General features: G+C 46.5%; 1 protein-coding gene across 1 annotated transcript; it reads right to left on the bottom strand.

The window, feature by feature from the left end:
- Positions 1-66,889: 66,889 nt before the first annotated feature.
- Positions 66,890-139,311, bottom strand: LOC119398763 (zinc finger protein 90-like). The gene is made up of 9 exons (XM_037665581.1): positions 139,044-139,311; positions 138,720-138,842; positions 135,240-135,247; positions 125,214-125,243; positions 119,528-119,584; positions 110,408-110,556; positions 67,850-68,045; positions 67,157-67,354; positions 66,890-66,988 (listed from the first exon to the last, which is right to left on the bottom strand). Exons 1-9 carry the CDS (start codon positions 139,309-139,311, stop codon positions 66,890-66,892), a joined length of 1,128 nt encoding a protein of 375 aa, XP_037521509.1.
- Positions 139,312-144,179: the final 4,868 nt, after the last annotated feature.

Below are 144,179 nucleotides of genomic sequence, written 5' to 3'. Positions count from 1 at the left end.
GCCACCAGCAATAAGGCTGGAATGTTCGATGCTGCATGCATAAATACCGACGCGCTTTACCGCAGGGCGGTTTATTGACGGCCGACGCCCTGTTCGCCGCTATCAGTGTACAGTGTGTATCGCTGTAGTCTGACTTTCCGTTTCCCGACCACAAGTTTGGTCAAATAAAGATTTCATCTTCGAGACGCCGACTGCTGCTTTCGCCGACATCACGAGCCCGTGACAATATGATTACTTTGCTGAGGGCACTATCACGTTGGACGTGCCGTTTCCCGCGAGCCACGTCTAAAGGATAATTTTTCTTTGCTCATACCTGACGTAACCGAAAACAAATTCGCACTATATTTCTGGCCTGAGATTTGAATATTTCTGGAATAAATGACTTCAGAATAAATAGCTAATTAACTACAATTTAAATGGGCATATTTACTATAACCCACGTAGATTAGCGTATCATGACGTTATATTTATTGCAATAGAATAACGAGTGTTTTGAAATAACGTACCAAGTTGACGCACTTGCAGACAGTTCTTCGTGGTGGCGCCTTGTGGGGTTTAGGGAAGACAGGACAGATCGTTGTTTGCTGTATTGCTTTTATTCATTCAGGTGCGGTGCGCTTTTGTCTTCTTATAATGTGAAAGCCAGTTCCACTGAAGACGGTGGTAATATTAATTTCTGGGGTCGTACGTGCCAAACCCACAACATGACTGAAAGCCATGCAGTAGTGGCGGCCTACGGATAATTCCAACCACCTGAGACTCTTTACCCCACAGATCGTGGACCTCGAACATTTTGGTTCCACAAAATACGACCGCCCCGGCCGCAATGAAATACGGTGGTGTGTCTGTTGGCTGCAATGACTGCTATGAACAAATTAGCAACTCCCTACTAGGAAATCGTCAGATAGTTCGTGATTGCGATTCGGAACGTCGTTATTAAATAATGTCATCTTGCGTTGGGTAAACGCACATCGCTTTCATTCATCTGCCTGTTCCCCTACGCTATACGCCTTCGGGAGCCATGAGGGGCATTATGAAAGAAAAGTAATAATAAAAAAGTCACAGTTCCGCCGCAAGGGCGAAGCAATAATTGCGATAGCAAGAAAAGCGGCCCGTGATGGACGCGCTGCTACGCTGCAGAAACATCTGCCCCTCCCCCCCCCCCCGCAGCAACTATACTCGCGGACAACTTTTCTTGGCAATTAAGCGAACGCTACAGAGCCACAATTCACGTATCCTACCACTAATGAATCTAGTCCCACAATTGCGTCCGTATTTTCTGTGTGAGATAAATAAACTACTCCTTCATTTTCTACGAGTAGCTTTTTGAGACGGAACGCGGCGCTTACAAGGGAGATATATGTATTTATTTTACTTTATACGTTGTCACTGCGTTTTTGCGTGCGTGAAAAAGTCGCGCCGTTTACACGTACCTTAGACGCTAAGCAGCGTTTGCATCGAAATGCAACGCTAGCCACCAATTTTCACGGCGTTACGAGACGCGCGCCAAACCGGACTACTTGTGCAGACCAAGGAGGTTAAAAAAAATTGCTGGAGTGGCAACTATTGTGCAAGAGTGAAGCCGTGCCCACCAAAAGATGGCGGCTGTACCCGCCATCTTAGTAGGGGCACGATAAATCATCGGCGTTTGCCGAAGCAAAGCAAGCGTTTTCGTCGCACGCCAGACGAGTTTAATATGGCTACTTTTACGGGTCAGATACTGCTCCAGGTGTGTCTTTGTGTTACTAGTTTTCTTTCGTACGCGCGTACTCAGTCATGGCAAATTTTATTGGAGATCAATCGCTAATACTCCATTCGACGGTTTACTTTTGTCGGCAACAATGACCTTTTATGTTATATTTGACGTAGTATTTACACTAACAGATCAAAGCCTACGGGTGAGAAACAGCGCTAAAAAGACGGGACAAGAAAGGACACGAGACGACGGCGCTTTTGTATTCGACTTAGAGATCAAAGCCATTTGATCTCTAAGTAGGCACCACCAGAAAAGAGCATTTTTCCGAGCTCTTTGGTGGGCAAAAGCTGGCTTCACTTTTGCTGGCAAGGTGTTGCGAGAGCTTCCACTCCAGAATTTTTTTTTAAACCTCCTTGGTGCAGACGCTCCGCCACGAAGCTTTCCCTTCAATGCCAAGAAAAGTTATCCGCGAGTATACCGCGCGAGCAGACAGCCGAAGGGCAAGGTTCGCCCTGCGCAAGTATAGGCACCCTGCAATGCAGTTTCCGAGATACGATGGTAGCGCCAGAAAACACAGCCTAGCGAGTGGACGCAGCAAAATCGAGTGTCTATCCTCCGCATCCTCTATGTTCAGAAACGCTCCTTGACTTGAACGTGACTTGCCATCGCCTCAATGCAGTGAGTTTGAAACGCGTTTGTAGCGTTTCTGCTGCCTTGGCACAGCCTGAAAAGAGCGCGTTCTAAACGCGTTTGTGCTGCATTGAAGGCGGTGGCAACATCCCTGAGCTGATTACGAACGCACGTAGGAAGCGTTCGTTGAAAGAGGCGCCCAGAAGGGAGACACTTGAGCGCGTCGATGTGTCCAGCGAGCGTTTCATTTTCTTGGTATCCCTGGCGGCTGGTGCCCTCAACACTCAGGCGTTCGATAAGAGCTCCATCGCGCCCTCTGGTCAGTGACGGGTGCCTATTAGAAGAAGCGAGTGAGCTGGCCGACGACTTTTAAATGAGCCCGTTTAGGGAGCCTTCATGTGCGCCGCTCCGTGCCTCCGTCGGAGGCACGGAGGCGCTCACATGAAGGCTCTCTATACGCCCGCTGCGTTCCTCGCGCCATCTCGCTGGTAATGAAGAAACGCTTATAGGCGCCTGCCGTCTCTGAGTCTTGCCAGCGGTAAAGGGTGTGTATATAACGCTTGCCGTTAGCTACCTGAAGGATATGCGCTTTTTGGCGTAGTGGTTAGCGTCACGCGCTGCGGAACGAGAGGTCGCTGGTTCGATTCCGCGCTTCGGAAGAATTTTCCTGTATTTATTTTTTGGGGGACTTTGATATATACAGACCTACTTATACATATACGGTTCATGACGGCGGCGACGGCGACGGCAAAATCCAGCCGAGACTGTCCATATAATGGCTATCGCAATAAAAATTGCTTTGTGTTCGCCGGTCTTCTTGTAGAACTAAGTTTTGCAGAGATCAAGTAACTTTCGAATATTGCTGCCTGCATTCACGTATATGTCTCATATATACGTGTTATAATGTATACTGCACAACAGTGGCGTATCCTGGTGGTGGCACACCGGGCCTGTGCTCGCTCGGGTGAAATAAGCAGTATATATCCGTTCATGTGATTCAAGACAATGCTATCTATAACCGATGTTGCTTCACCTTTGCCTTCCTTCGTAGCCTTTAAACGGAATATATGGTAAATATATGTCTCGACTTACGATGACATTCAAGTTATCTTATGCACATGCATGGATACAGAGAAAATATGTAGTTTCTCATTGTGCGAAGTGGCTGGGAATTTCACAAAAGCGGAGCCTTCATGCGCCCCACCCATCCCAATGGGAGGGGCGCATGAAAATCTGGGCACTTCTTGGCATCAGTAGCCATCGCGAGACAAATTTAAGCCGTTACTAGCCACCATTAGCCACTGTTATCCCTTATCTTTTACCCAACAAAAACTCGCACGACCTCTTTTGCATTTTCTTAGGACGGCTCGAAGGCGAGAGCGATCTCCTTCTTATTTTTCTGCACACTCTATTGTACTGACTCGCCCCCCCCCTCACTCACAAAATCTTTCTGCACTTTACGTGGTTTAGCAGTGTCTCCGGGATCGGCCCACCTTTGACCAGGCGATAATGCCAGGTGATGACATCATCGACGATGACGCCACAAATGTTGGAAACCTGTGACGTCACGTGTGACTCTATGTTGTGGTGTCGTCATGTGTTGGCTTTTTCGCGTCACTCGTGTTGACGCCCACACTGCAGACGGTAACTTTTCGCGCCTATCCTCCTCTCTCTAGCGTTTGTCAACATCTTGCGCTAATTTGGCGCTCTACTTTTCCAGCGATCGGCAGCGTCTCGGTGCTTACGTGTGTACAATACATTGATATGGTTCGCACGTATTGTCCCTTCTGCGATCGTGCATATTTAGCAAAGTGAGAAAGACGCTCTGCTTCTTAGCGTGGGATCGAAAATTCGAATATCCCCAACGTTTTTGAATTCGAATTTATTTTGTGTGACATGTCGTTTTGTTTACAGTTTTTCGTCTTACGTATTTGCCACGGTGGTCTAGTAGTAATGGTACTCGACTGCTGACCCGAAGGTCGCGGGATCGAGTCCCGGCCGTAGCGGCCGCATTTCGATGGAGTCGACATTTCTGAGGCCCGTGTACTTAGATTTTGGTGTACGTAAAGAACACCCGATGCTCGAAATTTACGGAACACTGCACTGCGGCATCTCATAACCATATCGTAGTTTCGGAACGTAAAACCCCAAACAGTTATGATTATTCGTCTTACTTGAGGGACAGGTTGATTTGTTGGGTCGATACAGAAATCAGGTGAGTAAGGTGGGTTTTAATGGACATTGAAACGTGCCGTTGTCACTTGGACACATGACGTCATCACGCGCATTTTGGAAACATCGGATAGTAATGCCGCCCCTTGCAAGGCTCATGGAACATTTCACAATTTGAAGTAATACTGCGGCCGAAATTCGGGGTTATTATTGTGGGGCCATGCATTCCGTCTGCTGCGAGAGAGGCCGACGCGAATCTATGTCTAGTGGTGCCAGTGCGTACGTGCTGTAATGGTTACAACCCTGCAGTTGCACGCCACGCGTGCTGGTAAGGCTGCACATTAGGGGCGGTAATTCCGAGGAAAATTCCGTATCACGACGTGACAAAGACGCGCATCGGCATTAGGACACGTACTCGACGACGACGTTGTCGATGCTCGTCTTACTGTCAGCTAGGTGTCATGCCCTTGCCGTGCTGCCTTCCCGCCCTTAATGAAAACCAACCGATAATGGAGCCATGGAAGGTATCGGCGACATTATTTGTACTGTTTAACTGCATTCTAGTAATTATAACATAAATGTGAAGAAAGTGAAGTAGATAGACAAAAAGACAACCTACCGCCAGCAGGGACCTTCGAATAACGCCTACATTCGCGTAAGGGATCTTCGGATAACATTCACAAGTCTGCTAATGCCTTCAGCTCCCTAGGTTATCCAAATAAAAAAAAGGCATGTAATTAAGATCTCCAGTTACAACCAGACGACCGCTCTCAATGAAGTAGACGTCCAAGCTGAGAAAAAGGTCGTTGGTCCTGGCTGCTCTGACAGGCTCATAAATGCAGACAATGCGTTGACCTAAGCCTAGATTAAACGCAGTCAAATGTCGACGCCCGCCATGTGCGATCGTAAGAAATGTGGTGGTCTTACAGGAAAATTCGGTTTAAAAAAGGCTCGAGAGCCTATTCTGATGAGACAAGCCTATTTTTATAAGCCTGTTCTTGCGAGACAAGAGCGCAAAAGCGCCTCGTTTGCGTATGTTGTTGTTACGGAAGATCGCTGCAAAGCAGTGGTCCCATGTTATCTCGAACGCCAACTGTGACGGCGGACTAGGGCGTCTTCCCTTTTTAGATGCTGCGTTGAGGGCCACGTGTTACTGAAGTAGTCACGCTTACGCAATGTGCCGACTATTTCTACGCCGAAAATGTCTGAGGCCCGTGTACTTAGATTTAGGTGCACGTTAAAGAACCCCAGGTGGTCGAAATTTCCGGAGTCCTCCACTACGGCGTCTCTCATAATCATATCTTGGTTTTGGGAGTTAAACCCCAGATATTATTATTATTATTTCTACGCGATTTCCTTCTCCCCTCCAAGTCGCGACTTCCTCTTCGGGTGCGAATATCCCCCTCTCCTACGACCTGGCTTCAGGTGGTTGCTGCGGCAGTTGTTGACACCGCGATCTGTTCCTCTGGGAGAGGCCGCGTGCATTTAGGACACGACTTCTGTGGACATGGCTTTTGCGGACGCCTTTTGAGGACGCCAGCTTTGTTCGCTTTTTCGATAACCCAGCCAAGAAACACTTTCGCGTTAGGAGTGCAAAACAATATTAAGCTACTGTGGCAGAGCTGTATGCGTGCAGGTGTTCATATTATGAAGCAGAAAAAAATTGTCTATTATCCACTCGGCAAGATGGTTGGACAGCGATGGTGTAAACAACGCCTAGGGCGGCTCCCAGCTTAGAGGTGTATTGTAACTGATCGCTAGAGACCGCGTTTTAGGCAAATGCCTAATTTGCTCCCTGAGCTCCTATCCCCCAACTTATATATAAGAGCAGGAGTGAGTGGTTAAGAAGAGATTTCATAATGTTTGCATAGGGCCCATACATAAATGCCTGTTCTTCCATTGGTGGCTATAAATGCCTATAAATGCGTTGTCTGTTTTAGATGTGAAGCATCTTATGGTGGAGTTCAATCCGGTGGTGGTGTGCGGCGTGACCACCCTTACTGCGCATGCGCAAGCCCTCTTCACACACCTCCTCTCTGCTATCCCTCTCTCCCTCTCCATTCCCCCTCTCGCGCGCCTCATTCTCTCCTGCGACGAGTAGGCAGCAGCGACGCCTCCGGCGTCTTGACGTGGCATGAGTGGCCGATGGCCTCCTCATGCCACGTCACGTCATGCCACCCATGCCACGGAACTGTGACGTTGGGGACGTCACAGTCCCTACCGACAACGAAAACATCCGCTCACTAGACACCCTAGTGCCAGGATCCTCCAATACTTTCGGACTGCCTGCGCGTGAGCCCAAATTAAGCGGTGAGAACACGGTAAGTACAGTACAAAGGTATCACCGCTGCCAAGATTGGGCCAGAGTCCATCAATACTATTTGGTCATGAAACTCAGCCTTCACGCCATAGGGCAGCTTCATACACTGCTCAAAGCTGCCACAGCGCAGCGCCACTGTGGCACAGACGGCATCGTTACTGTCCCGAAACGCCAGCGCGCTGCGACGCGAGGTGAAAGTTGCGTTGTTATTGTGCATCTGCTACGCTATTTTTCGAGACAGCTTAAGTGTCGGTGCGGGACGACTATGCCTAACACGTGTTGCATGCCGGTGGGTAGTTTTGTTTAAAAGAGAACAACCGAAAGGCACAGTTTGGTTTACGAAGTAACAGGGAGCAGCGCGGTAAATGTAAGTATGCCCTACCGCTAAGAGACTATCCGCCTCGTGCGCTGCTGCTTTCAGTTGTACTGGTGGCGCCACCAACGGCGAACGGTGGCGAAAGGTGGATACGCGCGGCTTATAGAAGCCGTGGGCAAAGCTCCCGTTACTCGCCGTTTTTCTATTCATTTTTCATTCTGGTTGGATATTTTTACTGCCGACGCTGCTCCACTAGACAACCATGCCGTTTGTTACGTCGATTGTTCTATATTATTTGTTTTAAAATGACAGGCCCGTTTTTTTATGCGTGCGCGCGATGCACTGCGTACGTTTCTTACGTGCATGTGTCCAAGTTGTTTGCGTGATCTATTACCACAGATGAAATAAAAACTGTTGCAGTACAAAATATCATTCGTGTTTTATTGAACACCCCAAACAGTACAACAATGACTATTACGGCTGTATGCCTGCTTAAGAAACGCACAAAAGACACGCGTTTTCATCTTCGCCCAACACTCGTAGCACTCAACTAGGCCAGGAAAACTGAAATCTAACTTGCTGAACGTTTTAACAGCCGTCACACAGCTGCATAATAATGCGTGAAAGTACTTTAGCAAATGACCAACAAACATTCACACAGCGTTTTATTTTGTTCACACACCGTGTTAAAATATGAGAAAGTTCTAACGTCATTGCAATAACATATTTCGGAATATCTAATCACTGTCACCATTGAAGCCACAATCCTATAACACATGCGCTTTAAATTGAGCATGGCATTACTCAGACTTATATAGGAAATGCGCACACGTCGCATTACTAAGATTTATATAGGAAATGCGCACGCGCGTAATGTATCTCGTATGCTAGATTCTCTTTGGTACGTGCAGCTCAACATAAAATGCGATTCTAGAAGTAATGTTCGTGGAGTAGCGAGCATATAGAAGGGCAACTACTTACAGCTTCACTTACCTTTGCAAAAATGGTATTCCAATTGCAATTCAATATTAACCGGCGCAACAAGGATAGCAACACACTGTTGCACACAGACCTACCAGGTTGACGCGCGAGGTCAAGCGCGGTATTTTAAGTGTAGCACAATCGTGTCCGTACAGTACGCTAGAATATTCTGGCACAATGTCGTCAACCTTGCAGTCACTCCAACGGTTCCCACGATGTAGCACCAGTTGACGTCCTCGCGTAATCAAACTGCTACGACGTCTAGAACTACACACACAGCTGACTTGGAAAAACGCGGTCTTGCAGGAGGCCATCTTGTCCAGCAACCAACAGACAAAAGTACACAACTCAGGCGTCTGAAACATTGCCGTTGATGAGATAGCAGCTGAACGAAATCAGGGCTCATCGTCCGACGTGTGGCCACCGCCTTAACGCAATATTAGCGTTGCAACGTTCAAGGAAGACGCGACGAAAGCGACGAGCCCAGCCGGTTTTGTTGGGTGCGCTACTGCACAGTGCACAGCGCGCGCTCTCACGGCCGCCGAAAGAAATAAAAGAAAGTGGAGAGAGGGGTCACATTGGAGCATGGCATATCGGTGGAAGCAAGAACAGATCTTGCACCGTCGGTGTAGCGTATTGTCGAGAGGTGGCGCTAGTTTGTTTTTGCGCAACGGAATCGCAAACTTCATTCAAAATGCATGGGATCCTATGGGGGGTTGGGAGAGGGTGCAACCGCCTGAGCCGAGCGGTGGCGCCACCATACCGATGCACGACGCGGATACTGCTTACAACTTTGAACCGAAGTACAACCGTGTGTGCACGAGACACACTGATGCCTCAGAAATAGCCTCTGAAATCCTGCGATTCAAACTTCAACGGTTATGTTGTGTCCCTGGAACGTTAGAATCCGACAATGAAGGTTGTCCACTACTTATGTTTCTTGCACCAGTGTTATTCCTTTAAGAAATATATTCCATACCTGAGGACTTTTGCGGTCTCTCTGCCTCGTATTTCACAAAATGAACAAAATGTATTGCTTGTAGCATGTTGTTTTCGCTCGAACATGTTATATTCTCTTTCAGGTTGAAATATACGACTTGTCTTTTTATTCCGATTTTCACTACGACAAGAATATAAGGATACAATATTTTCACCCTTTCTAGCCCATCAATACTATTATAATCTCTTCGGCATTAGAAACCGAATTGTCTAGACTCATATTTTGTCCGTCGGAAGCACAAGCAGCGTGATCATTTGCTGGGATTCCGACGCTTCCTTAAAAAACCGCTTTCTGATAACAATTTCTGGGGTTTTATTACCAAAACTATGACATGATAACGGCGCATGTCATAGTGGATGGCTCCGGGAAATTCTGGCCACTTGCGGTAGTGTAGCGTGTGCTCACCACGCGCCGTACATGGGCCTCTAACATTAGAGTCACTGGAAAAATGTCAGAGTATCGCATCTGTTATCCGCGCGCCGCCGCCGACGCGATTGGCTTACTCGCATCACGTGACCTCTCGCCGCCATATCCCTTCCAAGCGCTTTGGGTGCACGCGCGTTCAATGCAGAGCGTGGCCGGACATTAAGCCGTACCACGGTCCCCAGAAGTACTTCGTCGCTTTTTTAAACGCGTCATGCAGACAGGGGCGTAAGCGGACATTCTTTTCGGGATAGGGGGGGGGGGGCACGGGTCCGGTGTGCCACCCCCAGGCTACGCAATTGCATGCAGATGCCAGAAGAGAGTAGCTTACCATCAATCGAACGTTACTGGTGAGCTACTCTGGGAATCTCGTTTGCCGTGTGGAAAAAATAATTTCAAAGAGCGCCGTTCTACGTGGCTGCATAGCTGGCCTGAACGAATTCGCCCCCCTCGAATAACACTCCTTCCTGCAGTGAACTACACTAACTTTGCTGGAAAAGATCTTATGCGACAGGATACTTCACCTTTTCGGTTCGCTATGGTGAGCGATATTGAAAACTGCATACCTTCCTATTTGCTCGGCTGTTCATATCTCGATTTGTTGAACAGATTACGCATGCTATCCGAGTTATAAGCGTGTCGCGCACGAGAGCGAAACTGAAGATTTATTAAAATAATAATTGTTTACTAGTATACCTTGAAGGCAGTTGTGGCGTGATCTTCGGCATTGCACAACTTGGTATAAGGCAATGTTATCAAGCGCATTTTTAAGTTTGTTGCAAAAAATGTTGCTAATGCTGCATTGCACCGAGCGTACCCTTAAATACTGTATAGTTGGTGAGAAATGGTCACAGCAAAAAAAAAAAAAAAAAAGCAGATCCCACGCATTGAGGGAGTCGATTTTATGCGAGCCCTAGGTCTATATGCATACTGTGTTGCAGTAGCATGCGCTTTAAATATTCGGGGATGTGCTTTTTCTGATCAAAAGAACAGATATAGAGCGCAGTGCCGAGGAAGTTTTAATAAGAGTGCATTATGAAAAAAAAAAGTGCAGCAGTGCAGAAAGCGAACCCCAGCTGTTTACGCGCTGGCAACACCAAAAGAAGAACTGTTTGTCGGAACACAGCAAAATATTTGCAAATTCATTGCAACGTTGGGAATATTAAGGAGACAAGAAATAGGAAATGAAACAATCAAGTATTGATGTCAATCATTTTTGATGGCCTATTTTCTACGTATCGTAAGATAAGATACACCTTACCTACCTCACGCCGATTCACCTGTGCGTTCGGCTGTTGGTGTTCCGAATCAAGACGTTGCGCACAACTTCCAATTACCGTACACACACAACTTCTATTACACATATCAACCAGTTGAACAGCAAGCACGGTGCGCAAGCAAGCTGTGCGTCAGCGATCAGTCGAAGCTAGCGCAAACAGTCAAGATTCACCAAATGTCGAAGTAAATGGCATCTCGCACGATGTCACTGCGCTAATGCAACTATGCTTACAGATCCGGACCTAGCGAACACGCCTGGGCGTGACACGAAAAGAGACCGATGAAGCCATGAAGACAGTTCGCGAGCACATGGCAACATTCGCCGTACTACGTTTCATTAGTTACACCGCTAACCGCGCAGTCGATCCATACCTGTCGATGACTCGAAATCACTTCTAATATCCTCTTGAAGAAACACACACACATAATGCCGTTCTGCCGAGCGTAACACGGCACTGAGGCTAAAAGATCGGTCACTTCTCAACACACGCTAGCAACGCGCCGGACGGTCTGGAAGGGACATGGCCTCCGCCACCCAATGTTGCCCGCGTGCAGCCTACCTTTGCGGTACTCTGATTTTCCAGTGACTCTATCTAGCATGTACCCTCCACCGTAATGCGACCGCCAGCGTCACGTTTCTAGGTTCAGCAGTCGAGCACCGTAGACACCACGCGGCGACAAACCGCTTGTTGAGATAATTACCTAACCGCAATGCAGTTTCAACTGCGCATGTCCCAAAACTTCACAGTCCCCATTCTTATGCTATTATTAGCAGCGAAGAAATTTAATTATTAGTAGGGCTTCGTGCTTTCGAATAAACCCATAAAAAATCGGATAAACATTCGCCTGTATAATTTTTGATCATGCGGACTTATTTCGATAAACTCTGATCTTAACGGCCAATGTGACCGTATTTCGTTCTGTATCAAAAGGCCATGTATTGACACATCGGTCAGTTCGGCCGACATAAACTTTACATCACGTCAGCACCATATCCTATACAGTTACTATATATGCCACTTTTAGGGACTAACCATATACAATCCGACACGGTGGTCTAGTGGTAATGGTGCTCGACTGCTGACTCGCAGATCACGGGATCCAATTCCTGCCGCGGCGGCTGGATTCTCGAAGGAGGCCAAAATTCTTCAGGCCCATATGCTCAGATTTAGGTGCGGGTTAGAGAACCCCAGGAGGTTGAAATTTCCGGAGCCCTCCACTACGGCGTCTGTCATAATCATTTTGTGGTTTTGGGGCGTTAAACTCCAGAAATTATTCTTTATTACTAACCATATACGGATAACTCCGCGCGAGAACCATCCTGACATACGGTCCTCTGGCGGCCTTGGGGTACACCACAAGACATCTTATATACGGACCTGCTAAAGTATGCTTGCATCTATTACATTAAGCTTTAAGGTTGTAATAACCACAAACGTAGGTGTTTTGTATTCAAGTATCTGGGCTTGTGTGTAAATGTGTTTGTGCATTCAAACTTTCCATAGCACTAAAATGATGATGATTTCTAGTGATTTCGTGTATAGATAGAACTTCATCTTCTAAGATATCGGAGTATTCAGAATAACTCAAAATTAAACTCCTAATTTAGAGCACTGAGGATTTACGAGAAATAAACTTCGAAAAGCGCCAAATTTCCGCCAGAAAACTTACTCAGAAAAACACCCTCCGATTTTCAAGAAAAATGAAGTCGCAAAACACGGAGCCGCAGTTACGAGTTTTGTCTCACATTTATTCCACCTAAATCTGGCTCAGAAATGGCATCACTTCGCGGAAATATTTATAGCTCGCGCAGCTTCTCATTTTCATTTCCTTCGTCATTAGACGGAGTAATTCTACTGAAGGTGCCCTTGCAGCAATGACTGAGTTACTTTGATCTATACTGGTAAAATACCTATAACAGTTCAACAGAAAACTGAACAACTCCGCTGGACAAGGAATCTGGCGCTCCGCGCAACCGATGAATGTGAGTGCAACAGCCGAAATGTGTGCCTCTGTTACAAGTATCACCGCTGGCGCATTGCTGTGACTGTGCGGCGCCTAGTTTGATGCAAATATTAAAAAGGTGAACCTATTGAAGCGTTGAGAATAACGGCGCCCGCCAGGCCACAGCAGCCGTGCTGTGGTTGAAAGGATTTAGGTGAAGAAAAATAAATCCGGAGTGTCTCCTTCGTGCACGCCTCCTAATCGTATGATTGTTACGACGCGTGAAACACATAAATTTTGTTTTTTTGTTCGACTGAAACCGCCGCGAGCTGCATGTTTTGAGCAGCTATTTTTTTCACCAGGGTGCTCATTTCAACACTCCCGACGCGCTGAGGCACTCATTCAGGCACGTTCGGTGTTAAAAGTAGCTATACGTGCAAGTAAAGGAAATTTTGCAGCTTTTGCTAATGTTTAGAAAGCTTGAATATCAAGGCTGTTCCACGCAAAACCACTGCGGTTGCAGCGCGCACATGCATTCTCATGAACAGTTGCGCCTCTAGCGGCCGGCACTGGCTCCATAAGAAATTGAGGCGGGAGTTTCGTGACTAGAAAAGCGTTGAAGGACTCTGCTAGTGCTGGCGTGTCAATCTTGTCGTCCTTTAAGATTCGATTTCTCATTTGGGGTGAGCAATGATAGCTGATCGACAAAGCGTTCATTACAGGCGCGTTATCTCAGCAAAACTAAGGATTCACTGATTGTCTTATTTCCTATTGAGAAGGTCTGCAGAACCGTGCCTGCCGTTGCATACTTTCTAACTATCAACAAACAAATATTGTAGCTGCCATGACAGTAGGTTGGTCAGTTTCTCTTGTCTCACACCGCAGGTTAATAGCTTCATTATGTCTGTGTCATAAGATTTCCTAGAACAGGTATTTGAAAGAAAGATTACTAGCATGGCCATAATGCATATCGCCTCAAGAAAGTTGGGATTCCATCTTGTAACAAAAAATATTTTTGTGACTCATTCATACACAGAATTTGTGTCAACGGGTATCACCTTCCTGATGGCATTAAGCAGATGAGATATAAGAACCCTTTTCAAAAGGAATTGTTCTTCTCTGAAGGTATATGTGCGTGTTAATATGACAATTTGCCCTTATTGTTCGAAAATTGTTTCTAATGTATCCCCTCTGCTCTTTCATAAGTAAACGTCTTTTTGTGTATGTGCGCCAGTTACAGTGTATTTGTACAGTTCTTTCCCTTCTTTTGGTTAGTTGTTAATAGTGCATTCGCTATGTATGCCCATTCCCCTCTGCAATAGCTTTGGACCCTGTGGGTATAATCTAGAAGTAAAAATCAATGATTAAAAATTGAATTTAGTTATGTTGTTTGGCTTGCCTATTTTTTATATTTCTTCTCACTATGCAATGGCTCCCCACTCGGTTGGGTTGTTTTGTTCAGTATAATTTCGGAACGCTTTTGTAATAACGTCCTCGGCCTCATAGGCAATTCCAAGCTCTAACCACAACACTTGCATATTGGCACAATATCTGAAAAAGCACGGTAAGAAAGGCGAAGGGGGAATATTGCGACTGATACAAATGAATTCTATTCGTGCATCAAATCTTGCGAACCTTATCACAGGTATGTAATTTTTTGTGCAGATTTCAATCGTCATTATGAAAATTTGTTTTGCTCAGATATTTCTAATAAAAGAAGTCGCCTGCGAATTGAATCGATTATCGGATTATTCAATTTGCATACTTGTTTTTTTTTTTCAAATTCACACAGCCCTAGATCTAACGCATACAGGACGACTAGCCAAGCCACCAGCAGGATAGTTATTACGATACATGTATTTGTCGGTGTATCTAGCAAAGACAAGTAGTGGACTAGATGACGCAGCTTACGCGCATTCCGGTAAAGTGGACTTTGTCCCGGACTTTGCACGTCAGTTAGCCAGCCTAACACGAATATAAGATCTCCACAAAAAGGCACCAAAAACCACTTGGAGTTCAAGGACGGCAGAGTGGCTTCGTACACGCCGTCGCTATCTATTCCGCAGGCGCAATTACCTCCTCGCCCCTTATTTCCTTAGAAAACACGTGCATAGTGTCAGCACAAAGCGCTGAGCCTGTCAGGATTTCGCGCTTTCGACTAAACGTTCTTGATTGCCGCTTGCGCTTTCTAAAACGTGAAAAATTGAGTACGCTTGAGCTTCGCCTTCAAGAGCATAACACGATTGCGTGGCGTGGCTGGGCCCCGTTCGTATAGTCTTCGCATTTGTTCGTCCTGCTTCGCTTCTCAGCGGTCGCCTCAACCGTGCCGCGAGGAAAGGAACGAAGTGCGCCTAACATTTACCGTTTGAAGCTCTTCTAGACTACATTTCCGCTGCAAGTGCAGTTGAGAAGTGCCCACTACGCCTGAATGCATAACACTGGTAATCAGTGAAGCGCCCACTACGCGTCCGTAAAGACCTGAACACACGTACGCGTTGCGGCGTGTGAGCGCGTGACCGTTCGACGCGGCGCCGCGCCCTGTCCCAATGAGGAGAGAGGGCTCTCGGCTACGCGAAGCTGCGCGCCCTCTCTCTCCATAGGGAGAGGGCGCGACGCCGCGTCATTAAGTCACGCGCTGACACGCAGCAACGCGTACGTGTGTTCAGGCCTTAAGGCAATACGCGTAGCTGAACGCAATGTTGATGCGGTTTCTGAAGACTATGATTACCTATGTCGGAGCGCTTCGTGATGGACGGGCCTTTAACAGACCCGATCGTTGGGCACTTCACATGGTATGACGCCTGATACGATTCTGCCTTTCTGAGTCGTAATGTTGTTACAAAGGTATGGTTGTATTTACAGATGAGATCAAATGATTAAAAGCAGAATGAGCGTAACTGCGGCTCAAGACCAGTCCGGTTCGCCCAACCAAACAACCACACAGTCCAAGCGCCGGCTCCACTACTCTTCCTCTTCTTCTGCGTTCCGCACATTCGCGCGTTTCCCTTAAAATATTACACAAGTTAACTGGACTCCTCGCAACACTTGACGCCTGTATAGGGCTCTATTCCGAAGCAGTATAGATGGCTGTCGTGGCTCCGTGGCAAAACACTTGTCTGCCACACAGAAAGCCTTGGTTCGGATCCAACTCATGCAGAAGATTTTTAGTCTTAATTTATCTGCAGCTGTCCCAATTTTCGCATACGGATAACATCGATGCTTCGCTCACAACCAACGATACCGACGATGACAACGGAATTTCTGAGAAACGAACCCTTTAACGCTACCGAATTAAGACGAAGTGAAATAAAGGGCTCACCCACCCTCGTCATGCGGGACAAGGTACAAGAAGCGTGCGAATGCATAGCACAACATCGTAGGGAGACATTAAACAACGATTTCCCTCCTATATGGACAACTGAAGAGCTTATTCTTCATGACGTCACGTGAAGAGACAGCTGGCTTCACGAAGCCGGAAGGACGGCAAAGGCCAGGAGAGAATACCGGGCTTGTTCTTTGTATTTTCAGAGGCTGTTTAGAGGCCCTTCAAACACCACAGAACGACATTCAATGAAGTACACATCCATGTCGCAAAGCGCGTCGTTAGGTTAGGCTACTTGTGGTGGGGCGTAAATGCACGGGATGCTCTGCCTCAATGCATATCAGACGAAATTCGATTACAGTGCTCTCCCAGTCTCATAACACAAAACACGATAACCTGGCAAGGAAGCTAGCTTCAATATAATGCAAACGATCGAACTGTACTTTGAGATAGCTGCATGCAGCTGTTCTTACAAGGAAAAGAATCATTGATTTGCAATCCACGTCACTAAGGTGATTTGAAAGCGAAGCCGTAATCGTCTAGAACGGCTAGTGAGTGTCACGTCGCTTGAAATTGATCAGCCAATATTGTATTACGGCCTGCACGTAATTATTAGTCACAACAATAATTACAACGAAGCAACACACAACCAAGCGAAGTAAATTGTAAGGGACGTTATTTGCAGTAATTTTGATATAAATGATATGAAAGCGAAGTGGAGGAAAAGAGAACTTGCCGCCGGCAGGGACCGAACTTCCAAGCTCCGAGTAACGCCTCCGATATTTTAGTAATTAGGCTACGGTGGCGGCCGCCCTCCCGTACACTTTATCGTGTATATTTGCACATTTGAACCTGCGAGTGTTAGTCGGCAAATCTCGTGGCCATGAAGGTGAGCGTAAGACAATTCTTTTGCCTGCTGGCGTCACGAAGCACGGGACCTTGTTTCGAGCTGGCAGCTGACCAGGGATCCCTTGTATACAACCTGATGGCATGAACTCTGCCAGAACGATACCCTTGCTATGAATAAATAAATGAAAAAGGGGACTTTAAGGGCTCGTTTTAGAGAGGAGTTATTGGGCATCCATTCATTCGTTAGTGGCGTCGCTTTTCGCTGACGGTGGCAACTGATAGCGCCAACTAGGAAAGAGAGGGAACGCGCAGTCTGCCGATATCGCTAGCCACTCGCCTCTAACTTGCTTTCTTCCCCCGTCACTGGCGCAGGCCCTTCGGTCGGAGCTCGTGCGCATGCAGGGCTAACGCGTGCTTTGCGGGTGGCTTCGCTTGTCGTAACGGGGCTGTGGGCGTTTACCTTGGTTCGCGATGCCTGCAATGGGCAGAGTGGTGTGCGCAGCATTCGAGCGCTGGCCGTTTCTGCTGCAATATGTAACGAATTCTACGTAGCTACTACTGCGGATAGCCAAAACTTCACACACAGTTGGCGTTGTCCTAACACGAAGCAGCGCTCAGAAGTCGCACTATTCATTACCGTAATCGTCGGTGATTTTTTTCTTTGTTAGACGAAACATTAATTACATTCGTATGCTTAAGTTCCCCCATTATGACGAGCAAATTTTTCCAAGGCCAAAATATTTACCGGGTAACGAAAACGGTACCTTCCTGCCCCTCGTTTTTTTTTTTTTTTTACCTTGAACGGTCGCCGCGGCCAGCGACGCATACAGCGTTAGCCTCTCGATGTGTCAGCCTACGAAGACGAAATACTCATTCGAAGGTAGAACTGTACAGCTTCCCTCTAAAAAGTGAAGAATTATTTGCGTTTAGCGCAAAACAAAGATTTACAGCACTATGCGTACAAAACAATCGAAGAGCACCAACATATCCTGAGAAACTGTTCACTTGTCTTTATAAAATTGGCCGCGTATCTGCGTGCTTCGCTGCAAATGTCGTCTAAAGACAATAGAAGAGGCGCTGCGTGAGATATGGACGCCATCTGGCAATACGTCGGGAAACATGAGTGCTGTGTTGCGGGCTGGTAGTCCCGGCGCAGCGGCAGGCAAAGACCGGCGGTGACCAACGCGACCGGTGGGGACGCCAGCCAGCCCGAACACGATGTTTGCTGCGATGCGCCGAAGGAGAGGAACGTCCGCACTCAACGAGCACTCTCCACCAACTCTCTTATTTACACGTCGCCTGGGTAAAACAGGAATGCCAGAGCGGCGCCCCCTGTCATTCGTACAATTCAATACTGAACCGAAACCGAAACACAACATGAGCTTGTGCAGAGGGCACGGAGGAAGACAAGTTTCAGCGCAGTCGCATTTTCAGCGCAGCTTAAGAAACTATCGTCTTTAAAATTGCGTATCTATGTATTTTCTATTCACGCAACACACTACCTAATACTTACCTAACGATGTTGCGCCTCAGATATGCGTAATATTTACTTTTTGATCGACAACGTTTACAAGTATGAACAGCCGTACCAGTTCAAGATGGGTGGGCGGTAAGCAAGTGGTTCAACTTTGGCCAGGTGGCAGAATCGGGTGACGTGCCGACAAACAGAAAAGCACACAGAAAGACAGACCAAAATTTCTGCGTTTGATCGTCTTTAAAAATGATTGAGGGCTCGGGCTACTCCATGTCCTACATTACGAGAGATGCCCGAGTGGTCTTTAGGGCTACCTTTAAAACCGGGATTTCACAACGGCGACCGCCAATGGAGCCAAAAGTAACGTTGCGCTGCTACGTACGTCACCTTCAAAAGCCGTCATGATAGTTCCGGTGAATTCTGCCGTTTCGACCCGATTATCTGATCATTATTTAGGTTATCTATATTTCTCAGAATGAGTCACAGTTCACCTTTGCTCTTCTTCCTGCTCTTTAAGTGAAATATGCTATATATACACCGGTACACTTACGATGTGTTGAATGGATCATCTGCCTATACATGGATATCGAGAAATCGAGTAGTGTATCTTTTTAGTGCGAAGCGGCTGCCAATGTCACAAAATCGGAGCCGTATCGAAAAAATGTCCCAGATGGAGGTGCACGTGGAATGTGGACAATATTACACATTAGTAGCCGTCAGAATGAACGGCCGTTAGTTGTTACTGGTCACTATGAGCCACCGTTATCCAACACTTATCCAACAATAACCGGTGCCCATTTTTTACGAGTAGATGCCAAACAGACTTCATGCACAAAGAAGTGTTCAGGCTTCTGAACAAAATGTCATACACATTTTGATATATTACATCATATTTACTGGAGGGTTTAGTGTGACACTTTTCTCGTTGGAGATTTGATTTCAGCATTAACTCAGAGAAGGCACCGATGCTGACTGAAAAAACGGTTCCTGCCATGCCCTTGTCGAGCTGTCCTCCCACCCAGTAAATACTTCTAAATGATCGTCTTCGTGTGACGCTAGTTTTATACAGAAGCGCCGCAAGTATTGACGTTTTCCAAAAATGTTTGAATTCGAATGAACTCGCCGTCACACCACTACACACAGCAACAAAAAAAAACACTTTAACAGTCCTTCCAGCTGTCTGTGAGAGGGAAAAATTAGCGAAGCTGGGGAAGCGTTCCTACGGCGAGGCGTCGCGAGTGCGTTCGGCTACACTTGGCTCACCGTCGTCCGTTGCATTGGGTCACCGGGAACGCGCATACTCGCTTGTGGACGCGACGACGTTCCTAGTACTGTCCCTGCTCCTCTTCGGAACGTACAGCAGGCGTCCGACCTATGCCAGTCAAAAGAGCAACTGAACACGTCGCTAGCGCGGTCTCTTACGTCCCTATAAAACGGACGAACTAGATTCATTGACGAGACTTATTAGAAAATGACTACGATATCATTTTAAAGACGGCTACGCCAATCACGCAGCGTATTACTGCGGACAGGCTCACGTGGCTACGTGTGAGTTAGGTCGTGTAATGAAGAAGCGAAACCCAAGTGGCCTGCGAAAAGCGCGGTGCAATGCATTTCTTACAATCCTAATATTGAAAACGCTGACGCTCTGGCGTTTCACACGACGCCACGAGATGCCGCGACGTGTCCGTCTGATGGAAAGGGGCTTTAGTCTGAATTAGGGTGCTTCGATGCGCGCGTTCTCCGGTTTGGAGTGATGACATAAACGGTGGCGCACCTATTGAGGCATCCTAGTCCGAATGAGGTTGCTTCGAAGTCAGTGCTACCTCCCGCGTGAGTGAGGTGGCTTCAACCTTTCTTGAGGTGAGCGTCATATTTGTTCGCCGACGCGGGCGCCGTCTCTTCCTAAGGTGATGAGCAAACGGGACGATAGAAACGCGCGTGAAACTGCAGGAATAAAACGGAGTGAGACATTATAATAAAGTCGTCTGCCATAGCGCGCGCCTGCGTGCTCCGAAAAGGAATGGCGGTTATGCCGGAGTTCTCACCACGCTAAATCTTCACTAAGCATACTCCTTGATCCTCGCACTTAATAGCTTCAATGTAAAACATAATTCATTGTTTCGGTTTAGCGTCCCGAAACCACGATATGATTATCAGAGACGCCGTAGTGTAGGGCACCCGCAATTTCGACCACCTGGTGTTATTTAACGTGCACCTAACTCTAAGTACGTACATGGGCCTCTAGCGTTTTCGGCTCCATCGAGAATGCGGCCGCGTTGCCGGGATTCGATCCCGCGACCTGCGGGTCAGCAGTCGGGCACCTTAACCACTGTACCACCGTGGCGGGTCGCTGTAAAACATTGTTACATATGAAATAATTATCGATATGCATGTATAGTATATAAAAAAAAATTCTAGTGATAGTATCAGAGGAGTTTCTGCACAAAAAAAAAGACAAATTTTCACAGGTTTATAGCCAAAGCTGCAAACACAGGTCACTAGTATGCGTATAAACACAGCAGAATAAAATTCGCTTAGTATAATTTTGAAGACGTGGGTACAACACTCGATCACTACTGCTGATATACAAGCCGTGCACTGTAAAGAAAAATTACCCAAACGAGGAGTAAGGGAGCCCAGTAGGCGCGCGCGATGAACCGAGAGAATGTTGGAGGAGCAACCGCAGAGGGACGCGTGCCGTGTGCCAATCAGCAAGTCTGCAAAAGGACCAACCACGCGGTAGATGCACGCCTTGTGCAGAGATACGTTCCGTGTGGAAACCGTTTTCAAGTGAACTAAGCGTCCGCTCTTGCGTCAGTCTTTCCACATGTGTTCCATATGAAATTACATCTAAACTTTAAAAGACACTAAACATATTTGTGCAGCATATTTCTGTTTATTGTTTTCGCAATCACTTTCAACAGGCATACTCCCTCCTGACTGGAAACACGGAAAAGTCGTTCCAGTCTTCAAATCACGCAACGATACCCTGCAAAATACTTGAACATGTCATATACACCCATATCGTGGACTTCCTCGATGCGAACCTTTCTTTTCATCCATCGCAGCCTGGTTTCAGGAAAGGTTATTCCTGCGAAACGCAAATGGCTATGTTTGTTCACCACCTGCAGGTAAACCTTGACTCTAACCTACAGACTGACGCCATCTTTTTAGACTCCGCAATAGCTTTTGACAAAGTTCCTCATAAGCGTCACGTACTACCCAAACTTGCTGCGTTACATGTAAATACTGATATCTTAGCGTGGATCAAGCATTCTTAAGTAACCGTTCACAATCTGTCAAGATTAACAGTCAAACATCCTGCGCTACCCCCGTAATGTCAGGCGTCCCTCAAGTGTCCGTGTTTTGCCCACCTCTGTTTTTGATTTAAATTGACGACCTACCATTGTATGTGTCCTCTAACATCCGTATGTTGGCAGACGACTGCCTAATTTATCGCAGAATTAACAGCGTTTCCGATAACACGTCACTTCAAGATGACTTGCAAAACTTGCAAGAATGGTGTAGCCTGTGGCTAATGAAACTAAACTCTAACAAATGCAAAACTGTCTCTTTCCAACGCCGAAAAAATCCACTTATTTTCTGTTACCGAATTGCTAACAGTTTCTCGTCAGTCTCTCGTCAGGAGGAAATTAGAATGCACACCCCCCTTTTGGAATCCGCGTCAAATACAACTCATCGATCCACTTGAGTAGCCTCAAAGTCGAGCTACAAGATTTAGTCATTGTAAGTACTAGTAGGACGTCAGCATATCAGCACTGAAAACAAAATCCCCATTACCATTACTCGCATCTCGTCTCCGCACTGCTACCGTTTGTCTTTTAGGAGCTTGCCACTTTTGCTGGGGGATTGGCTTTCGTCCCTCCTGCCGTGTACGCTAGTTCTGTCAGAGCGGAGCACGCGCTCAAGCGCACGATTCAATGACGCGTGCTCCGCTCTTGGCGGAGCGCGCCGAGAAGAAGCCGAGAAGAAGCCTGTATTTACGATGTTGGAGGCCTAAAACGTCGTTTTGCGTGCCTATATTTGGTGTCTAAAACACGTTTTTTTTTATTCCTTAAAAATGCGGCCTCTGTTGGTCACATGCTGACAGTCATGTGTACTGTACCTAAATATTAGCCGAAGAACGGAATGCATCATGCCTTGCACCACAACTTCGTCCACGTAGGAAGAGGTGCAGAGACAAGCAAAATGCACTCATGCGCGCTTGTGACGAACGCCACGCGGGAAGGCGACCTCAGTGGCTCTTCTCAGGAGTCCTCACAACACATGACCCTGGCAAAGCAGCGTCACAGTTCAAATCACTTGCTGAGTCGGTTATTCCCGTAGATACTGTCACGGGGTCGTGACTTTGACGAAGGCAGCATTCCGTGTGTCCAACATGAAACTCTTTATTTGACCGAACTTATGGCCTTGAAACGGAAAGTTAAACTACAGCAATACACACTGTACAGTGATAGCGGCGAACAGAGCGTCGGCCGTCGACAAACTAAACCGCGGTAAGGCACGTAGATGTTTTTCTAAGGGCTCGTTTATCTTTGTTAGACACAATATGAATGAGAACTAACAGACAATAACGCCAAGGAGAGTACAGGGGGTGTTATCTGTAGTATTTAGAACATAAATGTGAAGAAAGTAAAGTGGACGAAAAGATCACTTGCCGCCGGCAGGGACCGAACCTGCGACCTTCGAATAACGCGTCCGATGCTCTACCACTGAGCTACGGCGGCGGTCATCCTCCCGTCCACTTTTTGGGGTATATATGTTGATGTAAACGTAGGAGTGTTAGTCAGCGCCAATCGCAGCCATGGCGGCGAGTGTGGAACACTCTTTTTTTGCCTGGTGGCGTCACGTAGCACGTGATCTTTTTACGAGCTGGCAGCTGACCAATAATCCCTCGCATACTACCTGAAGGCATTAAGTGATCTTTTCGTCCACTTTACTTTCTTCACATTTATGTTCTAAATACTACAGATAACACCCCCTGTACTCTCCTTGGCGTTATTGTCTGTTAGTTCTCATTCATATTGTGTCTAACAAAGATAAACGAGCCCTTAGAAAAACATCTCCTTTCCTTCATTCATAGCGAGGGCCTCGTCCTGGCAGACTTAATGCCTTCAGGTAGTATGCGAGGGATTATTGGTCAGCTGCCAGCTCGTAAAAAGATCACGTGCTACGTGACGCCACCAGGCAAAAAAAGAGTGTTCCACACTCGCCGCCATGGCTGCGATTGGCGCTGACTAACACTCCTACGTTTACATCAACATATATACCCCAAAAAGTGGACGGGAGGATGACCGCCGCCGTAGCTCAGTGGTAGAGCATCGGACGCGTTATTCGAAGGTCGCAGGTTCGGTCCCTGCCGGCGGCAAGTGATCTTTTCGTCCACTTTACTTTCTTCACATTTATGTTCTAAATACTACAGATAACACCCCCTGTACTCTCCTTGGCGTTATTGTCTGTTAGTTCTCATTCGTAAGGCACGTCGGCATTTATACATGCGGCATCCAACAGTCGAGCCTTATCGCTGGCAGCCGCGTTAGTTCGATAATAAACTCATCTGTTCACATTCGCGCGCTCAAGCCTAACAGATCAACTTAAAATAATCTCGAATTTTCACAGACGTTCTGGCGCGGTTTGAGCAAGGCGGCAGCTACACGTGTAATGGGCGGGTAACTTAAAATATAGGAAGGAGCGTGTGCGGCCATGGGCGTGCGGAATTTTCCCTTTCAGGGGCGGCGAAGGTTCGTCGCAGAGCCCCCCCCCCTCCCAATTATGTCAGTGCATGGCGCTGACATTTCGTCTCCCCCCCCCCCGTCGTGTCGCAGCGCCACCCCCTCTCTATTATGTCAATGTGTGCGGCTGATTTTGCGCCTCTCCTATTAGGTGAGTAGGGGGAGGGGCGGCCGCCACACCCCCCCCCCCCCCCGCCCGTGCGCACGTCTATGTGTGCGGCGTTACGAAAGTGTACTGGCATCACTCCCTGCTACATTCACGCTGCTCGACAAGTGCCGCTTATTCACAACGCTATCGCCTTAGCGTCAACCGGCTGGCGTTAAGGTGATCTTGCTCTTCTTTTCTTTACCGCGAACACAAGCGCGGCTTTTAGCACCTCTTGGTTCGTTTGCCGACAGTGAAAAAAAAAACAGGGCCGCTTCACACAAGTGGGGCCAAGCCTGAAGGGAGTGTGCAGCTGGGCAGCCTGCCTTTTTTTACTTTATTTTTCTCCTTCTTTTAGTTTCCCTTCTATTTCTGTTTCCTCTGTGTATTTGTTGTCTCTCTTTATTGCTATTTATTTCCTTCTCTCTCTACCTCCCTATTTCTATCTTTCTTCTTCATTTCCTTTCTCTTTGTAGTTCTCGCTTCCTCTTTCTTTCTCTCTATCCATTTCTTTCTTTATTTTTCTCCCTTTTGACTTTCTTTTTATTTCTAGGCTATGTTTAACTGCCTCCCCTCCTCCTTTCTCTTCTCCTCACCCTCCCAACCATTCTCCACGACATCAATTCCTGGCAGTCCAGAGGGCCCGGGACATCGCCGAGTGGCTCCAGCTTCCGGCACCTTCCTGGGTGGAGCCACCTGGCTGAGCTAGCGGGACCTCCAGTCGCGTTCAGCTTCTGCCACTTTTGGACCACAATAAAGTTCTCACTCACTCACTCACTTCCCTTCCACAACCCCTTGCTATACTATGCCATACGAGGCTATGCTAGCTCTGCGAGCGTGCCTGGATAGCTGAGTGGCTATAACGCCCGCCTTTGGATTCTGGGTACGCGGCTTCGACTCACGCCTGACCAAGAAATTATTTTTGAAAAGTATTTCTCTCTTTCTCTTTCTTGCTCGTATATTTCTTTTTTGCATCTTCTTTTCTGTCTCTCTCTCTTTCTCTCTTTCCTTCGCTCTGTCTGTACTCATTCCCTCGCCCATCAGTGCTATTGCAGCCCACGCCGGACAAATCGAAGCACGTGTTCTGTGACCAGGGTTGTCAGGTCACAAACACAGAAATTGACCAAGAACATGGAAAAACTAGCCAAAACTTTGCCAATTTGAGCGAAAAGAAGTAAAAGTAGCCAAAAGTAACCACGCGTGTGGGAACACGCTGGCGACGTTTTTATTCATATCAGTGAATGCAAGAGCTTTTTGGAGAAGATCGGAATACATACAGCATGAATCCTTCAAAATCAGAATTGCTGATATTCAGGCCTAAATTACGGACTCAAGCAAAGATTTGGTTCACGATAACAAAGTTTCTTGCGCTGTTAAAAAGAACGCGACGCATGCGCTGAAACCGCAGCACAGTAACAGCGAAAGCTGGAAGAGCGGCGTTTCTAGATCCCGTTGTAAGCTCTCTTGGGGCTACTAACACAAGTACACTAGCAAGGAGCCCACTACGCCATAAATCACAATTTTTATGAAGTTGGGAAGCAAGCACCTACTAAGCCATTATTCTTGATTCTGCGGAGAAGCGAGGCACCAGCTACACGTCTGTAAGCATTATGTGCACTTTGTTGACGCGACGACTGAAGACGATGAAGAATTATGGCTCAACTCTTTGTAATGGGTTGGAAGCATTAAACGGCCCACCAGTTATGTAATTTGCATTAGGTGACTCCCGGTCGCTATGTCCCTCTCCCGCCATGCTGTATAACATACGTTGACGTGGGAGAGAGAGGTGGGGAGGGGGGGGGGAAGGAAGAACTTTACTGAGACCCCGAGGAAATGGATCATGCGCTTATGGGCTTCCTTGGCAAATGATACAAGTGCACTTGCGAGCAACCAACTATGCTCTAAATCATTGTAATTTTTGAGAAGTAGGAAAGCAGGCATTATGCCATTTTTCGTCATTCTACGGACAGCCGTGGTACCTGCTAAACGCATGTAAGGCATTATGCGCACTTTGTTGATACTGTGCCTGATGACGATGAAGAATTATGGCGGAGCCCTTTGTAATGGGCTGGAAGCATTCAATAACCTACTCGTTGCGCAATTCGCATTGTGTGACGCCTGGTTACAGAATTCGCGTTGTGCGACGCTTGGTGCTTATTGTACCCTCCACGCTATATTGTATATGTTAATGTGGTTCCTTCCTGACATGAAGCCTGTGTAGGACCTTTTCGCAAAGCAGTTTCAAGCGCCGGCATGGCTCCGAGGTTGAATACTGGGCCTCCACGCAGAGGGCCCAGGTTCGAACCTCGTTCCATCCTGGAATTTTTTTCTCATTTCGATTTTTTTTATTTCGAGCGATAGTGGTAACGGACACCGGCGGCAGCGGCGGACAACTACGGCGCCAAAAACGGCCCCTGAAAGGATCTCAAAACAGCTTTCGCTATAATGTATAAACACATTGCATACGTTATACACTTACCAGTAGCGCACGCACTGAAGCAATGCGAACTCTACAAACACTACTGTAAAACTCCCTAGGGAAACTCTTTTCACCCGCCTAGCGTGACATTTCTTAAAAGGACTAGAAATAACCGCCTTGGGTGTCAATAAAAATGAGTACGCCATTACTGTGCTCAAGATCACGGTTGCTGGAATAACTGCATTGCAGCATGTACTGTAGTCCTTTTCGAAATCACTGCTCATGTAATGACAAAGTCGGAGCAGTTAATGTTACTGAGTGGCAGTTCGTACCAAGTCCTAAGACAAGCAGTTCGTCTGATATTCTATTTCTAATTTGATGAGCTGCAGAGCCCACAGGACGTGGATCGCTTTCGATTGGCGTCTTCACTTGGAATTACGATTTAAAGTCACGTTCAGCAATAGGCGGTGTGCAGAAATAGACCCCTTGTAGCAGTTGTCCCTGGGGCACACCCTTTTCTGTGTGTAATTCCACTTCGGGAGCTTGAAACACTCCTTAGCCCCAATGTTTTCACACCGCATAGTCATACGCCAGCGGCTCCGACGTCACCAAATATTGATTACTTGGTTCAAATCGACGGAATAAGAAAGTAGCCAAGTAACCAAGACATTTTTTCTTCCCCCGTTGGCCTAAAAAAAGCAGCCAAACCTAGTAACACTGTCTGGGACCGAAGCAGAAGATGACGAAGAGAGAATGATGATGATACTTTTCTGCCAACCACCAACAGCATAACGAAAAGGTTATTAGCTCTGCTGTACAACTCCTTGGAAGGGATAGCTGTACATCTTCGATGCAGAAAGTGAAGGATTATTCATGTTTAGAACAAAACGTGAACGATTTACAGCAGAGGTCTCATGCTCACCTCAGGTAGCATGCCGCTGTCGGGAAATGTTGTCCCATTAGGGCTGGGACAGTGAAGAAGGTGGAAGCATGGGGAAGGGGGGGGGTTGCACAACGTGCCAGCTAATGCTGCCACTTGAAAAGAGGCCTTTCCCATATCTCATGCATAGGTCATTTCTGAGGGAGATTTGGCGCCAGCGTTGCAGCAACATATCGATAGCCATATCCACAATGACTAAAATGTGGACACTGATTCTGAAGTACTGAATTGCATGATTTTTGTTCCGCGGTTATGTTTCAATACATGCTGACCGCAGGGAGTGATTCACGAAAAAGAATGCTTGAGACCATCACACCCATCTTGCTTACCCAAAGAAAGCGCTTCTAATCGCAATAGGTGAGAAAATAATGCGAGTACCAGTTAGCAGTGCAACGGACTTTCTGTCTCAGTCATCGAAAAAATATCCGTCGAAGACAGTCATGTGCGAGAGCGGCCACCAGAGATAGGTCGGCGGGCCGCGTGTTTGTGACCGCTGATTTACCGTATTACTATGCGAGAGTACATTACTGTGCGAGAGCATTACTATGCGAGAGTACTGTCGTTATATTTGATATGTTTAGAAGGAGCGGTTAGCTCTTTTTACGGAGATTATGTGAACACCAGGAGAGCTAATGTATTGCTCAGGGAGCCGACGCAATCACGGAACTAAAAGTACGTCAGCTTCGAAAGCCATCGTTTTCATTCCAGCGAAGTTCTCAGATTTGATCTACGTATCTGACTAACGTTAAGGTCAGGCCCGTAGCCAGGGGGGGGGGGGGGGGGGTGGCTAGGGGCTCGCCCCTCCCCCCGAAATTTTGATGAAGTATCTGTTTTTACCAAAAATAAATAATAAAAATTTCTCAAAAATTAAAGGTTTTCAGCAAGTGCCCCCCCCCCCCCCCCCCCGCGAAAAAATTTCCTGGCTACGGGCCTGGTTAAGGTATGTACATACAACTGAACAAATAGTGCAGCTTTGCTTTTCGCTTATTTCATATCCTTTTAGCGGAATGTGACATAAGTACCGTTCTGAAGTTTAGAACGGCAGAAAGTCGAGCTAGTTGGTAAGTATCCGTCACGAAAGACGGTACGCGTGCAAACATCGAAACAGAGGAACTGTAGAAGACCACACAAAGCCCGAATATCAACTGGTTGGGGCCGCAGCGGTGTAACAAACACAAAACTCCTCTGCCTAGGCTAATTATGCAAGAAGTGCCACCTGTAAATCGGCCGCAATTACGCGAGAGACAACAGCTTAGACAATTCATTCCTGCACTAGGCAAGTTAATCCACGCATGCACTTATACTACTATCGACAGGCCATGCGTCTGCCACTAGACGCGTTTCTTCGTTTATGCGTCTCAGTAAAACGACGCATAAATCGAATGTTGGCGCGCACTTACAATCGCGACTGTGCAAAGAATCATAAGGCAATCCTACGTTAACCACTTTTTATGCGCCATAATTCTCTCATTTATACAACGGCTTTTCTCATAAAAACGGCCGCAACTGCATGTAAGGAACTTTGTAAGCCGCACCTGTCCGGCAGTCAGTAAATTTATTGCCCTGTTTTGCAGCAAAAATGTCAATTATTGTTGTAAGCTCGACCTGCTCATTCCGTCTCTGCACAGCGGCGTATATCTTCAATAGCTTATTGGCCGCTACAAAATTATGTTAACACATTACCTACTTCCGATATTTTTTTAAACCTATGCGATAAGGATAAACCTATTGTACAGACAAGGCTATGTATTTGTTAAAGCTTACTGCAACCGTCTTCGATTTCTACAAGACGATTGACATTTCTGAAGCTAGTATGTCTTTCAAGTAGGGGTGCGCGAACCAGAAGTTATCAACTTGGAGGCGGTATCGAATAATGAAAACCAAGTGAGAATCCAATCGAATATTTTTCGAATACTGATAGCACTACTACTGACTCTTGCAAAAATAATTAAAAATTCAGCAACCAGACAGGAAAATGTAAGTTTGTTGCGCAGCAAATTATATACGAGAAATTTCTGCATTGTGCAAAACTGTATACTGCGTGACAGTACCACGTATTCAGTTATTTAATGTTGTCATGAAGGACGAAAAGCGGCTTGTTTTGCTCGGGAAGCTGGGACCCTGTTGTGGACGTCACAGATCCTACAAACAACGAAAACAGCCGCTCACTAGACACCCCAGTGCAAGGGTCCTCCAATGCTTTCGGGCTGCCTGACGCTTCAGCGCAGACCACGCGCTGTGAGAGAACACGGCAAGCACAGTGGAAAAGGTATCATCCCTGCCAAGATAGGGCCAGAGTCCATCAATACTATTCTGGTCATGAAACTCCGCTGTCACGCCATAGGGCAGCTTCATACCCTGCCCAAAGCTGCCGCAGCGCAGCGCCACTGTGGCAGAGAGGGCATCGTTCGCGTCCCATAACGAGAGCGGTGCGACACGAGGTGATAGTTGTGTTGTTATTGTGCATCTGCTGCGCTATTTTTCCAGACAGCTTAAGTGTTGGTGTGGGACGACGATGCCGAACACGCGTTGCGTGCCGGACGGTGGTTCCGTTTACAAGAGAACAAAAAAGGGGACGTTTGGTTTACCGAAGAGCGCAGCCCGGTAAATTGAAGTGGGCCCCACCGCTACTAGACTGGATACTGATTACAACTTTGAACCGAAGTGCAAGCGCGCGTCCAAAAACGCACTGATGCCTCGGTAATAGCTGCTAAAATCATGTGATTCAAACTTCAACGGCGATGTTGCGTTCCTGGAACGTGAGAATCTCACTATGAAGCCTGTCCACTACTTATGTTTGTTGTGCCAGTGCCATTCTTTTAAGCAAGATATTCCTTACCTGAGGACTTTTGCGGTCTCTCTGCCTCTTATTTAACAAAATAAACAAAATGTATTGCTTGTAGCATGTTGTTCTCGCTCCGACATGTTATACTCTCTTTGTGGTTCAATTATACGACTTGTGTTATTATTCCGATTTTTCACTACGATAAGAAAACAAGGATATAATAATTTAATCCTTTCTAACCCATTAAGAATATTATAATCTTTTGAACATTAGAAATCGAATTGTGTAGACTCATATTTTGTCCGTCGGAAGCACAAGCAGCATGATTAAGTGCTGGGACTCCGACGCTTCCATTAAGCGCCGCTTCCTGATAACAATTTCTGTGTTTTTATGGCCAAAACTACGACGTGATTACGACGCATGCCACAGTGAATAGCTCCGAAGAATTGTGGCCACCTGTGGTAGTGTAGCGGGCAGTACACGGGCCTCCAGCATTTCCCTTCCGCCGTAACGCGACAGCCGGCGTCGGGTTTTTAGGTTCAGCAGCCGAGCACCGTAGGCACCATGAGGCGACAAACCGCTTGTTGAGATAATGGCCTAACCGCAATGCAGCTTACACTGCGCATGTCCTAAAACTTCGCAGTCTCCTTAATTCTGAACTAATTGCAGCACCGAATAAATTTAATTATGAGTAGATCTCCGTCTTTTCGAATAAAGCCATCAGAAATTCGAAAAGCATACGCCGGTAAAATGTTTGAAAATTCGGACTTATCTGACAAACTGATTTTAATGGCCAATGTAACGGTCTTTCGTTCTTTATCAAAAGGGCATGTTCTAAGCATAGAGTTTCCTGAAATGACCTAGAGGGAACTCTGGCGCTGCGATCATTCAGCCACCATGGGAATGATGGGTATACGGGCCTTCGCGGCAGGTTATGGGACGGCACCGCACCTTGTGTACGTCGCCTACGCTTATAGCCTGCGTGCAATAAACGGCTTAAGTATTGGCGAGGCGCTTAAACGCAGTCACAAGCTTACCTAAGGCTGGCGCGTATACGGTGGGTAGCAGAAGCCACTGTCCGCGAAGTGCTTGCTGCACACTGTCGATGAAGGCATGGGGCGCTTTTCTATTCTGAACTTGACTATCCACTTCTTCAGCTTCCGGTGCTTAGGATAGTTGTGATAGCTAACGCCTTTTTCACGAGCGGACGGAGTACACTGAGAGCAGTATAATTCACCATTTCGCATCCGTCGCCGCGGAGACAAGCGGCCGCAGTTCTGCGAAACAAAGAGCTGTAGTGCTAAATGAACGTTAAAAGCAGACCAACGGTTGTTCGAACAGTGTCAGTAGCCACCATACGCAAGATAACCAAATGAACTCCTTTTTTGTTAAGATTTACCCCAACGGTGGTTTCAACACTGCGCTGGGCCTACGTAGCAGACAAAGCGCGCGAATCCAAGCTCTGACGTCATACAGGCGCCGTTCGCAGCGCAGCCATCGGTCGCACACCAGGCCAATACTGCCGGCGTGGATGCCGGTAGTGCTCTTTCTGTGGATAGTCTTAGCTACTCGCCAATACGTGTAACGGGCCAGTTACATAAAAATAGCGAAAGAGGTGCACGCGGCATTATATTAGATCAATAAAAATGATTACACTGTCCTCTAAAAGAGCCCGAGACTTGACGCACCAAGTTTAAGAAAACTACGTTTGAACGAAGGATACCAAATTACGGAAAAATTGAAATATATGACGTTTCTCCGACATTCATGTGCGGAGATTTAATCGCCAGATTTAAGAATTCAACGTTGACAGAATCTTGATTTTATTTTTTCTTAATAAACCGGTGATGGTGAAATTAAGCATGATAGAGTTTTCGAATAGTTTATCAGCCTACATTGAATCATTGTTTAACATTAGTGTACCCTTAACGCGGACGTATATATTGTGTTCCTTTGTATAATCTATGAAAATGAAAGAATTTAATGAATTGTGTTATTGTGTTCTCTTTCAAATGATACTCACCTTTATGCGTACTTTTTGTGGTATTGCAATTATCGTGCTTATTTGAACTTCCGTACATTTGTGTCATCATTGTATGTCCTAATGTTTTTTATGACGCACAATCAATTGGTGCCTATGCCATCCAACATTTTATAAAGTTTTTAACACGAAATAGTTTTAAGCTGGGGTCCACCAAGACTCTGATGACGGATTTCCGTCACGGAATTTGATCACCAACATGCACAGGATCAGATGGCATAGAAAAAACTACAAGAAAAAAATCTCCGCAAACGGGAGTCATACCCTCGCCCTCTCGGTCCGCGAGGATAGGTGACGGACGCTCCGACCACTGCGCCACTGTCACACATGCAGGAGCCTTCACAAACACGCCTTTTATCTCTCACGTTTTGTTCTCACAGTGGTCTTGGTTAGCGCGGTGCTATCGCCGTCTGGAAGCGGTAGACTGAAGCAATGCATGCCCTCCGCGACTAGCTCCGGTAACGCGCCGTTGTACCGTTGCCACGGCCGTCGCATTCGGTGCGTTCCTACACTTTTAATCAGGTCCTACTCAAGTGCTAGCTGTAAGTAGGAAACTACACGAAAAAGGTTTTGTGTCTTAGCTACAAGTAACACATTATGAATTACACGATTAAGAATGTAATAGAAGTGTAATTCCGTAGACACTTACGCCACAGCGTGGCGTCTTTAGCCTCAGCCTCGTCCATAGCATGCACCCATATAAATGTAGCTCTGCGGCGCTCATCGGGCTCTGTAAACCGCATTGCCTGCTTGAACAGTGAGAAATCACGGCCAGTCTAGAGGGAAGAGACGACGCGCGTCGCATTTCCCGTCGCGTTTCTATCCCGGCCGTGGCCTGATCTTTCTGTTGATTCTTTACCATTGCGCTGCATGGCGACCTTAGCCCAAGCCACCTAGAGTTACTGTAGATTCTACCTGAAGGTGGCATAGCTGCGCGCCTGTCTTCCAAATGCCGCTAGCTACCACGCATTGCGGAGAAGCTAACTCTCAGGCCAACTTTGTATTTCTGGACGCCACCGCAGCAGCAAACTAAATTAACACTAGTCATCGACAGTCGATGTTTAACGCCGGTCTTCGACACGCCAGACATGCCAACCGACGACATGTCACCTGCAAAAACGGAGTGCGACTTCACCGCATAGCTGTGGTTGCTAGCCACACCAATGCACAACTCTGCTACCTAAAGGAAGGAAGGAAAACAAAAAAGGAGAAGGCAGGGAGGTTAACAAGAAACCCTTCCGGTTGGCTATCCTACACTGGGGGATCGGGAAAGGGGAATAGAAAGACGAGAAGTAGAGAGGAGAGAAGCAAAAAAAGAGAGAGAAGAGATGCAGTGAATTCACTACAGCATGCGGGATTGCACCACACGTCATTGGCGTTCACACAAGCCCTTCGTTCTCAAAAAGCACAATAGTGCTTTCACTGCCTTGTGGGCCGTCTAGAGAAGTGGACGGTGCTGTAGTAGCACCTGCGCGGAAATTGGCCGATCCAGTCGCCGCAGTGCGTTGGAAAGTATTTGTCTCTCCGATGCAAAACGTGGGCAGTGGCACAGCAAGTGTTCGATGTTTTCTTCGGAGCCGCAAATATCGCTTGCAGCACTGTCAGTCATTCCGATTAACGTTGTATATGCATTCGTAAAAGCAACTCCCAACCAAAGGTGACAGAGAAGCGAATGTCCGCTTCGATGGAGGCCGGATGGACGTCCCAGTTGCAGCAAAGGGTTCAGTTAATGTAGTCTGATATGTCGTATGCTTGGTGCGTTCCACTCTGTCAGTGTGAGACTGCGGGCCAGTTGTCAAATTTGCCTCGCAGCGTCTGTCCTTGAAAGCGGAATTGGAACGATATTTACTTCCTGATGTGTTGCGTGAGCAGCGTGATCTGCGGCATCATTTCCACCGATACCACAATGGCCAGGTAACCAAGTCAATGTCCTGGCCTTTTTGAATTACGTAGTGGTGAAGTTTCACGGTTTCATACGTCAACTGATCGTGACATCCGCGTCGGAAAACTGACGGTGGGCAATGTAACGCCGGTTTTGAGTCATAAAACACAGCCCATTCAATTGGTATTTCAGAATCAATAAACTTTAGTGCGCTACGCAGAGCCACGAGTTATGCCGCCATAGACGCCATCGCATGTGAAGTCTTAATACGCTTAATACGCAGAGTGATCCCTTGTTATGGTAAAACCACCGCACCCCCAGAACTGGACGACCTGCTACCTAAAGGCAGCGTATACAGTGACAGTAAAGACACCTAGGTTGCCTCGATAGGAGTGCCTCCGCTTCCAGGATGGAGACACCTTTTCACCCACTCTGAGCCTCCGTTTCTTCGCTGGGAGCCATATTGTTTCTTAAGTGTCAGGCGCAGTACAATGGCTAGCGCGATGACGTGCTGCCAACTAGTTGGTATTTCATTTATTTGATCAGTTCTTTAGCCGCTGTGAGACACGCTGCTCTCTCTCATTGTGCACTGTTTCACATGCGAAAGGCCAACGGATGGTTCGCTCCCCTAGTAACAGCCAACGAAGAAAAGAATTGCAGGGGCAAGTGAAGCGTGACCGCTGGCATCCGACAGACAGTATCAAGATGTGCGAGATTACTTGTTGACTCCTCGCAGCGTATGAACGTGCATTTTGATCGCTGGCCGTGAATGGGACAAGTTCATGCACGAAATAAATGCTTGTCATGCTATAGCTGCCCAGCGTAATCATTCTGTGAAGCTACAATTAAGGAGCATCTGCTACGCTTTTGGTCAAGCCGTGCGTAGTTATGAGAAATTAGCCCTTATTCCCTGTGTGTAAGCCAATTTCAGCTTACAGTCGAAAATGCATAAATCGAAGTGAAATCAGTTGATCACCCATGATTGTCATACAAGACTCTATGGCACAGCAGGGTAAGAGAAAACTGATATCTCTTGTTTGTTGACCAATTTAGTGCTTATTCCTCATGACGTGACGTGGAAAGACAGCTGGCGTCGCGAATTTTGCCGAAATGATGTGAACCGCGAGGCGATAAAAATAAGAACACCTGTAGGGTTTTTACGTACCGAAACGAAGATATGATTATAAGGGATGCCGTTTTGGAGGGCTCCGGAAATGTTTACCATATCACGTTCTTTAACATGCATGGGTCTTTACTATTTCACCTCTATAGAAACGCGGGATTCGATCCCGCGACCTTCAGCTGAGCAGTCGAATACCTAACCACTAGACCACCATGGCAAACGCCGGGTGAAAATATTACACTCGTTCTTTTCATCTTCTAAGGTTGTGGAGCGGCCCTTTGGCACCTCATAACAACATTCAAGGAAATACACACCCAGGTAGCAAAAATGTCGTTGAGATAGCCTACTTGGACTTACCCGTAAAGGAACACGATGCGCCGCGTAACCGTATATCAACGCAGTAGAACGACTTCAGAAAGGCTGATTTATCACGCCGGAACGGACGTCTCTGCATTTTCAGCAAACTTTCAAATCGTTCTGCTGGTTTGCTTTGTTTTTGTCACATTACTAGGGTGATATACATATTTAAGCCCCCAAATACAAGTGGCAATTAATACATGGTTTGCAGTTACCACGTTGCAGTAGCCACCTTCAGAGTATGTGCGATTGCCTAGCCGCGTTCACGCAGCAGATTTTATACCTCTGTAAAGTAGATATTTTCATAAAGAGAAAGTGTAAGCACGACGCAAGAGGCGGAAAAACGAGCCGAGCAGTTCAACTTACTTCACAGTGGTTAAAGCCAGTGTTGTAGGCGTTACTGAAAAAAAGTAACTAAATACGTTACTCGTTACACTATAAAAAAGAAACGTGTTACCGCCCTACGTTACCTCGAAAAATATGTAACGCGTTACCGTTACCGTTACAGAAAAGAAGAAACGGAGGTTACCTCGGCCGTTACTCCTGAATCATAAATTTTCATCAATTTGTGTCCTGCAGGGACCCGCAATAAGAGTATTTTAAGTATGAAATTTACGTTTCACGTGAAACTTCGAACCCAAACAACGAATATACCCAAAATGTTGATTTAACGAGTATTGTTTGCACAAATTCACCTGGCCTTAGCAATGTTATAGTGGCTAAAATTTGCATGTAGAGTTACATGTGATGGCTTCTGACTCTGGCACATGGTTTTTTCTCATTTTTCTCAATGTGACATTATACACAATAGGAGGTTCAATCATCAACGCTAATCACAAAGAAAGCATCACTGAACTCTCAAGAAATTTACAATAATTCTGATGGCCTGCTTCTATTAGCAACATAGGTGCGGAAATTTTGTAGTAGTAAAGAAATGCTTTAATGACCAAGTCACAAAAAAGCACATGTGCATATTCGTTTTTCGTTCACTTTAACCTGCATAATTACCGCGAAAATTTCGAGCGTTTATGTGAGGGTGTTCAAGATCAGCCTCGCTCGCTCAGGAGTTCAATAACCAAAAACTTCGCTGCAGTTGCAGATAGAAAGAATGGATGGATGGATGCGAAACTTTATTGTAAGTCCTGAGGTGCGCGACTCAACGCGCAGCGGGCCGCTCCCACGTTGGGACAGTCAAGCCAAGCCCGACCGCCGCATCGTGGGCCCTCTGGACAGCCCAAAGAAGCAAAATTTATTTTCAAAACAAAGTTGATAAGCTTTATCAACTTTGTAGCGACTATTATGTAGCACCTATAATAAAATGTCGCATATTTAGACATTTTTCAAAAACAGTTTCCCTCGCTCTACGAGTTTCAAACAACGTTACTTTACTCTTTGTTGCGCACACATTTCATACACAAAATTGCTTCTTTGTAACGGTAATATTTTTGTTTTACAACACTGTGAACTTTCGAGAACGACAAGTAATGAAATTGGTCCCTCCGCATTGAATATGTACATATTTTTCCCTCATAAATTGTGCATTAATAAGAAAACTAGGTTCTTCCTAGTTTCCTAGTAAGAAAACTAGGTCTTTCCGGCGCACTTCGTGAAGCAAGAACTGTGCTTTAGCGCAGAAAAAATCAAAATTATTTCGGGATCATCCGTTTGTCCGGTCGTTAGTTTGTCTCTTTTGTAACTGCGTCAGTTATGGTGGTCTGTGCTGTTTGTGTTGGCTGTACGACGATTCTGAAAAAATGATTGAATCTTTCTAGAAGCTCTACATTTTTAACCGCGCGACCATCTATATTTATTTCAGTAATTCCTGGAGATCCTGCGGAGGAAAGCGTTTAGTTTTCTCCGTAGTTCTGCATTCCCATTTCAACAGTCTGCGGTAATATATTTATTTAAGTAACTTGTTTTTTCTTCCCTTATAAAGTAATTCAACTTATTTCGCGTTTTCTAAATTCATTTAGGTCCGAGATATCTTTAGTTCTTAAAAGCTTTCTGAATTTGATTTCTTTCACTTCAACGATTCTTAAACACTCGCGTTTGATCCATGGCTTACGACTATTACGGCATTTCTTTATTACCCTTTCTTTGAAGTATTCAAAACAGATTTGCCTAATGATCACAACGAATGTTTTTTAGGCTGAATATGCGGTTCCTAAAAGACGTAACGCGCTCCACTCTGTTAACAAAAGTATTGTACTACATGCTCTAAAGGTGAAAAGCATGACGTTTTAAACTGCTTAATTTGCTTGCGTTCTTTTTGGTTGCGTTTCTTGATTGCACACTCCGTAACGAAGTACAATACAAAGTGGTCGCTGATGTCATAACACATTAAACAGTCGCTACGTCGCTGTCCACAAGACTCTAAACAGTTCCTGTTGTATGAGTACGCGGTGACCGTTGAAGTAGCGAGGGGGTATGCACCGCTTGAATTTATTGCTTTCTTCTTTCTTTTCCAGAATTTCTCGTTCCACAGCCTATAGGCACGGTCACTAGCAGCCATGATTCATACTTTAAATGCGATAATGCGGGATTGTGATAAGCGCGTTGTTTCACCAGAAAACAACATACAAAAGTTGATGGTGCAGCAGCTTCTCGTTATACCTGACATATGGTTAAAACAGGTATCCTTATAAGTGGGTTCGACTGTTTGTGACAATAGCGCATTGCCAGAGGGAAAGCAGGACTGTACAGTTGTGGCTACTGGTAGCAATAGTACGCAAGCTATAGTGTACCACAAATGTAGACTAATACCGGGTACTGTTTGCTAAATAATGAGTCATACTGGCTTGTGTCAGCTAAATGACGGATAAGGACACCTAGTTCTGGAAAATGTAGGCTACAGTGCGGGCTTGGGCTCTCTCAACACCTGTTCTACAGTGACGGCGCATACCAGACACGTGCGGCATCCGAACCATATGGCGACTCTGAATATTATAGGCTTGAGTGGTCTGCCCGTGTCACTTGGGTGTAAGTAACATACGGTTCGCCCACCGCGCGTGTATACATGATAACTGCTTCCCATTCGTGCATTCGAATGACTTACTAAATGAATGACGGCTGGCTGAACCTGCTCCTTCCTTGGTGAGGAATTCGTAGCAAATATATTAACGGCACCAATTTAAGTATCTTCGTTATCTTGCAGTCGTTCGGCTAAATCATGAAATGGGAACCTAATTTCTTTTTTTGGTGTTCATTTTACTCTTCATGTGAATGGTTAAGTTATTCGGATAGGCAGCACAATTCCGCATTAAAGCCAGCTCGAGTACGGGGGCTTTTCAGGTTGGAAAGCCTGGTGTGCCCTTGTGCATTTGGCTCCAATGACTGTGCGTACATCCCATGGCGGCAAGTTTGTTACCGCATGCAGTTACGGCCATGTGAACCACCCTTTGAAGTACCCATTAAAATTGCCTGTGCCCGTGCAGAGCACAAGGTGCTCTGAATCGTCTGCATCTCTTTGCAGCGGAGCTCTTATAGCCGAGCTCAGTCCGTACTAGAGCACTGCACCAGCCATGATTCTCGGCCCGGGCGAGGCGCTTTCTGAGGCTAACCGCCCGAACCCGGCTCGTTGGCTCACACTGAGACCCGGGCCCAACCCGGCCCGAAACCGACAAAAAACTGCAGATCCGCCGACGGGGGTCGATCCACTAATGTAGGTGGTTTTGCCCGATCATGGAATCCAGAGCAAGGCGTTTTTATGAAACAATTATCTGCGTTTTCTCGGTGCATGCTTCGGTAATAAGTAGGCTCTAACCTAGAGTAAATAATTGTACAAAACAGCCTTATGGGACAAATAGATGAGCAGACACACTGAGTATCATGAATGTTTGTTCAGAAGCGGTATACCATACATATAAAGGCGATAGCGTTAAAAAGGTCATATCGCAGAAACTCCGGTGTCGGCATTGGGATATGCGTCGGCGTGTGTTGTGAGCAAGAAATCGGCGTTGCCCGTGGGCGAAAATGAGAAAAATATGCAAATAAATAAATAATAAAAAATATAATTGGTCGTAGTCAGAATCTAACACAAGCCTTCCGCGTGGCAAGCAGGTGTTCTACCACAGAGCCACGCTGGTGCTTAAAGGGCCCGTAAACAGGCTGCGACTTTTTTTTACACCCGCCAAACAAGCTCGCTAATCCGTAGAGTAGACCGCGGCGATCACGTTTTCCGAATATTACAGCGCTGCGCGCCGCGCAGACCCTTCATTTCGAAAAACAATTTCCGCGCTTCTTTCCTACGCCTGACCAATCCTCCTCGTACGCGCAGTGACGTCAACTCGGTGATCGCCGAGTTGTCGTAGCACTGAGCTCGTCGATTGGTCTAAACCAGGTCTCAACAAATAATTGTCAAGTTAACGTCAGTTCCTGTTCCCACCCACCGCTACGAAACTGCGCCTTGTTTTTTGGCCCTGCGGTGATGCGGTTTCGGCCATGCAGTTGTCGCGCGTATACTCCTCGCATTGCATAGCACCTGCACGCACTTCGCCTTCGACATGAGGCGAAGCGTTGTTCAATTGTCGGCTGCAAATCGAGCGGGGAGAGGGGAATCGCCGGTAGCTCGGACAGGTCGCGCTTGCTCGCGCGGCAAGCGGGGTTCTCCAGGCTTTTCTCTCGCACCCCTTCGACGTCTCGGAAAGCAAGCACGCATTCCTGCTGCATTGTGAACTGTCACAAAGGTTTAAAAATAGTGAAGAGCCGAAAATGCCCGTCAAGTTACGGAGCACGTGCGACAATATAAACAATAAACAACCAGGAGCCGCAGCAAGCGGAAGTGCATTGCGACTGATCGAGCTCGCCCATGACGTCAATTGTTGACGTCGTGTTACGTTGCCGAAGTGGGCGGAGTAACGACGACGGGCTACGCCTTTTCCTCCATGTGGCGGAGAAGGGTGGTGAGGCCGCGCGAAAATTCGAAACCAGCTGAAACGGATGTTCTAACCCCTGTAACTTCCTTATTATAGCACGTACTCGCAAAATTCTTGCGGCAGCATGTTCACATAGCAAAAGTGCGCATATTTCTTTTCATTACATTTTTTAGACATCGGGGTTGTTTACTGGCCCTTTAAAAGTGTCGCGTAAAAACAACCCTATAAGTACTTTATGTAGTGAGAGGAGTCTTGTTAACACATGTAATATTTTATGACAGCGTCGTAGAATCACACCAGGTGTATAATATGTAAATGATGAGCTGCCCATCACAGTGTGAACAGGCGCGAAGTGCTCGTGGTATCTTACGGACGCGTAGTGTGTATTTTGCCAATTTGCAAAAGGAGGAATTATGGCGTAGTGGGCCCTTCGCAACTGTACTTGCCATTGGCATTCTAGGATAGCTTGAATAGGCCAATGTTACGCGCGCAAATGTTGATTTTTGCGCCGCAGTTGAATGCTATGAGCAAGGGGCCCGATTACGCTTTCGTGTTCAACTCATGAAAGAGAAAGCTCAAGCGCCCTCGATGTTTTTTTTCTGCACATACATAGGGGAACCGTCAAGAGTTTTAGCAGCAGATATTGTACCAAGGAAAGAGATTTGCAGCTTGACATCAGTTTAAATAGGGAGCGCATTCTATGAAAATATAAACCGTGCTCTACCAACTAACCCAATTTTATAGACTATTTTACGGACGAGCCAGCGACGTGACAGTGAAACGGCAGTGGCGGGAGCTAGACGCACCACGGTGCAAACAGTGGACAAAGGGTAGAAAGGAGACCATCAAATAGAGGTTTGATCATCGCAAAACAAATCAGATAATCACCGGAAAGGAACAGAAAAATATATAAAATATCGCATATTCGCACGAAACGAATCCGAAATAGCACAAAATAGCAGATAAACTCAAGAAAAGAACACAAAATTATAGTAAACACATTATAATGCATTTAAGGAACACTTCACATCTGTTTTTACTTATGATGACAAAACCACCCCCACTTTTAGGAAGTTTAAAGACCTGCCTCCCATTAAAAACCTGGAAATCACAGAAGCTGGCGTATTTGAATTATTATTAGATTTGAATCTAAGAAAATCTTGTGGCCCAGATGACTTACCAAATGCCTTTTTAAAGAGATACGCAGCTGAATTGTCCGCAAAATTTGTGACAATTATTTTTAATGAATCATTATCTAGAGGTGGCCTGCCCGAGGATTGCAAATTCTCCCAAATTCAGCCTTTATACAAACGTGGAAATAAACAATTGGTTTATAATTAGCGGCCAATAGCTTTGACTTGCACATACTGCAACTTATTGGAACATATAATACATAAACACATTTCCTTTTTTTGGAGTCGCACTCAGTACTTTCACCAGCTCAGCATGGTTTTAGGCGTGGGTTTTCAACAGCAACACGATTGGCTGAAATTGTCCATGATTTTGCACTAGCCATAAATAACCAGTCACTCTTTTTAGACTCAGACTAAGTATTAAAAATCCACAACTTCTCATTGGATACAAGCATACCCGAGTTCTCGAAAACAATATGTTGTTTTTAATGAACATTTCTGAAAAAGCTCATTGTAGGTTCGGTTGTTCCCTAGGGGCAGTTTTAGGAACGTGATTGTTCCTTCTTTTTTATAAATGACATTGTGGATGACTGGCATTAAAATAGGACTATATGCCGACGATTCCGTTTTGTATTGTGAGATAAATTCAACTTCAGATTAAAATGCACGAAATTTTGAGTTAAATAAAGTGATGCGTAGATGCATGAAGTGGCAGATGGCTGTGAATTACGACAAATGCGCTGTAATGACCGTAAGTAACAAGAAAAACCACTTTTATATACAAGTACAATTGATCGTAAATCATTAAATCGTGTCAACGAGTTCATTATCTAGGTGTCATTATAACTGATAACATTCACTGGGATAGTCATCACAGCTATTTCGAATAAGGCATTGTCTAAACGCCATTTTTAAGGAGGTCTCTCAAGAGGCCATCTACACTTTGTAAACTCGCCACTTTCAAAGCTTTAATACTGACGATTTTAGAATGTGCAAATGTTGTTTGGGACCCCTTTAACAGACGAACACTTAAGCTGGATAGAGTTCAGAGTAAGGCTGTACGATTTCTTTTAACACGAAAGTGTTTTATGACGGGGCCCATCAAGTAATTCCGTTACCGGATATAACGTTCATAAAATGGACGCCAACGGGTGAGAAAGAAAAAAACCAAGAAAAAGATCCGCCGCTGGGAATCGAACCCACGACGTTGCGGGCGCGACGGTAAGCGCCCGATGCTAAACCAACTATCGGTCATACCATGCTGAATGCGCCGGTTCTCGTACGAATTAAACTACTCGGCAGATGCTGGACACATCATGAACGCGCCTTTATCTTTAGCACATTCTCTCTCGCACGGCGCTGTCCGCTGGTGGTGTAGGTAGGCGGGGAGGAGCGGGGCGGTGCCGCCGTCTGTGAGAGGTGAAAAGAAGTAATGCGTCACGATCTACACTTACTAGCGCTGACTCAGAGATTGCGCGCGATATCGGAGGTCTAAAGCGTCTCGATAATGGTGAGGGACACTGCATGGCCTCACTGGCGTCGCGGAGGCGCCCTAGACGCAGGTACGTTCTTTGCGTTTCGCTTCGTGTCAGCGTGCGCCGGCTCATCGGGTAGAGTAGCTTCCACATGCACCAACGGGATTTCTCCGCCGCCGACTACTTCGACTGTGAGAGCACCGACTAACAAAACTGCTGGAATACCCGTTGCAGAAAGGACACAATTTCGACGGACGAATGTCGTGCCTTGGTGGAGCGAGACAGAGGCCACCGGGACGCACGCGTTTGCGGCTCAAGCTAAGAACATCTACAAACTAGGCGTCAACATGGCTTCCACGCCAATCGGTGCTATAGCTGCCAGACACGAATAGACATTGTGCAAGCTCTCATATATCACTACACGATAAGCACTACTTCTCCGTAGACACGTTTCACTTTCGTGTTACGCCCATTCCTATGACGGAGGGATCAGCCATGTTTTTTTCTCAGTTACGGTCCCTCATATATTACTCAGTTACTTCGCCAAGCAGACAAAACGAATTACAGTTAGAAATAAAATCGCTCGCCTTGAGCTCATGTTTAAACTTGTCAAGGGTAAGTTACAGAACCGAACATGTGACTATATTTTGTTTCCCAGCGGTTATTCTACAAGGCTACGACATCCATACTCATTAGTGCCATTTAAATGAAAGAACAATGTTTTTTTTATATTCATTTTTGTCCTGAACTGTAACTGAATAGAATGAACTCGATAAAGGCGTAGTAACGGTAGTTGACTGTGATACCTTCCAGGCTCTCCTTGAATTGTAACTCTGATGTATTTTGTATCACGAAACGCTTGTCTGCATTTTTTATATGTCCTGTTATATGTCCTGTACCACCCTGCTAGAGCCCCTATCATGAGGGTTAGCAATAGTGAAAATAAATAAACAAAAAATAAACGCATGGTAAGCAGGCGAATCAATGCATCGCATTCGGTACAGCTTTCATTTAAGATTGAACTGGCTTTAAAATAAATGCAAGGCATTTCCTGGCGAATCAAAAGCACATTGAGCGTTTCTATATATCTATCTATTTATCTAGCCGTCTACGTCTTGGCGCTTTCATGCTCGTCTTGACAACTTGGTATATACAGAAATTGGCATAGTAGAACACGATTATATGAAGCATACGATTCGCAATTCACGACGTAAGTAATGCGACTTCCCTCTCACGTACGTCGTGAAATGCGTTCAACCAGTCACGTGCAGCACATACCCGCTTATCGCGGCCCACGGTGAGCGGGTATGTGTCACACGTGATTCTCAGTGTATATCAAACCAGACATTTAAAATCTGAATCCACAGTTGAAAGGATCCCGTGTCACAGAAAATCTGGTGCCGGCGTCGGCGGTGTCTTCGATGAGATAAATATTCCGATGGAAGCAAAGCATGAAAATCACGGCTCGAGCCAGAATAGAACCCAGGTATTTTGCATGGTAATCAACTATTTACCACAGAGCCACAGAAGTGCTTCAAAGTGTTGCGGAAAAAGACAATATACGATCGCGATGCCAGGAAAATGCCAACTGGGGTGCCCAGTGTCGGCTATCTGCTTTTATACCTATGTAACAGACTACATATCTGACTTCGCAAGCTGAAGTCAAGCATAGTGCCAATACACCTACGACCACTACGTATAATATGGACGTCATCGCCCCATAGCGTGCGCTTCATGATGATGAAACTAATGTATATACTCCAACGTGAGTGCTGACGTTCTCATGAAGCATGCCCTACACATCACAGCCAATGTACACAGCATGCCTAGTAATTCCCACAATATGCGTGAAAATCATTCACGAAGACGTCGAAACACGTCGTAACGCTTGGATGAATGTGAAAACTCTGGCATAGGCAGCTACTGCCTTACTTCAACGCATGAAATCGATTCCCACATTGAGTGGAATCGGCAATTTTTTGTTCATTCATTCATCATTCATTCATTCATTCATTCATTCATTCATTCATTCATTCATTCATTCATTCATTCATTCATTCATTCATTCATTCAATGTTATGGTCCGCCGCGGTGGTATAGCGGTTACGGTGCTCGGCTGCTGACCCGAGGGTCGCGGGTTCGATCCCGGCCGCGGGGGTCGCATTTCGATGGAGGCGAAATGGTAGAGGCCCGTGTGCTTAGATTTAAGTGCACGTTAAAGAACACCAGATGGTCGAAATTTCCGGAGCCCTCCACTACGGCCTCTCTCATAATCATATCGTGGTTTTGGGACGTAAAACCCCAGATACTACATTCAATGTTATGGCTATAATTATAGTGTACTAGAATAATATAGCTATAATATTCATGTTGGTGGCTCTGTCAGCGGCACTGTCTTTTTTCTAGTCAGGCATTGGTAGGGCACATTTAAACCACAACATTTCCGACATTTTCATTACCTTGCACTCGTTTGGTTAAATGATTGAACGGAAATTTTATGTTCTTTTTTGTAGCGCTTTTTGTTGGGCAGGTTATAAGACAAGTCTTTCCGAAAGGCCTCTGAACTCTGCAGTACAACCAGATCGACCATGGTGGCTTCTCAGGGTGAGTTAAGCCAGGTGTGCACTTGGACATTTGGCTCCGTTAGAGGTTTACAGGGAATCTGCCGAATATTTTGGAGGGTGTGCACGTGATTGTTCAGAATGCGAGCGTTCTAATACCGAATTTTCGCCGCCTATTGTTCAGATGACCAAGCCCCCCGCCAAAAGCAGAGTAGGTCTGGCGATCTGCAGCGAGGTAACGTTCTGGCCAAGGAATGGCCAATTACCTTTTATGGCGCTGTAGCGCCTATACCAGGCCCCGGAAACTGAGCGCCAGTTTCGGTTTCAAGAAACATGCGCGCTCGTGGCGGTTGCCGGGCATCCAGAGATCTGGTTGAACGAAGTACGGTTGATGTGGGTGTTGGCATTTATTAGATGTGAAGCATCTTATAGCGGAGATCCGGTGGCGGTGGTGGTGTGCGGCGTGACCACCCTTCCTGCGCATGCGCAAACCCTCAAAACATCCCCTCCCCACTCCCTCTCTCCCCTTTCCCTCTCCACATCACCTCTCCTTTTCCCTTTCCTCCTCTCATTTCCCTTTCCCATCCCCTCTCCACTCCCCTCTCCACACCTCCCATCCCATCTCTCCTCCTCTCTCCATCCCCCTCTCCACATCACCTCTCCCCTTTCCCCTCCCCCTCTCCCATTTCCCTCTCCCATTTCCCCTTCTCCACTTCCCCTCTCCCCCTCACCACTCCACCTCTGAAACGCGGGCTCTACATGCCGAAACACTGCTTCGCATCGCCTCATGGTCCCCTTTAGCGGGAGACGGTGTGATTTTTTTTCTTTTTCACTAGTTGTTACATATCAACAAATTTCATTGGACTGCAGAGAACTCTTCTTTTGTTTATTTGTCTTTATTTCTTATTTTGTGAGTTTTAAATCAAGCGACGCGCGGGAACTGGTTGACTTACGTTCGTAACCCTTGCCTCCGCTCATCCTTGCCATTCGCTCAGCGATATCACAAGTTAGATCGCGCTCGTTTATCTCGCTCGGTTGACATACCAAGCATGTACCAAGTATGAATACGGAAAAGATAAGACATTTGGTGGGGGTGCAGCGAACAGAAGCCGCAGTGAGCCACGTCGAGGAGGTCAACCGAGTGTTAGACGAACATGGCTCAATCGGGGCATCACATGTTTTGCACGGCTCTGCGGTGTCTTAATCCTGGGATTTCCAGTTACGTGAAGGTTTTAAGGTTTCCTAGTGACGACGAGTGAGCACAAGTATTTGGGTTCATTATTAGTGCAGCTGTTCATTTTGTATGAGTACATGAGTAAATCCAGTTCTTTGCAAGTTTGACTGAATTGACATAAGCGCAGTGTCGCTAGACTAAATCGTCATGACGACAGGCTACCTGTTGCCGGCAAAATACGTTTTTTGATAGGCTTGAATGCGTGTTGGGTCCGCGACACAGTTTGTTGATCTTTTACTTTTGCCAAATAGTTCCATTGATATCAAGGAATTATAGCCTCCTTCGTGTTCATTGAAATGCATGTAGCCAGTTTGAAAGTTTGTGGGCCTTTACTTCTAATGCTGTCACTCAAATACATGCCATGAACTCACTGATGCTCTGACATATCGTATAACAGGGAATGTCGTTGGAGCCAACGTTTTGACAAGTATACTTTTCTTTGTCAAGGCAATGCTGCTGCCCTGACGAATACAAGTCAACTTGTCGAAACAGTGCATCCAGCGGCATTCCCGTTCCAACGATTTCTCATCGCTTGACGCCTCCATCTTCCCCTGAACTTCTGTCTTGTTTGGGACTCAAATTCTGTAAAAAATTATGTGCGCCGTCGTAAGAAACGTGATTGAGTCAAGCACGACGTGGCCTGCTCGTGATTCCTAATAAATTGCGCATTGTTTCGAATACTCTGGGTTCAATGTTTGCTCGTTATGTGCATATTTCAGTTTTGAATTAAAGCTGCTTTTGCAGATTGACGCTTTCACACTCCGTGTATGTGTCTGTTTTTTAGTACAAAACATGTCATTAAAAAATTAAGCTTTACATTTTACTTGTGTTCATAGGGTTTTGTCTTATTGAGAAATCGGTTAGATTTAGTCGTCCACTTTAGAACACACGAAAATCCTCTCGGTTTCGCGCCCTTTCCCTCTATTTGCTGACCTCACCAGTGACGTCATGGAAGAAACGTTTTCTTTGTGAATTATTTTTAGTAGATACCCGACAGCCGCCAGTGGTGGAATCGGCGCTGTCGTAGCGTGTCAACATGCGAGAACGCGTGCCATGGGAGATATAGGGAGTTTCCGCCCCCAGCCTATACGTCGTTTCACACATCAGCTGCAACGCTTTGGGGGCTAGCGAGATTTCTTGCAGAAGATGGGTACGCAATAATAAATAGTTCAATGTACTATCGCGCTCAGTATGAGCTACATCATGCGAGCGCGTGGCCGAGCGCTCTGCAAGGTTGCACAGTGGCGCAGATCATGGCATATTTTCGAGTTATCGGGAGAGAGTTTGGCTGCTCTTGCGAGTGCGCATCGCCCCCACATGCTTGCTTGCACCCTGGAAGTTGTCATTTTCGAAGCTGATATCACCGCAGGGCAAAACGAAGGAAGGCGAGTGTGAAAGCAAATGGAGGCGATGCGCACTCGCAGGGACACCCAAACTCTCTCCCGATAACTCGAAAATATGCCATGATCGGCGCCACTGTACAACCTTGCAGACCGCTCGGCCATGCGCTCGCGAGATCTAGCTCATACTGAGCGCGCTAGTACTTACTACCCATAATACAATTTTTTTTTGTTTTTACGGTCAGTATATTGGAACATCTTTTGTGCCTTACAAATAAACAGACGCCGTTATACGTTTGTTATTATGCGGCTGGATCGGTTAGCGTCTAGTTGCTTTCGGTATTTGGTATATCATTTGCGCGCATCATCACGCATATCGCGAAGGCTTATGCTAGGCTTGCGCGTCCGTCTACAACGACAAAAGCCGACCACGAGACGCGCGGAGTGGCGCATCTTGCTTAACGAACTTCTTGCATATCTTCCAAGCGTTGCACCTGATGTGCGAAACGGGGTAGAGCGACATTAGGTTCCCCACGCAGTCACCACCGCGCAAGGTTGTCCTGAAATTTAAAACAAAAATACCACAAAAAAGGCCAAATAACTGTCACGATAAAAAATTAAATTATTTTAGGTTGAAGCGAAAGGTGGTGCCGTGGGCATTTGTGTGCGAAGCCTGCACTGAATTTTGGTAATAATGAGCAAGGAGTGCTTTTTTTAAAGTAACGGTTGCATTGACTGAGCGGGTTAGCTGGTGGTCTCTCCAAAAACATTCCTCGCCCAAAAAACCCTCCTCATGCACAGCTGGCGCGTACACAATAAATCAAACCAAATAATTTTTTTGTCCCGAGCTGGGGTCTCAACACGGGTCCCCCAAAGGCGAGTGCCTTGCACTTACACCAGACGCCCACGATTGCCTAATACAAACTGAACTGAAGCATATGAGCGCATTCTATCGATGGTGCAAAAAAAAACTTTTGGGAAGCGGCACACTTGCCATGGGCGCTTCATTGAAATATTTCGCGTAGGCGGACTTAAAGCGACCGATCTGCTGGACTACGTGTGAGGGTTATATAGTCACGTGGTCATGACGTTGATGAAGGCAGCAGTCGGCGTGTTCAAGGCTAAACCTTTTATTTTGGCAAATCTGTGCCCGGAAAATGAGAAGTCAACGTGGAAGCGATGCCCACTGTCAACCGATAGCGCCGTGAACAGTCGTCGGACGTCGAGTAATCTGACCGTCGGCCGAGCGCGTTGTCTCTTATAAAGCAGTCATCGAACCTTCCAGCGTTATCGCTGGCGCTCGCGTAAGCTCTTGAGTAAACTTCACTATTCGCGTCCTGCGCGTAACCTTAACCGAATGATCTCAAATAATCGCGAGGCTTCTCAAGCGCTCTGCGCCGAGCGTTGCTAAGAGTTTTTGTCGCTGAGACTCGATTACATCAAAATAAAGTTTATTAATGCGCGTGGTAATGCCGTCCTCCGAAGAAGCATCACTCCGATGCCTAAAGCACAACATCAAAAAAATATGGCCGATCTGTAAGTCAAAAGAATCGGTATAACACGAAAGCGAAACCTGTCGTCACAGAAGTAGTTCATTGTTTATAGCGCATTGGTATATGAGAGCTTGTACAATGTCTATTGTTTCTTGTGGGAAATATAGTACCGCTCGATGTGGACGCACCCCCGTAGACGCCTAGTGGCACATCTCTGTACCGACGACTAACGCCCATTATCATGATTTCATCCTTGCGGTAGCTTAATTTGACAAGATATACCCGGACACCGCATATGATGAAACCCGCGCAAAGATGGCATCAACAAGCACATAGTAAACACTGATACTTCATATGCACTCCTTCAAAGCATCCTGAAAAGCGACGAGCGTCGTTTCTTCCCTCTAGCCTGGCCGTTGAATCTCACATGGCGAGCGGAGAACACGGTGCGACAGCCAGGCGAGCATGACGAGCCTCGGATAGATTTTTTTTAATACGGATGGATGCTATGACTGAGGCTTATGCTAGAGGCGCCACCTCGCGCTGTAATAAAGCGTTGAGAAAATGACACATCAATTGTAAACGCACCGAATGGGACGGTCGTAGCAACGGCGCGTTGCCGGAGCGAATTGCGGAGACAACGAAGTTTTCCTGATGTAATATCGAGCCTGGCGGCACACATCTCACCGCCCCGCTTACAATGGGACGCTCAATGCATCCATCCATCCATCCATCCATCCATCCAAGAACACTGTGAAAGTGTGAAAGATAAAAGGCGCTCTCATGTAGGCTCCTTATGTGTTTGGCGGTAACTCAATGGGCTAAACGGCCGCCAGCCATCGTTGCGGACCTAGAGGTCGTGTGTTCCACTCCTGACAACGCAACGTTGTATAGTCTTTTTCGATGGCGTTCGTCTTGCTGGCGTATTTCGGTGACGAAAATACGTCATGAAAGACTTGGTGAACCCCGGCGGAAAAAAACTTTCGCTTTGAAAAAATGCATGCAATACAAAAGAACAGTAATAATGCAAGCAAAAACTTCACCAACAATTACGATACTCCTAATGCGAATTTTGAGCGCAGCTGTTTTTGTGTTTCAATCTTGCGATAAGTTGAGGAAATGCGCATGCGTCAAGGCGACGCGGTGCGACGCGAGTGGGATTATAGAATGCTCGGTTTCTGCATCCACGTAACGTTGTGAACCTGGCGTCGCCAACTTCCGCTGCCGCTGACTGAAGCGAACGCTGCGCTTCTACTTCACTGTAGCTGTGCCGGACTATAAAGAGCCGTTAAGAGTCCACTAGAGCGTTCAACACACAAAAGTGTCCCTTTGACCAACGCACGTCTTCTTCTCCCAAGCCTCGAAGGTCAACCCACTTTCTCGTGCCCGTGCGCACGAGGCATGCCTTCCGCTTTCACAATAAGCACAAGCAGGTACGAGGCCTTGCAGACGCCAACACAACAGCTCGCTGGCTGTCAATGCGATAATTTTACTCCCACGGAAGAGTGCCTTCACTATATATCGCAGGAGTAGCGCTGTTCTCCGTGATGCGTCGTTGGATAACTCTCTGTTTGGAGAGTTCTTTCAACCTCGAAAATGGAGTCCCATGTGGGACAAGCCCAAACGCTCTCAAAGCCTCTTGCGGGCACACCTTTAGTTTTAATAGGCTAATTGTACGGAAGATGTGTAAATATTTTCAGCTAACTAGGTAAATCTCATGATAGCACACCTTTTACTCCAGTGGCATCTTCACATGTGTCGTCCACTGTGCCTGGTCGGCATTATCGTCGGTCGGCATTATCGTAAAAAAACATGCGTGACGATAACCGTGCACATTAGAAATGACGTGAAATGTCCGAGAAAGAAAACGTATGGAGCAGAATACACGGCCCCCTTTCGATAAATTTGGGGAAATGGGTGACAACCGCCTTCCCCCCTGCCTCCCTCCCCGGGCGCACGCCTACGCTTGGGAGTATGGCCACCACACGTGTGCATATTATAGCTGCTTTGCATTCATTCATTAAATATTTGCTATCTTGATTGCTATTACAGTGAACTAGAACATGTGCTATGAATAACAGCATATAGTTACGTTCTTCAAACTGCTTGCCTTGGTTGAACTTGCGCCACTAGCTCGATGAAGAATTCGTAGAAGACCATTGAACGGCACCGCTCCAGGCATCATTTTAGTAGGAGCATTGTGGTCATTGCAGTAGATTGATTAAACGATCAAATGAGACTAAATTTATTTTTTGGTGTACTTTTTGCTGTCTTTGTTATGAGTAGCGTTATTTGGATAGGCAGCAGAATTCAGGCTTATAACCAGATCGAGCACGGCGGCTCTACAGGTTGACGTAGGCTCGGTGCGCCTTTTAATAGCTGGCTCCATTGATAGTAATATGGGCGAAACAGCTTAGTATTCTGAAATCGTGAGGTTTTCTTATAAACACAGGTGTACGCATTGTGAAGGATAGTTGACTTAGTAAAAACTCATAGGGTAGCGCCTCGAACGCGAAATCCCTCTTCGTTTAAGGCAGAAGCCTTAAATGCCTCATGAAACGCGAAAATTTATCGTGAGCGTCCTGCGGGGTCGGGGACTACACGAGTGGCGCAGAAAATAGAAAATCATCATTACGTCGTGACGTCACACACCAACCAAATTTCGGGCATCAGATGACGCAGTGACAGAATGCCGTTACCGTATATAACATCGTGACTTGCTCAAAGGCGGGCCGATCACGGATGCAGAGCAAAGCCAGATGAGGGGCCGCTGATCCTGCAGGCAGCGCAGAACCAGGTCTCGAGCAGAAATTTTACGTAGCGGGGCGACGCCGGATCACTACTGGCTCAGTGATCTGCTCACATTTGATCAAGCGGCGATTGAATGTAGTGATGTCATCATGTGGTGTCGTAGTGACATCACATTATTTTGCAAACTGTTACGTCATGATGACGTCATATCGTGAAGCCGTCACGTGATGATTTTTTCATCGCTCGTGTTGATACCCCCGATGCGGATTTCCGCAGGTAACTTTTCGCTTTTCATGCGGCATCAAAGGCTTTCGCCTTAATACTTCGCCCGTAATTGTCTGCGAAGTACCATGGAACACAATAGTACCGCAATGACCTTAAAAATAGCACTTTAAATAGTCTCTGTATAGTAATGCCAAAGCATTAGTTCGCTCTCAGTGCGACTCCGCTGTCTCCAACAAGACATGGCAGAAAATCGGAACATGAATGACTTCATACCCGATAGTTTGCGCGTGGTTGTTCGGAAAGAAAGCTTTCGAACACCGAACGTTGGCAGGCGATAATATGGCGCTAAAGTCCCTGAGAACACCCGAAGGTAGAGCGAGCCTGGCGGTCTGCAAAAAAATTACACCATCTTCCATTAAAGGGAACCATGTGGGGAGGCGAAGCAGAGCATGTGTCGACTTAAAGACCCGTTCATCACGGGCACCATGCCCAATGTTAACGTGTCCTTGCAAGTGGAGCACCATGAATTCACTGTAGTTTATGTTGCGGTTACTCGTCCCGAACTAACATGGGTTCATCGCCACGCCACGCGGGAGCATGTGCGTTCATCGCCCGTCTGCAGAATATCGTTCCCCGACGCCATCCCGTGATTTCTGAGAGTGTTAGGGGGAGCGGCCACAGCGTCTTACCCAGCACCTTACAAAGGCCCGAACGCGCTTGCGCGCGCCAGTGCGTTCTGACTAGGATACAACGCATTGTTTCATCGTGCGTCTCCAGAATCTCGTTCCCCGACGCCATCACATGATTGCTAAGAGAATGTAAGAGGGAGAGGCCACAGCGTCTTACCCAGCCCCATACACAGGCCCAAACGCGCTAGCGCGTGCCAGCACATGGTTTGCGAGCGGACGGTCGCCAATGGAAGTACGCGCACAGCACCGAGCAAAAGCTGCTTCGTATCTAAAAAAACTAGTCGATCTCTCCGGCATAGGAGTTGGTACAACACAATAGTGAGCGTCGTCTTCACAAAAGTAGTTGATTTTGTTTGTTAAATGAATGTATAAGAGCTTACACAATGTCTATTGGTATTTCGCAGCTATAGAACCGTTTGACGTGGATGAACCAACGTTGACGCCTGGAGGCGCGTCTCCATTCTGACGACTAACGTCCATGATCATTACCCTTCTAGTACCTGAAGTAGTTGGCATACACCTGGATACAAGATATGGCAAATACCGCGGCAATATGTTATCAAAATGCCCATTATAAACACTGGCATTCAATATGCACAGTTTCAAAGCGTCGTCGTTTGTCGAAAGAAACGCGACGTGTGCGCTCCCCAGTAATACGGTGACCTACACCTATGCTTATGCATATATCACACAGCACTCGGGAACGCCAGAGGCAGAGTTTGTAGCCGGAGCCGTGAACGCCGCAAGCCGTTCGGCTTCCCCCCGGGGGATCTCTCACCCCTGCCGGACTGGAGAGGCACGCGGGAGCTCCATCTCTCGGCATTCGCAATGCACCTGTTTCCGCCTCCCGCCGCACCACCGTGGTGTCGCTGGTACCCTGCCGCTGCGTTCAGCACTGCCTTCCATGCAAGCTAAAAGCCAGCGCACGCTCGCCTCGCAAGGCATAGCACCCAACACGGTTTCACAGGTTTCATTAGGCATTCATTCGTTTAGCCATCCGGTGACTATCAACTGGGTGCCTGGGCATGAGCGCATCCCTGGTAATGAGCGCGTTAATGCGCATGTCCGAAGTCTTTCCTTCCGGACCCTGGCAAAACGGTCACCCAAACCTGTTAAAAACCAGAAAAGGGAGTTTACACCTACCATCAGATCACATCATATTACAGGAAAGGGAGACGAGATTTGCCACTCTCTACTCCCTTACCCCCGACAGAGCATGGTTTCTAGCCACATCCAGAAAAAGGGAACATTCATTTCCTCTATCTGGTACATCTATTTTACCCCGCTCTCCAGCAACCTTAATGCATCGCCTGCGGGACACCCCGAGCGCATTTCCCACGCTGTTTGCGGAGCTACCGCAAGCCCCTGGCGGTAAACCCTATTCCCAATCCTTCCGTTTCCTCGCGGGAGGCCGCTGTTCGGGCCACTGGCTCGGAGGACCAGCTGTGGCTGGTGGATCGGGCCTACCTGGAGATGTCGGCTAGGGGCCTCCGGGACGTCTTGGGGCCCAACCGCATTTACATAGACTGTTTTAAATAAAATTGCATCTATCCGTCTATCCATTTATCCATCCATCCATCTATCCACCTGCTCGCCTCGCAGGATTTTTACTCTGTCGGATAGACGCACCGGTCGCGGTCCGACGAAGTTGGTGGCCTGGACACCGGTAAAACGGCGTATGTATTCCTTTCTTACCAAGCGCAAGGTACCAGCGCCCCGCGCGGTGCGCACTGCCTTTGTCGGAGGAGAAACTTTCCCACTGTATTCGAAGCGATACGGAAGACTGTAAGAAGGAATACCTGCGCGGCTGTCCAGTCGGGCCATGCTCTCGCTTCACCGAAAGCTGAAAGTAGGAAGCCTACATGACGGCAGTGTTAGGGTGGCGACATCTTAAAAAGTGTCTTAAAGAAACTCCGCCAAAACCAGCGGGTAATGCTCACGCTATTGTCAGCTTCCGCCGAACTTGGCGTGGTTTTTGTGCGCCGCCATTGGGGACCCCACAGCCGCTCCCATAGCTACGCAAGGCACTCTTCCTGCCCAAAATGGCTTCCGTGACTGGATTTACTCCACGGTTAGCAGTGGTTTGCCGTGTATTGAAATCGCAACCTGCACACAAACTCTTGTGACATAACGCTGAGCGACGCTGACGCGAATTCACGCGAAGGAGGCTACACGACTACCGAGCGCGTCTCCGTATGGACGTATGGACGCGTGCCCCATGTAGGCTTCCTAGTCGGAATTCGTGAACGCAGCAACAACGCATTTGGTTATTTATGGCTACACACGCTCCGTCAATCGCATGTAACGTAACGCATGTAACGGCGAACAAAATAGGCAGTATACGCAGAGCAAACAGGAGACGCAGTGGTGGGCTCCCAGCCTTTCATTTGAGCAAGCAAAAGTGTTCGTAGACTCTGGCCGTTGGGAGGCGGAAAATTCGCACGCCCTTTCTGTAACGGTTACGGCACGGCCGTGCGGAACGCCCAGGAACTTCTGCTCGTCAGGCTTCGCTGACAGCGTTTAACACGCTACCACTACCTTAGGCGCCGTATGGTCAAGGATTACCTGAGAATCGGGCGAAGACGCAGTGTGGGGCGTGATAGCGTGGCGTCAGAGGCTATCACACCAAGATGGCGTGATAGCGTGGCGTCACTGCCTGGCAACATTGTGTTTTGGCAGGCAGTGGTGCGTTGGCGGTATGTAGTTTATCAAAGGCTGATAGCCTTTGATAAACTAGGGATTAGGGATGATAAACTAGGGATGATTAGGGATGATTAGGGACTAGGGATGATAAACTAGTGATTAGCTAGGGAGCCTACATGACCCTCCGTTTTGAGTGATGTCAATCACTCAAAACGGACGGTCATATAGGCTCCCTAGCTAAAACTACCAAAGCGCGTCCTGTGGGCGCTCGTTAGTGTCATGATGCAGTACTACACTTCACCTCTCCAAGATGGCGACACCGATCCATGCCACCCAGAGTCAGTGTAAAGGGAGCAGGTGTGAAAAGTATAGGGCGCCTTTGTAAAGGCTAATGCATGAGCGTCGGTGGCGCAGTGGCTCGAGCGCTCAGCGCCTGTCGTCGCGGACCGAGAACTCGTGTGTTCAACTCCCAAGCCACGCCAATAAACAAACTTTTTTTTTGTTTCTACTCATATACAGTCTATTGAGTTCCAAATTCTCGACAGTGAAAGCGTTTCCGTCCAGGTGATTTAGAGCAGCACAGAAGTTAAGCTTCTCGCTTGCGTAAGCCGGGTAGTAGCACAAAAGGTACACAGTAGTTTCGTCGACAGCACAGTCATTGCGCTAGGCGCTGTCGGTCATTTCGATCTCATATGAGTAGGCGTTGGCGAATACTAGAGGCAGACAGAGACGGAATGATAGACCGTGTGTGATATCAAACGCGGAACTGCGACGTTTGTTGGAACAGTGGCGACTCTCACCTCATCTATAACCTTTCTTTTCCTTTCTCCTTTCCCAATGCCCTGCAGCCTACCGGGCTCAGCCCTGGTTAATATCCCTGCCTCTTATTCGTTCTTATTCTTAACCCTCCCCTTTCCAGCTTCCAAATATTTACAGACCTGACAATACTTACTTTTATGAAAGGTGGAACAATGATGAAGAACAAGTCGGTATAACGGCATTATAGATGACATTTACTTTGTCAAATTCTAGATTGATTTGCTACGCAAATAGTGTCTCAAAATCTTCATGCGCAGCTGTAAGACAATATACGAGCGTGATGCGAGGACAATGCCAAGTGGGGTGGCAGTGTCGGCTATCCGTTATTATAACATTGTAACTAACTTTTCATACCTCACTATTCAAGCTATGATCAAACATAGCGCCGGTATGCCTGTGACCACTACGTATAATATGCGCATCATTGCCCCGTAGCGTGTACTTCGTGGCAATGAAACTGACGTGTCTCGCTCTATTGTGACTGCCGACGTTCCCTCGGACAATGAGCTACTCTTGAAGCGCCAGTGTTGTCGACGTGCCTGATAATTGCCCACAATATGCGCAGAAATACCCAGTCACGAATACGTCGAACCACGTCGCAACGCTTGGTTTAAAGCGAACAATCTTGCAATGGCTCCTACGGACTGACTGCTTCGCGTAAATTGATTTCCACAATGCGTGGTATCTGCCAGACGTCTTGTTTCTTTTTCATTCATTAATTCATTTATTGCTCTTTTGGTTGAACAAGTACATTGCTTAGTGATGAGTTGGTAGCAGACATTTAAACGGCAACATTTCAGGCATTTTCTTTGCTTTGCGGTCTTTTGGCTAATGATCAAATGGAAATTTACTGTTATTCATTGCAGCAGCACTTTCTGCGTAGATAATGAGTAACGTCATTTTGATAGGCATCATAACTCTGCACTAAAGCCAGATCGAGTACGGTGGCTCTTCAAGATCACTTAAACTGGTGTGTCTTATACAGTTTGGCTCAATCACCAGTGCCTGGTTTCACTGATTGTTTTGATGTTCATGAGCAGCTCAATTATTGGTTTTCCGAGAGTCGTTTATATTATAGCATAGAACACTATAGCGCTAAAGCATAGAGAAAGAAAAATGTTAAGAGAGGACACTCCGCGAAATCTGGCCTCAGGAATTACGTCACGACTACGTAACGAACTAGTGCTCTCACCAAACGCCAGAGGACGCAAACGGGAAAAAAGAAAAGTTGTCATCAATCCAACAGAATTGTTTTTACAAAATAATAATTATACGCCCAAAGTTGGCAGGTTCTTTATACATAAAAACAATTTACTCAACACATCTTACTTGGTTATTTTTATTCAGCAGTACTGTCATAAACACCATCTGAAAGCGACAAACCCATGCATGACAGCGGGAAGGTTTCGTCTCCGTCGGCTGCGTCGGTGTTTTCGTGTGTGAGACAACAGGTGAGGCACGTTTTCAAGCGAAGCTTGTAGAATGAGATGTTGTTAGGCTAGTTGGGTCATTCATTCAGAAAGAGGTTATAACTGCGCGAATAAGACACCATGTAAGTAACATAGAAGCCCGCACACAAACACTCACACGTTGCTCTTCATGTGTGTGCGTGTTTCTGACCTGGTGTTTTATTCGCGCAGTTATAACCTTTTTCTGAAGGTTGTAAGAACGGCGAGGTTCACTAAAAAAACAGTTTGCGGCTCTATGCGGCAAACATTGTGCAACGTATGCGTCAAGCCGAGGCGACGCGTGCTGCGTCTGCCACCGATGCGAGCGTCTGTGCGCTGAGCTCGGTGCGAAACAACATTGAGGAGCGTTCGCTGGTCCTCGTATGCTTCACGGCGCGTTTCCCGAAGCCTCGGACCACGAATAAATCTTGGCGTTTCTGGTATATTGTGTCCTGTGGTTTCTGTACGCTCTTTTAGATGCGAAGTATCTTAAGGTCGAGCTCAATCCGGCGGTGGTGGTGGTGGTGGTGTGCGGCGTGACCACCCTCACTGCGCATGCGCATACCCTCTCCACATACATCCTCTCCACTTCCCCTCACCATTCCCCTTCCCCTCTACCCCTTTCCCCTCTCCACTCACCCTCTCCACTGTCCCTGTCCACTTTCCCTCTCCACTTTCCCTCTCCCATCCCCCTTTCCACTCTTCCTCTGAAACGCGGGCTAGACATGTCGAAATTCTCTCCTGCACAACGCCGCGATGAGCTCGAGCGCATGCGCGTCCCCTCCTCTTCTCTCTCCTCTCATACGCTGCCCCCCCCCCTCTCGCCCGCCTGTCGACCGCGTTCCCCGCTCGCCCTGTGAGAATTAACGGCCAGGATAGATGGAAGACACGACGTGCGTAGCGTCCCTCTTCGCGTTCCACGACACGAGGTCGGTAGCATGCCCAACGAACGCCACCGGAACGCGATCGTGCAAGTGCTCCGGCTTCGCATCGCCTCATGGTCCCCTTTAGCGGGAGATGGCGTGATTTTTTTTTCAGTGCATTGTTTCGGTGAAACGCAGTCGTGACTCGCGACTTGATTGTTATGTGTATTTCACTTCTTCCTTCTTCAACTTTGTGCGCTGTGTTTTTGCCAGAGATCCTTACGGTCCAGTGTGTCATGCTTCACCAGCTTCTGCCAACTCTAGAGATGTGTGCGTTGTCTGTGTTCTCTCTGTATTTGTTACAATTTATTTGTAAGCCGAGATGCATTTGTTGTCTACCTTGCATTAATGTGCGGTGCTGTTCTCATTTTGTGCTTTTTATATGCTCAGCCTCTACCGTGCCTTGTAACAAAAACATTGCGGATATGCTGTGTCTTTGAGTGATATATAGATTGATCGCTTGTTCCAAAAGAAGAACACAAGCGCGATAAATGAAGCCGTAGTGAATTATGATTTCCTGCATCTATTTCTACTATAACTTAAATGAAATACAAATTACGTCACGACATCAATTCGCACGAACCATTGAACTATACAAAATAGGGAATCGCTAATTGAAAAGGACAAACAATAGCTTTGCCAGTTGGGCGAAGAAGTAAGTAACTTTCGCCATAGCCAAACGTCGGTTACGCACAGTAATTCAAAATTCGCGCCAGTGAAACCGAAACAGGAAGCGCAGGCCACTTGCTCTCACGAACCACCAGGTGCGCTAGGGTCGATTGGGCCGCTGGCGTCTATGGGAGTGTCCACTCTTAACTTTTTTTTCTTTCTCTATGGCTAAAGTAGCTAAGAGAGAGAACTCTAAATTTCCTCTGCATTGTAATGCCACATCATTACTACGGTCAAGTGGGATTTTGGTGTCGCAGAACATCACTTACGTCATATTCGAGGCGTGCACGTGGTTGTTCGAAAAGGAGCATTCGAATACCGAACGTTCCCAGGCAAGTCAATAGATGAATCCTAAGCACCCGACAACGACATAGGCTGAGCGAGCCCGTCGATCTGCAGCGAGAAACCGTCCTGGCCTAGCGCTGGCCGATTAGCTGTTATGGCACTTTCCACCATTAAGTTCCTCCGCAACCACAACCGATTAGAGTTGTGCCTAAATTAAGAAAGCAAAGCAAAAGGGAACAGAACGAAAGCTACTTAAAATAGGATGTGTGAAGGGTTGTATATGAGAGAGCATTACTTTATTACAGAAAAGTGTTAATTAACTGTCAGGTTATCAGTTTAAATTATTATCCTGATGTAGAAGCAGGTGCCGTGGGCATTAGATTGCAAAACATGCACTGAATTCTGGTGTTAATCAGCAAGGAGTGCTTCTTTTTGTAAACGAAGCTTGCATTCACTGACCTGTGAAGGGCTTGATGCTGGTGTTCCAAAAAACCCTCCTCACCCGAAAACCCTCCTGATCCACAGCAGGCACGCACCAAAGATGTAGTACATAAATATTCGTTCAGGGGCTGCGCTTCGAACCCGGGTCGCGCGGTCCAAAAGAAAGTGCCTTGAACACTAGGCCATGCACCCATGCCGGGCCAATGGGAACTGAACAGAGGCGTTTGAATGTGTTGAACCGATGATTGCAATATTTCGCGTTGGCGGGCCAAAAGCTATTTCCTGGAGAACCCAAAAGGTCTAATTAGAAATTGCAGGTGTCAGGAAAACTCCCTCTTGGAGAATATCCAATTACTAAACCGCGTTTCTACAATGGGGTGATGGTCCAATCGTTGGGCCTTGCCAGAGGCTGACGAACGCTGCAAAGAACATCAAAAACGCCACGCCGATTCCGCCAGAAAACAGTGTTGCGGGGAAGGCCGCTACCTATTAAGAAAGAAAGAAAAATAGAAAGAAAGAACAATCAAGAAAGAAAGAAATTCAGTAGCTCAGGCACGCCCAGCTTCGCTTGCCCCCAATTTCCCCGATTGAAGAACGGCTCCTGATTATTTTTATTCGTATAACTATATGGTGCCTTGCGAATGGTATTTGCCCATTTGTATCTTCTTGTGACATTGCGGTTACCTTGAATGCTTGAACTAAGCTACACTTGTTTACTCATCGTATATTGAATAAAAATATTTTGCAGTCATTTGTACTACCATCGGGTGTCTGCACCATGCAACATTTTATAATAAATTTTTAAGCTCTCTCGAGGCCCCACTCTTACCTAACGCCCTGACCTTTCTTGGGGCCTGTAAGCCATATTGAATGAATGAATGAATGAATGTGTGAATGAATAGATACATAAAACGAACTTCTCCAATAAATTACATTTAAATCTTAGAATAACAGAGAGCCGAGCTAGTCGGTAAGTATTCATTCTAAAAGACAGGGCGTGCAAACATGGACGCAAGAAAGAAGTTCCATGCCGACTCAACGCACACAACGGTCCATGCGTCCGTTCTTCTTTCACGTAAGACGCCTATCACTACAAAGCAGTGAATGTGCAATATAACAAATTTTTCTTCTCGTTGCTGGGTTTGAACCCAGGCTTTCAAACGCAGTATACGCAAGCAATATCGGCCACTTGATAGCGGCATTCGTTGTTTCACTAGCCTCGAGCAACACTGTTTGTTTAACGGTCTCTCATCACTTCAAGTCGCTTTCAAGTGATATGGCTCCATCGTGTGAGCAGAAAGAACTTCGACTGCCATAGGGAGGCTTAGGGATATAAGTCGGTCCCTACTAAACTCTTTCTCGTATATTTGCCACTCGAAACCTTTTTAGGTATAGCTAAGACTCGATACTGATGCCACGCTTTCTCGCACACAGTAACTACAGCGCAATTCTCAGTATTCGCAATTTACTGATCCTTTTTCAAGGAAAGAAGGTTACTCTTAAGGGCTCGTTTTTCTTTGTTAGACACAATATTAATGAGAACTAACAGACAGTACTGTCTGTTAGTTCTCATTAATATTGATCCTTTTTCAGTAATTTAGTGCAGCGTTTCAGAAAAATATTTTTGCAAGAGCTCTGTTTTCTCGCGCGGCCCGTGGATTTTACGAAATTCCTTTGCCACAAGTCGTTACAAAGTTACTCTGAGAAAGTCGGAGCTGTTTTTTTTTCAGCGTCCATTTTGCCAAAGTGCATCAATAGAGACATGGCAAGCAAGTAGCATCGATTGATGAGCGTTATTTAGTGAGCAATATGCTGCAAGGCTGTTCTTATGCATATTGTATTTTAAGCGGATGTTTGTTCTCCAGCCCTCTAATTATTTTTTCTCTTGAACTATATGTTTACTTGAAGCAGGTGTAAGAGTTTTTATTCTTTGTGTTGTCGGTTTTTATATTTTTGAAATTTATCCGCATTTTTCAGTGTTCTTGTTACTGATTTGTTGTGTTCAATAATAATAATAGTTGCTGTATGTTTCTCTTTGATGCGCTTTATTTATTTTGCTGTCATTTTTACCAAACTTTTTAGGTACACATTTGACTTGTAAATAAATAGGAACTTATCCAGTGCAAGGACACCATCTGTTTTCGTCGCCGTTCGCATTTTTGTTTCTGCACGATTGTGGGGTTGTTTCTGCGAACGAGGATGCACAGCCTCGTAAAATGTCCGATGCTGAAGCAGAGAGCAAACGACTGGCCGGTACCAAGACTAGCTTCAAGAAAGTCTGGTAGCAGGAGTATTGCAATGAAGGAAGCCGTTACAAGCGTACACTAATTTTGTTTCCTTTTAGTATATCTTATGTATATAGTTAAATATGTGCAAGGATGTAATGTGCAATGACTGCTTCATTTTAATATGCATTTTATATGCATCAGAAATTCAGAAAAAGTGTTTCTACCTCTTCTACGTATATGATGCAACGGAGAATGATTCTTCTCGTTTCGATATTTTTTTTATTATGTATACAGTTATGATTATGAAGGAGTGCCTATACTTTTATATAAACGCTACAAATGTGCGGTGATGTAACGTGCAATGATGTTTTTGTTCCAATGTTTTATCTTGTATGGAAATTTGTCAACAAGATAGAGCGCTTATGAGTCGCTGCAATAGTTGTGTTTTCTTTGTTTCAAGTAGTTATAAATCTGTGATCAATGGATATTAAAAAAACTTATTTGCAATTCGAGGCTTCATTTTTGAGGGAGGGACCTGCCCGCTGTTCGCACACAGTGACGAACGCGGGAAAGTGCGTTCGCGAGTTTAGCCTTAGCCAACTAACGAAGAAAAGTCTCCTGTGAACAAAAGAAAAAGAGCACATTTTAGCAATACGAATACCACCATGGCTTCTCATAATCTGAGCACACAGGAAGAGTCTCCAATTAAACAGCTAGGTGCCCGAGGCGCGCGCGATGCAAACAAAAAGATATTTGCGTTAGAAGGCAACTCAAGCGCGTGACCGCCGTTCTAAATTTAAAAGAATGCACGCTGGGGGTATTTAGCAAATAAGTGCCTCCGCCGTGTTCTGTGTTCATAATTTGATGTAGCGTCTGATTTTCCGAAATGCGTCTTGTAAACAAACACTATGGTATCCGAAAAGAAAAACGGCAGCTGTAAAGACTTCCTAGGATTGCCTTTAACATGTTCTGCCTCTTGTTTTCCTTGTGCGAGCGACGCATGCCACACTTATGAATTCAAGTACAGTGCGCAAATGCTAGGTTTTTTCACGTTGTCAAACAGGTCCCAGCTCTAGAAAGCTGTTTACGCGTAAGGTGCCGCAATGGGATTTCTTACGTATACCGGCACCGTCTGCGATTTGTTGCTTATAAAACACGAGATGGTAGCTAAGGAAGCGAACAACCACAAGCTATTTTTACTACACATCTTACGTACGAACAGCTGCGTGAATATGCGCCCAGAACTGCCGCGTTTCCTAGCAAGCGCATCGGCGCGGCGCGCCTTGCGAGTCTCGCCCAATAACGGCGTCCGAGAATGACGGGCGAGCAGGAAACGGCACTGAGAGAAGGAGCTTGCGCTACCTTTTAAAAATAGAGGGAGCTTAGAATCGCCGCAAGTGTGGGACGCAAAGGAGCGGAAACGGCGTCCGCGGACAACCGAACCGAGGTGGCGCAGTCTGCAACGCCATCGTCATCAGCGCGAACCCTATGCTAACGACAGTAATGACATTTCGGGTTAGCACGTTTCGGGTTAGCTGAGACAAGTATTTCTTGAGCCGCGGTCGCATTCTGGAGAAAATCACGAGTGACGAGAATTGTGGCTTTTACATCGCTCTTATGCAAAGTAAGTTAGAGATTTACGTATTCACCAAGAAACTTAAAACGCATTGATGTAGTAGACATGTATCGATTGTTTTCGTGGTACTTTCAATAATTCGGAATTCGGACATATTTCCAGGTCCCGTGAAATACGATATTAACGAGCTTATACTCTATATGCAATTACATGAACAGACTGTGTTAACGAAACATATATTTTATAACTACTCTTCAATGAAAAGAACAAAACAGAGAAAAGAAACATGTATAATATGAGAACTACAATATCTTCCATGTTACCTGCATGAAGCGGATTGTATTTATACAACAAAAATAAATACGCAAAAGCATGTGAAGTATGTGATAATAATTTTATTATGCTTTTAATGAATTCGTGATGAAACAGAGAACACGGCTAAAGGGAGGGCTAGTGTTATTGTTTATTCATTCATTCTGGAGAAAGTATCGTTTAAGTGCACAGGAAAACCTTTTCTTCTTTTATTTGACACGGTATATCGTTCCAGACCTCTGGTAATGTAACCTGCAGCAGTCGTCTTCCATAAACCTTGTTAGTAGGTGGAAGAGTTTCTGTGTAATGTGGCGCGTCAAGTGAGGCGAGAAGAGGAAGAAAAGGTTGATATATATTTTTCTAATTATGAAAGTCCAGTGTGAATAACCCACCAAACAATGGCTGTGTCTCCCGCAATCAAGAGTAGAACATGACATGTGTACTGGGAAAGCAGATTGGTTGGAAATTGTGCTAGCCACAATCTTGTGCATGTTTGCAAGGGCACACCCCATCAAACTGCACTGTGCACACGTCCGTATAGACGCAATTGTTTGCTGCAGTGCTTTGTATGTCGTATATATAAGATAAATGCTGTGCTTTGTCTAGCGTATGCGGGAAAGGCGGCAACGACAGCAGGCTGGTTCGCCGCACACATCGTGGCGCGATCTCTCGAAGAATACAGCAACTCGCGCCGCGAAACCGCTGCCTCGGGCACCGCGCCAGTTACTTGCCCACCACTGGCATTCACAAGGACCCAGGTTCTGCGCTTAAAACAGCAATGGTACGGTTGCCTATCTGCCATTAGGACGTCGGTAATGTGACAGGTAAGTACGGGTTCAGCGCACGAGAACTTACAGCTTCAGTAGCAGAGCGAACAAACGCTAGCTGTAAAGCCATACATTTTCTATGTTGTTTGGACCGCTGCCAGGGTCCCGGATGTCTCTTTGGCAATATCCGGATATTCTCGTTGAGAAATCCGTACATCTTGTTTGAAATCCTCGGATAATGACGTTGGAATTTCGCAGAAGGTGGTCATTTGAAGGCCGCCGACAACTGGATCTAAAAGCAATTCATGCCTAATAAACATTTATATTCAGTGACTATGAAATGAGTGCAGGGAGTTTCGTGCAGTCTTATGGTTACAATAGAACATGTAATTGGTTGAGTGCTACAAACATTTCCCGAAGTTTTAAGTTCGCACATTCACACTAGAAGTGGCTGGTATGTTATATTAAAAGATGCAACCACCGTATACAAAGGAGTGAATTACATTGAATTACATGCAATGGAATTTACTTCGCAGACCAAATAATCTCGACTTCCCACTGGGCTCATAAGCTCTATATATTTATTGTCATTTTCCCCAGATCTACAACACCTCGGCCCACATGCACATACGTGTGGAAAAAAATGTGGGCACCACTTATGAAAGTGTAGGCTAAATAAATGGCATATTTTATTGGCACATATATCAGGTCTCATATAATAAAGCTTCCGAATCCACCAACGTTGGTTAATAATGTTCGTCAGATACTTTCTAGTGCATGGCATCTGATATTCCCTAGGAACGTCTCGACAAGAAAAAATTGTCCATAACCACTAAAACAAAAATACATAGTCATCCCTCAGGGCTTGCATACTTGGCATTTCCCAAGTGTCCTGTAATATAAAGTGTGATACAGTGGCCGCCACACGTCAATCCAATTCATACACGCACAGCGTCTGCCCGCCACCTGGGGCAAAACGCGCGCTAATAGTATGTATTGCTGCCTGCCTTATCAGGGTGGTTGGTATAAGCACGCGCTTCCGAATAATACTACAACGGTCTCAAAATATTCTGTAGTTCTAGCTGCAGTCATTGCGGAATTTAAGTATATTTTGCCATGAATTGTACTACTACAGAACTGACGCACAGGCTTAGCTACTAGCTGAGTGAATACGCTTATGACGCGAAAGAGTCGATCGTAGTGCAAATCTCTTCCCGCATATGTCGCACCCATGAGGTCGCTCGCCGGTGTGGGTTAGGATGTGCCTCTTTAACGTACTGCTGTCCACAAATGCAGCAGGACAAAGATGGCAGAGGCACGGCTTCTCGCCCGTATGCGTACGGTTGTGCCTCGCTAGTGCTCCTTTAGAACTAAATTTGCTGCTGCAGGACTGACATTTAAACTTCTTTATCGCCATGTGAATAAGCTTATGGCGCGAAAGGTTTCGCTTCGCAGTAAATGTCTTCCCACACACATCGCACCTGTGTGGTCGCTCACATGTGTGAGTCAGAACATGTGCCTTGAGAGTACCCGTGTCCGCGAATGCAGCGGGACACAGGTGGCACAGGTACGGCTTTTCGCCCGTATGTGTGCGGGTGTGCCTGGTTAGGCTTTGCTTCAAGTTAAACGCATTGCCGCAGAACTGACATCTGAACTTCTTTACACCCGAGTGAGTGAGCTTATGCTGCGAAAGGTTGCAGCTCGATCTGAATCTCTTCGCACACAGGTCGCACGTGTACGGTCGCTCGCCGGTGTGGATTACAACGTGTGTTTTCAGCGTACTCAAGCGCGCGAACGTAGCGGGACACAGGTGGCATGCGTACGGCTTTTCTCCAGTGTGCGTGCGGGCGTGGCGCTGGAGGTTGTCTCTCCGAAAAAAAATTCGGCCGCACACGTGGCAGGCCACCCTCTTCTTCCGCGAATGAGTCAGTCCGTGGGACGCGAGGTTTGATTTCGTGGCGAATTTTCGTCCGCAGACGTTGCATTCATGCGGTCGCTCACCAGTGTGAGTCAACATGTGCCTTTTCCGATGGTCGCTGCGGGTGAACGTGGCCGGGCACGACGAACACTCGAAGGGTCTCTCACCCGTGTGCGTGCGACTGTGGGTCACCAGGTTGTTCTTCTGCGTGAATTTCTTGCCGCACACGCCACAGGTGTACTGGTTTTCGCGCACGTGAGCAAACAAGTGTGTTCGCAGCTGCGATGTTCGCTTGAAAACTTTCTCGCACACGCCGCACTGCAAGGACCTCGTGGCCGTAGGCTTGCCGTCTTTTTCTGGTTGGCATAAATTGTCCTTCTCAAGGAACCTGCAATTGAAAGCAAATTTTTGACATTGCGCGTTTTAGATATTGCACATTACGCAAAATTGCTGCTGCGTGACGTGACTGTACGACGAACTTAAATGACAGTTGGTAAAATGAAAATATTGACATGCATATCCTATAGAGCATGAGGTACATGCCGAGCTCATGGTCTCCTCGCGGCTGTTTCGCTAGCTTGACATACACCAATATTGGTATTGCGCGACTCGCCTGTATGATGAACACTAATGACAGGTGGTGACACGACAATCATGCCATGCATTTTACGTGGAGCATGATTTATATGCCACGCTCATGGTGCGCTCGCGGCCATCTGCCTAGCTTGATATACGCCGAAACTGGTAATGCGTGACGTGACTATGAAGAAAATAAATAACAGGTACTAATATGCAAATCATAACATCCATGTCAAGTACGGCATAATTTACATGACACTGTCTTTGTACGCTTCCGGCCGTTTTGTTAACTGGATATACACCAAAATTGGTGTGGCATGACATGAGTGCGTGACGAACATAAATGACAGGTCGTGCATTGTACATACAATTATATACGTTTCATTGTATAAAGGATTGCACATCCATGCATGCATGACAAACATCGGATATATAGCGTCCTAGATGTCATGACATGAACGACTTCATTTTCCTCAGAGGAACAAGGTGGTGTATGCAGCTCTCTGCTGGCTGCTACGCATTACATTGATTCCCACAGTACGTGGGATCTGTCGGATTTTTATTGATATGATGTGAAGGAGATGATGGTGCACAAATAAGGCGTCGGAATTAACTCTTGAAGAGATCGAGCATACAAGACAACAAATAAAGTCACAAACACAGGTATCTCATGCGGCAGCGCCATAACGTAAAAATAGGAAATGAAGAAATGCAAATAATAAAATCAACAATCGTCTCTCTGGTCATCATGGAGATGGATCCATGATGACGAGAGAGAACATAGCAGTCAACACATCAGCATAACTATGAGATACTTATATTAGGTAGGACATGCATATACTAAAATGCCTTAACAATTACCAGGAATTCCACTGTCTTCAAGAATGCATTTTAACACTTTGCGTACGTAAGGCTATTGTTGGCTACGGGACCACAGGTTTTTTATACAGAACGGCATCCCTACTGAAACGTTCCGTATACCATTCCAATAATTCCATATGTTTCCATACGAAGTCCATATGTTTTCCGTACATTTTTCATATATTTTCCATATATTTCCGTAAGATTCTCACGGAAACATGCGGAAATATTGGAATGCCATATGGAACATTTCAGTAGGGATGGTGTGTAATATCATTAGTTTTGATTGATACATTGAGCATTCGAGACAGCTCAGAACGAAAAAAGGGTAAATTTTTTTTCGAGGGGCTTGTTTCTTTTTTAGACAGAAGCAAATGATTCCAACAGATAATAAGGTCAAGGAAAGCAAACGGGACATTGTTGCCTTTAACGGTAGTTTAGCAGTCCGGACGTAAAGAGAAACAATTCATCATGACAGGGAGGCGCCTTTCATCGTAGCTGAGTCGGTAGAGCATCGGACGCGTAGTTCAAAGGTTGCGAGTTTGGATCCCACCAACAGAAAGGGTGATTTTTCTTCCCATTTACTTTCTTTAAATTTACGTTATAATGTTTACACTACAGTTAAAGACAACCATTATTGCCCCCTATGCTTTCCTTTTGGTCTAAATCCGTGTTGGATTCACTTGGAAGAGACACATTAAAAATTATCAGAGCTCGTTATCCCTCATATACGAAAGCAACATTCAGCATCCAAAACATCTAGCTGTTTCCATCTGCTTTAGCTGCCTCTCTAAATGTAATGAATGAGGCTACTTTTTTCTGAGTAGCCAAAAGCGATTTCTCGCGAGTAATGTTGCGCGTCTAGGCTGATCAGCTTCAATAATAACGAATATATAGACTCGCTTAGAAGCCGTCCCTTCAAGTGGTCATACCGAAACTGAAAAAAAAAGAACAGAATTCCACCAAGAGCAAAAATCGGGCGCAAAGGTATCGAATAAATGCATGCCGCATGAAATAACGACATATTGCAAATGCCTGTTAAATATACAAACATTGCAACCATAGAAATTCAAGTGACTGGCAAAGGATTCAGAAGGAATATCAAAAACTGTGAATGCCACGGAAGATGACTCTGCAAAATGCTAGAGGCCCCTGCAGCGTGGAATATCAGTGAACGCTAAAGAACACGAGACGGTCGATATTTTCGGAGCTCTCCATATAGCGTGCCTCATTATGAAAGTTTGGTTTTCGCGCGGGAAACCCACCGTTGTTGTTATAATATGACTTTATGCGGGAATATGCTGGCAGCTGAGCATAAGGCGTAGTAGCAGCGATAGCCAAGGCTAGTAACCATTTGTGAAATATGCTCCGATTCACATTGGTGTAGAAACAATAGTGTTCGTGTTTCTGATCGTGGTGTGCAATTACGGACACATAAGACAACGGTACATTTTACAAGACCACTCTAAAGACAAAGCTGCCCAGCACCGTGTAGAGGGATCACTTTGTCAAGATCACAAAATAGGTGAGCCTCTTATATGTTTGGCTATACGGTACAACCAGGGTTAGACTCCTAATGTCAGCTTGGAGATGTATACACCACGTCCATGTCTGAAGTGTCTCAGCTGACTGTCAAAACTGACACTATTTTTCGTCCCGGTGCCGCAAGAAGAGGCCCGGGATATTGCCACTTAAGTGGTGTAATATAGACAAGATCGAGCGATAGAATCCTTGCAATACCTTGTAGGGGAAGTACGGCGCTTTGGCGTTCAAATATTTAAATAAATGAATGGGTGATCATCTTTAAATAAGACATTTACTGCTCGGTAATGTGAAATTATTAAACTGCAATGTTTCTTCCAAATGTAAAGTACTGGTGACCGGAAACGTAGAACCTTTGAAAGATATCCGGAACAGAGCAGAAGTATCTCGAAATAAAAGAGAATCTGGGTTGAAGGAAGCGCACCCTAAATTTCCCACATTTCATTAACGCCTACATTGCAAAAACTGTCCTTGAGATCCACGAACAAGACCTACGTAGAACTTACTGATGGCTCTCATTCTATGAAAATAGGGAGTACTAGGTAACTTCAACGGACATATTGCTTGCTTTTTAGTTAGGGAGAGAGTGTTCTAAAGTCATACCGAAAAAGAAAGCTCTAAAAGTCCTAAAGTCGAAAAGTCCTAAAGTTGACTGCGCTGTTAAGGTATTTTCCAACCAAAGACCGCCCCATTGCTACTTTTATTGCGATAGCAATTATATGGGCACTCTCGACGGGTTTTTGCCGTTGGCGTCACCGTCGCCGTCATGTTCCGTATAAAGTCCAAATTGATACCCTCCCGCCGCGCATCGTAGGTTCTACCCGCGGGTAAAAGCTCGCGAGCAGGGGCGACGATCGCGGCTGAAGCAGAGATCAAATGAGCCGGCCTATCTGCGTCGCTCGGAGGGCGCGCGATAACATCCACCCGCGTGTTAGACCTGCCGTCAAATGCTGGTCAAGAAAAAACGAAACGCCCCGCCCGTCTTGAACGAGCATGGAGGGATGCGAGGGGGAGGGTGATTGAGCAGCAACTGCGAACTCAGATCCTAAAAGCGCGTTCACAATCGCTTGCGCGCTCGCTATCTTGCAGGCATCAGTAAACGGCTCGTATACTCGTTTACGCGCGCTCTCAACGTGAAGGGACTGCGAAAAGTGCACCTCTCCCTGGAGCGGCCGTATTATCTTACACCAACGTTTTGTATAGTTACGCGAGATTGGATCCAAAAGAGTTAGCTGCCAGCCTTCCTTCGTATAACATTACAATTTGTTGCCTTCACATTCATTGCTTCGCACTTGCGGTGAAACTGTGATCTTTTTTTCTTCATACACGATGCGCTTACAGAAGGCCTGGGGAGCGTGCAACTACCACTGTTCTCTATGTGAGCGGTTTATCTTTAACCTTTTTTCAGGTCAACCGAGAGTGGTTAAATTTGTTGTTTTGTGCATGTTACCCTCGCGAGCAACGAGGGTAGACAATATTTTGCTGCCGTCCTGACATACTGGCAGACTGTCTGCGTCTGTTTGCCGCGAAGTAGGCATGTGCGAATGAATATTCGAGCACTAGGAATGTTCGAAGGAATATTACAGTATTCGAATTCGCTTCGACACGAATTTAAGGTTATGAAATTTCAAAGTATTCACAATGAACGAATAGGCGCATATAGGACGGCATGTAACCCAACTGTGAAGGTGGTTTCACTGAAGCCTAAATGTGCTATGCCGTAAAAACACCTAACAAACTTGCGCAATGCCGCGAATCCCCACTTCAAGGTTAAATTAGCATATTACTTCGACATAGATTGATAAATTTCTAGGGGCGTTGCCAGAAATTTTTTCGGGTGGGGGGGGGGTTCAACCATACTTTATGTATGTTCGTGCGTGTGTTTGTATGTGTGCGTGAATATATGCGCAAGCAAAATTGAAAATTTTCGGGGGGGGGCGGGGTTGAAACCCCAACCCTCCCCTTGGCTACGCCCCTGATCATTTTTTTAGGTTTTAAAGCTTGTTATACGGGCTTACATGTTTTAATATGTTATATGTATAGTAATTTTTAAAGTGTGACGTATTTTATCGATTATCACTTGCGTCTTACTGAAATTGAAATCCTGCTACTATTTGATGCTACTAGACGCTACTAAACGTAGCGTTTAGTAGCGTAGCGCTTAGTTTAGTAGCGCTTACTTGCACGAAAAGGAATGACAGTCGCGCATCCCTCGTTCCAATTAAAAAAAAAACGCTGTGCAGGTTAGTTGGGCCTCGACAATATTTATGCTAATTTTTTATATAATGTGTGATACATACTATTCAAACTATTCGATTCAAAATTATTCGACGTAATCACTGTTCGCTTCGAACCTAAAATTTGCTATTCGGACATCCATTCCGCGAAGGCTTCTGTGCGGCGTTCCACGGTGCCTAATAGACAAGAACACAATGAACATGCGGCGCTGCTTCGTATTGGTGAAAAGCGTCCCTTTATGAAAGCCTCCTTTCGGGACTGTGGCACGGGAGTACAAACCGGTTCGCTGCAGCGGCGGCGGCCTGCGCATCAGCTTCTCCGCAGTGCACGATTGCTAGCGGCGTGTCGAAAACAGATGTGCAGCTCCGCCACCTAAAAGTTACATTTGCAGTAACTCTAGGGTGCAGTAAAGCTTTAGGGTGCAGGCGCTCGCAGCGACCCGTAGCGGCCGCCGCTACGGGTCGCGCTTCTAAGGGAACTGGTACCCTGTTCCTCTTAGATCCGACCCTGGAATTTTCGTGGTTGTTGCAATTTCATTCCGAGCTGCGTCTTGAGAGGTTCGTGCATGCTCGCGTGCAAATGCAAATCTTCCTATCCTCTCCAACGCATCATGCCTAAAAAGAAAAAGACAACCTGTTCCATGACGTTATGCAAAAGAACTCGTGCATTGAAAAGGCATAGATTCTCATTCAGAGCTTCTACGGATCCAGTACGCCTGCAAAAGTGGGTGTGAAGCATCAAGGGAGGTCCCTCATGTGTACATAAATTTCATTTCACTGTTCGCTGATTCTTACTTTTAATTATTTATTTTTCTTCTTTATATGTACCTATCTTTTCCTTTCACTGTTTACTCACATTCTGCGCGAAAATATCTGTCCTTGCGTCTCATTCACCGTTCATTGTATTTTTGTTCTTGAAGTAACCGCTATAATTGTCAATGAATATTTCAATCATTGTACTCAAACATAACTGCGTGAAAAATAATGTTAATAAACTAGAACGGAAACCCCGAATCTCCTACATGTTTGTTCTCTACGTCAGCATGTGCCGTTCAGAAGAAGCTAATCTGCCCGCATAGTCTCCAGAGTTTTCTTTTCTTCGTTTTACAATTTATCAGCGCCATGTGTGGCCTACACAACGAGCTCATACCGCAACTACAAAGCTTGGTCGCTTGGTTTCAACAGGAAACACCACAGAGCGCAGGCTCACACGCGCGAAAGCACGCCAGCGAGCGGCAGCGCCATCTGCAAGCTGCATCGCGCAATCTTTCCACCTGGCAGGCTCGCTCACGACACTACGGAAACCTTCCTAGCCCGTATAGTTCTGCGTTCGTGTGATCGTCGTGCCGATTTCTGTTTGTGCGGTCGACTTTTAACGCTGCTTTGCTCGGTGTGACCGACGGACGCGATTCATAGTTTTGAAGAACATCTTCAAATGTTTCCGCACGTCAGTGAGTAGCAGCGCCGCAATCCTTTCTCGATGACGCGTTCTGTGGCCCTGGTAAATGCCTTGACGCTCGAGGACAGCCGGTAGCTCGGCGATTCCTCGCTTGGCGCACCATTGAAAACCGGCGGTCATCCAGCAGTGTACGCTGCCAGCGTATTTTTATTGCCAGAGGTAAGTGAACGTTACGCTTCGTACATTGTGAGTTGTTCCTATTGTAGTACGCGTTGTCGCCGAAGAAAATCGCATAACGTGTTGGTAGTGTATACGCGGTTGTAGTTGTGCGGAGTGTGCTCGCGCATGACATTTGTCAAGAACGTAGTCGGTAGTGTTATAAAGTTTTGGTAATTAGCTCGCTTGCACGCACTGCTCTACGCCAATATTTGCTGAAAGGAGACAACATTTTTGTCAGGCTCACCATTGTCATGCGTTTTATCCATGTCAAATTTATGCATGTCTCTTGACAAATTACTTGGAGTAACGCCATGAAACCGAAGCTTCAACATTCATTTCGTTCGCATGAGCTCTGAAGGAATAATCATCAGCCACCGTGTGAATCGTGAATCGGTTCAGTGGGAGAAATAAAGTGTATTTAGGGATGTTTTCTTGAGGCGTGCATTTTATTTGTCATTAAGTAACGTGACCCTCAAGAGCGTTTAGGTTAGCATTCTTGGACACTGCTTATCATCTTTCAAGCAATAGATAACATAGATTTGCCTAAAATGCAATTTCTGCAGCATGAGAGTGCATTTTGTTCAATTGGTTTGCCCCATTTTTATCCTTTATGCACGTTGACCTAATTTGAGAAGCCGTACTTTAAGCTGAATTTTCAATTGCTTTTGGCAATATATGTGCGTCCGTGTATTGAAGTCCCACCTCTCATCGCATAATAATAGCTTGTGAAGAACAACGCTTGTCTTGAATTAGCCATTTATCAGAGCTCTTCCTCCCTCCTCAAAGGGCAAGGTGCTGCTGGCACACCTGCTTCGGCTTTTCTTTTTTTTTAATGCTTAAGTTTTTTGCAACGTACTGCAGGTAGCAAACAGCAGTGCCACGACAAACAGTGGAGTGCTGACCATGTAGTCCAGAAGGTGGCTGAGGCAAGTATACTATTGGAGGTGCTTATTCAGGCATAAGAAATAAGCATCTGTAGCCAACGTAAAGGTAATGTACAAAAGTTCCATTTAATGAAGAAGAACCTTGTTTTCAGCTAGCCATGTCGAAGGGAAACGAGCGCTAGATAATGAGATGGAAATGCAGAGTAACAATATTATGTATGCCAGCAACCAACTTAAGTTTATCCATGCAAAAGGGCTATATACAACTGGTTCATTTGGGGGAAGAGCCCACAGTTTCCACGAATGGGCATACCTGGTAGCCATTGCACATCCTGTTACTGTGTTCTCGCACGCATTATTATGTACCACTTATTCTTGTGACGTTCCACCAAGGTGTAATTACTTCACATAAACACCAGCGAGAAAGCTCTTGCTAGCCAGTTCAATTAAGGCAGCGTTACCATAGCTTTTAGTTCCAGTAAACCAGCTAAGCTATATAGAAGAGCGCACTCCATGTGTTTGTCACCATGGACAGTGCATTTTGCCTGGGAACATGGCTTAGTTTTCCAAAGGAAAATGTTGCCTTTCTGTAAAACGTGGTACTGGGAAATGGCATTGTGCCAAAAATATTAAGGTTAATGACTTCTTGCAGCACGGATTGTTGTACAGGGATGCTAGCGTTTTCATAAATGCAATGCATGGTGCCTGAAGAATATAGCGGCCCACTTTAAAATTTATAACTTCATGACTTCAGTATCTGGGACAGACTTTATTATATACGGTTTGTTATCTGGAAAGCTTCAACCTATCTTGCAATTCTTCAAGGCCAATACTGAATTTGCTGTGTACATTTGGCTGTACATTCTCATCACTTATGCTAAATAACAGGCTTGAGTGATGTGTGGAATTCTTGTCAATCAATTTTATTGATTACCTCGGACGATCTATTCTGCTTCTCACAGTTATTGGGTGCTTTGTGTGCATGTGCTATGCATGCTAGAAATGAAAACAGTGAATGCAGCTGGCAGCATCAACGAGTACAATGCCCATAGGCTAGTATGAGGTGTGAAATGTTGCCACTGCTATAATTTACATTATGTGTGCATGGTACAGCTGATGGTGTAATTTAGCACTTTCCAGCTACTTACGCAGTTGGAGCAGATGTCGATCATGTTTACTGTGGTATGGCACAGCCACCAAGTTCGTGCGGTCTGCATACCAGAAAACCTGACACGAAGCAAGGTATTGCTGTGATGGCAGCGAAGTGAGAACGAATGAGTGTCTTCTCTGTCCATTTGTCAATACCATTACACAGGCTTGTTAAGTGCATTCAAGCGGCTTTAGCAATGCACTTGCGGCTACAGAGCCAGTAAAGGCAGCCAATTTCATCATTAGAGTTCACTCTGCAAATCCCACTTTCCATAAAGGGCATTGTTTTGTGACAGCTTAAAGTCAAAACTTGCTCAATTAAACACTTCTTGGTGTCTGACATTACAGGAATTCTGATAATAGTTATATCTGATGTGAAGTTATGCCATTGTTTTTTTTCATATTCTTACTTTGCATACACACTTTACGACTGCACCCTCCCCAACCGAAGCTTTACTAGTGCTACATTCTGTTATGGGTGAAAACAATTATTGAACTAAAAACCAGGCCAAGGAAAGCAGTAGGATGCCCTGTAATGTAGGAGGATGCTGCTGTTGCAGTGTTTAGTCTAGAGCTGAATTTAATGAGAAAGGGCAGCAATATAGGTCATCTGTGGATATTTGCAGACTATAATTGTGTTGTGCTAATTTTGTTATCGCAGGAAGCATCTTCAAAAAGCAGTGCTACAAGGATGTGAGCAGCAGTTTCCCTTCAACGAACGGGTAAAATTCATGCAAGCCACGTGCCTGCTGCTTCTGGCCTACACAAACATGCAGCCACCATAGTAAAGTTCTTGCAAAGGTGTGAGACATCCCTATGCTGCATGGATTGAACATGTTAATTGCCTGTTTTTATAGCTTATAGTAATATGTCTACAAGTGTACTTCCTTCCAGTGTATGTTTACATTCTCTTAAAGGGCCAGTCAGCAGGCTCTGACCTCTTTTTTTACACCTCCCAAACAAGCTCGCTAATTCGTACAGAGGGCCGCAGGAATCACATTGTGCGAATATCAGACACTCCACTTCTAAAAACAATAACCGCACCTCCTCTACAGCGCTTCACCAGTCGTCTTTGCTAGCGAAGTGGTGTAATGTTGCCTATGAGCAACATTAAGTAACACTGACTGTTGAATAGTTCTCTGCAATACGAAACGGCATTTTGGCTTTGCGATGATGCCGTATAGCTTCTGTGAGTGGTAATTTATACATTTATCATACAAAACATCCTGATATACTCAGTAAGTGCTATTATGGATTTTTCATGGCACCAGAGCCACCTGCTTTTTGCCCTGTGGCAGCTACATGGAAGTTCATTGCTATCCTGCTTTGTTTAACTGATATCGTTTCAATCAATGCATTTCACAGTCTAGGGTGTTTGGTGTATTTGCATCTTGATGTGTTTAATATCATACAAGTGATGGATTTTTTTCTGTCTTCTAGTGTTTACTTTTCAGCTATTTAACTGTGGTTTTCAGAGGAATATCTAGACAGGAACATCAATTCTGCTAAGCTTTGGTTCGAAAAGAGACGCTGAACAGGAGTTCCTTAGGTGCATGCCCTGAGCACCAGCCCTTTGGATTACAGAAATATCTAAACTGCATAATGTCTGCAGCTCCTTGCTTAATTGCATGTCTTTCTTCAACCTACAGCTCTTTGCATAATCCCTTAACATTAACCTACATTACCAAGTGAACATCCCCCGCTGCTATACAGTGGTTATAATGGTCAGCTGCTGATCTGAACTGTGCGGGTTCGATCCTTGATGGAATGGTTGCACTTTCGGTGGAGGTGCGAATCCTAGAGGTTCCTGTGCTTTTAATTTGACGTTCACATTACAGAACCCCATTGTTATTATTACATCAGCAAGCGGACAGAGTGGTAATTCTAGATTGTATACATATTTATATAACAGACAGCTGAGCTAGTTGGTAGGTATTCATGTTAAAAATTACACCATCTCCTGCTAAAGGGGAACATTAGGCGATGCGAAGCCGGAGCACTTGCACGATCGCGTTCCGTTGGCGTTCGTTGGGCATGCTACCGACCTCGCGTCGTGGAACGCGAAGAGGGACGCTACGCGCATCGTATCTTCCATCTAGCCTGACCGTTAATTTTCACAGGGCGAGCGGGGAATGCGGTCGACAGGCGGGCGAGAGGGGGGCAGCGTAGGAGAGGAGAGAGAAGGGGAGGGGACGCGCATGCGCTCGAGCTCATCGCGGCGTTGCGCAGGAGAGAATTTCGGCATGTCTAGCCCGCGTTTCAGAGGAAGAGTGGAAAGGGGGAGGGGAAAGGGGGATGGGAGAGGGAAAGTGGAGAGGGGGTGTGTGGAGTGGGTATGCGCATGCGCAGTAAGGGTGGTAACGCCGCACACCACCACCGCCGGATTGAGCTCCGCCTTAAGGTACTTCGCATCTAAAAGGCAGGGCATGGAATCATGGACACAAGAGAGAAACCATGACACCACTAACGCCAAATGGAAAGGTGGACAGTGGCACAAAATAAAGTAGACACAAAAACTTATCTGTTCATGCCCAGGCAAGAGGCGATACCTCTCAATCTGGCACGCGCGATGGTCTACGTGAGAGATAACTGCTCAAGCATTTGATTTCTTCTTTATGCTAGTTAATCACTGCTAGCCATTTGTTTCCGCAATTATTCCATTAGTGTAAAAAAACGCAATAGACCGAGCACAAGAAAAAGGAAGACACAAACAGTGCTGTGCTCGTGTGCTCTGTCTTCTGCTCTGCTTTGTTTACGCTCTGTCATACCAACACACACAAGCATCCATTTTAGCTGATGTAGTAGTCCAGCTCATACACTTGGTAACGTTCTCCAACGGCAGGATTACCGGATATCTGGCTTGTGAAGTCAATCTAAAGTGCATGCCTGTTCGTGTAGACTTGTGTGCATCCACCATTGAGATGGAAGTGCAGTTGTGTTTTAATATATTAGCCAGTATAACTCGTGAATGAAATTTGGAGCTGTGACAGCAACACTTTTATAGGGGGCGAGTTACTAAATTATTGTAGACTTGTGTGCATCCACCAGTGAGATGGAAATGCAGCTGTATTTTAATATTTTAGCCAGTATAGCTCGTGAATGAAATTTGGAGCTGTGACAGCAACACGTTTATAGCGGACGAGTTACGAAATTATTGTAGACTTGTGTGCATCCACCACTGAGATGGAAATGCAGCTGTGTTTTAATATTTTAGCCAGTATAGCTCGTGAATAGAATTTGGAGCTGTGACAGCAACACATTTAGAGCGGGCGAGTTACTAAATTATTGTGTATTTCTTTATGTTTGCATGTTATAAAAACATAGCTGGTTAAAATTAGTCCAGATTTTACGCTATTTCTTAACATATGACCTTCCGTACTGTTCGAAGGCATTGAACCATATGAAATGCTTTGTGCCTTTGTGTGTGTGCCGAAGGTTAGGAGTCATTATACTAGAGATAGATAAAAATAGGTCAGGGGTTAAAGTAAATTTTTCGCAATCAACTTCTTGTGGGCAGTTATTCAGAGCAGGGTTTTGAAGTAATTTAGCAATACAAGCAGATTAGTGCTTCATTTTAGTGTCTGACAGTGCACACTGTTTTATTTTAGTACCTACTTGAGTCATTTCACGCCAGTGTGCCAGGTCGTTTTTTGACCATTTCCAATATTTTGAAAAACTGGTGCTGTTATGTTTCAGTGTGGGAAGTAGTCATTCAAGCGTCATTTTTGGGGAAAGAATTGCATGATGCAGCAAAGACCTTTCAAACTTCGCTCGCAGAAATGAAGCTGTGTCATGCAAATTAATTGACACATGATTATTGCTTCGAGCTATTACTACAAAACATTTGTTTCTTTAACATAGTCACCAATCATTCATGACTATGATAGTGGAATTTATTTTCATTTAAATTTATGCTATTTGCAGTCGTGAGGAAACATTGCAAAATGCAGCATTTTTAAGTATATTGCAAAAAAGACTGAATGTTTCATGTGAAATATATTCACAGTATGAGTTCAGTGCATATACCAAGGGTTGAAAATGCTGCTGGCAAAAAGAAGCAAAAATGTCTTCAAAATTGGCACTTGGAAGAAGTAGTGTTTGAACCCATATTGCGGGCTCTCTTTCACTGTGTAGCAATCCCAGCAAAAATGTTGCCGACACATCATAGTGTACTTTCCTCTTGCGATAATTCAGACAAAGTTTTTAAAGTGTAATATTATCTTCAAGCGAAAAATATTTATTTCAAATGAAAAATAACAAGGCTGTGGGAAGTTTCTTGGAGCTTTGCCTTCACTGCACAGCACATCATTGTTCTTGCATGGTATTTCAGACAGAAGTATTGCTTAAATCTGCAACATTTAGACTTGCACTATATGAGCACAGGGGCACCGGCGTAAATCCTGTGCCAATGTGCTGTGCAGCGAAGGTCAAGGAACGAGACTCTGTGCAGGCAAGGATTATTCACTTCAGTAAATTTTTCCTTGCTTCCAACCAAGCAGTATATATATTTTTTAAATGGAATATAAATTGCCAGCAAAGTATACCACACAATAATGTCTTGGCGACATTTCTGTTTGGAATGCTACATATCAAAAGCTAAGCTGCAATATGGGTCAAAAGCTATTTTTCCGACTGTTACAGTTTGGGTGCAACGTTTCTGTTTATTTTGTTTTCATAGTAGTTTTATGACAAAGTGGATATCTATTTACTTATTTATTTATTACTTGACAATACTGCTGACACCAGTAAGCAGTATTGCAAAGTGGGCTACAGTGATAAGTTACACATAAAATGATCTTGCTAAGCAAAGACAGGAGCATAACATATAGAAAACAAGATAAATCAAGAACATCTATACAACCGTCTTAAGGAAAATGATAAGGGAACAGCACAAAATACAAAGGCAATGAATTCTTGAAATCAACCTTGGGTATTCCATGCGAAAGAATTGGTCTTTCTCCTGATAAATGTTAACATTAGAACTTCAGCATTTTGTAATGTTTCCTTATGGCTGAAAAAATGTAACTTGAAATGAAAATTAGTAAACTATTTTAGCCATGAAACACTGCCACCTTCAGATTAAAGAAACAAATATTTTGCATTAAAACGGGAACAAACAGCGCTGGACAAGAGAGAAAGGAAGAACAATAGACGAGGGTGCTGTCGCCCTCGTCTACCTTTTTTTTCGTCTCGTGCCCAGCGCTGTTTGTTCCCGTCGTAATCATGTACTAACCAGCCCAGTTAGGTGATCTCCTGAAATATTTTGCTCTAATTCCTCAAAGCAATAACTTTGTATAAGTTATCTTGCATGACGCAGTTTCACATCTGTAGATGGATAGATGCTATGTGTGTTCCCTTTACAGCGAAGCATTGACATGCAAGTGGCCAAGCTGAGTTTTTGAATTGGCTTGATGCCTTTCCTACCTGAATTAAATTTCTTTCCTTAAAAAAACTTATAATCGGTAGCTTATTTTTCGGCATTGTACATAAAGGCCCTTGTTTTTCTGCAAGTTTGTTTTTGGCTGTTCTCGCTGCTTTTCCACTACCAATCCTCCATCTGTCTTTTACTGATTTCTCTTGCGGAGGTGTTCATCTTTATCAAGCTTTCTCTAAGCCTAGGGCTTCATGAGAGCTAGTTCCCAACACGCACATGGGTGGACATTTTTCAATTTATTTAAAAGGTGGTCCGTCATTTCCATATCTCTCTCACAACCAGTGCATGTGACGCCTACTTACTGGATCTCACTTTATGACTGCATATTCTAAGGCAACATTACCTAGCTTGAGACATTGCACTAGCTTATCGTATGCTTCCCTCCTTACATCGTCCTTATTCTTGCGATAGTTACTAAGAGCTTTTAATTTTTAGTATTTGCTATCCAATAAATCATCTCCACCTCTTTGACATTGCACCTAACGCTTATCGTGCATGAAGTTTAATGCATGCTCTAAGCATGACGAAATTTCGTCATGGAAATTATCACTTGACTACAGGTATGATCTTTTTAGCAGCATGATGTTTTTCCAACAGCAAAGAAGTTCGTCAAAAAACCACCTTGTATACTAAAATAGGGATGACTAATTCCATACCTCCTTTAATAAAGTTAACCTCTTTCAATTTCCTTACGCTTGTTCTTTGTGTTGTGCTTGCCTCAAGGTTTGCAGTCTTTATGGATCTGGTATATTTAAAGAGTTGAATAGCCGGTCACCTGCTTATGACACTGCAGCTTACGTAGTGCACCCACTATCATTGCCATAGTAGCATTTGGTACAGTAGAGATTTGTAATGAATGTAACGAGATGTACAGCTCATGAAATAATTGTTGAACAACGAATGTTGTTGGAGCTAGTGATTCGACAAGAGGACTCGTCTTTAAGGGCCAACGAATTGCATCAAGGTTGCTGCCACAACTTAGACACATCAATTTGTTGAAACATTGGCTCCAACAACACGCTTTGTTCAATGGTTTGACATTCATTCAAGCGGCCATCTTCAGCTCAACTTTTGTCGCGTTAAGATGTTCAGGATATACAACTGTCATGTTGTGTTTTGATAGAATTCAAGAGCTATTGACAGCAAGCCTTGCTTCTCAATTTAATTCTCATCCTTTAAGTTTACGCTTTAATCTCTGTCATCTTCAGCCTTATTATATGTATACTGCAGCAGTAGCCCTTCGCAGTGGTCTACAATTTGCCTCGTCTTGTGCGAGCCGATTCCATTTTATACATGTGCAATTCATTTCTTCACCCACATAACACTCGGCCTTCTCGGCAGCATTAAGTACAAAATACGTGACTGCTAAGACTTTTGCTGCAACATCATGACAATAATTGAATAGAATTGGTAATACACGTACATAAATACTCTTGCAGCTAGAACGTAGTGTGTTTAACCCTGAATTCTTGTGTACTATAGCAATAAGTCTTCGTGAAATCATGCTGCTTGTTCTTCATATGATCAGAACGAGTCCAGAAATATCTGCAAAATACCGTTTCTGCTTTTTTTTTATTTCTGAAACAGTGATGCTAAGGGAGGCCATGTGGGCATGCACCATGGCAATGTTTAAATGGGTATAAATTCTGAACATTGCTGTTGCTCTAGGCGTTTTCTTTCACTTCCTTTTCAGACGTACAGAGAGGAGCGAAGTGGAGCTGTCCATGGGCCGTGCACACAGTTTCATAAGCAGGCTTGCAACACTTTTGACAAATATGTTGCTGAATACATCTGCCAAAGTAGAATTTAAAGAAGCATGTAGTAGTGTACTTCACTGTTTATTTGGCATGCAGGAGCAGGTATGTTTCTGTCATCTGCAAGTTCACACATTCACACTTCACACAGTACAGTGCATCTACACATGGCATACTACCCCCACATCTACCAGCTCGGGATGTGCAGCTTGATTGTAAAATGTTTACTTTGACTTAACACAACAATTATGAACAAATCGACATGAAAGTGTTGCCACCTATGCAGGCGACATTCTCAGTATACGCTGGCAAATATAAGCAGAGTTTGACCAGTCCATTAGTCGCACATTTCCTTGTAAACATCTCGTAGGGGGCCGCTATTGTTGTTGCAAGCCAATGCGCCGCGATGAATGAACCATGATTCCAAGATTTTTCTTTTCCTCCGACCTTTGTACACGAGGCAGCATCGTTCAATTGATTAGGTCAAAGTTATGCCTTGTCATTCAGCAGCGTTCAACAAGCTCCGTCTTAGAACACGTTGCATGGGTGGTTTTCGCAACATCCTCTTTGTGTTCTTTAACCTTCGATCACCTTCTTCGACCCGTGTCGCCTATGCAAGTTGTGTCGTAATCCCCACATTGTACTTCGTAGATGATCCCACTCTAATCTGTGGCGGTGTTTGTGTATACCTTGTCCTTAGGACATGTGTTCACAAAGCCCAAAGACCGCACACCTGCGGATGATTGCAGTGATGCTACCGAGGACTTCTGATTTGAAGCAATTTTTGGAGCAGCAAACTTTCCGTTTTGGAGCACTTTGGAGCAGCAAAAATTTTCATCTTGGAGCACTTTGGAGCAGATAATTTTGCATCTGGGAGCACTCTGGAGCAGATAATTTTGCATCTGGGAGCACTCTGGAGCAGCAAATTTTACATCCTGGAGTGCACTACAGAAGCATATTGCATTAACATTCAAGCCCCTGAATATTATTATGGGGCTCTTATGAAGGCTACAAATATTTCAATTCATTGCAAATCTCTTGGAAAAATCATGTCAGGAGAACTCCATACTTCACTCGCTAATGAAAAAATAAAAGCTCATGCAATTGAGTGTTCTGGATTAACCTCTTCGGCGATTATTTTCGACACTAACAAATAAACAGAAATCTGGATCAATAAAATTGCATTTTATAAAATAACTCTAAATACACCTACGTGGCTATCAGCAGACGTGGTAGACAAACGCCGTGATGTACAGCAGTGCCTCAATGCCAAAGAGCCACCCCTGTCCCTAATGCATTCCCCTAAGAAAACTCCAAGGCGAAAGCCAGGTTCTTTTTCTTCTCGATCGACAGGTAGATGCTCCCCCTCGCTCTCTGCAAGCTTTGTGCACCTCACCTGCTTTTGCGCTAGCTCCCTGATCGGCGCACCGATCACGGAAGCAGTGTAAAGCGAAGATATCCTGTAATGACGTCATCAAGGGACATCACGATATATGAGGCAATGATGACGTCCCAAGTTTTGACGATCTATGACGTGGTGATAACGCCATCACATGATGATTATTTTTTGCATCAATCGATTGACGCCGCCGACGGTCAATTTTCGTGTTTGATAAAGCATCCAAGGCTTTCGCATCATATTGCGTATTGAAGATTAACAGCATGGCGGTTGACAGCCTGGCCTTACATACCAAACTGTCCTCCACCATGTCACATCTGTGCCATGCGCGAAATAGCTTCGCTTATCATCCACTTCACAGAGTAAAATGGCTCCTCAATTTATTTTTAATTTTTATTGTGACAGCAAATATATGGACACTCTCGGCGGAATTTTGCCGTCGCCGTAATTCTTCGTATAAAGTCCAAATTAATAACATCACCAGGCGCATTCAAGCCGCGGGTAAAAGCTCGCGAGCGCTGGCGATGAATACAGCTGAAGCGGAGATAAAACTAGCCGGCCATCTGTCTCCGTCGCACGGAGAGCGCATGAGATAACATCTTCCCGAGTGCGGGCCTGCCGTCGATTGCATATCAAACAGAGAGGAAACGCCCCGCCCGTCTTTCGTAAAGAGCACAAAGGGGCGCCAGGGAAGCGGGGGGGGGGAGGGGAATGCATCGTTCGAAGGGCGCAGTAGCTTGCACGCGCGCCATCTCGAGGCATCAGGAGACGGTTCGTAAACTTGCTGTGCTCTCAACGCTTACTTCGCGTTTAGAAAACTCAGAGCAGGAAAACGCTTCGGTTCCTGGAGCAGCCATATTCCCTTAAACGAGCGTTTTGTTGAATTATGCGAGATCGGATCCAAAAGAGTTAGCTGCTAGCCTTACTTCGTTGAACAATGCAATTTGTTGGTATCGCATTCATTGTTTCGGCCTTAAGCGAAACTGAGTTTTTTTAACCGTCAGCTATTGACCCTCGAAAGCGAGGGGCGGACGTGTAACATGGCGTAGCCGCTTCACTGTGGGCCGTCAGCGACGGGCCCGCTACTGACAGCTGCGCATTTTCGGCTGCTCCTACCAGGAGATATACTTTAATAATGAGATTACATTTTAAAAAAAAAGCAAGCAAAAATTCGAATTCGAACCCTAGCACGTGAGCTCGAAAGGGCACGGCCTTTTAGGGGGTATTTACAACAGAGTGATTACGAACTCGGACGTGCTGGTGGAAGGAATTACGAAAACGGTCTTCTGGATAAAGATCCATGGATAAAGTATATCTGAGGAAAAGTTTCAACGCGTTCCCACAGTTCGCGTGCTCTTCCATAAACGCGAAGCAAGGAAAATTCGATATCGTTCCATATGTCTACTGCTAGCGATCCCAGAATTCGTTCCGCGATGTGCAGAAACAGAAGTGACAGACATTTTAGCGGCACGCATGTAGGTATTACTGAACATTGCTTTCCTTGCGTGCCGTGCGACGCTTGAAACGAGCTATCAGCAGCGTTTCTGGAACAGACGACGTCCGCCGATGAATCGCCGTCGCACTTTCTCGCTACCGATAGGCCTAGACGTCACGAGCCTCTACGGAGAGCGCGTTTTGCTGTCGAGCCGACTAGCAGAACAGAACCTGCGTCGGCACTATGCATGGCATCGTGGCTTACTCGGGACGCACGCGCGAGCGCTATTTATTCAGCGGAATAATTCTCGGTCCATGGTTGCGTCGCGTCTTTGTCAGCCCCAAGATCAAGCTGCACATGTTCGGACGCGAAGGAGGTGCGATTGCCGGTGATAGACGCCCCCAAACCCCAGACTTTGGCGCAGTTTGGCGCAATTTTCGTCGATATTATCAGGATGGCGCAGTAAATGACATTTGGCGCAATTTGGTGCATTTGGCGCAGGAGTGGAATCACTGTGATTGGAGCAGGGTACTCTACACAGTACGTTGTGGGGTTCACGACACAACTTACATCGGCGAATCGGGCAGGAAAATGCCAAAGACGTTCAAAGAACAGAAAGTGGGAATGTTGCTAAAGCCACCCATGGAGCGCAATTTAAGACAGCTTGTTGAATACTGCTAGACGACAGGTTATAGCTCCGACATTAACAATGCGACGATGCTGGCTCAGGAACGAAGGTGGAGGAAAAGAAAACTATTGGAATTATGGTTCATACGTCATGAAGCATCTGCTTGAAACAACAACCACAGACCCATACCGAACTTGTACGTGGACGTATGTGGCTAGTGGACTGGTCGACCTCCGCTCACTTGTTGCCAGCGTATACCGAGACTGCCACCTGCATAGGTGGCAAAGCTTCTACGGGATTTTATGGTGCAGCTGTGGTACAAAACCATTATTTTGCATTAAGGCAAATGTGCCGTATTATATTGGACAGTACGGGCAGACCACTCTTTAGTATCTTAACGTAGGAGGTACTTACGTAAGAAGACCTTCTTTGAAGGAAATTGTTGTATTCTGGTCACGGAATAGTGTTCTCATTCAAACGATGTGACGGAGTGCTTTGTCTTATCTGTGCTAACGAAAGCACATCGTAAGTAGACTCTGTAAAAACTGCGCGAAAAACGTGGACAAAGGGAGAAACGGACGACACAAGCGCATCGTGTCGTCCGTTTCTCCCTTTGTCCACGTTTTTCGCGCAGTTTTTACAGAATGCATTACCAACTCGCCCAACAGTCTGTTCTTCTAAGTAAGAAGACTCCTTTTTAAAGAAATCGCTTGATTAGAATCACGAAAAAGTGCCCAGAACCGCTATACCTCCAGCTTTCTCCGTGAACAGGGGTCAAATTTTTGCTGTGTATGCATGCAGATAGCTAACCCCCTGTCCACTGTCAATGTGGCCGAGCCTTGCCTTCTATTCATGCCGCTTGTTCCTGGAGAATCTCTGACACCTGGATTGGGCTGGTTGACAGGTATGTCTTCTGGCTTCGGTTACAGCTGGATTCCTGTAGTAAAACAGCACAAGAAATCACTCATGATGACTCGACATTAGTAAAATATCACGCGTACTAAATAAAAAGCGATTATCGCAAAAATGTCCTTTGCCACATATTGCATTGCGGCTGTGATGAATAAAAAATGAACCAAATGTGCACAAATAGAAATGAATCTGTCCTCACTAGACTGTAAATTCGTAAATACAAGCGATACCTAATGAAGTGCGCCATGCTCTTTCATTGAAAAACATCTACACTTTCAATGAACTCACTCAATTATTTTCACTAATCCCCCTGACAGTTCGTTGGCTCTTATTTTACGTAAACTTATCAGGTGTATTCAATGTAAGTATTAACTTCACACAGAAACATGCATTTCATACCAGTTTTATTTCTAGGCTTTTTTCTAAATACTATTCAGAAAACAAGAAGTTAGTGGTCGGACGGAAGTGCTTAGAAGCGTTGCTGGTGCAACTAATAAAATTATTAGTAATAATTACTCTGTCTTTGTGCTGTCTCTACGACGCCGCCATTGCCTAAACAAACCCTGACACGCAGCACGGTCAGTGAAGTGTGGTAAGATGACTTAGTAGTGAGATATTCTGGCAGCCATACTGGGAGACCGGAGACTATTTGAAGCTCCTTCGAACAATGTTTCGGCTGCGATAAGTTAGCGGCATGGCTTAGTTCAGAAGTGCAAGCGTCCAGGCATACATATCCGCTTAGCTTAGAGCCCATATCGACAGTGCATTGACATTCACGTAGACTACTGTACTCGTTAGCCGTCCCTATCTGCTTGTGGGAGAAGCCGACGGAGAATTGTGCTATAAGTTGTGCTCCCGTTCTCACTCTATTATCTTGAAACATTTCGAAGCTGAAACAGTAACCACTACTAGCTTTTTTTTGGGTCAAGAGGAGTTTGGGTTCCGGCACGTTCCGAGAATATTGGCTTTAGTTTCAGCTAAAACTCCTGAGACTGGTTTTCGGATCGTGTACAGTTCGGTACACATCTGCAACTGTCGGTGCAGTTTAGTTTATTCAGTTATTACTCTCGTGAAAAACAATCTTCAAGAAAAGACCATGGAATAACCTCGCAATTACTGCAATGAGCATTACGTTGCAAATTATTAAACTTCGGTTGTTCATGCTAATATGAAGTTTACTAAAACGGGAAAGAAAAATGCGCGACAGAAAGCAGCAATTTTTATAAATGAAAAATATCATGGATCGAAGAACGAGCACAGGACCTTTCTTACAAGATTTCAGAAACCTGTGACGCACAAAGATTACTAATGCCGTGTCTGCTGTCGATGCGGCGGATTCTTGCCTCCGATTCTCACGGATTCTTATTTGAGAGCTTTGAACAGGGCTGGAGGCCCGTTGACACGTCCGTCTTTTGGCTCTGGCCAGGGCTGTATGCCTGTAATAAAATAATACACATAAATCACTTTGAAAGTTCTGCATCAGTAAGCCATGACTTGAAGAAATACTGATCAAAACTTTTGAAACCGAGATTTCCAACCCAATCGAAAGCTTAAGTGATAATATTGGTTAAAAACATGTTTTCAGGCGTAAACTAGAGAAAAATAACGCATTTAATGCGTTTTGCACAAACTGCCGCGTCTATCCGCCACCCTGTGAAGTAGAGGGGTGATATTTAACATCAGCGGGAATAAGTGTGCCACTATGCCCAGCCGTCGCCCGCGTCTTTCAACCTGCTCCGCTCCCACTATGGTTCCTAGAACCAGTAGGAACGGCATCCGCAGCGAACCGTAATCCGGGTGGAGCATCTCTCAGTGCCTTTGTGGAAAGTGGAGAGTGGTATGTAAAGGAAAGGTGGAGAATGCCAAGTAGCAGGACAGAGAAGAGCGCAACCTGCCTCCACTGCGGGGACGCTCGTCGACACGGCCGTCGATGCGCAGCTCCGCGCGTGCTGGCGCGCAGCTGCCGCACGCGTAATCCTCTAGAAATGCAGCCGTCTCTTAAAAAATATGTGTAATAAACTCTCTTTATCGGACTAGTCGCATCTTCCCAGTACAATGTTGGTGTTTTCTTAGTTTTGCCTTTTTCAATTCAGTATCGCTTTAAACTAAACAAAAGATTATAGGAAATGTACGTCTTCTCAAGTTTTTTGATCTTGTCTGTGAGAAAGAAAGAGACGTCACGTCAGCGAAAACCGAGCAGAAGCTTCCCTCGTTAGGCTGCCCACTAATTCGCTCCACGCCAGATAATTCAGTAAGGGGCTGCATGAAATTCCCCTCAGGGCTGCTGCGCCATCCTTTTGCATTCATGCTATCAATATCACAAAAACGACTACAACAAACAACGACTATTTAGGCATACACAGGAGCACTCGACTGATGGGTATATGCGCTTTCACTAAGACGTTGCAACTTGCGGCAAGCACTCACTAATCACTATCTATCTCACCAAGCAGTAGTTTTTATGCATTTTCCTAGGCACTGTGCTTGGGCGAGGTCCAAGAGCGTAGTTGCAAGTGCGCTTCAAGGGTGACCACCATATGTGTCCTACTTTGATGCTAGGAACTGGACATTCATTCGTGTGGCTAGCAGGGCAACAGCGCTTCACTTGCTACAGGCAGCAAACACGCTCATGCATGCCTATCGAGGCAGCAATGAAATGTGGGAACGTGAAATGATAAGTCGCCTCGATAGAAATATCAGGTTGCCGTATCAAAACGGCTGATCGCCGGCAAGCGCACGATCGAGGAAGTATCAATTATTAGAAATTGGCGCATAGAAATACGCATGCGACCGACGCAGCGTTCGCAGTTCTGAGCGCTCACTGATTCGTCCGTGAGAGCCGAATACGCTCTGCAGGAAAGCCGACTTACACAATGGCACTATGTGCGCGCACACTAGAAAAAATGGCGCATGACCGTGTATCGTGGAACACTGTAGTTTGCCTTCGTAGTTGTAGAAATCAGATCAATGGGAACTGCAACGCCAGCAACCCAGACGAACTGTATACATCTTCATTGCATTGCGCGCGTCACGCAATGCATTCCCGGCCGTCACCGTGGGTAAAGCGCGGCTGCAGCGTACGGCAGAAGAGGTTGCGGTATGCGAACGTAAGCGCCATACTGCCCGCAGCTAGACAATGCTAGATCCCTACTCGTTCAATCGGACGCTACAGAGAATCACGATGCAACACCATTCCTGCATTGATATCACGTTTGCAAGCAAGCTATGTCACGTTACGCAGAGCTTCTAGATGTCTACCACAGCGATCACAAGGCAATACTATGCAAGTGGATAGTGGTCCGTGAAAGTGTTAGTGTGCGCGTAATCAACGGCTACGTGACCCATAATAAAGGCTATGCAACTGTCTTCAACTGCTTCGAAGAAATATGTCTTAATTCAACTTTCAATGTTTAGGAAGTACAATCCTAAACAGTCAATCAAATAATAGTTTAGAAGCAACAGAATACAGCAACACACTTCGCCTTTCCGGGACAAGCTTAAGATTCATGCGGGCTTGCATACGATGACATGCAACGGAAATTGAAGATGTCATACTTGTCTTGCGAGAAAGACTTGCGGGAGAGCCCAGAAGTTGTGTGGAGTTGAACGGAATGCAGCCGCACTTGGCGCGAGCTGAGGGAGTGACGGGAAGGCGCCTCAGGCAAAGCACAAACGTAGCGATCTTGGCGAGACGCGCGATCCAGACAGGCCTTTGTCTTGAGCGAGCTCGATGCGCGCGTCGCGCCCGGGCGGTTCCATTCTGAGGTAGGGGTGCCGGCGGAAGTGTCGTCGCGTCGGTGGCGCTTGTCTTGCTGGGCGCCCCGTCGCCAGTGTCTTGCATCATTGGCGTAGACGCAAAGGGGTGGGGGGTGGGGGGGGGAGAATGTGTTCAAACCCATCCGCCAAAATTGTTTTCAAGTTTGCGTGTGTGTATGTACAATAAAAGTTCGCTCATTTGAACCCTGTTATTATCTGCTCTGCTGATATCTTCTCTGCTCGCGGTCAACGTATGCATTGTTGATGCAGGGGGCTCAATTTTATTCCCCCAAGCGCCGGGACACTGAAGAAGGTTGAAGCGGGGGAGGGGCGAACTGATTTCAATAAAATGTCACCTCACGCTGCCATTTCACAGAGCTCCTCTCCTATATCTTATAGATGGGTTCTTTCAGAACAGGATTTTTGGCTTCCGGATTCGAGAAACATGCCCATTCTGATCTCCAGATTGACACAAATATGGACGCCGATTCTCAAGTCAAGAGATTTTGTTCCACGGTTATGTTTTAGCACATCGTGACCCCATGGCGGGCCTCTCGGAATAAGAACGCTTGATACCAGTCTCACCGTTGTGGGTTACTCGAATAAAGCGTCATTAAGCGCAATAGGCGAGTGCACAATGCGAGTACCATTTAGCAAAGTCACGGACATCTTATTCGTTGTGATGTCGCGGGCCGCTAGCGAAACGCCCGCGGTCCGCGTGTTTGAGACCACTGGTTTAATGACTTCAAACTCCAGTTAATTCGGGCAAATTTGGCCGCAGCCTGGCTAATTCAGCGCGCCAAGCGCGAGCGCCGCAAATGTGTGACGCAAACGAGTGAAAACAGCGTTCGCGAACAACCGAAACGGCCGCGGCCCTTCACAAAGGTGAGGTGGGCATCCACAATCTTACCACAATCGCGTTTTGGCGACCAAGGCTTGAGCGGCTGGTGTATGCTTGTTTCGTTTTCGATTTTACTCGGCGCACACGAACTGCGTGGGCTCTTTCTGTGATCGCCTCGATAGCGACTGGGACTGCGGTCAAAGCTGCCACAAGCAGGAGCATCGTTTTTGTTGCGTGCCTTCAGAACTGCGTGGTCGCCATCCACGAACGTGAATTAGCGAGTCAGGTTTATTCAGCAGCAGAAGCGGTGCTCAGCATTTTCGTTTCGACTCTGGGTGTATAGCCGCGCGCGTTTCTTCAGAACTGCGTGGACGCTAGGATCGTGCCTTGGGCGACGACGGTTTCGTCCACTGCGGATACGGCACTCAATAGCTTCTTTTTGAGTTCGGGCAGTGCGCGCGCTATTTCCCACTACCCAAACGTGGTGGAAGGAGTCCAAGATGAAGAGCTTCAGCCGTGGTCCGCATGCTGGCACAAAACTCACTTCCTACATTGTGGTGGACGAACGATCAGTGGCCGGTCATGTTACCGGCGAAAAAATTATCGTCACGTGCGCGTGGATGTGGCGGTACGTAATAAGGAATGATTCAGAGCACGTTTCAACTTAAGAGACGGGGATCTTGGGGCGCAGTCACATTGAGAACGAAGTCGCAAATGACGAAAATTACGGCTTTTACACTGCTCTTATACGAAATAAGTGATGGATTTACAAATTCGGCCAGACAGTGTAAGTGTATTGATTTTACAGACATTTGTTTATTGTTATACTTTCGATATTTCGGCATTCGGTTAATTCAAAAATTTTTTCCGGTGCCGTGAAATCCGACTTCACGAGCTTTTGCTGTATTGGTTTCGCATTCACATTCTTAGGACGTTCTAAGCATTCCCCGTTATACTTTCTTCTCTTCGATGGCAAAAAAAGAGAGACTCGCGCCTTTGTCAAACAAAGCGCTCTTTCGATAGCGTAATTTTCACCGTGGCAACAACTGATAACCGCGCTCCCGCGTGTCATGCCGTGCGATGACGCGCTTCTCTCCCGCCGGAGGCCTGTCTTCCACCATTTACCGGTCGCTCAGCCACTGCTCGGCACGTCGATAGCTGTGTCACGTTGGGATTATCTCAACTTCTGTGTTCGTCAATTATAGCGGATTCATGCCCGCGAAGTGCAACGCGAACTGCTTCGAAAACGCACATACACCGACGAATTCAGTGCGTGCTTCCCTGCGATGGAGGAAGCTGGGAAACCATCCGGCGCACGCAAGAAAGTTTGCTAAGCCGCGTTGTTACGACGTGTTGCTGCTGCTTCTGCGAGCCTTCTTAAAAAAGAAAGTTATGTACCTCTCTTTTGTTCGTTCCGAATAGGAAAGAGTCAGCGAGTGTGGCTCCACATTTGTCACGCTGTCTTTTCTCGCTTAGCAGAACACGTTGCGGGGCTAGTTGGTGATACATTCTTATTTAAAAATTGTAGCGCTACATTAGACGAGGACAAGAAGAATGGTACATGACAGGACGGGCGCTGACTCAACTATTTTGATTGAAACAACCGCACAGCATTTTATAGCAATAAACGACAAGGCACGCATGCGCATTCATGAGGAACAAAGGATGGGGTGGGATTCGTGCACGCTATCACTTTTTGTTTAGCACCTCAAATTCACTAGCACGCAATGACATAGATGTGGCGCTAACGCACATGTCGCCTTTCTGTGTGATGAAAATGGTGGGGAAGTTGCCTTCCCCACCATTCTCTGCAGCCCTTCGTGATGGCTGACGCGACGCCCTTCTAGAGCCTTTCCAAGTTGCTTTCGTACTCCGCTCTTTTCTTTGTCGTGCCTTTGACGGGTCTCGCTTTGGTAGACCGCCCCCACTTTTTTTTTCTTTTTTTTTCTTTTTTTCTCTACTTTTTCATCCTTTTTTCTTTCTTTTTCCTCTTTGCAGCTCGCGTTACCTCTGAGATGAGAGGCCTGAGTGCCGTTGCAAACTTTCTTGTATTGATGAGGCAAGGGCTGCGCCGCTCTCTCTAGTTTTCTCTTTTCAGGCAGTAATTACCAACAGCGACAAGCGCCAGCGCTGGACAAGACGTCAACAGTAACCCTCTAAAACTAACACACCAAGGATGACAAGGCGCCTTTGACAAAGATAGGTCCACCTATCGAAACGTCGGCCAGGCTGTCTGAGGCACTTTCTCCTGTTTGAAACCTATCCCACTCCGTGTATCCATCTGACGGCTCCCTTCTTGACCATAGTGTTCGCGGTATGACGTTGACGACCCTTATACCCTTGTCACGCGGGTAGTCTAACCACAGTTAAGTACGACGGCCGTTAAGTCTAACGGCTGTTGTACCTTGTCACACGACAACCCTAACCGCAGTTAATCTGCTAACGACCATTTTCTAAACTGAAGACAAATTACCGGCTTTGAGATGCAAGTTTGTGCGTGCTGCAAGAATCTCGTGTGCATTTGACGAGACTGATCCACGGCCGCGTTCGTTCCTTGAACAGGGCTTCACGCTATTTGATAGAAGCGCATCAAAACACGCTGCTGACGCGTCTATAATCGAGCGTGAAGCCCTGTACAAGGCGGTGTTGCACGAACGCAGCCATGTATCAACTAAAGAACGCTTGGAAGCGCTGCAAACGTGTGACAGCGCCTCTGTCTGGTTTACGGTAACTGTGGTTACGTCCGCTAAATGCATGTTGGGTATAACAGCGGTTACGTTCATCCCTGTGACAAGGGTATTAAACAGGCACGATTTTCTAACGATTCATGGTGCAGTAGGCGCCCTGCTATGGGGAGTAGCCATCTCGAAGCTGCCCAAGCGGGTGGTACCGCCAATAGAGCCAAATCTCAAAAGGCACACCCAGCTTAAATCATCCTGAAAAGCCATCATGCGCGATCTGGGTATACTGCAGAATTCTTGTGCCTTTCTAAACAAGTTTCCTCATAACCTGTATAATAAAAACTACTGCGAAAAAGAACATTACATTGCCTTTTCATCATTTAATCGAACGACTAAAAGGTAATGAAGCTCTCTGGAATGTTGTCGTTTAAATGCCTGCGACCAATTCCTCGCCAAGCAAAGGACAGGTTCAACCAAAAGAAAAGCTAATCGGAATCATATAACCATGGTAATGAATAAATTACTATGGCTATATTCATTCATTCATTCATTCATTCATTCATTCATTCATTCATTCATTGAATGAATGAATGAATGAATGAATGAATGAATGAATGAATGAATGAATGAATGAATGAATGAATCAATGAATGAAAATCCGGCTGATCCCACGTATCATGGGAATCAATTTCAAGCGAAGCGGTCAGGCAGTAGCTGCCTATACCAGATTTTTCGGTTTCAGCCGAGCATTTCAGGGCTCCCGTGCCCCGCCCCAGCGCCACCCCCTTCTGGTGACGTGAACTCTCTCTCCTTGGTGGTGGCGGCGCGCGCTACAATTACACGGTTGCTGAGCAGCGCATGTAGGTTGTGTAGGTCTTGTGCGATGTTCATAGGTATAAAAACAGTAGAAACGAAGCGAAACACTAGGGAGACACCGGACAGAGTGCTGTTCAGTGTCTTCCCAGCACTCTGTTCCGTGTCTTCCTTGTGTCTTGTTAGATTTGCGATGTTTTACCTACAAACTATGTATCACCAACTAGCCTGCCAGCAAATGTTTTTGAAGAACTTGTGGGAAGCCGCGTATGGCCTCGCGCGCGTATTCATGGCGACTGCTCTTCGCATTCACGCGTGAACGTGTTGCGTGCGATGGGCTGTTGTGGCGCAGTTGGCTGCTCAAACAGAAGCGCGAAGGGTTTCTGTCTTTTAAAGCTACCCAAGGAAAAGACGCTGCAAACGGTGTCGATTTGCTGCAACCAGACGCAGAAAATGGACGCCCACCAACCACTCCGAGATATACAAGACACGTACTTGAATATTTCGCTTGAATATTACTGGTATTGTGTAAGGAAACAGCGCACCAATAACACGAACTTATTATTCGTAGTGTAATGTCACTCCTTCAGGCGCACAAACTTTAAAAATCATTTTGACATGCTGAAAAAAGGAGTTGTATGGTTCACGTTTCGAACGCTTGGAAAGATTAAAATTTAGCAGCGATCGCTCCACAAGTATCAAGCGTGATGTGTAGCGTTTACGTAATTTATCGCGCGCTCTGCACACGAGCTTCGGATGTTACCGTGATGTTGTGAGGGGCACATTTATTTCGATATCGAAGGTGAGTGCCCCCCGCGTCAGCCGCGACGGTTATCTGGCAAGTCCCGTGTTATGTGGTCTCCGTTTCTGTAACTATCAGCCTATGGCGTGATTTACCGCTGTGTTGCCGCTTGTGTACATGCTACCGGTTTCACGCTTAATTCGCGCATGTAAATTATTCCGCGTCTCTGTGCTAAGCGAATAGGACTTGCGATTTGTAGTCATGCACGTATAGTGCACGGTGTCTGTACTCGTCCAGCAAGATCTTCTACTCTAGGAAGGGGCACTCATGTGCTCGATGAAATTTCGTGATTAGGAAGAATAGAGCGTGACGAAGTTGTGCAGAAGAATGATTTTTTAAAGTAAACCAACAGGATGTCTGCTCTCAAAGACTAGCAGAACGAATCATTGCTTTCGTTTAACACTCGCCTTCTAGGGGCCCTGCACCTGCTGTGGCAAAAGCCTTAGATGCCTCAGCAAACGCGAACAGTAACTGTCGGCGTCCCGCGTCAGCGGCGTCAACACGAGGGATGTGAAAAATCGTGACGTAATGACGTCACCATACTATCAAAGCTTGTGACGTCAGGATGAAGTCAAATAACGTGACTTCATGCGATGACGTCATCGCAGGAAATCGCCGATTTGCTCGCCTCCCTGACCGATGTCATGTGATGACGTTATCATATGACGTAACGTAATCTGATGTCAACATGACGTCACTGTCACGTCACAAATTTTAGCTATCTGTGACGTCTTGGCGACGTCATCACATGATTTTCTGCTGCCTCCATGGTCAGAGGCGTTGCAAGTTTTCTGCACCTCACCTGCTCTTGTATTGCCTCCGCATGGGTGGGCCGATCACGGAGGCTGTGCAAAGTGCCGTTGTCTGGTGATCACAATATCAGATGACGCAACGTAATCTGATTTCATCGTGACGTCATTGACACGCCACAATTATGAGTTATCTATGACGTCCTGGTGATGTCGTCCCATATATTATTGCCTCACTCGTGTTGGCGCCGACACCTCGGTGGCTCCGACAATTCGTTCGTTTTGTGAGTCATCTAAGGCGTTCGCCTAAAAGCAATATTATAATGACCATGACATGCAACAGCGTGAATTGTGCTTGCATGAGCACCTCCATACAGTTTAAAGCGCGAGCATGGGAGATCGGATTTCCGACTGTAGTGGTCTTGCACATAAATAGAGAAATCATTGTTATATATATAGTGGACTCAACAGTACAACTCTGATTTCGGAGCGAGCATCATCGGAGGGTCGAAAAACTTATCACTAGATCACTGTGCAGAGAAGCGTCAGCCGAGCCATACTGAAAGTATCTTCAGCGTCATAAACATTACCGAGCGTCTTTATTATTTCCCCTAAGCTTCACAAAATTAACCTATGCAAATTAAAATAGATGCAAACCCACAGGCCTTTACAGCACGAAAAGTCGCTGATGATTTGACACTCCCTCATGCGAATTCTGAGCGCAGCTTTGTATTGAAGCAACACCAACTGTGTTTGAATTTCTGGCAATCCGCAGTTGTAGCATTGCAACCTTCGTTACATATTGCCACAGAAACTGCCAGTGCTCGAGTGCTGCGCACACCACTCTGTACATTGCAGGCGTCGCGCACCAAGCAAAACGCCGAAATCCCCTTTACGACAAGCGAGACATCTCAGTACACCTGCAAGCCTGCATGCGCACGAGCTCCGACCGAAGGGCGGGCGCGCGTGACGGAGGAAGAAAGCGAAGGTAGAGGCCAGTGGCTCGTGAAATCATCAGACTCCGCGTTCGCTGTCTTTCGTCATCGTTCGCTCTATCGCTTACGTCGACGACGCCAACGGCGAGGCCGATCAACACAGGAGCGTGCGCCTGAAAGCTGCGCTCCAAAAGCACAGCGCGTTGTGTAGAATGTCATGGACTGCAAACGGCGTACACAACTCTAGAAGTCAGGTTCTCGATGATTTTAACACATCAGATAACTCCATACTATTCATTAAACTTGTATAATAATATGCTTGAACTATTTCGCTTTAGCAGTTTGCTTATTAGCGATAGAATTCACGAGTCAACAGCGCGTGCATAACCTCAGCTGTGCGGCCGTCGCGCATAAAGCGTAAATATGGCAGATTGCGCCGGAACGCATGCGTGGCGGTGACTTGGCCGGCGTCATCGCCGCGCCGCGATGTGACTACCCCGCCCATTCGCCAGACTCCCCCCATATACGGCGCTGTTACGGGGTGGTTGGAGGTCTTCGTGAGTGAGTATTTTTACGTATATTGTGGGAAATCACCCCGCACGAAGAGTACAGTGCGGAATAAAGGGTAGGTCATGCTCCCAGGGAACGATGGTACTCATGTTGGAGCAGAGACGTCTGTTTCATCACCACAATGTGCATGGTACGGCGCGACGATTCGCTTATTACACGCAGCGCATAATGAAGATGTATTAACCGACTGCAAGATAATGAAGATGTCTCGAACGTCGCATTTAAAATGTCTGCGACTAATTCCTCACGAAGCAATGAGCAGGATCAACAATAAACCCCTATTAGGAGTCATGTAGCGATAGCAACGAATGAATGAATGAATGAATGAAATAAAATCCCGCAGATGCTACTAATTGTGGGAATCAGCTTCATGCGATACAGTCAAGCAGTAGCTGCTGTTACGTTTGCCCCTGTAATTATTCATGGCAAATGCCACTGGGCGTGTATCTGTCGGTCACAGTTTTAGATGTGAAGCATCTTATGGCGGAGTTCAGTCCGGTAATGGTGGTGGTCGTGGTGTGCGGCGTGTCCACCCTCACTGCGCATGCGCAAACCTTCTCCACTTCCCCTCTCCACTCCCTCTCTCCTCTTTCCCTCTCCACATCACCTCTCGCCTTCCATTTCCCATTTCCCTTTCCCCTCTCATTTCCCTTTCCCACCCCTCTCCACTTCCTCTCTCCACTCCCCCTCCCCCTCTCCGTTCCCCCTCTCCACTTCCCCTCTCCCCTTTCCCCCTCACCACTGCACCTCTGAAACGCGGTCTCTACATGCCGAAACACTGCTTCGCATCGCCTCAAAGTCCCCTTTAGCGGGAGACGGTGTGATTTCTTTTTCCCAGCGATCGGAGGTGCGCTTCCCTAGAGGTGTGCTTTCCTTGGAAGTGTGATTCCGTACATATGGTCAAGTGAGCCAGGCATTCCACCGTAGGCGGGTTCCGAGGAAACCGACGGAGATATCACGTACACCCCTTTCTTGCGCAGTGTTGGCAGCGTGAGAAGGTGCCGCTGGAGACGTCCTCATTGAACCTGCGCATGCATTCACCTGAACGCAGCCATTAGTACTTTCATGTGTTCGAGAGAGCGGACGTTAGCGCTAGAAACAGGAAGCGCCAGAAGACGCAGCGTGCAGCGAGAAAGCACATTGTGAAGTCTTCAAAATGACAGGGGTTCAACAATGTTACATAGTTCATATCACTGATACTTCGCAAAATCACTCAGGAGCTGGCTCATGTCGTCAGTTTCAAAAAGAACTAGTTAAAAAATAGGCGCATAGGTTTCGAACGCGCAAGGCAGCTCATGCTTCACATTTGGATTCAAAATTTGAACGCAATACCAGAACGATTCTTTGGTGTACTGGAGTTGATCGCACAGGTTACCTTCATCAGATGTCTGTCTCCTCCTTTCGGCGACAGCAGCGTAGTCTTCCTAAAATCCGCGACTGTCGTTAAATGGTCAGTCTCTTCAGGGCGGTCCAACAGACTTGTGGCATCTGATGCGAAGAAATCGGTTGGATCACGCCATTGACTGATGAGTGCGTGCAAACGAACGCCAGGTAGGGGATAAACTTGGTGTACCCCTCTGCCTCAAGTTCTTTAATGATTGAGAGCATGGCACACGAATGGGTCTTCAGAAACCTCATCTTAACGAGCAAGTCGTGCACAGCTTCAGGCGATGAAGTAAGACTGTTGAGCTTCTCACACTTCGTTCGCTTGGCTTCGTCGCTTCTCAAGACAAAATGGCGCGCCAGTAGTCAGAAATATCTTCTAGAGCTCCATAAAAAGAGAAGCACTTCGACGGACTTATGGTTTTCAGTGACTTGAAGGACATGCCCATGGCCATGCACATAAGACCAAACTTACGGCGATGCGCCAGCAACTTCAACTGGGCAGGAAAGTGCACAACAAAATCGCGAGCTACGTTAAACGAGCTTGTCTTGATTCCATTCTCCAGAGCCTTGTTGAGTAGGCGGCAGGGATATTTGAAGTGAAGCGCCTTCAGTTCAGGGACGGAGAGTTGCAAGTCTTAGTGAATCTTTTGCATTTAGGAAGCTGATTCGGAGTACAATACAGCTGCGTCGCCTAATAGAGGTACGCGCAGTATATTTTACATCGGTCGAACCAGAAGTTTTACCAACGAGCGCTTAGAACTTGCCCTTTCGATGAAGAACAAAACCAGGTCATATTGGCCCTTGAAATCGGCGTTTTTCGGATAAATCCGAACTGTCAAAATTTTTACCGGTGAATGTTTATCAGATGTTGTCAGATAAAACCGCAAACACGGAGGCCTAATTAGGAGTTAGGCGATCACGCTGTTGTGTGTAGTGACAAAACCAAAGAAAAACAGCAATGCTTACAGATAAACTATTTTTTTTGTTTGAGGATATAAGCATTGTAGTGGAGGAAGGAATGGACATTTCGCAAATTGTGCAGATGGTTGTGAAAAAGCCAGTGAGCAGGAAATTGAAATGGCATTAGAGGTTTTCAAAACGTTTGAGGTGGGAGAAAAGAAAAAAGGAAAAGAAAAGTGAGGAACGAAAGTTACGGAGAACTGCTCTCAAAAATGAAAGTTTGGCTGCAGCGAATGGAGGGGCCTCTGAACAGTTTAGCGAGCCAGAATCATTTCGCATGGATAAATATATAATCCCATTTCTAGCCGGGAAAGACACAGAAGTATTCATCTGAGGTTTTCAACAAACTTGCTAGAGGATGAACGTTTCTCCGGGTACATGGCCAGAACGCTTGCTTTGCCTTTTAGTGTCTGAAGCAGCTGAAGTAATCACCAGAGTCAGAGCGCTAAGGCAGGTAATTACGTGAAGGTTAAGGCTGCATTATTAAAAAAGTACCACCTTTCCGCCGAAGCATTTCGTCGAAGGTTGCGAAACACAGAAAAGAAGGATAGTGAGGCATATCCTAACTTTGCTTACAACATGAAGAGAAACCTAATCGAGTGGTTAAGAAGCACAGAATCCTACGACAGTAGACAGGGTCATCGATGCCATCTGTGAACGATCACTGGTCCGTTCGGAAAACTCGTGACAGAGGCAGCTGTCTCCACATCACTGTCAATGAAGTACCCTTATATATTTTCAAATTGGCCAGACAGGATAGTGCTCCAGTGGGATCAGAAATCTGGCGAAGGAACTCTTCAGGTACTGATTCATCCCAAAGCACCAGAAGTCGCCTCTGTGGCACCAGAAGAACCAGTCACACCGTCAGAAGAAACTAAGTTTGGTCACCCCCCTGGCACGCAGACAGAGACATCTGATCAGCAAAATAAGGCTTTTCCAACGTAGCTAGACCATAACCTAGAGGGAAAGCCAGCTCTCTAGCATACTGAGGCTATATCAACGGAGCTTGATCATTATCTAGAAGGAGAGCCAGTTCACACGCCCACAAGAGAAAAGGGGTCAATACTATCACCGGCCTCGAAAAACTTTGATCAGCTAGTGGACGTAAAGAGAGAGTCACTGGCAGCTGAGCAAGTGAGTGATCCTAGCTAAGCTAAATTGCAGTTTTCCGTAAAATAAAGGTTCGATAGGGGCAAAGTGACGTTGCATAAGAAAGAGGGCTTGTTTTATTAGCACTACGGAGATAAAAAAGGAGGATTCTGGGTGAGTTGTTCATTTCTAGAAAATACTAGGAAGACCATTCGGATCTCTGCTATAGAAACCGGTAGTCTGGCCATGTAGGAATAAACAAATCAAAAGAGATATTGTTAATGGAATACTACTGCCCTGGGTCCATTTCTAAGATCATGTGGCACGTGCCGACGCATGGGTAAGTCAGGGAAAAAGTAGAAAGCTCCATTAAAATTGATACATATAATATCGGAACCATTGCTAGGTCCGCTAATAGATATGGTGGCACCCCTTTCAACAACTTAGCCGGGTTATAGATATTTGTTCACCAGGCTGTGCCCAGGCACCAAGTTTCCAGAAGCAGTCCCTCTGAAGGAGCGCACTTCAATAGAAATAGTTGACCGCTTCTGTTAATTTTCTCACGAGTGGTCTTTCCGGCAGAAACACACGCTGATCCAGCGTCACTTTTCACGAGCTCTTGGCTGCAACTTGTTTACAGAAATTTCAGATTTAGTTTATACGTAGTTCTGTCTACCATCCTCAATCGAAGATTGTCGATTGTCGAATGGCATGTCGAATAGAACAACGACCAGGCTGAAAAGAATGCCAAGCTTTATTACGACAGGAATAGTAGACTTCGAACATTTAGCATCGGGGATGAAGTCGTGATTCTCAGACCTTCGCGGAAGGACACACTCGAAATACATTAGGACGGGCCAGTCGAAGTGTTGCATAAGCTTTCTGACACTAACTACGCATTGAAGGCCAGGTTGAAGGAAGGAGGTGAGGATCTAGCATTGTAACCTGATGAAGCCTTGCGTAGAACGTCATGGGATTGTGAACTTCACCATAAAGGATCCCGAAGGAGTGCAAACGGTTTTCGACGAATGCACATGATTTCCGACACGGAAGTTCGTCTTGAAGAGGTCGTAGCTTTCGATGTAAGACCGAAAGCACTTGAGCTTGAGCAGGTACAGGAACTAAAAGAACTACTAAGGCAGTATGTCGATAAGTTCGGTCATCGGCCGGCTAGAACCGAACTGGTAAACACGAAATAGAACTTGCATCAGCCGAGCCGGTAAGGTCCATTTCGGTACAGCGCAAACGACGAGACAGAACACACAGTTGTCACAGTCGTCAAGACACAGTTGTTAGTCAGCGCTCGTGTTGTTAAGTCTTCTTCTGTGTGTTTCGTCTTTTGCGCTGTTCCGAAATGAACCCGCACCAAAATGCTATGCAAGATACACAGTCCACACATGAATCGAGAATATTCTAATTGCGTTCCACTTGAATGTTCGCTGCCATTGGTCCAACGTGAAATTGGCACAATACGAACAAGACAGAGCTTATCACGTCGAATTGTACCCGCGTCAAGGGTTTTCCAAGTATGTGAGATTGCAGAGCATATGCGATAAATCGATTAGAGAACTTGAGGACGAACGACAGGCTGGCTGAATTATAAAAAAGAAAAACGTCGCGAGAGTTATTGGCTTCAAATATCAAAGTCCTCATCGTTCAGAAGAGATGGCAGTGCCTTAAAGGGCCCCTCACCAGGCCACATAGCAAATTTTAGTTAGACGCTGGAAGTTGTTGTGTGCCGAATGAAGAGCAGTATGCCGCAGGAATTTTTCAAATCGGTTCATTACGAGCTGAGAAAAACAATAATTTGTAGCGGCGCGAAACCATGATGCGAGGAGGCGAGTTTCAAACCCTTGCCACTCGCCCCGTGTAGCCTTAGCAAGCCAAATCCCTTCCCTGCCCTCTTCACTTGACACATACGCATGAACACGTCATGCGCATGCATGGTCACGTGCGCATGACGTGCCCGAGCCAGCCCGAGCACGAGAGCGGCGTTGCACGGCCGCTACCTTTGTTTTTATGTAGCGGCCGTAGGTGTTTTGTCGGCGTTCCCTGTGGTGTACTGCCTGTTTCTGCGGGACGGGCATGAAACTCGAGGCATTTGTACGGGCACGAGAGTGGCGGTATCATGAGTCAGTGCCGCATTAACGTTTACTTGGACGCGGTAGAACAAATGAGCATAATGAGTGCTCGAACGCGCCAGAACATTACTTTCGTTTCCGGGGCTGGCGTCTGCTCGATGCGCTAACCGCGGGGACACGAACGCACGGTAGAGGGAGGCACATCAGCCCCGCATCTAACTGCAATTCACAAAAAAAAAATGAAAAAGACGCACACATTCCCTTTGTGTGTCTCGTTATTTCTCTCAAGTTTTATTAATCTATTCAAGCAACAAATTACACAAACTAAAGATGTCGTGTCAAATAATTATCGCAGTGTCACGTGCTACTGTTGGCGACATCAGAGCACAGTCGTCTACGTAGAGGAGCGACGTCACAGCACTACCATATACGTAGGGTCATTTTCTCATGTACGTCATCCCCTCATTCTCTAAAGCGCGCGCCCGCGAGAGGAAGGGCAAGCAGCGTTCACCTTAAAGTCTGACCCATTTCCGCGGCGCGTAGCGTTGCAGATTTTGGCAGACGTGATCGTGAACGCCCAGTGTATGCATTGCGCTCGTTAGCTCAAAATTGTCAAACCTGGTGAGGGGCCCTTTAAGCCACATACAGTATCAACGTTTCTAGAGCCAGGTCAGTTTCGCAGCTCCCTATAGACGCTTGCTCTCCGAAGTGGACGCAACGGCCGACGCAAGAACTAGCGGCGCTGCAGTTCCATCTTGCATCATGCCTCACACGTCGTCTGCTACAACACCCATGTGACCTATCGTCGCAGCAGCTATCGGCGGCCGTGACAGCCGAGATTTCGAGATTTAAACTTTTTCAATAACCTCGACTGTTTTAAAAAGCGATTATTTCACAAACTAAGCTCCAGGAATACCAAAGATAATCAAACCTGACCTATAATAATGGTACAATCTCACACGTCTAGCTGTCCTCTCGCACGAATATTCCATTGCCGTCATCCTGTGTTTAGCCGCCACGGTGGAACAGTGGTTACGGTGCTCGGATGCTGACCCGAAGGTTGCGGGATCGATCACGACTACGGCGGTCGCTTTTTTTCTGTGGAGCCGAAAATGACACTGGCTTATGTACTTAGATTTGTCATACTAAGCAAGTCGTAAAACAGAGGACCGTTGTTAATTTTCGGGCGAATTAAATCTGATTTCATGAGAAAGGCGTACAACGCGAACTATGGTTGATTAAGGTACCTCATTGTATTCCCTGAGCTCGGTTAGGCGACTTGTAGCGAATTTAGTCTTCACGATTCTGGTGGGATTGGCGTTCAGACGATATTTCTTGCAAGTCCCTGCCCTGGTATGGAGAAGTGATGAGCAGTGTTCGCTTCCGAGCCGCTCGTGCAACACGCGCATCAAGATGACATTCTTCAGCCTTGTCCCTTTCACACGTGCTAAATCGAAAGAACTGCTTCCCAAGCGATCACCGTTCGTAAACGATCACGTATGGAGTACGGAGGAAGCGAGCACAGAGAAACGCGCAACGCGTCGCAAGCGGCTACTCCTCGCGGGTCCGAGATCGCTGCGGCAGGTGGGTCGCCTCCGCGATTAGCTTCGGCGACGGGCCATGGAGGGCAACGGTGCGTTGTCATATCGTATCCCGGGGGCCACGGCAAGTGAAGCAAAATGGAGCAGCAGCGCTGTAAGTTCACGCGTCGGCCGCCTGTGTCGGCACGCGAGCGGAGCTGCGAAATTGTATAAAAGTCTATTACTACTACTACTACTACTACTACTGTATTGGTTCTAAAAACGTTGATGAGAGCGGGGTGCTCCGTAAATTTTTGGTCAACTGGTGTTATTAAACGTGCGCCTAAATCTAAGCGCACGGGCCTCAACCATTTTCGCCTCTATCGAATGCGGCCGCCACAGCACGGATGTCATCCCGCGACCTTCGGGTCAGCAGTCGAGCATCGTAACCACTAGACCACCATAGTGGATACTTCGGCAGTAATGAAGCCAGGAAAGTGCCGCGAAGGAGTTCCATTGCTCTGCGTTGTCGAAAAATATTTAGCTCCGACGCTCAAGGGCTGCACAGTTCGCGCATCGGAAACACTTTCTCGCCATTATTGCCTGTGTGTTCAGCATAAATATAAGCATGAATATGTTACACACGATTGTCTGGAGTATGAAGTCTACGTATTGGACTTCCTGTGGAATCACGAATGTGTGTGGCTATCGAACAGGAACAAGACATTGCGATAATTTCTGAATAGTTAGCGTTGGAATGATTTTTGTAGGACGTACAATGGTAATAGCTTTCTATTTTTTAACACGAAAGTGTTTTATGCCGGGGCCCACCAAGACTTTCATGACGTATTTCCGCCACGGAAGTACGTCAGCAAAATGAATGCCATCAGGTGGCAAAGAAAAAAAAACTATAAGAAAATGTTCCGTTGACGGGAACCGAACCCATGACCTCTCGGTCTGCGACGATGGCTGGCGGGTGTTTGGCCCACTGAGCTACCGTCAAACACATTACGGAGGCGACATGAACGCGCCTTTTATCTTTCACACTTGCCTCTCACAGTGCTCTTGGATGGATGGATGCTATGAGCGTCCCCTTTATAAGGGCCCGCTCACGCTAGCGGCACGGCAGCTCGCCGTCTGCCGTTTTCCGTTCTCAGGCTGCCGTGCGTAAGGGCCCGCTCACGCTAGCGGCACGGCAGCTCGCCGTTTGCCGTTTGACGTTCTCAGGCTGCCGTGCGCAAGCGATTTCGTTCGCGCACGTCTGCCGTTCTTTGCCGTCCGCAGAATAGGTCCGAGACCCATTTTCTCGCCGTCCTCCGTCTGCCGCAGAGCGACGTGGCCAATCAGCGACGGAGGAGCGGTTGCCATGACTACGGCGCGCCGCGTCGTCTGCTTTTGGCTTTCCGTGTCGTCTGCGTCTGCCACGGGACGCTTCGAGCTGCTTGCTTTTTTTTCTGCGCTTTTCACGCTAGAAGTGCGTATTTCGTCCGTGTCGTTTTCCAGGCATGGTTTCAGCAGTCGATAAAGCGTTTTAGTCTGTCCCGCATTAAAAAAAAGCGTCGCGTACGATCAAAGAAAGTGTCCCCAAGCTGGCGCCAGGTCAAGTGGCGCCAGCTATGGAGAATCAAAAACAACTAACAAACGCGTAATCTATGTCCTCCGAGCATTCGGAAGCGCCCTTCTCGACTCGCTAAGCCTACAGCATCGATTATTTGAGCACGGCTCTCAAAAACGGGGCCGAATCGGCACGAATACTTTGCTCTCGAAGCTTAAGGACATGAATATAAAGCAAATGGAAGCATCAGTTCGGAGCTTACACGCTACGGAGCACACTGCGGCCGCTTGATAGATTCGAGGTGGACGACACCCGCTGCTGGCAGTGCGGCCATGTTTTTCGGAGGCTCGCCGCCGAAGTTTGCCGTGCAAGTAGGACAGCTCTCGCGCGTGCGGCGACGGCGGACGTTGTGCGGCACCGCGCCGTTGCGGCGGGCTTGCCGCTAGCGTGAGCGGGCCCTAAGCGATTTCGTTCGCGCACGTCAGCCGTTCTTTGCCGTTGGAAGAATAGGTCCGAGACCCATTTTCGTGCCGTTCTGCGGCTGCCGGAGACCACCGTGGCCAATCAGCGACGGAGGGGCGGTTGCCATGACTACGGCGGGCCGCGTCGTCTGCATTCGGCTTTCCGCGTCATGTGCGTCTGCCGCGGGACGCTTCGAGCTGCTTGCTTTCTGCTCCCCGTTTTTCAAGCTAGAAGTGCGCATGTCGTTCGTGTCATTGCCAGGCATGGTTCCAGCAGTCAATAGAGCCTTTTAGTCTGCCCGGCATTATAAAAAGCGTCGCGTAAAACCAAAAAAGTGTCCCCAAGCTGGCGCCAGGTCAAGTGGCGCCAGCTATGGAGAATAAGAAACAACTAACAAACGCGTAATCCATGTCCTCCGAGCATGTGGACGCGCTCATCTCGACTCGCTTAGCCTACAGCATTGATTATTTGAGCACGGCTCTCAAACACGGGGCTGAATCTGTACGAATACTTTGCTGTCGAAGCTTAAGGACATGAATCTAAAGCAAATGGAAGCATCAGTTCAGAGCTTACACGCTACAGAGCGCACGGCGGCCACTTGATAGATTCGAGGCGGACCACAACCGCTTTTGACACTGCGGCCATGTTTTTCGGAGGCTTGCCGGCGTAGCTTGCCGTGCAAGTTGGACAGCTCTCGCGCGTGCGGCGACGACGGACGTTCTGCGGCAGCGTGCCGTTGCGGTGGACTTGCCGCTAGCGTGAGCGAGCCTTAACGGGGCCGTGACATCTGTGCCACCAGGCTCGAAAAAAGAAACAACAAGAACGCGCCGTTGCAACGAGCGTCCCATTCGCCGCGTTTCCAATACAAGTTTAATTTCATCAACGCTGCAACACACCGAGAGGTGGTGGTTTTAGCGCAAGCCTCGCTCATAGCATCCATCCATATCGACAAATAGCTCTCCGACGCTCGCCTGGCTGTCGCAGCGCGTTCCCTGCTCGCGCTGTGAGAAGTAACGGCCACGCTAGGGAAGACACGACGCGCGTAGTGTTTCTCTTCGCATTTCACGACGCTTTGAAGGATTGCATATCGAGTATCAGTGTTTATTATGTACTTGTTGATGCTATCTTTGTTCAGCTACCGCTAGGGTTAAATCATGATCATGGGCGTTTGTCGTCCGTACGGAGATATGCCACTAGGCGTCAAAGTGAGTACAAACAACAGTAGACATTGTACAAGCTCTCATATACCAATGCACTATAAACAATAAACTACTTCTGTGACGACACGTTTCACTTTCGTGTTATACCGATTCCTATGACAGAGGGATCAACCAACCATCTTTTTCTATTGTCCCAGTACAAAAGAGAATAGCATACAGTACCTTTTGCAATCTTCCTGAATTTGTTATCTGTGTATATAGAACGTGCAGCAATTCGCTACTGTATCATTTCATTACAGTGACCTTCTCCCATGTTTAAGGGACACTAAAGAGGAAATCGATTTTCTGGTCTTAGTACATTTAGAGCCCATTACCATATCAGAATATCAAAAGAATAACTATTGCGCCGAGAATATGATTGGTACAGATGGTTAGCCAGCGAAGCTGAAACGTGCAGCCTCGGTATTTATCAATGGGATAATCCCCTGGCGAACGCGTTCCCGCCATTGCCACGTTGACGCTGCTTCGCCCGCACCGGTGCCTCTTCGGCTCGCCGTTGTCGCTTGCATTCGATTTCTCGAGTTAGCTCGGCCACGGCCGGATGGAATGGCGCACGAGAGTTCCGTCTTACGGCCTTCGCAATGCGTCTGTTTCCCCCTCCCGCCGCACCCCCGTGCGGTCGCTGCGACCCTGCCGTTGCTCGAGAGAACGGTCGTTCATGTAGGCTCCCTAGTCGTTGCGTTCGCGACTGCGGTTCATGGAAATTTAAAGGCGAGCGTGTGCTCGCGTTTTTTCCCCTCCATGTTCTCGGCAAACAGCAAGCACGAACGCCTATAACAACGGCTAGTTACTAGGGCAAAGTCTCTGCGCCCCTCGCGGTGAGCAGTGGCGCTAAGCGCGGAGATACGCTGCCATTGCTTTCAACTCGATAGCAAAGGCCGTAAGACGGAAATCTCGCCCGACTTTCCAGTCCGGCCGTGGCTCGGCGTCGTGGTTAGCGGCATCCGCCCCGCAGTGGCGCTTGCGTTCCCCTTGGCGATTTAGAATGGCTTCGCAAGCTGCCGGGTCCTCGGTGCGCAGTTGCTGCTTGCGCTTGGCCACCCTGGTCTGCAATTGTGCACGGACTGTAGCATAGGCACAGCGAACACGAGTTCTCTCACTGTTCTGCTGTCGGCGCTGTTCTTCGAAAGTTGTCTGCTATTCGGGAGTTTGTACAATCTGTGTCCGTAGCCTACCCATGTTGAACGTGTTATTTGAAAGCGCCGCGCAGGAGCTCGGCGGCACGGCTGCGACAGAATGAACGACGTCACTGACGGCACAGTCAATCGCGCGCGCTTAGGTGCTCCGTAAAGAGCGACGTCACTGACGGCACAGCCAATGGAGAAGTTTCTGGCAAAATGAGGACAGACAGATTTTCGTTTCGCCTAGCCATCTTCGCTGTAAAAGAGAATGCAGGAAGCAGCGCCGCATTCTAGCACCAATCGCCGTGACGCCCTAAATTTTGACTAGCGCACACAGATAATCGTAAAAATGAAATACAGCGTTTCCAGGTCGAAAAAACAAAAAGTAACAAGAAAATTGAAAAAAATCTAGCCAACAAGTAGCCAACTTGAACCAAGGGCAGCGAAAGCAACCAATGGTAGCCATGGGCGTGTGAAAACGTTTCTTACAGCGTAAGCTGTTATGAGATCATTTCAACGGCCGTTTTTGGCGCCGTAGTTGTCCGCCGTCGCCACCGCCGCCGGTGTCCGTAACCGCTATCGCACGAAAAAAAAGGAAATAAGAAAAAAATTCGAGGATGGAACGAGGTTCGGACCTGGGCCCTCTGCGTGGGAGCCCAGTGTTCTACCTGTGATCCATACCTGTACTTGGATCTGCGTTGCAAAAGGACCCTATACAGGCTTCATGTCGCGAAGGAACGAGATTAACATATGTAATGTAGTGTGGTAGAAGAGTAAAATAACAACCAGACGTCACACAAATGCGAATTCTGTAAATGGGCGTCGCACAATGCGAATTGCACAACGAGTGGGTTGTTAAATGCTTCTAACCCATTACAAAGGCCTCTCCGATAATTCATCGCCATCAGCCACAGCATCAACAAAGTGCACATACTGCCTTACATGTGTTTAGCGAGTACCACGGTTCTCCGCAGAATGGCGAAAAATTGCATAGCAACTCCTTCCCTACTTCACAAAAATTATGATTTATAGCGTAGTGGGTTCCTCACAAGTGCACTTCAATTGGTTGCCAAGGAAGCCCATAAGGCTCGCATGATCCATTTCCTCAGGGTCTCAATAAAGTTAATTCCCTCTCTCTGTGTCTCTCGCTCTCCGTTTCTCCGGTTAACGTATGTTATAAAGCGTGGTGGGACAGTTAAATAACGACCGGGCGTCACACAATATGAATTACACAACCAGTGTATCGTTTAAAGCTTCCAACCCATTACAAAGGGCTCAGCCATAATTCTTCATCGTCATCAACCGTCGCATCAACAAAATGAACATAATGCCTTACAGACGGTACCTCGCTTCTCCGCAGAATAACGAATAATGTCGTTTTGGGTGCTTCCCAACTTCCCGAAAATTATGATTTGTGGCGTAGTGGGTGCGTTGCTAATTTACTTGTATTAGTGGCCACAAGAGAGTTTATAACGGGCTCTAGAAATGCCGCTGTTCCAGCTTTCGCCGCGACTGTGCTGCGCTTTCCGCGCAGGCCCGGCGTTTTATTTAAAAGACTAAAAACGAAAGCCTTTCTGCGATAATATAAACATGTAAAACAGGAACATTTCGTTATCAGAATTGCTATGATTCAATTACAAATTCTTGACTTATGCAATCACATTGTGCAGGAAGAAGTGTCCGCGCTGTTGCAGAAATGACACTCTCTTTAAGCAGCTTCCGTGGCTTTCCTTAAAAGGACTGGAACTAACGGCAATAAAAAAAGTATGCGGTATGTCTGCGCTCAAAATCACAGTTACTGACATCGCTGGTCAGCGCTGGAACCTGCTGCACAGGTTCTTGTGTGTTTTTAGTATTTTTGTTTGGTCGAAGCGTGGCTTGCACCCACATTTTCAGCAATGTAAATCAAGGCTGCTGCCCGTCTCTTTTTCAGTGTGCATGCATGCTCTCGCAACCGATAGTTTAGGCAACGGCCCATTTGCCCAGTGTATGATTTTGCACAAGATAGTGGTATGTCATAGAGAAATCCAGAGAAATCTATGAGGCCCACGTGATCCACACGGGCAATGAATCATCTGTTAGCATGGCTTCTATAGACGTGCTCAAGAAAGAGCATGATTATCTAGACCATTGAATGTAATCTTCGCGCATGTACTAGTAAGCGGGCTGTCATCATATCTTTATAATAATAATATCTGGTGTTTAACGTCCCAAAACCACAATATGATTATGAGAGACGCCGTAGTGGAGGGCTCCGGAAATTTCGACCACCTGGGGTTCTTTAACGTGCACCTAAATCTAAGTACACGGGCCTCCAACATTTTGGCCTCCATCGAAAATGCAGCCGCCGCGGCCGGGAGTCGATCCCGCGACCTTCGGGTCAGCAGTCGAGCGCCACAAGCACTAGACCACCGTGGCGGGGTGTCATCATATCTTTTTTTTTCATTTTATTCTTTTTCCGAACGTAGATATTCTGCTGCGGCGAAATAAAAAAAAATTCGTTGTTCTCAGTCTGCGGTTGGTCCTGTTCCTTCTTTATCCCGTTGTAGCGCTGTTTACCCGTAGATGAAAACGATGAGCGCTGAGACAAGCAGCCGGGAAGGAGCAGCGAGGTGAGCGTTAAAAGAAAAATGTGCTCGGCGAAGTTGCGAGGTAGAATAGAAATCAATAAAACGAGTCAACATTTCTTGCGAGGTCGGATTCGAACCCGCGTACCCATGGTTCAAAGGCGACCTACGTAATCAATCGGCTATCTAGGCACGGTAGTAGAAGTATTTAGGGAACCATATCATTGAGTTGCTATGGGCGAGAGAAACAAAAAAAACAGAAAAAGAGAAAGAAATACAGAAAGAACGAGGGAGAAACAGACAGATGGAAAGAGATAGAAAGAAATAGAAGATGGAGAGAAAAAAACAAAGACAGAACGAAATAGAGAGAGAGGCTGAACTTGGCTTTCCTTAGCTTCACTGACTCTCTATATGCTGATATGGCTAACTTTAAAGGAGTACTGACACCAATTTTAAAAGATTTCAGATTGTTGCTCTAAATAAAAATAAAAATCGAGAAACCTAAAACGAGTATTGTGGTACCTGGGAATGCATCGAATATATTTTAATTACCGCTACCTTATAAAGACACTTTCGGTTTCTATATCGAGGGGGTGGCTTCTCAGTGAGGTTTCATAGCAGTGTGACGTCATGGGGATACAGAAACTCGCGACGTACTAGCGGCAAATCCGTCATCTGCTCGTAGTGCACGTAAACAACGATGAGTGAATTGTCGTCCAGGAACCTGACAGTGATTTCTGTGATTTAGGCTGCATGCAGGACGCAGAGCTAACAAACTCGGTGGAACTGTGTTGACTCGTCAGGATAATGTCCATTGCTGTGGGGCTGGCTTGCAGATGCTCAGCCACGAAAAGATCAAAGTCAAATTCAGATATTTGATACGTGTTCTTCGACTCAGGTGCGCGGAGAACGTTGGCACTGTATACCAAGGAAACGAAAAATGTCCCTTTTGCGATGTCTCAAAATCGTGTCAGTACTCCTTTAACTTAGACTTGGCTGGTAGGCTAAGTAAGGTCGCCCAGCCCCGCCGTTTCTTCATGTTTGGCACCAACAGTGCCAAGGTGCCCTAATTCCTGTTTCTAGGAACTAGGGCAGCTCACTCGCTATTTATTGGGCATTGCGTTTCATCTGGATACACGTCTTCGGCATTGTCTTTAACGACGGCGTGATACTGAAGAGTATTGGCTATTCTGACAGAGAGTAGCTGGTCGACGAGTATAAAAGCAAGAAATACTGACTATGACTAATTTACAAGCACTGTGCGTCGTACTTAGTGCACATATGTTCTTATTGAGGAATGACTAAGCGGACAGATGGCACCGCTGCCTCTGCGTGCAGCTCGCGACAGTACGTACACGCACAATAAATTCACATGTTTCTGTAGATGCACTTTAAAATACCCCTGTACTTCTGACATCTACGTACATAGCGTTAACATGCAGAAGCAGACTGTCTTCGCACACCTGAGAACGTGCTGCCGCCAATGCAGACACATGCAGCTCGCGGTAAAAATAACCAATATTATTTAGTAGCAGACGCTCATAGAAAACAAATACGTAAGTTTCGCCACCTGAAGACAGTTGTCACGCTGATATCTGTAAATTTTCGGACAGCGGAACATCCGCAATGTACTGTGGAGAACTCAAAAGCACACACGTCTATCATTTTTCTAGCGGCGCGACGCACGAGAAAGCCAAGTCGGATGCGAAGGTGTCTACGGTTGTGTTTGTGAGTTAATGACGCGGGGCAAACTATTTACTGACGTAGTGTATGCGGAAACACACACCGATGATACAACAACAGAAGTTGCAAGCTCCACAGACTCTTTGCAAACCACTGTGTGAAGATATAATCCTGTGACAACCTAATTTAGCATGCGGTGGCTCTTAGCGTGGTATAGTTATAGTGCCTGCTGCGGGCACTTGGGGTCATGAGTTCAATTGCTGTGTCTTGTGCAATTTGTATGTTGATGTGCTATTTGCATGTAAATAAATTTGGACCTAAAATCGTAAAAGTTTGGCATAAAATCCTAAATAACCTATGCCGAGGCTATTTTTGTATCTTTTCTGGTCGCCGCCTACAGAGCCGCATGATGCATTGATTTGGAGCGGCCGTAATTTGGACGGATTGCCTGCCTATTGGCGTGTATTCTAGAGAGCATTCCACTAACAGTGTACTGGAACATTCCCAGCGCTCCCAAAAACCACAGCTTTGTACACATATCTGCGTAATAGAATGGTAAGGATCTGGTTCAATGTACGTATCTTAGTCGCGTGCGCTCTCAGCGTTTTGTCTGTGTGAATACATGGATGTAAGCGCATGGGAAGTGCCGTTTTTTTGCGGTCGATTATTTTAAACGAAAACTGCTTTAATACGATAATTTTACTCCCGCGGAGGAGTGCCTTTACTCTACTGCAGAAGTAGGACTGTACTCCATGAGGAGGCATTGGGTAACTGACTGTCTAGAGAGAGTTCTTTCACCCTGGAAAAAGAAGTGCCATGTGGGACAAGCGAAAACTCCCTCAAAGTCTGTTTCGGGCACTCCTTTAGTTTTCAAAGTATATGTCTACAGATATGTCAATGCTTCCAGTTATAGCTGAATGAGTAAATCTCATGATAGGGCACCTTTTACTCTAGAGGCCTCTTCACTTCTGTCGTCGACAGTGCCACGAGCGCAAGCACTAACGAGAGTGGACGACGCGGCGATGCCGCCCTTTGGTTCACAGAAAACAATCAGACATACACATCAGGTTGTTTTACAGCTAAGGCACACAAACACATCGTTTGGAACTCGCAACACGAATACGACCGTACATGAGCGAACTGAACCATAGGAAATGTTGAAAACGTAGCAGCCGGTGTCACGTGATGTTGATTTTTACGTCACGGAGACATTGTGGCAGATGGCGCCATGATATGTCCTCGAAGACAATAGCCACGGCACAGCACTTATGGACATGCGGTTTCCGAAGCGCATTGCGGCGTAGCATATTTTAGGCTTGGCCTCCCCCTTCACGACTCATTTGGGAGCATACGCGTGCGCAGTGTTCTACATTACGAGAGGCCTAGTCTCACCGCTTCGCCCCCCCCCCACCCCACACACCCACCCTTTGGTTAGTTGAGTACTAAAGCATACAAGCTGCCCGATGGTTGCAAAACAAAATACGCGATATCATTTATTTGCACTTAGGGCTGTCCAGGACAGGGACCATAAAATCACAGCATATCCACGGAGTGAATGATGATGAGTGGGCGAAGCTGCGGAGGTTCATCGGTAAACCGTGAATCTTCCGTGAATTCTGCCCAGTACATCATCACCGACGTGAGATCGGGCGCGTTTATACTAAAGGTTCGATGAGTTATGACGACTTGCAGCTCACTTTAATTTTACATGTACGCTGTGAATTTTCATTGTTTAGAAAACCATTGCTTTAGAAAACACCTTGCGTCTTTCATTAAGCAGCTGGCGTCTTTTTCGTTTTGCTTTAGAAACATCTGGCGTTCTTTCGTTTTGTTTTTACAAAACATCTGGCGTCTTTCGTTGGTTTATTTCATCAATCAACGGCGTTTTGAACAAAATTTTTATTGTTTAATCACGCACAGGAGAAATCTCACCAGGCACTACCTTGGAGGTAAACAATGGCTGCTAATGGGAATGAGAGACAGAAGAAGTCGGCTTTTAGCTAACACTTACACTTCTACAGAGACAGAAGAATTCGGCTTTTAGTTAACGCGCACGCTGCGAATTTTTTATTGTTCAACAACGCACAGGAGAAATCTCCCACCGGCACCACCTTGGAGGTCAAAGGGTAAGACTTGTTACTCACTACTACGAGCACGACGAGGGACGAACGGGTGCCGCCTTAAGGAGCTTCGCCCCTAAAATCAAAATCAAGCAATGACGTGCTTCTCATAACGGTCTGGTATCGATCCTCGGCTTTTCTGGGGTAAATGTGAGAAGTGAACAGTTTGAAGGCAAGATCACGGGTCGTCGGCCGCCATTATCATAAAAACATGCGTGGCCGTAACCCTGCACATTAAAAATGACGTGAATTGTCCTAGAGAGTAAAATTATCGGGAGAAGTCGCGGCCGCCGTTCGATAAACAAGGGGGAAAGGGTGACCGCCCCGACCGCCCCTCTCCCCAGCCCCCCGTGCGCACGCCAACGCTTGGGAGCATATAACACATTTTTCGGCCACCGCACGTGTATACATTATAACTGCTTTGCATTAATTCATTCATTCATTCATTCATTCATTCATTCATTCATTCATTCATTCATTCATTCATTGCTATGAATAACAGCATATAGATGGTTCCTTGAGAGTGCTCGTCTTGGTGGAACTTGCGGCGCTTGCTCGGTGAAGAATTCGTAGAAGACGTTTGAACGGCACTAGTCCACGCATTTTTAGCATTATTATTGTGGCCATTGCGGTAGTTTGATTAAACGATGAAATGGAAACTTGACTACTTTTTTTATATAACTGTTTCCAGTGTATGCTATGAGTAATGTTATTTGGAAAGACAGCAGAATTCTGCCCCACAACGAGATCGAGCACGGTGGCTCTTCAGGTTGACATAGGCTAAGTGCGCCGTTGTATACCTGGCACCATCGACAGTTCGTGGGTGTGAATGATGGCAGTCGTCAGCTTCTTTTGCTACACAGGTGTACAAATGGTGAGGGATAGCCGACTCATTAATAACTGAAAGGTTAGCGGCTCGAACGCGAAATTTCGCTTAAGTGAAAAGGGTTTATGCCTCGTCAAACGCGAAAATTGACCGTTGGCGTACCGGGCATCGGGGACAACACGTGCATTCCATGAAATAGGAAGTAATCATCACGTGATGACGCAACAGATTAACAACATTTCAGGCATCAGGTGACGCATAAGGTCTCTTCGATTTGGCTGCACCGGCGGCACCAGTTCAACGGGTGCAGCACCGTCCTCGTTTTGCTGGTGCCGCGCTTGCCCTCTGCACCAGTTCCGTCGTTTTGTCAAGGTGCAAGCGTAGTTCTGCGCGAGTTCTCTGCTGGCCTGCACTCGCTCAAGACGAGGTGCAAAGAAGTGCAGCATGGCGTGCGCTCCTTCCTCCTCCCAAGCTTGGAGCGGACGACGCTTCGTGTTGTTCTTCAGGGCGTGCAAACGCAAGTTAAACTGCTGACTCCGACGGGTAATTTTAGCCACGTCTTTTCGGCAGCAATTAAGGCGGATCTCTTTACGTGTCTCGTGAGCAGAAAAAATCAGCGTAGTTGACGGCAATACGAATGGTACAAAAAAAAAGTAATGAAAATAAGGCGCGACTCGCGAGCTGCGCTCTCAGTTCGCCATGGCGAAATCGTGAAGCCGAGGCGATAGGAAGTCTGCTAGAAAAACTTCTGAGTTCAAAAAGGTATTGATCATGCGAGCCTGCGTATACATGCGTCTAATGGTTTACAAGAATTGTCACATTCGTTCTCTAGTTTGGCGTGAAGAAAAGTGGCGACGTAAGTAAAACCCTTAGAACACAAACTTGCGAGCATACACTTTCCTAGATAACCGGACTTTCGCGTCAAGTCGTCTTAGCGTCGTTCAAAGGACTCCAGGTATTTTTGTTCTTTTTTCTTGTTGTATGGCCTCGCACGCCCTTTCATTGAAGCTTGAAATCAGCGAGATTTTCCGCTGAACGAAAAAAACGTCTCTCTAGATAGTCTGAACAGTATCTTGAAATCACACTCAGGGAACCTGCCGACGACGTTCTCATACCCGGGAACAGGAGTTACAACTTCACGTGCCAACATGCAGGCGACCAAAACACATACATCGTCAAACTCCTCCTCGGAGTCACTGTGAGGGTCGCCGTTGTCGGAATCGTCGTCGCTGCAGAGTCAAGCAGCTCCGTACGGCAGCTACAAAGACTGGCGCCGCGGCAGTGTTTTAGTAAACAACACCGGCGATACGCGCCGCGTCGGCTGTTCGACCAACGCGGCCTGCACTTGCATCTTCGTTTTGGTGGTAGCAGCCGCGTGGTGGTTCCTGGATGGCGTGCCGGTGTCGCGGCTGCACCGGGACTTGCTGAACCAGCGCTGCGCGCTCACAGCACCGCTTCGCACCGCCACGGCACTTTCTAGAACTAGTGCAGGCAGTGCAATCCAAATCGAAGAGACCTATAGTCACAGAATGCCGTTATTATATAACATCGTAGCTTTGCCAAAGGCGGGCCGACCTCGGACTCGGTGCAAAACCAGGTGACGGGCCTGTGATCCTGGAGGCCGCGGAGAACCATATTTGGGGCAGAAAGCTTTCGTAGCGGCGCGACGCCGCACCACCATTGCCTGAGTGACCGGCCCACCTTTGTCAAGCGCCGATTGACTGTGATGATGTCAGCATGTGGTGTCATAGTGACATGCTATACTTTTGAAAACTGTGACGTCATGATGAGGCCATATGGTGACACTATCACGCGAAGATTTCTTGCATCACTCTTGTTGATACCTCCGGAGCAGCTCTGAGGCATCTAAGGCTTTCGCCCTAATGAGTCTCCCGGAATCGTCTACGAAGTTCCACGGAACATGATAGTACTACAATGATGTGGCAAATAGTACTGTAATAGTCTTTTTATAGTAATTCGAAACCATTATTTGGCTCTCAGTGCGACCCCCCTCTCCCCAAGAAGACATGGCAGAAAAGCGAAACATAAATTGCATCATATTCGAGAGTGTGTACGTGGTTGTTCGGAAAGCCATCGTTCGAATATCAAATTTTGGCAGGCGATCAGGTGCCGCCCGCGTCCCTGAGAACGCCCGAAGGCAGAGCTTGCATAATGTCGATAGATATATGGCAGCTATAGAACCGTTTGACGTGGTTTGATCCCGACGACTAACGTCCATGGTGATTACCTATCTACATGCTGAAGTAGGCATACACCTGGGCACAACATATGGTGAATGCTGCGCAAACATGTCATCAACGAGCACCTAATGAACGCTTACACTCAATATGCACACTTTCAAAGCGTCGTCGTTTGACGAGAGGAACGCCAAGTTGTGCGCTCCCCAGTAATAGGATAACCTACGTCTGTTAATTTGCATATACCAGACAATACTCGGGAACGCGAGAGGCAGTGCGCGTACTGGAGCCGTCAACGCGGCAATGCCTTCCGCTTCCTCCTGAGGTATCGTCACCCCGGTCTGACTAGAGAGGCACGCGGGAGTTCCATCTCCCGGCCTTCGCAATGCAGCTGTTTCCATCTCCATTCGCACCACCTTGGTGTCGCTGTTACCCTGCCGCTACTAGGGAGCCTTCATACACAAACGTCTCCCGCCCGGTTTTAAGGTGGAGACATCTACAAAAGTGCGGCCGCTAGTAGCCGCCAGATTTTGCAGGCAACCTAGTTGTCATCTTTAGTCGCCGCTAAATTTGGCGGGACGCCATTTTGATTCTCACTTGCTGGTCGGCGGCCGTGATACATGCCGGTGAAAGGTTTTTTGGTTAGCGCGCAGAGCTAACATAATGCACTCTCGAAAGCATAAAGGTTGTCATTTTCAACATCGTGAGTGCAATGCCGTAAGCCTTCGCGGCCATTTCACTGGAGATTTCTCGCACATATGCGCGTTATGTGATCGCACATGACGTGGTCGTGTTTCGCCGTTAGCTGCTCGCCTTTGCTTTCATGGTCGTACTGTCGAAAAGGTTTCTTCTCGTAGCAATACGTGCGCGTGCATGCAGGTAACAGGCACGTTGTCGCAGAACGCTTCGGTGCTTCTAAGAAGTACTGCTATTTTACACGGTCGTGCAAAGGAATATTGCTCCTCTGAATGGCTTAAGACTGTATGGAGCAAAACGTTTTGTGTAAGGGTTTCTCAATGAAAACCGTTAATTTCCTACTACGCAATCGAACTTCGCAGACAATTTTAGTATTTCACTATTTCTGTAAACAAGGCATCGTTCCCACATGCACGGGGCATTTTTGCGCATGCCAGCCAGTGGCCAAATCTGCCATGACTGTGCACAACCTTGATTCACCGCTCTGAAAAAAATTATTTTGATGCACAGCTCTGAAATAAATTATTTTGAACATTACATGTAAACTAGGTGAATGAAAGAACTCGGAAGACCAAAGATGAGGCATTTAATTCAGAAGTAATGAAAGGATGCATGAACATAGATGGCAGCTCTGAAATAGCATATTTATAATCCTTGCATGCATTTGTGCTGCTCGTTTTAAGAGTAAGCCTAAAAGAGTCAGGCCTTATGTCTAGCGCTGTTGAACTACAGCAGCTTTCAGACATACAGAGACAGTCAGTGCAACGCAGGCACAATATACCTAACCACGTGCAAGTGAGTACATGAAGATATTCAATGTTCACCTATGGTTCAATAATATGCAACTTCACAAAATTTGTTGCACATGGATTAGTCAATCAATCTTTATGTTATGTAAAATTGTATTGCTGCGCGGGACTTAGCAGCCCGCCCCGTCTGGTCCAGGAGAGCCACTTGAGCCTCCTTTTCCTCGCTGGCAAGCAAGGCCTCCCACAGCTGCGTCCTGAATTTTTGCGCCCAAATCTGAGGCGAATTATTTTGGGGGGCCTTAATTCACATTCCCACGTAGTGTGAGAAAGAGTTGGCTGCCCTCCACACCACGGGCAAGCACCCGCGTATGCGGTTGGGTGGGTGGCATGTTTTAAACGCAAGTGCGGATATGTATTTGTCTGCAGGCGACGCCACTCAGGCGCTTCTTTAACACCTAGCCGAAAGTGGGGCGGGGAGTATCACCGTCGTTGTCGAAGCTGGTGTTCTAAGGCGGTCAACTTTAGCGTTTGATCAGGCATCGAAGGTGTTTGCCTTAAACATTATTAACTATGGCAACCATATACATAGGTGCATACGTCTCAATTTTTTCCCCCGTTAGTGCGTTAGTTAAAGTAATGCATTGCAAAACTTGAATGCGACGCAATACGTACGTTGCTTGAGAGCGTGATCCTATGCATGTCAATGTAGTCGATGTCCTAGAACTTCATCACAATACCTCGGCTGGTTTTATTTTTTCTAACCACAGTTGCACTGCTAGAATACAGCCATGATATCCAGCATCTGCCTTCCGTTTTTGACAGCGGATAGAAATTCTTGCCGCTTGAGCTTTGTTTACAAAATGAAATAACGTAGAGTTCTTCATGGCACGTGTGTTTCATCACCGCAATATATGTTGCCATCACAATGACCATCGCTATAAGCATGTATTCTCGGCGTCAAACGAAACCCGAACAGCGGCAAGCATTCGCAGTGGTATGGTGCGTGCCGTCCGGTTATCACTATGGTCAGGAACTCATATATGCACAGTGTGGCCCAACGGGATGCGCGCGCCCATTCATGGTGATAACCGGACGGTGCGCGCTATGCCACTGCGAATGCTTTGCACTGTTTGGGTTTCATCTGACACGGATTGTACATTCCAGTTTGTAAAACGAAAGCATTTTCCTTGCCTTTGCCACCGCGTCAATCAATTCAGTGTAACAACCTTCTTCCCGCTGATGTTGCGTCTATTGGTGATAACAATTTCCGCGCGGCAGTGACCAGCATTGTAAAGTACTAGTACAAGTACAATTACAAGCACAAGCGACCAGCATTGTACATGGAAATATTTTAATATGGTTAAAGATATCACTTGGGACAATAATTTGGGAAGTTAAATACATAGATTTTTAATTATAATATATAGTCGAGTTAGGCGGCTATGTGAAAAGCGAGAATTGAAGTTCTTTATGCGAAGAACCCATCGCAGCTTTGAGATATAGAAAAGGCGGCCTGTAGTAATTATTGTGGCGTAATAAAATTCAACGGCCAAACCCAAACCGAAGCACCGATGAGCGCAACAAGCAGACGACCAGGATGACGTCACTGTTCAAGACAGCGATTGCAAGACGCTCACTCACTCGGGACCTTTCAGCAGAAGATGGCAGTAGCGCTCTTTCACATTTCGGTTTCGCCGCTGATCTTGGGTGAATTTCATTACTTCGCAATTATTATTACTTTTTTTAAAATCAACGGCAACTTTGCAACAATGACTTCACTTCTCCGATTTGTAATAACCGCCTAACTCCACAATTAAAGAAATAATTATTTTAACACGAAAGTGTTTTATGCCGGGGTCCACCAAGTACATCCGTCACGGATATGACGTTGATAAAATGGACGCCAACGGGTGAGAAAGAAAAAAACCAAGAAAAAGATACCCCCCGCTGGGAATCGAACCCACGACGTTGCGGCCGCGACGGCAAGCGCCCGACGCTCTACCGACTAAGCCAACTCGGGAGATGCTAGGCACGGCGCGAACGCGCCTTATATCTTTCACACCTCTTTCGCGGCGGGCGGAGCGGGGCGGTGCCGCCGTCTGTGAGAGGTGAAAAGAAGTAATGCTTCACGATCGACACTTACTAGCGCTTACTCCGAGATTGCACGTGATATCGGAGGTCATGGTTAAAGCGTCTCGATACCAGAGAGGTAGACTGGCCGCGCTGGCGTCGCCGAGGCACCCTTGACGCAGTTACGTTCTTTGCCTTTGGATTCGTGTTAGCGTGCGTCGCCTCATCGGAGTAGTGCAGCTGCCACGTGCACGAACGGGATTTCTCTGCCGCCGACTGCTTCAATTGCGAGAGCACCGACTAACAAAACTGCTGCAATATGCGTTGCAGAAATGACGCTATTTCGACAGGCGAATGTCGTGCTTTGGTGGAGCGAGAGCAGGGCCTGCGAGACAGATGCCAGCGCGACGCACGCGTTTGCGGCTCAGGCTACGAACCTTTACCTCCCGCGTTGCTGAAGTGCAGTGTGTGTTATGTATGCATGAGCACAGGCGTCGGCTACCCATTACTAGAAAGCGCACACCGTGCCGTTTCTCTCCTTAATTGACGACACTTTGGAGAAGCGCATACCGGGTACCAGTGTTGATTATGAGCTTGTTGATATCATCCTTACGCGGGATTCACGATTCGCTGTGTCCAAATATATGTTCGCACCGTCAGCTACCACAATGGTTTAATCATGATCATGGGCGTTAGTCGTCGCGATAGAGACATGCTGTCAACATGGGTGCATCCACGTCAAACGGTGCTATAGCTGCCAAACACGAATAGACATTGTACAAGCTCTCATATGTCATAAGCACTACTTCTGTGAAGACACGTTTCACTTTCGTGTTATACCGATTCCTATGACGGAGGGATCAGCCATGTTTTTTTTATTACTGCCTCACATGATCTTTTAGTCATCATTATACGCCTGAGGCTACAGAAGAAGCACTTGTGAAGGCATTGAAGAAATATCGCCGTTGCCTAATTGTTGAGGATTTCGAACGCATTTGATTGAACACTCTGTATATTATGGTGCCCAAAGGAGTTCGTGTCGTGAAAGAGGGTGATCATATATGCTATGGAAAAGAGACAGCCGCCCCTGGTTACGCAGCGAGGCTAAGGATGGCAACTCCAGATTAGTCGCTGACTCTACTAAATGCTAATGAATTCCTCCGAAAAAATTACACGTTCCTGAAAACGACTTAAGACACCACCTTCACAGCCGGCGTCGTCTGCTACGGCCACAGATATGGAAGCCATATAGAAACGCTGCATTTGTAAAAGGTGAAGTACCATTTGGTGTCGAATACAAACTAAGCATCTATTGGGCATGAATCGCGTGCTCGAGGCAAAAAAACGCCAGGCCTGCGCGGAAAGCGCAGCACAGTCACAGGGAAAGCTGGAAGAACGGCATTTATAGAGCCCGTTATTAACACTCTTGTGGCTACTAATACAAGTTAGCAACGTACCCACTACGCCACAAATCATAATTTTTGGGAAGTTGGGAAGCATAACGCCTGTAAGGCATTATGTGCATTTTGTTGATGGGACAGTTGATGACGATGAAGAGTTATGGCTGAGCCGTTTGTAATGGTTTGGAAGCTTTAAACGACCCACTAGTTACGCAATTCATATTGTGTGAAGCCCGGTCGTTATTTAACTGCCCCACCACGCTTTATAACATACGTTAACAGGAGAAACGGAGAGCGAGAGAGAGAGAGGGAATTAACTTTATTGAGAGCCTGAGGAAATAAATCATGAGAGCCTTATGGGCTCCCTTGGCAACCAATAGAAGTGCACTTGCGAGGAACCCACTACGCTATAAATTATCATATAATTTTTGTGAAGTAAGGAAGCAGCCACTATGCAATTTTTTGTCATTCTGCGGAGAACCGTGGTACTCGCTAAACACCTGTAAGGCATTATGTGCACTTTGTTGATGCTGTAGCTGATGACGATGAAGATTTATCGCTTTGTAATGGGTTGGAAGCATTCAACAACCCAGTCGTTGCGCAATTCGCATTGTTTGACGCCCGGTTACAAAATTCGCGTTTGTGTGACGCCTGGTTGTTATTTTACTCTTCTACCACACTACATTACATATGTTAATGTGGTTCCTTCACGACATGAAGCCTGTATAGGGTCTTTTTGCAACGCACCTTCAAGCACCGGCATGGCCCTGAGGTAGAACACTGGGATCCCCCGCAAAGGACCCAGGTTCGAACCTCGTTCCATTTTCGGAATTTTTTCTAATTTCCTTTTTTTTTACAGCGACAGCTGTTATGAGATCACAACAAGGGCCGTTTTTGGCGCCGGAGTTGTCCGCCGCCGCCGCCGGTGTCCGTAACCACTATCGCTCGAAATAAGAAATAAGAAGCAAGCGTCACACAACGCGAATTTTGTAACCGCGTGTCACACAATGCGAATTGCGCAACAAGTGGGTTATTGATTGCTTCCAACACATTACAAAGGGCTCTCCCATAATACTTTATCGTCATCAGCCACAGCATCAACAAAGTGGACATAATGCCTTAAAGGTGTTTAGCTGGTACCACGATTCTCCGCAGGATGAGGAAAAATGAAATAGTGGCTGCTTCCCTAATTCAAAAAATTATGATCATTTATAGCCTAGTGGGTTCCTCGCAAGTGCACTTCTATTGGTTGCCAAGAAAGCCCATAAGACTCCCATGATCCATTTCCTCAGGGTCTCAATGAAGTTAATTCGCTCTCTCTCTCTATGTCTCACCTTAACGTATGTTCTAGCGTGGCGGGAGAGTTCAATAACGACCGGGCGTCACGCAATGCGAATTACGTAGTGGGTCTTTTAAAGCTTCTAACCCATTACAAAGGGCTCAGGCATAATTCTTCATCGTCATCAACCGTCGCATCAAGTAAGTGCACATGATGCCTTACAGATGATAGCTCGCTTCTCCGCAGAATGACGAGTAATGTCGTGGTGGGTGCTTCGCAACCTCCCAAAAATTATGATTTGTGGCGTAGTGGGTACGTTGCTAATGTACTTGTATTAGTAGCCACAAGAGAGTTTATAACGGGCTCTAGAAACGCCGCTCTTCTAGCTTTCGCTGTGACTGTGCTGCGCTTTCCGCGCAGGCCTGGCGTTTTTTTTCCTATTTCTTGCGATAGTGGTTACGGACACCGGCGGCGGCGGCGGACAACTACGGCGCCAAAAAGGGCCGTTGAAATATACTCATAACAGTATTCGCTGTTAACACACAAAAAAACATATTTTTGCTGCAAGAAATGCGAGCAATGTGACCAGCGTGCAACTTATTTCGTGTAGGTTTGCATCAAAATAGTCGCGGTTGACGCGAGAAGGAAATAGCATGGGCAAATTTGCATTCCTTCTTGGTACGCAGTTTTATAAAGAACGATGCAAGCAGTTTCTCCGTTCACGCACGAACATACTTTATGTATGTTCGTGCGTGCGTTTGTATGTGTGCGTGTATATATACGCAAGCAAAACTGAAAAATTTCGGGGGGGGGTTTGAACCCCCCCACCCCCCCCCCCCTTGGCTACGCCCCTGTCTTCCTTCCTTCTGGCCCACTTCGACCCTTCAGCGCCAACCGAAGTCCGCACTGACGCCAGTGGTTACGGAATCGGCGCTGTGTTGGCCCAGCGACAACGTAGGCAGAATGGCGTGATAGCTTATGGCAGCAGGCTTCTGTCGGCAGCGGTAAAACTGTCGGCACCGGCTCTGGTCAAACAGACGGTTTTCTCTGCACTGGAACTGCAGCTCCGTTAATTGCGTGCACGTAGTCTATCTCTATCAAGAGAGGCTGATATTCACACAGCGCAATCAGCACCGAGGGGCTTGTGAAGTTGGCACTAATTTCTTTCCCACACAAGTTGTCGCTCTTTATCAATCGGAGTAGGGCGCCTTGATGCGCGATTTCTTGGCGCATCGAGGCACACTAATTTCGAGCTTTAACATGCGATATCTTGCGGCCTTGGTTTATGCAGGCGTACACATAGAATTGTATCCGGGCGCGTAGCAGTGATTTATGCGCTGTTTTGTAATTATTTTAGACACTGATGCGCGGCAGAACACGTAGACGGGAATGCAAGAAAGTCGGAGCATGCCCACATTCCTCAACACGGTCGGGCTAGAGGGAAGACGCGCGCGTTCCTTCATATACGTGTATCGCGTCCCTCCTCTAGCCCGGCCGTGTTCAAAATTATGCGTATTTGGTGTCCCCTCTTCAAAAGAGGGGACACCGGTTTGCAAGGCGCGCCGGCTTCCGTCGACCCACTCGAAATATTCTAGTACACTCGACTCGAGGCTATGCTTTCCAGCCGTAGAGTACAAACGGTACACGAAATCATTCGAATTTTGTTCTAAACACGCAGTGGACGTCTTCGTTCAATGTTTCTTACTGCATGCCGTCAATAACATGTGAACCGCTCTTAACCACATCCAACAAATTTTTTCGCATTCGTAGCAGAGCACAAATTGGCGAGCAAACCGTCCGCATCTTTTTACAGCACAGCCTCATAGCCGAGCTCGGTCAATCCGCAGCATCGTTCGCAGCGTAGTCAAGCCGGGAGAGGGGGCAAGCGAATAGCGAGAGGGAAGACATAATCCAAGCGTAGGCGAGAGTGAAAGCCTAGCAAAGCAGAGTTGGAAAGTGTATGCAAACATAAGTGAAAGAAACATTACACCATCTCCCGCTAAAGGGGACCATGAGGCGATGCGAAGCCGGAGCACTTGCACGATCGCGTTCCGTTGGCGATCGTTGGGCATGCTACCGACCTCGCGTCGTGGAACGCGAAGAGGGGACGCTACGCGCGTCGTATCTTCCACCTAGCCTGGCCGTTAATTCTCACAGGGAAAGCGGGGAACGCGGTCGACAGGCGGTCGAGAGGGGGGCAGCTAGGAGAGGAGAGAGAAGGGGAGGGGACGCGCATGCGCTCGAGCTCACCGCGGCGTTGCGCAGGAGAGAATTTCGGCATGTCTAGCCCGCGTTTCAGAGGAAGAGTGGAAACGGGGAGGGGAGAGGGGTATGGGAGAAGGGGAGGGGAGAGGGAAAGTGGAGAGGGGAAGGCGAGGGTGAGTGGAGAGAATGTGTGTGCAGAGGGTATGCGCATGCGCAGTAAGGGTGGTCACGCCGCACACCACCACCACCACCGGATTGAGCTCCGCCTTAAGAGACTTCACATCTAAAAGAGACAGACCTATCTGCCTTGTCCCGTTGGCCCGCGCTGTTTACCATGTTGAAGCCATTTCAATTCATTTGATTATTTTAAAAACCCAACATAGGCGTTACGTAAGGCGTGGTTTTACATATTTTTGTTACAGATTAGTTGAAAATAACATGTTTGTAAGCATTAATAAACACGGCATGAGATATATTGTACTGTCAGCCGCAAGAGTTTGCGGGATCTGCAGCGCGTAGCGGAGCGACGGAAAACAAAAGCCACTGGATATTTTTGGGAAAGTACCGTCTTTCTTTTAACCGAGCCGCCACGCCGAGCATTTTCCTATCCCGACTTCCACCTGCCCGCTTCACGGGCCGTCGCCCGGGAAACGCGCGCGAACCTCTTTCTTTTTTTCTTATGTTTTCATTTTTCGCCGAACCCGGCTCTCGGCACTATCTTATCAAGAATGCCATGTCACACTGAGAACGAACGCGTGTTTATGACTTGGAATTATACCGGGCGCACAGAGGTAGTGATACGAGGGGCACGCGGGATAGATGTGTGCAAGAAATGCTCCCCAAATACTCAGTTTTTCTCAGAACGATATTGCGACGTGTCGTGTTTCATTAGAATTTTGGCACCCGTGCGCTCTGACACTCGAAGGTGTGCTATTTATTGATGGGGCGTTCGCCATGCCAGGATGCTGCGTGTATCAGTGCTCCAGCCGGCGGGAATATGGCTTCACGTTGTTCAACATCCCGCGAGGAAAAATGGATGTCGCAGGAAGAAAAAAAGTGGATTCTCAACATCGGCCGAGGGGACATCGTCCCGACCGAGAATACTATGCTGTGTGAGGTTTTTTGGCCTGGAGGAGATTAACAAACGTGGCTTTTCATGCAACAAGAAGAAGAAGGGTCATACGAGGGGCGTTCAATAAAGATTTCCCCTGACTGACTTCCATTTATTGCAGGATGCTGAAACTGCGCATGTGTAATGACATAAGTCACTGTAGGTCACGTGCCAATTTGCAACTATAAACTAATAACGGTCTTTCTTTTAGAGGTGCTGAAGTGGTGTGAGGTGTGATAATGGATGCAGTGGAAGACAGAGCAGCCGTCAAGTTCCCGTACTTGAAAGGCCGCACTCCAAGGGAGACGTTCGATGAGATAAAAGAGGTTTATGGGTAGGATTCCCTATCATATGATGTAGTGAATAACTGGCATCGCCAATTCAAATACGGTCTGATTTCCGTGGAAGCGGCTCCAATGGCAGGGCGACCCCACTCCGCTGTCGATGAACACACCATCCAGCAAGTGGAGGTCGCCATTTTGGAAAATCGCCGCGTTAGCGTTCGAGACCTAGCCCAACATGTCAAGATTAGTGTGGGGTCCATGGAAAAAATCAGTCAGGACCATCTTCGTATGCGTAAGGTATCCGATCGCTGGGTTCACCGGCTGCTCACACCTTTCCAAAAGCAGGAACGAGTCGAATGCTCCCAGGCTCTTTTGACCATGTGCCATGGAAACCAGCAGGACTTTTTCAACAGACTGATTACACAGGATGAATGCTGGGTCCATCACTATGATCCGGAGACTAAAGTCCAGTCGATGCAATTGAAGCACTTGGACTCACCGCCTCCAAAGGAGGCACGCACCCAGCCCTCGGCGGGCAAGGTCATGTTCACAGTCTTTTGGGACCAGCACGGATTGGTCTTGATGGATTTCCTAGCAAAGGGTGCCACGATTACTGGGGCATACTATGCTTCACTGCTGCGGAAATTGCGAGAGACCATCAAAAACAAAAGACGTGGCATGCTCACCAAAGGCGTCCGCCTTCTGCGAGACAATACCCCAGTTCACAACTCACATGTTGCCCAGACGGAAGCACGCTCCTGCGGCTTTGAAATTCTACCGCATTCCCTTTATTCACCCGACCTCGCACCAGCGGACTTCCACCTCGTTCCAGCATTGAAGTCATATTTGAAGAGCAAGCATTTTACAGATCATGAGACTCTGATTTCTGAAGTTACAACATAGATTTTGCAGAAACCTGTCGACTTCTACAAGCGAGGTGTTTACAGTTGCATAAAAAGATGGGAGAAGTGTGTGTCCCGGGGTGTCACCTATGTAGAGAGGGACTAATAAATCTGCAAAGTTTCGTTGCTCTCCGTCCACAGGAAGTAGGTCAGGGGAAATCTTTATTGAACGCCCCTCGTAAAGGCGCAAACCCCCGAAAGTTTGTGTCAAGCGTGGAGGTGTGGCAAATATATAAGTTGCATGGTAGAGGATAACAATATTATTAGGAGTTTAGTGTAACTCGAGTAGGAGAATATTTAATATTAAAAATAACTGTATGTAAATTGGCCATGTAATAATTACTGTGACTGAAGATGAGCGATAGAAGTCGACTGTGATTAGGAATGAATAAGTAAAATTCGTAGTAATTAGCAATGACTTAGCCAGCCAGAATGAATGATACCTTCATCCAAAGAGAAAATTACTGAAAATACCACCCAGGCGAAATTGAGAATGGCTAAAAAGAACTAAGCACAATTAGGAAAGTAATAAATGTCTCGACAAAACAGTGACTGTGACGGAGGCTGACCCAGTTAAACTTGAGGATAAATCGGAATGGTAGGGATGGATGATTACCGACGAATACCGACGAAGGTGTTGTGGGGTCTCTCGGTGGTGTCGTCCCGGGTCCCTGTGCACCCATCTAACCTCACCGATGCGCGGCGCCACCAGCGCCAAGCCTACGTCACCTCCATCGCGCGAACATAGCGTCATCCTCTCGTCGGCGGCGAACCCGCGCGAGACGCGCCAAGCGGCGCAAGCGACCCTACAGGGGTGATGCACCCCCACAGTGTAACATTCTAGAAAAACAGATATGAAAACGACCTCCCTCTGCCTCGAAAAATCGTGGAATATTATTATCCTCACAGCTATTGGTAGATATTGCGGGAAACATGGGCGATTATCTGGTCAATTTTTCGCTTAAATTATATGGCTGGCCACATGTGCGCCCAATGATATTGTTTGTTATCGCAGCTGCATTTTGCTACAGATAATTTCGAGCCACTGATACTCAAACATTACGGGAAGACTGAATTGAAGCCTAATGCGGTTCGGACCATTTTTTTCTCACAGGAGAGCACCTAATCGTAAAAAGCCTCTAGTCAAAAAGATGCTACTCCCAAACATAAGTGGTGAGTGACATGTCTTGAATTTTTAGTAGAATGAACACAAAACACTATTTAAAACATTTACTCTCGGTACAGATCATGAATAAAGAGCCGGCTGTGTAGTAATTACCCACTGCGATTTTGAAGGATGACGTTTTTCCACGTTGCCCATGCATCATGTTTTTTTTTCTTACAGTACACTTAGCCGCGCTCCGTGCCTGCCAAGCCACCCTCTAGTGCTCTTTTGAGCCATAGCTTTTCCGCACATACCTAAACAAGTGCTGCAGGCTTTCACGAGTCTGGCTTTTGTATTTCAGTGCCCATAGAAGGCACCTCAAGTCATAATACCAGTGGTGAGCAGTGCATCATTGAACGTAAGTTGAACTTTCGCACACCACATGCATGCGCAGTGCTCGGTGCATCAGATTTCAGGACCCCTTGGATTTTGCATTTCAGTGCCAATCGAAGAAGACACCTCCATTAATGATAATAGTGTCCATCAGTGCACCTCTGGCGGTGATGATAGCGTCGGAGCGCCGCATGTCTTTGCAATGCTTGATGCCATTCTTTTCACGCAGGTATTATGAAAACCACCCATTTCGGTGCGGGCAGCATTCTGCTTTCAACGCATTCTTTCGTGTCTCCTGAACTTGCTTGTAAGAGTCCTTGCACTTCTGCGCAAGCATGGCCCTAATGTTCATGGTGGTCCACCCATTGGTAGCTAGCCACTTAAAATGCTTGCAGTGGTACAGATACAGCGGATCACGAGCTCGTCATTTAGGCAGTGCGTGCCTTCCCCTTTGCAGTCCCCACCATATAAGAGCCTAAGGTTTAAGACTCAGCGGAGCAGCCACCCTATCCTGGAGGTAAATATTACGTTTTCTAAGATATCTTTGTTGACGTTGATGGATACTTTCGTGCAGGTCGGCCAACAGCCACGCAACCAGCTGTAAGCAGTATGGCGACTTCAGGGGCTCCGGCGTCGGATCTTGCACGTGCGGGTGTGTTGCTGCGCGTTTATATATATATATATATATATATATATATATATATATATATATATATATATATATATATATATATATATATATATATATATATATATATATATATATATCACGCCCTGTTAGAGCGCATATCCGAGCTGCAGCGCCTTCAACAAGAATCGAAGAGAAAGCTAGCTGTTAACAAGAAGAGCTACCTTAAAAGTGAGCAAGAAAAGGAACAGCTGCAGTCGAAAATTAAACATATCTTCGGTGACGACCAAATGAGGTCCCTAGAGCGGTTTTCAATGCGCTGGGAGGCCAACACACTGATAAAAGCATGCAAGCTTCGTCTGTCCTGCGGTTCTCAAGGGTACTCTTTACTGCGAGATAGTGGTTTTCCGTTTCCGGTCAAGCGTACACTCCAGCGCCATCTATAGAGCCTAAAGTTTCGACCTGGGCTTCTTGAAGACATACTCGAACCTCTAAGGGAAAAGGTGCGCTAAAGAAGGTTTTTGATACCTAAAGAAACATTGCAGGAATGAGTAAGGTGCTATGAATAGGTAATAGCGATAATCCTTCCGTCAATGACAATATGAGCTTCTGCACCCTAAAGCTACTCCTTGTCATTATGCTACGTTACTTTCATTCATTTCAGAGTACGGATAATGCATAAATATTTCTGATTTGGTGATTAGCACTAACCGTTACCAACGTTAGCTGCTAGGCTCGTTAATCGTCCGTAAGTTTGATGAATCAACACAAAGTCCACATAGAGTAGACACAAGGAGGATATCAGCGTTTCCGTTCGTGCCCTTGTCCTAGCGTCTACGGCGTTGTGCTCTTTCCTCCGTTTCCCAAAAATGATGTTAGTACTACTTATGTATGTATATATAGATGTGTTTATGGCAGATTTTGTAGCTATTCTCAGGATTGATTACGTTTTTTCCCTAGGTTAACCTCATGAAGCCTCATTAAAGCCACGACACATTAATGGTGGACGAAATTCAACATACACCAGGGCTTGTTTACGATCATTCATGCCGGTGTGTTCTCGGCCCTCCTACACTGCCTCTAGCTGATGGTTCTCTGCCGGAAGATAGCTTAGCTACTCACGGCTTAGTGTTCATAGTGGGTGGACTGTCAACGATATGGAGGCAAACTATTGCGTATCATTTAACGGGCAATTCATTCAGTGCTCAAGCTATGAAGTAAGAGATCATTCACGCCATAACGGCCTGCGAGTCACTTGGGTTGAAAATTCATGCAGTGACTTCAGACATGGGGGGTCGCAACCTGGCACTCTGGAAGCTTTTCAGTATTCACGTGGGAAGGCACAGCAGGCCACACACAAGTTGTGTTCACCCCCTGTGGGTCTGAACGGACACTGTGGTTTTTTGCTGATGTGCCGCATTTGCTCAAGAGTTTGAGGAATCACTTTACTAAAGGTTAGCTAATTTATCTTCCGGATGATGTAGTCAAGAAAAATGACTTACCGACAAATATTGTAAATCTTGAATTTGTAAAGATTCTTGTCCAACGTGATGCTAAATCTGAGCTGAAACTGGCCCCTCACCTAAATTTGGCATGTTTAGATTATAGTCACTATGAGAAAATGAAATTCAGCATGGCCTATAGTTTTTTTTTCACAACGACACATCAGCTGGTTGGCACTTTTTGGTAGAGAAGGGCCTCATATCGAAGAATGCGCTTTCGGCGGCTTAGTTTGTCGCAGCGATGTTTCGCTGGTTTCGCTTACTTACAACAAGGACTACCAATCTCGCGTTTAGCAGCGCAGTTGAAGGAGCCGATGAAGACAGCGTATCATTTCTGAATGAGACAATGGAGTTGTTTTCTAAAATTTCTGTTGGTGCGCAGACAAAGCCGATATGGAAGCCTGTTCAAACAGGCATAATTGTGTCGACACTCTCTGCTCTCGAGGTGCAAGAGATGCTACTCAATAAATACGAGTTCCAGTATGTTTCAATAAGTAGGTTTAGTCAAGATGTACTTGAGAACTTGTCTTCAACATTGCGTGCGAAAAACCAAATTACACGCCTCTATGAATTCAAGTGCATCCTTACGAGCGAGACATTAGCGCAATTTCTAAAGCCAAGTACTCATAGTACTTACTCAGACGACGAAGTCTTCTTGCTCGTAGGCTTGAGTGTCGGAAATGAACAGAGTGGAGGGGGCAGTGTTACTGCTCCTTCTGACATTCTAGATACGGAAGGAGAAGAGTCTCTTGTCTACCTAGCAGGGTACGTTGTACCGAAAGTAACAAAGAGACTCAACTGCGAACACTGCAAGGCTTCTCTAGCCGCTAGTTCATCTAACTGCAGGCTAATTCAGAGGAAGAACTTTTCTACGTCGCACCTGTCGCTCACCAGCCCTTCTGCAGGTGTGATCGAAGTCACAAAAGTTTCAGAGAACTTTTAGGGGCGAAGCTCCTTATGCCGTGGGTCTGTCCATGCTGAGAGCTCGTTGCAGTCCAGCTGTCGGCAGTCCAGGAGGCCTGCGAACGGGCGGAGGGCCACGGTCTTCCAGTACCGGCGTGGGCGCGGCCAGCAACTGCGGCGGACCCCCCTTCGGGGGTTGTCTGATCGGGGTTCTCCAGGACCAAATAAAGTTCATTTCATCATCATCTGTCCATGCTCCGTTTGTTTGTAGCGTTGTAGTAGCCACATCTAGCTCGTGAGGAGCGCGCGTTTTGGTATGCAGTAGAAGAAGACGACGTTGACGAGTGAGACTCGTGCTTGTTCGCCTGTGTGGCATTCTTTCTTTACTGCGTGCGTTCTGGTATGCAGTAGAAGAATACGACGTTGACGAATGACACTCTCGTGCGTGTTCGCATGTGTGGCTTTCTTTCTTCTTTACTACGTCTCGTGTTTTCAGCGACACCCGAAGACAGCATTTCAGAAGTAACGCGCCATGAGGCTCCCTCTTGGCACGCTTTCTCTTTAGCTCGGAGTCGCCAGATGGAAGACAAGGCTGCGGAACGGAGGGCACGGAAGGCGGCGGCAGCGCGCGCTCGCAGACAGAATCCTGAGGTGAGAGCCCGCGAGGCCGAAGCTGCACGTCGACGCCGCGAAGCAGATTCCGCCGTTCGAGCCCGCGAAGCCGAAGCTGCTCGACAAGCTGCACGGCTGCGGCGAGAACGCCCCTCCGTTCGAGCCCGCAAGGCCGAAGCTGTTCGACAAGCTGCAGGGCTGCGGAGAGATGACCCCGCCGTTCGAGCCCGCGAGGCCGAAGCTGCACGGCTGCGGCACGAATCGGATCTTCAAAATGTGAAGGACCGTGAAGCGGCGAGAAAGCGCGCGTATCGGCAGGCAGAGCCCGAGGCTGTGGGAGCACGTGAAGTGGCTGCAAAACGCATCAGGCGGGCTCTGCCCGAAGGCGCCGACGCGCGCTTCCAGCAAGACTTCCTTGATAACAGTTTCGGCCATAGTTGCGGTGTGTGCAACAGATTGTGGTTCTCAAACAATCTACTCACAATATCTTCCATCAAGAACGACCACGCTCGCGCCAATGCCATCGCCGTGCTGCAGCGCGAGTTCGCTTCGCCCCACTCATCATCATTCACCACGTAGATGTGCTGTGATTTTTTCCGTGCAAACAAAGAGGCGCTGCGATTCAACCAAGTGAGTTTATCCGCAGTTAAAGCGATGAAACTTCAGAGTGTTTGCGTGCAAACATTTTTCCCTTCTTGCCATATCATATTGCCAGAAGTCGTTCGTATGTTCTTGAGAGTACGAATGCAAATTTCAGTCCGGAGAGATGCTTCTCAGACCGCACTTAACGCAGCACAGAGCAAGTGCGAAAGCAAGAGTATTGTTATGTGTGCCGCGGTATCCGGACTACGGTAGACTACTTGAATCCTTTCTAATGATGCTGATGCGCATGGTTGTAAGGCAGCGTGTTTCCATAAGCTGGGGCTCTAAAAGTGTCGTTTGCAACCACGTTTCACCAAGCATTTTTCATTTCACTTTGTTTATGTCATCCTTTGCTTCAATGTAGTTTTCTCGTGCAAAATTTCAGGAGGCACCTGAAATAAAAACTGCACCTGAGCAGTCTGAATTATTCTATTGCTGTGAAGTAATCGATTGCTCATGGCCCTTACCCTGAATGCAAATTTCGTTTGTCAGCGCTGGATATTCTCTACTAGTACGTCAACAAACTAGCAAAATATCAAAACTTTTCAGCTCTCTCGATCGGCCGGTGCTGTCAGTGTTTTTGGTCCTACTAGCTGTTTTACATGTCAATTGCAGGAGAAATGGCAGTTGTGTAAATCAGTAAGACAATACTTTGAAAATAATAAACAAAACAATTCGCAAAAGAGGATCAGAAAGTTGTAAGCGGATATTCAAAGATTTGCTAATATATCAATACGCATCCTTTTAAACCAATGATGGCGTTCACTGCACCGTCGCGACATCACAACGCTAGCGCTCTTGTTACATCAAGTGTAATGGGAGAAGGGAGTCAGAGTTCCCTACTCTTTCGCCAACGGTCGGCGAGCTCTTCCTCCTCTCTCACCAGTACTAGACCAGTACCAGCTGTGCTCGAGCGCGCACTACGATCGGTCGACTCCTTTCACCGGCACAGCCAATCGCGCTCCTGCTCTCTCCTATTCTTCACGCCAGCTGCTCGGCTCCCGCCATGTCTTCACCATCGCTCTCCTCCTCTCCACCCAGCTTCACCCTCTCCACTTCGGGGCCCTTTGTCTACCAGGCTGAACTAGGCTTTCCTCTCACCCACTTAGCTCTACACATCCTCTGTCCCCCTCTCTTCAGGATTTGCTCTCGAAGTTGGGCTAGAAAATGCCAAGGACGGAGCCTCAGGGAAAACGCTCAAGTAGTGCATCCTTGAAGGCTAGAAATCTGCAGATTATGAATTCATGGTGGCTGCTGTATGTACACATTTCTTCTCTGAATACATACGCTTCTAATCATAAAGGTTCCGAGTGAATAATTGAAAAACATCTAACGTTCACATTCGGTGACTATGAACTGAGTGCGGGAAGTTTTGTGCAATGTTGTAGATACAATAAAAGGCATGATGGGTTGACTGTCAGAAACACCTGCTGAAGTTTAAGTTGGCACATTCACGCTAGAAGCGAGTGGTACGTCATAGTGAAGATTCAACCGCCGTAAAGAAGGCACTGAATCACATTGGGCCAGATGAACTGGGATTTTGTTTGTAGACCAACAGATCTCGACTCTGCACTAGACCAAAAGTTCCGTATTTATAGTTATTTTCTCTTTGATATAGAACACTTCGGTCCACGTGCACATACGTGCCAGAAAAACTTGGGCACCACGTACGAAAGAGTACACTGTAAATAAAGGCTATATTTTATTGTATTGTCTGAGACAACGTAAAAACAAAATGCTTTCAAAAGCACCAACAATAGATGTCACATTCCTTGGATACTTTCATGGTACATATTTCATGGCATCTGGTAGCCCCTAGGCACACCTCTACAAGAAAAATCGCGCAGATACGCACAAATGAAAAAAAAAACATACTCATGCCAAGGGTCTTGCCTACTTGGCATTGTCCACATGTGTCCTCTAATGTAAACTGTGATACGGTAGCCGCGACTCCTACAGCGTCTGCCTGCTGCGTGTGTGGGGCAATATGAGCTCTAAAGAATACGTTTTGCTGCCTACTTGCTCTGTGTGATGTTTAAAAGTGGTAGCAGCATGCCCTTCCTAAGCATACAATGCTCCGAAGATATCCTGCAGTTCGAGGTGCAGCCGTTGAGGTTTTCGTAGATGTGGATATGAGAATTGAGGTCTGCTTTCCTAGTAATTAAAACCGCTACAGATGTGACGGTGAAGCTCAGCTGCTCGATGAGTGAGTACGCTCATGGCGCGAGAGATACGCCCTTAGTGCAAATGTCTTGCCGCATATGTCGCACCTATGAGGTCGCTCGCCGGTGTGGTTGAGAACATGCGCTTTCAGCGTGCCGCTATGCGCGAATGCAGCTGGACACAGGTGGCAGAGGTACGGCTTCTCGCCAGTATGCTTGGGCGTGTGCTTTGTAAGTGCTTGTTTAGAACTATATCCGCGGCTACAGAACTGACAGCTAAATTTCTTTACACTTGAGTGAATATTCTTGTGCCGGGAAAGGGTGTATCTTGCAGTAAACGTCTTCCCGCATACGTCGCACCTGTGAGGTCGCTCACCGGTGTGGCTTGCGACGTGGTTTTTCAGCGTGACTAAGTGCGCGAACGAAGCGGGGCACAGGTGGCAGGTGTACAGCTTCTCCCCGGTGTGCGTGCGGGAATGCACCCTCAGTGCGTCTGTCCGGGAAAATTTTCGGCCGCACACGTGGCAGGCGAACGCCTTCTTGCCCGAATGAGTCAGGGCGTGGCGCGCGAGGATAGTTTCCGTGGCCAATCTCCGTCCGCAGACGCTGCACTCATGCAGTCGGTCGCCGGTGTGAGTCAACATGTGCTTTTTCCGATACTGGCTGCTGGCGAACGTAGCCGGGCATAACGAACACTCGAAGGGCTTCTCGCCCGTGTGCCCGCGACTGTGGATCACGAGGTTACGCTTCTGTGTGAATTTCCTGTCGCACACGTCGCAGGCGTACTGTTTTTCGCCTACGTGAGCGAACAAGTGTGTTCGCAGTTGCGCCTTGCGGTTGAAAACTTTGTCACATACTCCGCACTGCAAGGACCTCGTGGCTTTAGTCTTGCCGCCTTTTCCTGGTTGAGATACACTCACTTCGTCAGGGGACCTGCGATTGAAATTTTTTTTAATACATGATGTGAAGAAGTAGACGCACAAATAAAGCGCCGGCTCCTTTGTTAGCTCTTGAACGGATCGAGCATGCAAGACAACAAATAAACACAATAACAGTATGATATGAAAAAAATAAAACGCACATATGTCTATAATAGAATAATTCTTGGGGTTTTACGTCCCAAAACCACGATAAAATTATGAGTGACGCTGTAGTAGAGGGCTCCGGAAATTATGACCATCTGGTGTTCTTAACGTAGGTCTAAATCTAAGCACACACGCATCTAGCATTGCACCCCCATCGGAATGTGGCCGCCGCGTCCGGGGTTCGATCCCGCGACCTTCGGGTCAACAGTAGAGCACCATAACCGCTAGAACACCATGGCCGGTGAAAAATAGACGCATGTCAAATAACATTTTTACGTAAAAGAACATATCCGAAATGCAATTAGTAAAGTCCCTGATAATGTATTTCGTCATCATGAAACTAAATCCCTGTATTTGGGCAACATAGCAGTGAACACACCATTACTAGGAGGTACATATAATAGGTGTTCTTAAAGTTATAGCAACACAGATGCCTTAAATAGTGAGCAATGCCGCTGTCTTCAAGAAAGTGTTTTAGCGCTTTGAAAGCGCCCGTAAGGCCCTGGTTGGCCACGGGCCGAGTACTTTCTTTATACCAAACGGTCTGCGGTCTATTGCCATCAGTTCTGATAGATACACAATGAGCATTAGGGGCATCTTACAAGGAAATGAGGGGAATTTCTTTCGAGGGGCTCTTTTCTTTGTTAGAAACTAGCAAATTGACCCAACAGATAATTAGTCCAAGGAAAGTATAGGGGACATTAAATTTTGTTTATGACGGTAGTGTAGTAATCACCGTATAAGCAGAAATGAATTGAAGTGACGGGGAAGCGCCAGCTGCTCAATCAGTAAATCATTGCATAAGGATAAGGAATTCTAAGGTTGCGGGTTCAGATATCACCGACGATAAAGGGTTATTTTTTCACTTAAATTCGTTTCCATTTACGTTATCATTACTACACTACAGTTAAGGAAAACAACTATTGTCCCCTATCTTTTCCTTGACCTAATTAATTACTGGACGCATTCGTAGAGACATCTTAGGAAAGGTAAGAGCTCATTATTCTCTAATTTATGAAAACAACAATGCCAGCACCCAAAGCATACAGCTATTCCCACCTGCATTAGCTGGCTCGATAAATGCAATGAATGAGGCCATTTCCTTTGAGAGTGGGTAAAAGCGAGGTCTTGCGAGATATGCTCTGTTGCCGGACTGACCACCCCCAGAATTAACGCAAAGACTCACATTCCAGGGTTGCAACATGGGCTTGTTGGTTACTCAAATGAAAAAAGTCACAGTTTCGCCGCAAGGGCGAAGCAATGAATGCGATAGCAAGAAATTAATGCTATACGAAGTGAGGCTCGCCAATGGATAATCTCAGTTTGAACGGCGCTCCTGTTGCAAAGGCGGCCGAAGCAGCGAAGGAAACTAGCGTGCTTCAAGTGTCGAGCTGTGACACTTGATAGTTCGCGCTCATCTTCTGTTTGTTCGTTTAGCGGCGTCCCTTGAGCTCGAGTGACATTCGTACGCGCCGTAACATGAGCGCGGACATCACGGTGAAAGCTTGAAACATTCCTCTTCCCCTCACCACGAGAAAACCGCGCGAGCAGACAGCGGAAGGTCAAGGTTCTCCCATGCGCAAATATAAGAAGCGAGCGAGCTCGCCGACGACTTTTAAATGTGCCCGTCGGGCTCCTAGCGCCATCTCGCTGGTAATCACGAAACGCTTATTGTCGCCTGGCGTCTCTGAGTCCGTGGCGTAGTGGATAGCGCCACTCGCTGCGGAGCAAGAGGTCCCTGGTTCGATTCCGCGCTTCAGAAGCATTTTTCTGAATTATTTTTCTTTGGGGCTTTTATATATATATATATATATATATATATATATATATATATATATATATATATATATACATACTTATACATATACGGTGCATGACAGCGGCGACGGCGACGGCAAAATCCAGCCTAATTGCTATCGCAATAAAAGCTTTTGGTGCAGCGCGAAAGGAAACACGGACACGAGAAGGGACATAGGAACACCACACAGCGCTGTGTGGTGTTCCTGTGTCCCTTCTCGTGTCCATGTTTCGTTCCGTGCTACACCAAAAGCCTTTCACATTCCAGAAGCGCCATCCGCGCAGGAGAGCGTTAGCTGTGTCAAATTAGGCAACTAATATCGACGCAGCCGCCTCACAGAACTATATTCTGTGACTGTAAACCAGCGCTTCAAGTAATAGATTCTGCGCTTAAACGAGGACCATATTATCTGCTTGCTCAAGAAGTGGCCGAATCACACGATGTAGCCCTGAAAACACGCCATCGTATGATATGTCAGTGGATTCCAGGGCACTGCGGCCTACATGGAAACGAGCAAGCCGATGCGGAGGCAAAGATGGCCCACGTTTACGCCACAATATTGTCCATTCCATTTTCACGGCGGCCCGACACTAACGCGGTTGTGTATACTCTCTTTAGCGATGCTGATTACCATATTCCTCTTTACCAAGTCATCTTCACCGCCGTCTTCACGAACTAGACCCAGACAGGCAAGTTGAAATACAGTCAACCATGAAAAGGTGCAGTTCGAACGTAGCGCACAGATTACGCCTAGCTGTGGCGTTCACTCTTCGCTTCCTGCACCGCATCGGCAGTGCAAACAGTCCGAAACTGCGAGGCTTGCGGCACTCCAAGACTACTCAACACCTCTTGTGCGTCTTTCCGCGATATAGCATACAAAGAAAATCGATGGCCACCTTTTTGTAGAATTCTGTCAAGCAATAAGTATCGGAAAAAGTTCTTTTGGGACATACAGGTCATCATCAGCGCAATATTTTCAAATCTCTGAACAAGTTTTTGCGCGAGGCAGAACTCGACAAAAGATTGTGAATAGCTTTTGGACATTCAAGGTTTCGTTTCTTCACCATCTTCATCCTCATCATCATGGACACCTTCTCTCATTTTTCGTGGTTTAGATTTGCTCTGCCAGCTGCTAACAATAAACGCGTGTGCTCTTTCAATGAACTCATTCTAATAATATTCCTTAATTATCCTGACTAATTTAAACCTTATTATCCGACATCCAATGTATCCAATTTAACTATTGAACCAAAACCATCGATTTCATAGCAGTTATACTTTAAGAAGACTTTTTCTGAATAATCGGAACACCGGAATTGCTTAACCGGAAGTCGTTGTAAGAGGAACAAGACTTTCAGTAATTTTATTATTGTTATTAACAATTACGCTGTCTTTGTGCTGTCGCTAATAGGCCACCATTACCTAAACAGACCTTGACATGCAGTACTGTCAGTTCACTGTAGTGAGATGACTTAGATAGTAGAGAGATATTAGATAGGCCATACTGCGAGCCTGGAAATCATGCGAAGCTCCTTCAGCAATGTTTCGACTGCGCAGAGCTAGTGGTATGGCTTAGTACAGAAGCGTAAGCGTCTAGGCCTGCATATCCGTTTTGTCAGTTCTAACTATGACTTCACGTTTAGTGTTACTACAATAAAGGATAGGTTGGGGTGGGAACTACTAAGTACACGTAGAAAAAACATTAGATTAGAAATGCTTTTCAAAATCTTTCATGGCTTGGTCAAAATAGATAAAGAATCTTACATTTTACCACCCCATTTCTTGTCTCACAGAAGTGATCACCCTCTAAAAATAAGAGAAAGTTTTTGCAGAACAAACGTATACCAATACTCGTTTTTTCCGCACACAATCTCCCAGTGGAATCAGCTTCCACAGGAAATTGTTGACTGTCGCACTGAAACTTCGTTCAGAGATATACTGTTACGCTCATAGTTTTCTTCTCTTTTTTTTCCTTTTTTGTTGTTGATCTTGTTTTCATAGTTATCCGTTTATGTAAGCATATGTTACCCTGTGTATTCCCCCCTGCAATAATGCCTTCGGGCGCTGCAGGTACTTTAAATAAATAAATAAATAAACTTTGAGCCCTTATGTCCACAGTGAATTGGCATTCACGAAGACTGCTGTACTCGTTAGCCGTACCAATCTCCTAGTGGGAGAAGCCGAGGAAGAATGGTGGTATATGTTGTCGCAGTAAAGCTCTCATTTGGGCTAGTTGGTGCACAGGTGAACACATAGCGTAGGGTTGCGCGAAAGAACAAGGACGAAGGTAAGTGGACAGGACGGGCGCAAATCCCGTCCTGTCCACTTACCTTCGTCCTTGTTCTTTCGCGCAACCCTACGCTATATGTTGTCGCGCTTGCCTGCTTGCTCTATATCCTTGAATAATTTCTAAGCTGAACTAGTGACCACTATTATCTTTTTTCCGCTGAGGATAAGTTCGGGTTCCGCAACGTTCTAAGAATGTTGGTTCTGCTTTAGTTCCGACTAAAGCTCCGGTTCAGACACGGTTCTCAGATCCTGTACATTTCTAGACGCATCTGCAACTGTCAGTGCAGGTTAGCTCAATAAGTTATTACCCTCGTAACAAAAAACAAGGGACCACATAATA

Source organism: Rhipicephalus sanguineus, chromosome 7, assembly GCF_013339695.2.
Source record: "Rhipicephalus sanguineus isolate Rsan-2018 chromosome 7, BIME_Rsan_1.4, whole genome shotgun sequence".
Lineage (NCBI taxonomy): Eukaryota > Metazoa > Arthropoda > Arachnida > Ixodida > Ixodidae > Rhipicephalus > Rhipicephalus sanguineus.
Note: the sequence above shows the minus strand (reverse complement) of the source record. Positions and strands in the feature narration are given on the sequence as shown.

Excerpts from the sequence above, each read along its gene's own strand:
- LOC119398763 (XM_037665581.1), bottom strand. The coding sequence starts at position 139,311 with ATGTTGACTCACACCGGCGACCGACTGCATGAGTGCAGCGTCTGCGGA. Across the intron at positions 119,585-125,213 it reads TCTCCGTTTCTCCTGTTAAC|CATGTCACTATGACACCACA; the intron begins GTATGTTATAAA and ends TCAAAAGTATAG. Across the intron at positions 67,355-67,849 it reads TCACGCAGAAGAACAACCTG|CAAAGCCTAACCAGGCACAC; the intron begins GTGACCCACAGT and ends TTTAACTTGAAG.